The sequence below is a fragment of the Bacillus rossius genome (assembly GCF_032445375.1).
Source record: "Bacillus rossius redtenbacheri isolate Brsri chromosome 4 unlocalized genomic scaffold, Brsri_v3 Brsri_v3_scf4_2, whole genome shotgun sequence".
Lineage (NCBI taxonomy): Eukaryota > Metazoa > Arthropoda > Insecta > Phasmatodea > Bacillidae > Bacillus > Bacillus rossius.
Genome location: NW_026962011.1, coordinates 42922877 through 43067055, shown reverse-complemented (window position 1 = coordinate 43067055; position 144179 = coordinate 42922877). Strand labels below are relative to the sequence as shown.

The following is a 144179-nucleotide window of genomic DNA, read 5'->3' as shown; positions in this document are numbered from 1 at the left end:
TCGGCATTTCATCTTCAACTTCTGTCTTCACAATGAAGGCTGGTTCTTCCTTGTTTTTAAGTTCGTCGAGGCGACTAGTGATTGGTTTAAATATCTCCTCATTTTCCATCTCACGTGCAAGTCTGGTTCGTCTAGCAAGTAAATATTTTTCGCGAACAGACTGTATAGCTCGATGAAGGTCACTGGCCAGGTCCGACATTATACTGGCTGAAAACTTATTGCAAGACCACCTTTTATACTTTTTTATTCGTTCGCAGAAACTTCTTTCTTGTGTTTGGCCAAATCTGAATTTTTTGACGATTGAGATAGTGATGCTTTCAGACTACTTTGAAAAGTCCTCAGATCGTCCCGTCTTTGTGCATTCGATACTTCGATCATGTCGCGAATGCGAGAATCCGAAGCTTCCACGCGCTGGTCTATGGCTACGAGGTACTCAAGTAATTCCTTTTTCACCCCGTCTATTTTTTGAGCCAGTAGCGAAATGTATTTGCGGATAACGTCGTCATGAGACTTGAGAGCAGTATGTAAGTCTCGACTGCTACGACCGAATTTCGAAATGCTATGACTCATGTTTGGCGATAAACTGATCGAAACCTCGTCTGTACCTGCCCTTATATAGAGGCCAGTCTTTGACTATAACTAGGAATCTGTGTTCTTCTTTCCAACACAAGGAGCACATGTCTTTGAATTCCTGGAATGTCATGTCGGTGTTTACGTGATCATCATAAGCGTGACGTAAATTAAGTTCGTCCATGCGAAACAAAACTATGACATTTGCGTTGTCTCGCAGGAGATGTTTTGGAATACGACTGTACGTCTGACACAGGTAAACGCAGTCTACCTTGGCGTGTCTGCCCATGGAAAAGTACTCTTGTATTATGCCTTGTTTCTCGCACATTACATCGTCGAAAACAAACACGGAATTGGCTTTTGCTTCGCTTGGAGGTACAACATCGGTATTATCGCTAAACGGAAAATACTCCAGACCATCCACAGATCGTAGAACAGTTGCTAGGCGCTGGTACTTTGGCTGTTGCAACGACTTGGAATACAAGTAGACGTTCTCGAACCGAAGACCATTTGGTTCCTCCAGTAAACTCAGTAAAACACACGTCTTGCCACAGTTTGACGGGCCCGCCATTATGCATCGTACGGCAGAAGGCAACAGTAAGCCATGTCGTGATTCACGTGCACTAAATACATCGTCTTGCGTAATGCGCACGGGCAAACACACGTATTGCTTGACGACCTGCATTGTACTAAAGTATTTGTATAAAAGAAGCGTATTTATACTTTCTGGTCAGTTGTGCGTAATGACTCGAAGAGGTAAGAACAAAAAACACATTGGCGCGGGACTCGTAAACTCGCTGATAAACAACCTACCATTCGAGCTACACATTCCCGGCTACAGATTTTGCGGCCCCGGCACGAAACTAGCGAAAAGGTTAGCTCGAGGTGACGTGGGCATTAATTCACTCGACGAAAAGTGCAAGCAGCACGATATCGCATATTCATTAAGCAAGGACCTGGAATCCAGACACCGGGCCGACGAGATATTGGCACAGGAAGCCGAACATATAAGCAAATCGTCGAACGCGGGACTAGGAGAGAAAATCGCAGCGTGGGGCGTATCTAAAATCATGAAGGCAAAGACGAAATTAGGACTGGGTGCTCGTCGAGCCAGCTCCATCAAGTCAAAGACTAACTCAGGCAAGACCAAACGCAAGATCGGTGCAGGCGTGCAAAAAACCAAGCAAAAATTACAGACTCTCGACAAGAAGATTATAGGAGGATTTCTTCCTTTGCTTTTGCCTGCATTGGGTGCTCTCGGCGGCCTCATCGGTGCAACGAGCGGTATAGTGCGGGCATTCAACACTTCGAAGAATGAACACAAGCAGTTAAAAGAAGCACAGCGACACAATGCCAACATGGAAGCCATTGCCATCGGTAAAAAACGGCGCAGGACTCTACTTGCAACCTCACAAGACAGGACGAGGCATGAGGAAGAAACGAATGAAAAAATCCTAAGTTCATTGCCGAAACGTCCGCTCACAAATATAGATTTAATAAAGTACGCACGCAAATTGAAAATACCAAATTTCCGCGGCGTGTTTATGCGAGACACTTTGCCCAGCAAGCCAAAGACACGTGAGCGCGCCATAATTAATTTAGACACGTCGGCGGGTCGCGGCACGCACTGGGTGGCTTATGTAAAGTCTGGAAACATGGCCGAGTACTACGATAGTTTCGGTAATTTACGGCCTCCGCCAGAACTGCGACAGTACCTGGGCCGGTCCACTACATTGTTTTACAATTACGAAACGGAACAGAAGCCTAATCAAACAAACTGCGGACACTTGTGTCTTCGCTTTTTAACAAACAAAAATTAGCTGACAAATAAAAAAAATTGCTACTTAAAGGTTGTGCAGTGATGATAATTTATTAGTCATGTCGATAACACTTACCTTGACAGGTCACGCATCTGAGCTGCGGGCGGTTCATTTCCCGCCCCTGGATTTAGACGGAGAATGGTGTATCGGACTCGTAGACTTTCAAACGTATAATGCCATACCTAATATCGACGAGGAAAATTGCAAGATTTGCTTCCTGAAAAGCGATGGGACCGCTCATGAAATACGGTTACCTGTTGGCTCTTATGAAATTGACGACATTGCAAATTACATCAGGGATATGTTACCACAGGATGTAGACTTTCAACTGCGTGGAAATCCAAACACTCAAAAAAGCATTCTAACATGCAGTGAAAATGTCGACTTTACGAAACCTGGCACCATAGGTACGATGCTCGGATTCGAATCAAAGGTTTACGATACGGGAAGAACGTACGAATCTACGCGAGCAGTAAACATTTTGCCTGTGAATGTCATAAGAATAAACTGTAATTTGGCAAGTGGAACGTATCTCAACGGAAGACTAAGCAACATGCTGCACGAGTTTTCGCCGATGGTCCCGCCAGGATATAAACTGGTCGAAGTACCGCAAAGTATCATTTACGTTCCAGTCGTCGTGAAGTGCGCACACGAAGTCGTCGTCCGAATCGTTGACCAGCGAGGACGGTTGGTGAATTTTCAAGACGAAGAAATTACATTACGTCTGCACTTGAAGCGATGGGCATAAAGTTCGTAACACCGAACAGTTATAAAAGAAATCGTATTGCCGTGAATAAGAACAGTTCTCTACCAGACATCGGTGCATTAACACCTGACAACATAAAGTATCTTCTCAGTATTGGACAAGTGCCGAATAAATATGGAAGACGAAATCCTCAACGTGGAAGATCCGGTCATTTTTGAAGACAGCATTACGAAAATGGAATTGCACGAGTACCAGCCTTTCCTGCTCGGACCGTACGCACTACCATCGGAAGTACGCATTGCAGTACAGCACCAAGATATTTGTACTTTACCTTCGCAGTCATTTCTACGTATAAGAGGCACACTTACAAAAGCGGATGGTACGCACCCGACAACGACGACAATATCCTGCAATGGTATTCTTCACCTAATCGAGCGCATTACATATGTACTCAATGGCGTCGAGGTAGACCAGACGAGAGATGTAGGCATAACATCTACTATGAAAAATTACCTTTCGCTCACTCCAAATGAACTGTCTGCTGCAAAGATGGCCGGTTGGGCTCTCGAGGATGAATATAAGCTTCCGGTTTATGCCGAAGGGAAGTTCGAAGTTTGTGTTCCTCTGTCCATGCTTCTCGGATTCGCTGAGGACTACAAGCATATAATCATTAATTCGAAACAAGAGCTCGTACTGCTTCTAGCCAACACGCACATTAATGCAATCGTCGCCGCTGCAGAAAACCCTCAAGATGTCTCGCTAACACTACAGTCTATCGAGTGGATGCTGCCCCACATCCAAGTTAGCACCGTTGAGCGAGTCAAGATGTTGAAGAACATAGAAAATGGCAAGAACTTTGATGTGCCATTCCGATCCTGGAGCCTGGAAACTTATCCTGGCTTGCCTCATAGTCAGCGTATCAATTGGATAGTAAAGTCCAGCTTCGCTACGGAAAAACCAAGATACATCATCGTCGGGCTTCAGACCGGAAGACAGCTCAATGCAGGAGTAAGTCGCTCCGTATTCGATAACTGTCAAATACGCAATGTAAAAATATTTTTAAACAGCGAAAGTTATCCGTACGTTGACATGAACATGGACTTTGAAAGTGGAAGATTCCTTCTAGCATATCAAATGTATGCCAAGTTTCAGCAAGCTTACTATGGGCGGAGACAGTCACCGATACTGAGTCCCGACAGTTTCAAGAACAAGGCACCGTTAATGGTGTTTGACGTTTCCAAACAGGATGATCGAATAAATTCAAACATCATCGACTGTAGGATCGAGATAACGACTAGCGGAAATATTCCACCAAACACCTATGCTTTTTGTCTGATACTTCACGATCGGCTTGCTTCGTACAATTGTCGAGACAAACTTGTGAAAATTCTGACATAAATACTGTTTCGTTTTCGATAATAATTTAGTTACGACCGAGCATTGCTGGCGACAAGATGTACTGCAACCTGCAAGGTTTCCAGAGCCAAAATGGATTCGTGCTCAAGGAAATTAGCGTCACTCACGACGGTCGGACTCGAACCCGCAGCTTCCGACCCCCGTATCCGTGGAAACTACTAGACGAAAAAAGTAAACGGTCGAACGAATGGCTATGTAAATATTATCACGGACTAGAGTGGGACGAAGGAAAAATTCCGTACCACCAAGTGAAAAACACACTTCAAGATTTACTACTGCAAAACGAAATAATCTACGTTGCCGGACCTGAACAGAAGAAATGGCTGAGCAAGTTGTGTGACGACGGAGCAGCTGAAATCGTAGATATACAGACCGACTACGGCTGTCCTTCCCTGCGCAAGCTTAGTGCAATATACGACATGCAGCCATGTGACAAGTTTGAACGTGTCTCTGCCTGTACAAACTCGCAGCTAATGCAGAAATGGCACACACAATGTTAGTAGGAGCCTGCATATATAAATGGCGTACATACGTACGTGCCTTCAGTTGACGTTCAACCTGCAAGAAGATGTTTACGTTTCATCCTGCTAACGTGTACGTGAGCGCAAGACCTAGCTTCAGCAGTGTCGAGTACAGCTACTGGGATTCCGGATATCTACGTACATATACAGAAACCTGTGATGGAGGTGCTCAGCATTGGCGGTTTGCGCACTTTCCTGTGTCCTACGAACCGACTCAGCAGCTGGTAGCTTGTTGCGAACCTGGAAACTGTGCCGTCTATCACATGAGACCACACACAATCCTTCCTGCTAGCATCGCTGAGGTAGTCGCCTCGTCTGCATGTGCAACACCAAACATGAGCGTGTTGCAACCTGTTGCGACCTGTGATGCTTCTACGCAGACGCCCAAACGGTGTGTGTCTCGTCGTCGCAGTTCAGGCAGTGAATCTGTCCCAACTAGCACTGAGCCAAAGCCCAGGCGTAGACGTGGTCACAGACGTCACCGACCATGTCTTGTCGGAGTTGTCAACGTCGCAGAAGATGACCAGCTGGAAACCTGTGTTCCTGATCCTGTGGCCTGCGAACCAGTTGGAACCGGAGTCGACGAACCAGTTGGAACCGGAGTCGACGAACCAGTTGGAACCGGAGTCGACAAACCAGTTGGAACCGGAGTCGACGAGTCAGTTCGTGCGACATTAAAGACTTTGCTTGTGAAAATGCTTGATTCCTTAACCTAATATGTATTTGTGAATTTTTTGTAAATAAATGTGTAAAACTTGAACTCGTGTGTTTTTTATTTCTACAATTTTTAGATACCTAATAAATAATTTTCAAAACAGACAATATTTTGACTCATGTAGTATACCAGTAGACCACGGGTATATAAGCGAGGTTCAGACGACTGGGCCCACAGTTCACCTCTGGCCGCGGTGCAGTACGGACGTGCTCTCTCCATTAAGTTTTGTGAGATTTAGTTATGTCGACCGGAATAGAATGTTTACCGACAGCAGCGGGGACCTCGATGGCAGCAACGATGATGGAGACGGAGATCCCGATACCATTTGCAGAGGAGACCACGGCAGCGGAGAGCTCAATGGCTGAGGTGTCGACAGCTGTGGAGATCCCGATACCGACTGCAGAGGAGACAACGATACGTGCTGTTCCACCATCAACTGAAGTTTCATTATCAGCAATGGATTCTTCAACTAATGAAGAGCGTACATCGCATCAATGCAAATATTGTGGTGCATCAATAACCTGCAGTAGGTCTCTGACAATCTCTCGAGAGACATATAAGTGCGGCAAATGCGATAAGGTTTCTTCGCATTGTAACAGTCTGGACAGTCACAAGATTATGTGCATAGGAAACGAATCAAGTGATAGTATGCTTCCATACCATCAGACATCATCATTTATTGCCTTACCTGAGACGATAGTCAACAAAAGAGCAGTAGTTAATTGCCAAAACTTCAAGGACCAGTTTTGTTTTAAATGGAGTATTTTGGCAAGATTTGTCGAGGGAAGTCATCAAAACCGTGTTGATAAGAGGTACTATGCTTTGGAGAATAAGTACAACTTCGATGGACTATGCTATCCGCCACCATTAAATCAGATAAAAGTTTTTGAGAAAAATAACCCTGAAGTCTCAGTTAATGTGTATGCGCTAAATGACGATAATAAAGTGTGTCCGATTCGTGTAACCAAACAAGAAAGAAAAAATCATTTCGATTTGTTGCTTGTGACAAATGAAAGCGGTGCTGCACACTACTGCTACATCAAAAACTTCTCCCGACTTGTGAGACCCCAGGTTACAAAACATCAACAGAAGATTTATGTGTGTAAGGTGTGCTTTAAGTATTTCGCTAATCAACCTCGAAAATCAGGACTCACAGCTATACAGTGTCTTGAACAGCACAAGATTAAATGCGGAAATAAATCTTAACCAAGACTTTAGTAATTTGTCAGTGTATTTTTTTTGTACTTGTAGTAGTGTAGTATGTATGTAATAAAAGTTTTTTTTTAAAGAACTTGTGGTGTTTTTTTATTTTCTCAAACATGCCACTTTAGTGGTACTTTTTAAAAATTAAAGTTGTTTTGTATCATCCAGGGATCGAACCAAGGAGCTTAGTCGATCTAATCAGTCAGTATATAGATTACAAATTTATTTAATGAATTTTGGACTTTTTCCCGAATCGCTAGCATTAAAATTACGAATTTCCAATATGGCGGTCTTGATGTCTGATAGGATGATGGTCGTAGAGGATTTAGAGTCTCTTTACTAATGTTGAACATGGTTTATTGAAATTATTATTTTTTACATAAAATTAAACATTATTGCATCGATCGGGTATCGAACCGAGGACAGGAATCCATCGAATCAATATGTAAATTAACGAGTGATTTATTTAATGAATTTTGGAACTTTTCCCGAATTCCTAGCTAAATAATTACGGATTTTCAAGATGGCGGCCAAATGACAAGATGGCGGGCACCTTAGTATTAATAAATGATTACTGCACTCTAGCGGGTAAGAGTTAAACTAACATGGCGTCAGCGTACTCTAGCGGTCGAAAACAAGATGGTGGTCTCCAGCAACGAAGACAAGATGGCGGACATGACATCATACTAGGTGACGATATATATGCTTTAAAAAAAGTGGTGGGAGTCAGTCTGCCTGCAGTCGCCATTGAGGAAGGATCGGTCGCCATTTTTAATTTTTTTTGCACTTGTCAGGTTCGAACCGAGGACTCCGAGCTCCGTGTCGTTAATGTATGATTTTTAAATATTTTTTATTAAATTTTTATTAATTGAATTTTTTTATAATTTTTAAAAAAAATTTCATTAAAATCGGATAATAAATAAAAAAGTTAAAGATGGCGGCCGTAACGGAAATTGCAACGTTGACGACATAATTCAAAATGTCGGAAAACACATCACCGGAATTTTCGAGAACACACAATGACGTCATCCAAAATGGCGGATCCAAGATGGCGGATCCAAGATGGCGGATCCAAAATGGCCGCCGGGGTCAAGGTCAAGGTCAAAGGTCAAGGTCACAACCATCCAATATGGCCGCCGTGACGTCACAATCCAATATGACGGACCGGCTCCCGGCTCCACACCCAGAACCCAGTTTCAGGAAATACATTCCTATACTACTGATAGGTGCACATATATAACATTTGCAAGAAAAACTGGATTAGTTTACCTTCAATTTGATGTCTGATTTGTTGTAAATAGTCTACATTAATCTACTATAATATACCAATGAACGTGGCGTGATTTTCACGTCACTCAAATAGATACCAAAGGCTGCTGGTCAGCTGTCACGGAATAATTAGGTACAGCATAGTTTAGATATATTGACACACATAACGTTCATTGCCAATACATGTCTGATACATTGCTATATTTCATTGTCAAAAATTATTGCATAAGAATGCAATTGGGAACAGTTATTGCGTTGGTCGTGAACACAGTCGTGTGAATGCCTGCTGTGCACTCATTTTACCCAGGGGCCCACCTAGTCTGGGGTGTATTCTTGTAAGTGAGGCGAGATGATAAGTGCGAAGCTCGCTGGTGCTTCTACCACGATATCGCCTCTAAGCGCAAGCCTCTGAACTGACTCGCGGTGTTCTCGTCGTTCATTGGGCAACTATGAGATTTTTGAGAGATAACCATAACATCATAAGGCGGAGAAATGAAGATAAAGGTGTAATTCCAGATCCTTGGGTATTTTCAATAAACTGTACCGGTGTTTCACGTCTAAAAATAACCATGAAAAACATGCGTCTTAGCTCTTTTTAATTCGTGTAAAAATACAGTTTAGGAACGAAATACGGAAACAGAACTACCCATCCGCCCTCAGCGAATATTATTAAATTATTTTCGTAAACAGGCCCAACTCGGACATCTTAAGCAGTTTCGTTTGAAGGCCTGCACCATGCATGTGTGTTAGGTTAGACGGGCCACTTAAGCCGGCAGCCATCTTTTCAATTGCCAAGCAAGGTCATGGCCTCGTGGATGGTATTACCCTCTGGGAATTCCCACGGGGAAGGTATTCATCAGCTTGAGGGAGTACAAGGGCTTAATCACTACGCTGTCTCCCAACTTAGTAATTTACCTTCACGGCTGTAAAGGAAATTAATGTTTCGGGATCTGGGGCAAATCTGCTGTTAGCTGCCGTGGCATATTTGGCGCAAGGCTGGGCGACACCGACTCTTAATCGATGACAGAGTTAAATTAAATGTATAATTTTGTTTTCATTTCTGCATAGCAATGATCACTTTGCATATTACCTACTACTTGAATCTGTTGTGAATGTGTGAGTGACAGGTTTTTACTTATTATCTTGTTTCGGCATTAGCTACAAATGCTCAAAGAGCTCAAATTTTTCCTAGTGCTTCAACTGCTCAAACTGATCAAATTTCTCCAACTACACCGATCGCTCCAACTGCTCCAATTGCTCAAATCTCTCCAACTAATCCAACTATATTTGGATCTGTCTTTTGGCTCTAAATGTCTTTAACTCGAATTTCTCCAACTGCTCAAAGTACTCCAATTGCTCCAAGTGCTTCAGTTTCTCCAAATGCTCCAATCGCTCCAATTGCTCAAACTGTTCAAATTGCTCCAATAACTCAAATCGCTCCAAGTGCTCCAATTGCTCAAACTGTTCAAATTGCTCCAATAACTCAAATCGCTCCAAGTGCTCCAATTGCTCAAACTGTTTAAATTGCTCCAATAACTCAAATTTCTCCAAGTGCCCCAATGCTCCAATCGCTTCAAATGCTCCAAGTTCTCCAATGCTCCAATTGCACCAACTGCTGCAAGTGCTCTAATGCGCAACGCTCCAATCGCTCCAACTGCTCCAAGTTCTCCAATGCTCCAATTGCTACCCTGCACATAATTATTAGATACCGTCACTACAAATGTTTTTAACGCAAGATGAATACCTCTTCTATTGATAACAATCAAGATAAAAATCATATATACCATAATTTTGGGAAGAAAAATTTCGTTACTTGACTTATGTGGAAATACATCTTGTCTAACTTTGACTGCTCATAATACACTTATTATACTTAATAGAAATAATTTACTTTTATAATTTAGCTAGTTATTTTATTAAATGAGATATCTTCAAATATCTTGTTAAGTTAACATAATTTTTTTTACAGATGAATAGTCAATTTACCCTATTAAAAATTTTGCCGCGTAAGTCGTGCAAAGAATTTTTGCCCCCCAAAATAAAGCATGTATTTTTTTGTAGTCACACTATCTAAAAAATTTTTATAGGGTTGGGATTTTAAAACTTTCGAGAAAACATTTGTTTTAACTCGCAAACTACGAACCTTTTTAAAAGTTTTTTTTTAAATTCACAATTGTAATTAACTGACCTATCAACTGGTCTGGGCTTGAAGTTGTGTTTTAGGACAACCTGTATACTTCCTGGGTGCAAATAAATACAAAAACTTGTTATTTATACCACACAATTTTTTTTGAATCGATTAGGTACTTAGCTTTTAATAAGTAGCTATAAATGTTTCATCTTTTACACCTCATAAAAATATTCACAAATACGGGATTCACAAGCTGTATGAATCGTTTCTTTAATACGAGGTCAATGCTAAAGTTTTCTCCTGCAGTTTTTAGGGAGGCCTGCGGTGCTGCTATGTCACAGGGTGAGGTAGAAAAGCCGATGATATTTAGAAGAAAGGTCAACCAGGTAGGCGCAGTCTGATTGACGCTAATAGAATTCTTAAATCTCCGAGAATAGCAGTTTTTTTGGCTAAGGTTTCAGGGGCACGTTCAGGGGGAGCAACATTATAAGCGGAATGAGGCCGCTAAAAATTGGTGCGTACAGAACAATGTCAACAATAAAAAAAAAATTATTTTACTGTTGTAACTTTTTATAAAACAGTAAATTTATAATGTAATTAGCTCGGAATTCATGTAATAGTGTATTACGGAAAGGCGTATTAAATATCTATAGTTTTGAAAGACCTTCCGTAGTTATTTTGCTAACGTGCTAACTTTGCTCGAAAAGAAAGTGACATTCAAGTTGTTAGGTTGCCTGTAAATGTCTGCACCACCGCCGGAATTTCAAACACAATAAGAACGTTAGTTATACATTTGAGTTGCAAATCTTCACCTTCCTTGCTTTGTGGGTCTGCCTCGGTGGTTGTGTATGCTTCACCAAGAGAAAGCGATTTGGAGTAAAATAGTTCCACGCACGTCAGTTTAAAATATTCGCATGAAACCCCCTCTTTTGTTTTCACCATCACCAGTTAGCATTGAAATATTATGGCCTCGTCAAAAACGGGCGGATTAGGCCCCTCGCCATCTCGGTTTTTCAAAATTTTAAGCCACAGCTTGCAGGACTGCTTCGATATTATATCCTAAGTTGAGGCTCAGCATTTCATTGGACAATAGCTTTGGACGCTTATTGGTGAACACATTCGTGGACTCGTGAGATGATTATAAGTGTTGTGATTGCTCACGTGAAACATGGTATTTTCTCACGACTTTTCAACACTGAAATGTTAGTAAATATAAAGCTGTAACGAAGAATAGATGTTTCAGGAGTTATGATTTACATCCTGTTATGATGCAAAGAAATGGGATCAATAAATAAAAACTGAATATTTAAAAAATTCCAAGATGACCTGGCTTACTCTTACCCCGCGTCCTTCATTTTCCCTCCACTACTCACTAAGGACGTTACAATCCTTACTCTCTCCAAGTTGTGAGTTGCTTACTGTAGCACATTACAAACGCGCTTCTTCCTTGAGCTTAAAATATGACATAAGATCGGAAACATGAAAGTGAAGACCAATTATTCAGGAAATGCGATATAAAAGCCAATCTGCATGGTATAAGCTTGTGTAGGGGCCTACTTCCTTTTATTTTCAGCTGGATTGCCAGTTCTGTATGATAAGACTTAATTTTTATACGTATTTACTATAAATGGGCTAGAATTTATATTCATTTAGGAAAAAAATTAAATTTTTATACTTCTATTTCTGCTGTGAGTAATTATTTGTTTGTTTTCAGTGTGCTCGTGCCAAGAAGATAATGAAATTTTGTTTTGTCCCTGTTCCGCGCTAGCTAGTATAAAAGTCCATGTGTACTAAAACGTTAGCAAGCATTCTTGGAGGCAACGTTCATACGACAGTAGTTCACCACCGGTCAAAGTGTACAAGATTCGCTCATTCTTGTAGAGGAAAGAGACACGAGTGCACTAGGCTTAAAGTTTCTTTTAACTTTGGCAATAAAAATATTCAAATGCCCCCTAAGTAACCTTCACCAGTCTCTAACGAACCTTTAAGAAGTCAGCTCGTCATAACTCAAGCACCGTGAAGTAAGGGGAGACAGAAATAATCTGGATTTAGGATTCATTGTACCGGAAGATAACAAATGATGGTCGGAAAAAAAACTCGTATAAGGTTGTCACGGCCACGTGGAATCGAAGTCACAGTCACCGACTGTACTGTGCGATCTTTCGTTTATTTTCTATTTCTTTGTTGTGTGTCGCGCATGTGAACTGGTGTTTTCCGAAGATCTGCCGCTCGCTCAAGGCTTCACGGCTCGCTTCGAGGCGAAACTGCAACAGACGAAGTCAACGTCCTGAAGGTGACTCCTGACCTTTTATAGTTCGATTCTTTACTTCGCCGCCGGCTCCGCGAACTGGGTCGCTTAGTATTCATTGTTCTTGAAAGCGTGGCTGGTAAGTGTTGACTATCTCACTTCCTTTAATTTTTTTACAGTCATCTTGTTGGACGGCGATGACTATACAGTGTTCTATTTGTGAGGAAATGAAGTGGTAGCTTTAATTTAAAAAATTGGTTGTCTGTAAAGTCGGTGTACGGACGATAGAGTTTAACGTGACAACGTCATAACAAAACATTGATGAAATGATTGCATACTTTTATGAATAAAATTTAATCATTTTATTGAATTATCACTATTTTGTATGGATACAACGAAGGAGTGAAATTAAATCTACAATTTAATTGATAAATTTACTTTTATTTGCACTCATTAATTCAAATATGTTTATTACTTTAACGAACAGATTATTTTAACTATAACTTTTATACATGTTTCCTATTTAACTTCTTCCAATCTGTGTTTTCTGTTAAGGATAGGACGATGATAGGAAAATTATGAAACGAATGGGAGTGTTTCAAGTTTAATGTGCCTCGAAAAAGTCAAATCGATGGTTGTTCCAATCGAGTGGAAGAGAGATAGATGCGGCGCAAGCGTACAACGGGACACAGTGTAACGGGACAATGTGCATAACGGGACACTTTTGTGCGTGCAGCCTGCGTTCATCGATTTATTAGACGTCACGTCAAAATATCCACAAATTCCTGCTTAAATTGAAACAGCAATCTACGTGTTCTATTGTTCTATGAGTTCCTCAAGGGAGCACTAAGCACGGTGTTAGCGCTCAAGTTAAATACTTTATCGGCTCTAGGGATACGATTCTGCGAAATCAGTAAAGCATCCAACCATACTAAATCCAAACGGCACCCACAGGTAACTACAGATGTGTACACTCAATGGTTTTATGCTTCAGTCTAATCTGTGTCGTGTAAATCGTTTCAAATTTGATGGTTCTTGAAAGAATTACCAGTGGTACCCATTTACCAAAGCTCCACATTATACATAAGTGTCCATAAAAGAATGTCCTAGATTCAATGGTATATTATAACGCTTTAAATTAGACTATTTACAACAAATCATACATCAAATTTAAGGTCAACTTACATAGTTTTTCTTACAAATGTTTATTATTTGCATCTTTAGTTATACGGTACACATCAAACCTAAAGTCCAATTCTTCCCACACTTTGGTTTAAGACGTCCGTAGTAATGGAAGCGATAGCCTCTTCAATTCTGTGTCCCAACTCTGGAAAACCATTAGTTAGCGGCGGAAGGTAGACACGAGTAGTATTGAATAGTTCCTCCGGGCACAGGGTTCAGGGTGTGGTGTTGTGTTTGTGCCCGCCATCTTTGATTACGACGTCATGGCGGCCATATTGGATGATCTTGACCTTGAACTTTGGCCTTTACCTTGACCTTCATTATTAGCCAAAATTTAGGCAAAAAAATCAAAAAATTCTACAATTCAAAATTTAGGATTTCGAAAAACCTCAAAATACTTTTTGCCTTAAAAAGAACACAATGTCTTAAAAATGGCTTAAGCATCCATGTCTAAAGCCTCCGATAAGCCATTTCTAAGAATAAGGATACAATGACCGCCATATTGGATTATGACGTCACAGTTGAAATTTCCGTTACGGTCGCCATCTTTAAAATCCATAGTTATTATGTTAGAAAATCGGGAAAATTTTAAAATATTTATAAAAAAATTAAATAATCTAATAAAATAATACAAATTTAATAAAAAATTATTTTTAAAAAATTAAATGTACACTTACTCATGGAGCTGGAGTCCTCGGTTCCAACCCGACGAGGTAAAAAAAAAATGACGTCAGATCCTTCCTCCACGGAAGCCGCCGGCAGACTGATCTCCTACCACTTATTTCAAGGTAGGCCTATATATATCGTCAGCAAGTATGATGTCATGTCCGCCATCTTGAAAATCTTTATTTATAAATATATTTTAATGAAAAATGTTTTAAAATTTATAAAAAAAAATTAATAAAAAATCATTAAAAAAACCGTTGCATGTTTCGTTACGACCGCCATCTTGGAAATCCCTAATTTAAATGCTAGAAATTCGGGAAAATTTTCAAAAATTATTTTAAAAAATTACCTACTTCAAATGTTTAGTTATTTAAACGATTTCGGTCCTCGGTTCGATTCCCGGCGAGAGTAAACCAGTAATTAATTATTGTATTAAAAATTCTCAATAAAAAGTAATAAAAACTTCTTATGGCACACCCGAAATTTTGAATTATGTCACCACTTTTATCATTATCGTTATGGACGCCATCTTGTAAATCTTTATTTATTATCCTATTTTAATGAAAAAAATTTAAAATACATCATCAGTAATAGTGCCGCGGGTGCGGCAGAGCGGCGAAGTCCTTAGACGAAGGTTCCAGGGCAGGAAGTGAGTGAGTTCAGTGGAGTCGGGAGTTTTGCCGTGGCGGAGTTTCCGGGCGATAGAGCTGCGAAGTCCTTGGGAACGAAGGTTCCAGGGCGGAGAGTAATGTTCCGGCCGATTGTGTCGCGGGCGCGGCGGAGTTCGGAGCGAAGTTCCGAGCCAGGCGTCGAGTGGATCCTCGGCGAAGGCAAGTGCGTCGGCGGCGGCGGAGTGCGGTGACGGAGGACCACGAGGGGCGCTGCGGTGAGAGTTGCGCCAGAGGTGCGGCCCAGCGAGGTGTGCGGTGTGTAAAAACCAAGTGACTGAGGAAGAAACATTTTTAAGTGCAATTGATTATTTGGCATTTTTAGATTATTTGTTAGTTAAGTAAATAGTGGCAATAAATAAAATTGTGTGGAAGTAAAATCTTTAATTGGGCTATCCTTTACGAACCCGATCGCAACAATATCATTATATATTAATATTTTCAGTTTAGTTGTTTTGTTCTATAAACCTTTTAATGCTATTGGTAATTATGTGTCTTATGTCTGAAATAAAGTGCTAGTGTAAGTTAACTTTAAACTCGGAATATTTATCAGAATTGATGGCATACTGTCCGGTAACTAAATATTTAAATTTATCTTATAGTGTTATGAGTACAGAAGACTTAACATAACAGAATGGTAAACATTCATATGAATGGCTTCCGAAAATTAAGGCAAATCTCTAAACAGTATAAAACAAAGTCGCTGGCTGCTTCTGTCAGTTCACTTACTTCTTATAAACCACACAATGGTTTTTAATGTGGTTTCTACCATCATTTAGAGAAATTCTTCCGGAAGGTTCATCTGCATAATAAATTCATATTAAATTTACAGATAGTAGAGAAATCACGATATTTCGTAACCAAGTCGTAAAATGACGCTTTTAGGGTGCTTGCAAGGCTTAAACTAACTTACATATTACTGACATATCAAATAAATGCGTTGCAATATTGTAGATCTTTAAAAGGTCTGCAATAATTCCGCAATAGCATTAGTCCATCTTCCAAGGATGACCCATTTAAAAAAAAATTATTATTTAAAATTTGATAAAAAATAATGAGTTATTTGCGAAGCTTTATTTTCATATGGACAGCTATATGTAGACCGTCCTCGTGTGACCATAAACAAAATAATGCTTTCTCGTGAGAAAAAAGCTGTCAACACAACTTTCAAGGGCAGTATGTGTTTGTACGTAGGCTATATAATTTTTGATAACACTGGGCACTTACGAGATACTTGATACTTTTAAGTACTTACTTACTGAATATAATAACGCCCCATTAGTGTATCGCATCTGCGAAACCGGGGTGGGTCGCTAGTAATAATTAAAGTGAAAGGTTTATTAGGTTATGATGTCAGAAACATATACGATGATACGAAAAAAAAACAGGTTTTCGTGTAAAGTAAATGGCAGTACCGAAGTATGTTAATCCGAACGTGGATAAGGGACCTCGGAGGCCATACTCGCTAAACCCGGAGCACCTCGGCAATCCTGAATAATTCCACTGACCCCTCGTCCAGGCTCAAGAGGTTTGCAGCCGATACGTCCCGGGTTGCTTCCGAATGACCAACCAACGGCATTCCCCGTCCTCTCCATCATTATTACCTTGTGAGGCAGGCTTTTGGAACCCCGAAACGGTCGTCAGGGCTCGGCAGTCGTACCACCCTTTCCCATCTCCCCTGAAAGGTTTTCAATCACATCTATACTGTTGCCCGCGGATTCAGCCCATCCACCATTTCTGGTATACCCTTTCCGGCAATAGAGGATGCCTGAGACATTGGTCCTCTTTCAACAGATCTCTCGATGACCCATCGTTGCCGCGTGGAGGCAGAGGATTGCCGTCGAATGTCGAGAGGCTGCGTATGGGCATCGGACACCTGTGAGTCTGTTGGACATCAGAGCCGGCATCAGCCTCCGACACCTCGGACGACAACCACCTTCTCCCGCGTGACTCAGTCCCACTTCCGATGACACGAGCAGACTTGTGTCTTCGGGCCATGTTCGCCTGCGTGTGGTCGTCCCTTATAGGTAGAGACCTGAAAAATTCGCGGGTTCATTTCGTGCTACGCTAAAATTCTAATAATTATACCTTAGCGCTGCTTCTGTCATTGGTTCACTGTTAATCTGGAGGACTGAGGGCCAATTAGAGACCCTCGCTCATAGAAGTGACGAGTCACAGGCCACCCAGTCGAGACGACTCACAAGTCAGCAGCCAATGAACAGTTGGCATTTGCCCGAGAGTGTAGAGGATATTGGAGTCTATCCTGGAGGTCATTGAACCCGCGAATGTTTCCGGTCTCTACGTTATAGGGTCCCGACGTGTGCGCCTTTTTCAGGCGGAGTCGGGTTGCAACCAGCAGTTCGTGCAATAGGAGTCATCCTCCCCCTTACGTGAAAGAGTTCCCCTGCCGGGGGGTCGTACCTGTGTGAGAAGGAGCCGGCCTTGGGCGCCCCACACCTCCAGTCAACCACATCGACCCTCATACCCTGCTCTGGCCGACTGCACGCTCCCAGAACACAGCCAGACTGCTATCAGGATAATAAACTCCTTACATGTTAAGTCATCGTGGCAGAATTCATGAACATCATTGCATTCCTTATTTTTATTTTGAGTTAGAGATGAATTGTGTCGTGGGGAGAATTAGTGCAAAATAAATAAATAGGAAATCGATTCATGGAAAATCGATCTTTTTGCTTAGATTTGTATGCGAATCGATTTTGTCTACTTCGATCTTAATCGATTCAATAAATCGAATAATTTCCTTGAGAACAGCATCCCTACTATCAGTCCAAGACGGGCGGAGCCGACGGGCAGGTAATCCGGCGCGCTGATGGCGCAGCCGTTGGGACCCCCGCTCAGATAAGACACGCAGTCCAGGCGAAGACGCAGTCCAGGTTGTCCACAGTTAGTACTTTCCTACTAGATCTAGTACTTTTATATATTTTTTTAGTGGTCTAGTACATTTACGCTCAGATATAGTACTTTTTTTCCTATAATATAATAATATTACAGTAACTCCAATATGTTTTATTATTAAGCGTAATTATCTTTAAAAACTATGGAGTGTATGTGTGTGTGTGGTGTGATATTTAAGTTCGAGCATTGCAATGTCATAACAACTTCCTAAATTTTTAAAACCATAACAAATAATAATTAAGTAAATTTTTTTATAAATCTAGTATTTTTTTCTCGCCTAACTTGGTACGAAATATTTTTCCCTTGTGGACACCCTGACGCAGTCTCAGCGCGGCATGTTCCCGAGGAGGAGACTCGCCCCAGTGGTAAGTCTCCGCGCTCCGGCTTCCAACACCCAGTCTGGCGCCCGGCCCGACTTCACTCCCGGCGAATACTGCGATGGTTACGTTCCCGTACACTGCCGTCATTTTTGACGTGACAACGTCTAATAAATCGATGAACGCCGGCTGTACGCACGAAAAAGGATGACTCATTGTCCCGTTACGCTCATTGTACGCTTGCGCCGCATCTATCTCTCTTCCACTCGATTGGAACAACCATCGATTTGACTTTAACGAGGCACATTAAACTTGAAACACTCCCATTCGTTTCCTACTTTTCCTATCATCGTCCTATCCTTAACAGAATAACACAGATTGGAAGAAGTTAAATAGCAAACATGTATAAAAGTTATAGTTCAAAAAATCTCTTCGTTAAAGTAATAAACATATTTGAATTAATGAGTGCAAAAAAAAGTAAATTTATCAATTAAATTGTAGATTTCATTTCACTCCTTCTTTGTATCCATACAAAATAGTGATAATTCAATAAAAATGATTCAATTTTATTCATTAAAGTATGCAATCATTTCATCAATGTTTTGTTATGACATTGTCACGTTAAACTATCGTCCGTAAACCGACTTTACAGACAACCAATTTTTTATGTAAGATCACAGACGTTTGTAAATTTGTACATTTACACGAAAACAACTGCTTCACTACAAAATAGTGCTCGGAGTAACACTGGGTTCATGTTCTTACCCGGGCATTTAGGCTTTGTGTTGTACCCAGTACCTCCAATTTGTAAAATGTTCCCTGAATAGCTTACGAACATTAACTGCGCACATTAGTATGCAAAATAAAACAAAAATAGAGGCAAATAGTTGAATATTATATGCTTGAATGTGAACATCAACTAAAGTATCAAATTTTTCGTTAATTTTCGTAAGACATGCTCAGTATTATCTTGAGAGAAAAAAAGTACTTCATACACGCAAAAATAACCATAGCCATGCGTTGTACAAAGTTACAATTATTGCTCTTGTGGTATTACAAACAATTTCTTTGCAACTGGTTTCCAAAGGAATCTTTTGAAAAATAACAGAAATTTATTTTTCTAAATATTGACAGTGGTTTTCAAAGTATGAGCGCTAGACGATTTCTGGGTGAGCCCTGTGGTATTTCGCAGAAATATGTGTCTAAACATAAAAATAAATATAGTTACTCTATTAAACCATATCATGTTCGGATTTATTATAAACACAAGAATGAATAAAACTTAAGGCATGTTTCTTTTAATTTTAATCGCATTTATATATGACTTAATTATTACCTATAACACGTTTTCACAAATACAATTATTTGTAGGATTTTAAATGGACTACGACTTAAAAACGTTTTGAGAACCATTGTCATAGGGCATAGCCAATTGGTTCCCCAAGTTGCAGGACACATGACTATACCCACAAATCAGCAGCTCGCAAACACACCATCCTAGAAGATGGCTTTAATTCTTCCAGACTAGGCTCGATCGAAGTTTCAAAATTACCGCAGGTAGTTAATTCATCTTATTCACATTCACTGCTTGAGTTTCAACAGCGTTTTCCGCCCACGCTGTTTGTCTTCGTCGGCTGTGGTGCCATGCCCCACTGAACTTGAGAGAGAACGCCGAAAATTAGGCGTGTGTCGCAAGCCATCAATCAGCATCTCGACTCAACAATGCTCCTTTCATTCCCTTCCACGACAAGCAAGGGCCAATCACCTCAACTGCGATGTTGAGACCCTCACCCCCCCCCCCCCTCCTTCCCCTATCACTTCCGTTTCCCTTTCACCACCCTTCTTCCTCCTCACCCGTGCCATCACACAAAGGTGTTTTTTCCCCTTCTTTTTCACCAGAAGTTCATTCATGTTCGCTTTCCCGTGAACTTGCGTTGGGATTACTTTTTATCACAACTATTATATATTTCAGGGTAGTTTCATTATCATTAAGTTTCATTTGACACCACAATATTTTTGGTATGTAACTTAATTTTTTTACGAAAATGACTACATACGGTTTCATGTCGCCACACGTGGATCCACCGCCATCTTTGCGTCACATTTAACTTCTTGGACTTACGTTCCATTTTCACGAAATTATTCCTACCAAATGCTTGATACCGAGAGATTAAATGTTTACACGCCAAAAAACTAAGCTCCAGCTGTGTTCAATTCAGAGCATTTTTTTTTTCTGTTATTAATTTCGTATTATGTCTGCAGCGGTTTTAGTTTAGTTATTAGTCCGAAACTCAGTGTTGTGTGTGTTGCATACCTGCCAGGCGTCCAGGTATGTAGTTCTGAATTTTTTTTTAATTTCTCACGAAAAAAAGTGGGGTAAAAAGTAGTCAAACATGAAGACCATTCCCTTACTTTTGACTTTCAGACTAAAAATCATTCTTTAAAATCCACACTATTTTCCCACGTCACCGAAATTTATGAAAAATAAGTGTTTTATTTCAATTAAATAATTTTACTGAAGCAACAAAATATATGCATTGCGTGTTGAACTTTGTCCAATCAGACATTACGCAAACGCTTGACGTTTCATCATTAATAATTTCTTTATTATTTAAAAAAAAACTACCTGTCCATATGCAACTTAAAAAGCGTGTATCGGTCTTACAGTAGTAGTAGGTACTAGGGGTTTACCCTGCCACCACTGTCGTGTCAACTTTGTTCGTAAACAACTTCGTGTGACTGCGTTCGTAAACAAACGTCATGTTGTGATTTTAAAGTGACATTTGAAAAACCAAAGGTTCTTACTGACCTTTAAACTGGATAATTATTTTTGTCCGGGAATAACTTTTATCATAATTTCGACATATCACTCATATATCATAATTTTTTTATTCTGTGTTCAGCAACGGAGATATCTGTCAGTAAGTGGGAAATTAATTTATTTCGGGTTGGTTGCGAGAATTGTGGTCGGGACGACGATCATCAACGGGGTGAAATTAAGTCCAATTGCATTCGCCACTGCTTCGCAGCATATTTTAGATAACAATATCAGTAAAAAAGCAAAAAAAAAAACTTTTATAGGTCAAACCAGGAGGTTATGGGTCGCAAATAGGCGACCTGGGACTCCTACACGGGTCTCGGGGTTCGATGCCAAGTCGCGGCACTCGGGCCGCCAGGCCCGCACGGGCGATGATGAGATCCCTGTTAGTCGTACGAGAGTCTACTTGGGATTGCTTCATTAAGCAATTTTTTTCTGAGCCTCTTTTTTCTGAGGGGTGAAGGACTGTTTCGTATTTTAAACACGGTACGGATTGTGGATTGGGGGGGGGGGGGGGTGTGGAGAGAGGAAAATGCTTCTTTCCAGACAGCCACCTTGCCCAAGGTCACGTTGGGTTGCGGAGGTCACGACACGAGAGCGCAGGTGGGCACGCCCACTTCTTGACTTGTCCCGGGTAAAGGGGCCTGCGAAAGACCAACCCTTCTCCTTCTCCCCTCTTCGACCGGCTCACGCTCATTTCGTTCTCTTTTATTCCCACCACCCCCCCCCCCCCCCCTCCCCAACTCTTTTTTTTTCTTTTTTTCGAATCCGGTGCATGCAACCGCCTCTTGTTTCCTCGTGGCACGGAACACCACTTTTCTGTTCCCGTTTCCCGCCGTCGTACCTCGTGTTCGGATCGAAGTCCGGAAACCTCCGAGTGAGAGAGAGAGAAGGAGGGAGGGAATGATGGAGGGAGAGAGATGGAGGGAGGGAATGGGGCGACTGAATTGCGCCCCATTGGAAAGGGCGCCTTTCAGGTTTTTTCGAGCACACACACAATTATTTAAATCCTGATGGGCTGCCTTTCCAGAGTTGGCTGTTCGCTTTGCTTTAAGCGAAAGAAAACCCTGAATTGTGCCCCATCGGAAAGGCCGCCTTTCAGGTTTTTTCCTTGTACGCATACAGTCCGTAAAATCCTGATGGGCTGCCTTTCCAGAGTTGGCTGTTCGCCTTGTTTTAAGCGAAAGAAAACCCTGAATTGTGCCCCATCGGAAAGGCCGCCTTTCAGGTTTTTTCCTTGTACGCATACAGTCCGTAAAATCCTGATGGGCTGCCTTTCCAGAGTTGGCTGTTCGCCTTGTTTTAAGCGAAAGAAAACCCTGAATTGTGCCCCATCGGAAAGGCTCCCTTTCAGAAATTTTTAGTTTTCGTTAGATCGTTGTGGGCACTGAATTTCGCCCCATCGGAAAGGCCGCCTTTCAGGTTTTTTCCTTGTACGCATACAGTTTGTATAATCCTGATGGGCTGCCTTTCCAGAGTTGGCTGTTCGCTCTGTTTTAAGCGAAAGAAAACCCTGAATTTCGCCCCATCGGAAAGGCCGCCTTTCAGGTTTTTCCTTGTACGCATACAGTTCGTAAAATCCTGATGGGCTGCCTTTCCAGAGTTGGCTGTTCGCTCTGTTTTAAGCGAAAGAAAACCCTGAATTTCGCCCCATCGGAAAGGCCGCCTTTCAGGTTTTTCCTTGTACGCATACAGTTCGTAAAATCCTGATGGGCTGCCTTTCCAGAGTTGGCTGTTCGCTCTGTTTTAAGCGAAAGAAAACCCTGAATTTCGCCCCATCGGAAAGGCCGCCTTTCAGGTTTTTCCTTGTACGCATACAGTTCGTAAAATCCTGATGGGCTGCCTTTCCAGAGTTGGCTGTTCGCTCTGTTTTAAGCGAAAGAAAACCCCGAATTTCGCCCCATCGGAAAGGCCGCCTTTCAGGTTTTTCCTTGTACGCATACAGTTTGTATAATCCTGATGGGCTGCCTTTCCAGAGTTGGCTGTTCGCTCTGTTTTAAGCGAAAGAAAACCCTGAACTGTGCCCCATCGGAAAGGCCGCCTTTCAGGTTTTTTCTTTGTACGCATACAGTTCGTAAAATCCTGATGGGCTGCCTTTCCAGAGTTGGCTGTTCGCTCTGTTTTAAGCGAAAGAAAACCCTGAATTTCGCCCCATCGGAAAGGCCGCCTTTCAGGTTTTTCCTTGTACGCATACAGTTCGTAAAATCCTGATGGGCTGCCTTTCCAGAGTTGGCTGTTCGCTCTGTTTTAAGCGAAAGAAAACCCTGAATTGTGCCCCATCGGAAAGGCCGCCTTTCAGGTTTTTTTCTTGTACGCAATCAGCTCGTAAACTCCTGATGGGCTACTCAGACAGTTTATACTCTTTATTTTATTCCAAGACAATTTTGAATTGTCCCCTATTGTTGAATGATCGGCGCAGATAAAACCCTTTTACGCTCAAATTGCAATCAATGTATGTCTATACAAATTAATATTCAACTTATGGTGTACGACAAAACGAACAATTTTAGTTTCCTTGTAATATTTTATTTAAACATTATAGTTATCTGCTGACTGATGTCTACCATCAGAAACAAAATCGATGCTTATACAATCGCCCAAGAGATCATAAAGCTATACGTGAAGGAAATGCAACGTAAATAAAATTATAATACAACTTATTGCTAGGTACTATTACAGAATAAGACCACGGGGCGTGAGGACATCCAGTGGGCATTACAGTTACTTGTACGGCCGTAGATGTACACACAGGCACAAGACAGCTTTGTTTTTGACATTCGGTGAGGGATAGTAGAGAGCTTTTATAAAGATTGCCGTGACAACTTGTCTATGTTCTTGCGGGTTTGTGGAAGTAGTGTTGCATTTAGTGGGATTTAAACTGTGTAACGCAGAAGGCCTACTGACCATAGTTCTAATCTACGTTTTTTGCACCCATGAATGTGAAGCCATGTAAAGTTAATGTAATAGAAAAAAGTTTAAAATAATCAAAATGAAAAAGTGTATGTGAAAGCGTCTGAGTGCCTGATTATGGCCAGTAATTATAACATACAAAATGAAGTGTACTCACCGATAAACTAAGCTCTAAGCTCTCTTTTTATGTGTATTATATATATATATATATACACACACAAACACACACACACTCCACGGTACCAGGTTTTCGTAAAAGCTGCTGCGTGGACTACTGTAGCTGCTCCCATAACACCTTATATCATAGAAATCGTCAGACCAAGAGCAGATTTCGCAGCGGGTTTGACGATATAGCATGCTTTATTTTCTCCAGGAGGTGAACAGGGTTGAAAAATGTTTACACCATTTTATTTTTAACTCCCTAACCTGTGCAGATATGGTACTGCTATTTGGTTCAAAAAAATTGCTAAATTAAAGTACCTATATAATGGTTTAGGATTTAGGAAATTATAAAAATAAGGGAGTGAAAAGGGGCGCAAACTGTCTTTGCAATTTCCTTAAAATCTCCCTCTAAATCCCCATAACTTGGGCAGAAATCGCTATGCTTTTTGGTTTCAAACATTGTTGATTTAAATACCTAAAAAAAAACTATTTTCAGGATTTTTCGAAGTTAAAAATTTAAGGGGTAGAAAAGTGGTGAAAACTGTTTTCGCCATATATTCTTAATAGCTCCCTAATCTGAACAAATATACAAATATATTTATACTATTTGGTTTCAAATCACTGCTTACTTAAATACCTACAAACTAATTATTTATTTTTTAGACATTTGGAAATGTAGGGACTGAAATTGGGGTAAACCTGTTTTCGCAATAAACTGGACATATATCTTTATCCTCTCTGGTATAAATCTCAACTGGACATGTATCGTTTTTCCCTTAGTATATTAAACTCAGAGTAAAACATAGACTAAACAATTTTAATGCGGGTAAAGTCGCGTCAGGACAGCGTCAGGACCATTATAATAATGGCGAAAGTTTATATTTTTGTTATTCAATCACGCCTGAACAGGTTTGTTTAATATTTGGCATAGAGAAACATTATGTCCAGGAATAGAACATACGCTATTTTTATCCCGAAAAATGGGTTTCTAAGGGAACTAATCAGACATGATCTTTGTTAAGGCTCTACTATACTTTTTGCTAGGTGATATGATATTGTGACCATACATAGGCCTACATAAATAATTTATGCAAAGTTCGTTTGCCTTCCGTTACATAAATGTACGTATATGTTCATCGTTTCTTATGGCCGTAGCAGGTAGTGTTAACATTTTTACAAGCTTTTATTTAACTTGCAATGTTTGTATGTATGTATGTCTGTGTGTTCGACACTAATCTTGGAAGCAGAATTAGAACCACTTCCCTATGTCCGATTAAGCTCAAATTTGGTGCACATATGTATTTTCGGTGACAATACAACAATATGGTACCATGAAGTTCTGATAATGAAGCCGGAAGATGGCCATAGTAATTTCTGAACTAAATAAGATAAACCCATCGAGTTTGGGCTCGATAGAATCGTTTTGAGGAGTATGTTTTTAAACCTCAAATCTACACTGAAATAAAACTTAGTTTGTAAAAACAAATTTGAAATATAGCAAATGAATTAGGCGCAATGATTAGGTTTATACTATCTCAACAATAAGCCAAATTGTTTTATTAATAACAAAAAAAACTAAACATCTATATTATAGTGTTTACATAGAGAAATAATATACACCAAATTTTAGAGTACCACAGGGCAAAAAACACAAAATCTGCTTTCTGTAAAAAAGTTGAAGGTCAAGATGCGAAAGTGGAAGACGTTCATCTACCTTAAGAACTTCAGAGGCTCAGCGGCATATTGGCGTACTGCATTAAACGAACTGTTGGCACAAATTCGGTGTCTAGGACCGCAGACTTACTTTTTGACATTCAGTTGCAATGACATCAATTGGCTAGATATGTTAAAAGCTCTCCTCATCGTCGTTGGACAACCTATGGAATATCCGGATGATTTGGATATGGTAACAACACAGCGGTTAATTGAACAGTATCCCGTAATTGTTCGCAGACATTTCATGTATCGCCACAACGCCCTTATGAAATTTATGTTAAGCAAACATACAATTTTAAATGGTCGTATTAAATATTTCTGGCAGAGAATCGAATTTCATAACCGCGGAAGCCCCCATATTCACAAGGTAGTTTGGGTGTTCACATTATTCAACCTAAATCTGTGCAATTCCCGATAAATTTTTGTCACGGCACTGCAGAACGAAATTATGAATTATATTACGCTAGGCTTGCGCAGTACACAAAATGCAAGGTAGCACTGTCGACCACGCCGTCGTGTACCTACGAAGGTTCAAAGCTCTTCGCAGCTGGTCAAGTCATATGTGGCCCTAAGTAGAGTAAATTCGTAAGAAGGTCTACTTATTGATGAATTAGACTGCACCAAAATTGACTGACAAACAAACAGTCAATATCGACGCTCTAAATGAAATGAACAGCTTAAGAAACATTTCGATATTTACAATGATAAATAAAAATTATGAAATAAATTAATTCTAAAAAAAAAAAAAAACTTTTATTTAAATGCTCTAAAAACAAGAAAATAAATTAAATTGATTCAAAATCATCTTTTTATAACATTACACAACACCACTATTTTTATGAAACTAGCGACGGGTCGCCCCCAGAAGACCGTAGCGACAGTAGACCGTACGCTACCTACCTGGCCAATGGTAGTGGGGGGGCGGGTCATGCGGGTGGGGGAAGGCTTTCCTCACGCCAGTTAGCCAGTCATTTAGCTGTTCCTTCAACACGCCTGCGTTCACAGTCCTGACAGAACAACCACGCAAGTCAAAGTTTATGTTTTTAATGAAATTATTGATAGTTTATTATAATTTTTAATTAACTGTTGAAACGCATTTGTTGTTTAATTAAAGGTTATGGTAAGTGATGGTTTTTTAATATATCGAAATGCGATATAATTTTTATAGCTTAATAGCCCATGAATTTTAGTGTTCTACCTGAAAAAAAATAATGCAGTTTAGAAATTTGGCACAGATGTTCCTTTGGGGGTTAAAAATTGATCCTAAAAAGTCCCCATCTCTCAGATGCTGGCTTCATACATTTTTAAGGCAATAAGGGCGTAAGTGCCGAAATATGCATATCACGACTGTTGCGTGAAAAAAACTCATTCTAATATATCAAAATTTGGTCAAAATTTTAAAGTTAAGGGCCCTTAGTCCTTAATAATTCGTTTTTATTACTTTATACATGGCAAAAATTATCTTATAACCTAATTTATACTCAACTAATGGAAGTAAAATATATCACTGCTCTATAAAATCACCAGTTACATCAAATTCACCACTGATAGGCAAAAATATACCTATATAAAAAATTTTCCGTTATTTTATTAGCTTTAAATCGGTTGGTCAAACATGTATATGCGATAATAATTGACTGACGTATTAAGGATTACAATGAACTACTGTACAACAATGGGTTTTTGAGCAATTTAGGTCAATATTTACTATAGCATATTACCTGAAAAAAAATAATGTAGTCTTGAAATTTGGCACAGATGCTCCTTTGGGTATTAAAAATTGATCCTAAAAAGTCCCGATCTCTCAGATGCCGACTTCATACTTTTTTAAGGCAATAAGGGTGTAAGTGCCGAAATATGCATGTCACGACTGTTGCGCGAAAAATTTTCATTCAGTTGTATCGTAACTTGTATAAGATGTGAAGTAAAAGGCACTTAGTTATTTAACATCCATTATTGTTGCATAATACACAGCAAAAATAAGAAACCTGATCTAAAATCAATTAATGGAACTACAAAATAAAAAAATAACCAGTCCATTAAAGTCCTCTTCATCAGAACGATCATTGATAAACAACATTAGTGCATGTTGCCCCACGACATTTGGTGCACATAATACCACACTGCAATCCACACTTCATCCGCACACACTCGCATTTGTGGCTGCATTCACTTTTACAGTTACATGATATCAAATTCAGGAGCTGTTCTGGAGCTGTGGGAAGGGATGTTGTTATAGGAACAAGTGTGCCACTCACACTTTTCCATCCCCACTCAACAGGATCTAATGAATGGCCCAGCCACTCTTGCACCTGTAGGTAAACCCGAAGAGAATGCTGTTCACATGCGGCACTGGTTGGTGGAAGAGAGGCTAGCTGGAAAGAAGCACTAACAGGCATCTTTGCTATCTTGCAGGTATACATATATACTCTCATTTCATCCAAAGTGGAATACTTATCATGTCCCTGATACATTGCAATTGCAAACTTTTCTCCAGCTGCAATAACTATCTTCTTGTCCGCATGTGGACATGTAAAAACATGTACTGTTCTCCGAATGGAAACATCGTTCTTGATGATGTTCCATGCTTGCTTCTTTCCCTTACCGAAGAAAGCACTGGTTGTATCTGATCCGGTCATAGCAAAGATCTTAAAAAGGTGTGAGGTAACCAATGAGAGTATTAGTGTAGACTGCAAAGTAGTTATCGATGGAGGATATCTCTTGCATGTACTTGTGTGGCCAAGACCTACTACATTTGGTCAAATATGTGAGGTTTATGTTACATTCGTCCAAAAACATTTTTCTGTGACAGCAACTGTAGTGTTTGATGGTTATGACAAGTTAACCACTAAAGAGGAAGAGCGAAGGCGGCGTTCTGCAGGGAGGTCTTCCACCGATATTTCAATAGCTGCTAACAATGTTGTTACATCGACGCAAATGGACTTTCTGAGGAATGGCCATAACAAAAATGGGCTCATCAAATTATTAGTAACTTATTTTCTAACTTCAGGTCATCAAGCAATTCAGTGCTCAGGAGATGCTGATACCACTATAGCAGCTATTGCTCTTCAGTATTCAACAAGCTGTTGTGTAAAAGTAATAGCTACTGATACAGACATCCTTGCGATGTTGACTGCGAGGCTAGAAGATGCACACATTGAAATTGTCCATCCACCCTCAAGCAAGACAACAGGAAAGATTTACAGTATATCAGCTATTCAGCAGGACATTGGTGAAATGAAAAACTATGTTTTGTTTTGTCATGTTATGTCAAGTTACGATACAACTGAATTAATATTTTTCGCACAGCAGTCGTGATATGCAGATTTCGACACTTACGCCCTCATTTCCTTAAAAAAGTATGAAGCCGGCATCTGAGAGATGGGGACTTTTTAGGATCAATTTTTAACACCCAAAGGAACGTCTGTGCCAAATTTAAAACCTGCATTATTTTTATTTCTGGTAAAATGCTATAGTCAATATTAACCTAAATTGCTCAAAAACCCATTGTTGTGCAGTAGTTCCTTGTAATCCCTAATATGTCAGTCAATTATTATCGCATAGGGTAGAGTGGGGGAATTCCGATCACTTAAGCAAGATTGTCCATATTATGACAATTTGTTACGGAATGGAGGTGTAAAACAGAATATAGATTATACTATATTATGACTTGACTTGTGGGTATTAGAAATAAAGAAATTGTTATTGGTTTGGGAAAAAAATTTTTTTAATAAGTCATATGTTTGGTCGGAATCACCCCGACGTTTGGGTAATTCCGATCATTTATATTCACCAATATATTTAAATTATTTTGGACATATGGCTGTCACTTAACTAATACTTAAAGCACAAATAAATGCATAGCACACTACAAGCAAATGAATTAAATTATTTTGTGTGAAAAAAAAATTGTTTAGACAAAATAAAAATTATGTAAATTATAGCTGATAAAATCAACTCTTAAGTGATTGGTATTTATGACTTCCAATAGTCACAAATATAATTGTCTGGTGTATCAAAACCAGTGCACTCTGCATGAGCCCACTCTGAACACGAAGTGCACCTATACCAAAGTTCATTGTCATGTCCTTCATCTCCACAAAGAATGCAAAAGTCTTTGGCATTGCTTATTGTTGGTTCTATGTCATCACAAGGATCAGCAACTGCATCATCTTCTGAGGAACTAACTGGAAGTATCTTTTTATGACTGTTTCTTTTTTGGCCGGGAATCTGGGCCTAATTCTCCATGAAGTCCTTTCTTTTTTCTTATTCGAACTTTTTTTTTTGCAACAGCCCTTTTTGCCCTAGCATCTTCAAGACATTTATTTTGCGGATTTGAAGTTAGGATCTGAGAATGCAATTTTTTCTTCTAGGCCTTGTCTTTGACTCTATTGCGACCCGAGAAATTATTTTTGGCACTGGAGCCACATCCTGGAAAGAACACGAAGGACCAGCACAACTGGAATGTGTAAAATCCATATTGGGTGAGACAATTCTGTTCCCAGTAGTTGAACTTGAAATAAAATGAGAAGTTACAGTGGTAACATTTTCAATTCCTCCTTCTATGATAGACCTATCCACTCTTGCAGGTTACTGGGAAAGAATTCCTCTTCAGAAAAAATATCTGGATCTAGAGGGAAAGTTTCAGTTTTCCGAAAACCATTGACTGCCTTCTCAATTGTTGCTACCTTCATAAACGCAATGTTAAAGAGTCCTGAAAGTTCATCTGGACTGAGTTTTTCGTGGGGATGATTTACCATCCATCTTCTGCATGCTTCGTGGTAGGCCTTCTTCAGCGGTGCATAGAAAGCAACATCCAAAGGCTGCATTCAATGGGATGTTTGTGGAGGCAGAGACAGCATGATTATTCCATTGTGATGACAAAATTCATATGACTCGTGAGATATGTGGCTGGAATGGTTGTACAGAACAAGCAATACTGTATTGTTAGGATCTGGTTTACAAAAGGCACTGAAATGTTTTAGCCATGCTAAAAATAGTTCCTCGTTTATCCAGCCTGACTTCGAACACTGATACAAAGAACCTGGGGGACCATCTGTGATTTCGGCACTTACGCCCTTATTGCCTTAAAAAAGTATGAAGCCGGCATCTGAGAGATGGGGACTTTTTAGGATCAATTTTTAACACCCAAAGGAAAGTCTGTGCCAAATTTCAAACCTTTTTTTTTTTTTTTTTTTTAGGTTTGCTCGATTTTTCCCCTAAAATGCCGGGGCTATAAGTTTTAAACATTATAATATGGGTGGTAAATAAACCTACACATGTGTAGATCTCATTTACTATTCACTGTTATTTAGAATGCGTTTCTATATTAACTTGCGGTAAATTATACTATCTTGTTTTTACTTGTAAAATTAACTCTGTTAATTTTTGCACCTTACATAATATATCTTTGAAACTTGTAACTTAAGTTACTTTGCCCATACGTTTATTTCAATCAGTTTTCGTGTATTTAATAAAATGTAGAAGTAACTTTTAAATACATCTTTCATTGTGTGAAAAACGCTAGGCGTTAGTTATTCGCGCGACAATTTTTCACCCAGTGTAGGCCGACTTGTTTACTTGGAAAGGAGGGCTCCCTCCCCGGCAGACTTCTCTCTCCTGCCCTGGGGGTGCCGCACAGCTAGTACGACTTTCATGCTCCATATTATGTCTGTTGTAATTTTTAACAGATTAAAGCGGCTTAGCCCACCCATTCACGTTAGTTTATACAGTTTACATTTATTTTTGATAAATGTTTCGTTGGGTGCATGGTTACACGATTTGTTGATTAAGTTCTGTAAAGTTACAATTACGCCTAACAAAAGCTGTATGTAAAAATTTGTTAGAGACTTGACAATGACTGTTATTGTTGTTATTATTATTAGGTACGTATATAGTCTTAATAACAGCTTCAAATTATTATTGTTATGATTATGTATATCGTCATAATAACAGCTTCATATTCTAATGTTAAATGCATAATTATTTAAAAAAAAATATTTTTGTAACAAACATTCTACAGGCGTAGGTAGTTTCGAAGTAACTATTCTTCTGGAAATATTTTTGAAACTTCTATAAAATCCTAGAGCATTTTAAGAACTTAATGTAGCTGACATAAATACCTATCTGTTCGCCAATCTTCAAAAAGGATTGGTGTAACATATTCTCATATTACATGAAGCGAAAATATTTTGAATGTTTTTAACTTAATGTCTTAAAGATATTCATAATATGTCTACTAAGGTAGTCATTAAATTATTTTTGATTTTCAAACACTGTTTTTTTATATCTTACACTAATGTCATATAATTTTTTTTCGGACAAAGGTTTAAGATAATCTTAAGATTGTTATTAATAAATTCCAACGAAATTGATACTAAAAAATTTACTTTCTTTTTAAATTTCGAACCCTGTTTTTATGTTAATAGTTAGTTTCATCAAATATTATTTAAACCAATTGTTTTAGATAAAACTTAGGAATTTTTACAATAAATTATATTTAATTTGATAGTAAAAGTATTTAAAAAAAGTAATGTATTTTTGTTTTTCTACCCTTGTTATTTCCAGCCCTTGAAGTATTGGTTTCTATTATCAAAAATTGTTTCAAACTAAAGTTTTAAGTAACATTATATGATTAACAAACAATTTGAACGGATTTGAAAGTGCACCACTAAGGGAGTTATGAATTTTTTTTATTCTGCCCCTTATTTTTTTAACCCCTTGTAGCAATAGTACTTCCAATCAATTTTATTGTTTCAGACAAAGGTTTTTGATAAAAATTATAAGGTTTACCAACAACTTGAAGAATGTTATATTGTAACTAATGAGAGTTATGAGTTTTTTTTTAATTCTACCCCTTATTTTTTCAACCCCTTGCAGTAATGGATGTTCCGATCGAAAATTGTTTAGACAAAAGTTTTAGATAAAAATTATATGATTGATACACAATTCGTACGAATTCTATGTTGTACATACGAAGGAAGTTATGATTTTTGCCACCAACCCTTATTTTTTCAACCCCTTGAAGTTGTGGTTGGTCGTATAAAAATTTATTTCAGATGAAAGATGTACTGAATACTTTAAGGTTTCACGATAAAGGGATTTATGAGTGTACATGGTACATTATGATTTTTTTTAATTCAACAGCTTTATTTTTTCCACCCCCTGCAACAATGGTTCGACATATAAAAAATAATTTCAGACAAAAGTTTTAGATAAAAATTATAAAATTTACTAACAATTATAACGATTTTGATGGTGTACTTACTGAGGGAGTTATGAAATATATATATTTCTTAATTTTTATCGTTATTTTATTTACTACATTACTGCAATGGTTCGTCTAATCAAAAATTGTTCCAGACAAAAGTTTATATAGAAATTATAAGAAAAATACATAATTAGTACAAATTTGATGCCTTACCTACGAACACAGTTATGATTTTTTTTGTCCGCCAACCCTTGTTTTTTCAACCCCTTGGAGATACCGTCGGTCGTATCAAAAACTTATTCAGAGAAAATATTTTGGCATTACTCCTAAGAATTTTAATAAATTCAAAGGATGTGATATTTTCCATATTGCGTGATTTAGAACGATTTTTCTGTTTTTGAAAAAACCTTCCCCATTTCTACCCCTTTCTTCAGATATTGCTCATTAACGAACTCGATCGAGATTTTCCACATTTAGATTTTCTATATTAGTTTGGAATTGATTTGAGAAAAATTAGGACAGTTATCGCGTCCACAAGAAAGTAATATATATATATATATACACACACATATGTATAAATATACAAGCTTTTGAGTTGACGATGGTTTTGGGGTCTATGGACCATGAAACGAAAAACTATGTAAAAAAAATTCCGGAAGTCGCACCTTCGTAACGGCTACAATAGGTAGTACCTATTTCTTTGAAATCTACCTAAAATACGTAGGTATTAAAATTCTTCTATGCTAATGCACAAAGCTGTTTCGAATTTCTGGCTCCCTTGAGTCACGCGAGACAATTCATATGCTCCTGGGGTTCTCCTGAAACAGTAAAATCTGCAGCTGTGTACATCAATTTAATTTTACCAAAAGAAATGCATTTACCAGTGGTGATTGTACTTTGTTTCTAATTTTATTTTTGGTCAATGTTACTGCAGAAAATATTCTTTCAGTTGCTGCGTATGAATGAGGCAAGCATAGCATGGCTTTAATGAACACTGTTATAGAAGGGAACATTTGGTCTCCTACAGCATTTTTCATTCCAAAAACTGTATTCCAAAAATCCATTATATTTCTTCTCTACTGTAACTTATAGGTAGCTATATTGTGTGTAGGTGTTGACACTGCATTAATAATTCAATTATTAACTTAATTTGATTGTTAGGTAAAAAGTGTAGGACTATATGTATGTACAAATCCTTATTTTACTTAAAAAACACAATAAACATTTATTCAACACAACACAGTACACTATAATGACACAAGGATTTCCAACAATAAAATATTAGAATTTTTCTTCCTAAATTTATATATTAAAATTATTATTTATATGAATATAATATCACGGATGAGTCAGAAGTAGATGATGTACACCCAGGACAATACGTTGAGCACTATTAGATAGAACTCCAGTCAACAATACAATATATGAAAACAAACAGGAAATCGATTAGGAAATATTCTCAACATAAAATTAGTGTTATAAATTAAATTAATCATATATCATTTCCAGAGGTAAATAAAATTTTTGGGTTATGTCAAGTGGCTTTAACTTGGTTTGTTCAAATTTCTATTACAGATGTTGTTGACAGCTTTTAAACATGAATGCATGTAGTTAATTGGCATTTAGACTGAGCATAAATAATAACAATCAAACGAAATAGTATGGTAAGAAAATAAATAAATAGTACTTAAAATAAAATCTGTGTGGGTCATTGTTACCGCACACCATAAATTCGTCGTCTTTCTTCAGTGCTTCAACAGTCTTTAATAAACGCCATTCCCTATCCAGGTTATCGAAATATTTTTCTTCAATAACATTAAGAAAACATTTGGCAAGTGGCATTATACTGTGATTGTCATCTGATTTATACTTTTCTGGACTCAGCAAGGCTAAACCTTTTAGAACAGAGTCATTAAAATTTATTTGTTTTAAAACTTGGCTCCAAAATACAACTTAGAAGGCCAAACAATTAACTTTCAATAGTGTTAACCTACATCACTTGGTCTAACTATGCTCTTATCTAATCCCATCAAAAAGAGCTTCCACTCTCGCTCCTAGATAAACTTTGCTTATGTCTAAAACTGGCCGTTGTCAGCTGTATTTTCTTTTTCAATTGGATTATTTGAAACATATTGATGTTTCATGTAAGATTTCATTGTCAGTTTCATTTTTTCTCCCACCGATGAAACCAGAACATGAAAACGATATTAGTACATTGATAATCTAAATTTAAATTAATTATTACTGTCGACAGAATAAAAGCCAGGAACAAAAAATATGACTTAATTAATGCCGAACGACCGAATTGAGTTCCTGACCTGACTCGTCATCGTCAACTGAAAAATTAGATTCCCTTCCACTCCTGTGTGTGTTTGAATAACACTTAATAATAAAACAATTTAGTGTAAACATAATATTATATTCAAGGCAAAAAACTCGAAAAAGTACTAGCTGGGGACACCCTGATTGTGTCTGAGAGTTGGCGTACTTATGTTGTTCTTCTCCTGGTCACGTTCCCTTTCCCCTCTAGCTACCGGCCAATGGCAGCGAGGGGGCGGGGCTAGCAGTGATTCTGACACACTTTTCTCTGATACGGTCTAATGACCATACGGTCAAGCGGTGTCGCCCCACTAGCGACCTTCCCCCACCCTGCTTCGGGTACTGTTGTGTATAGCCTTTTGTAACAAAAAATTAATTAACTGATAATAAATACCACATTAAAATCAGTTGCATTTTTCAGAAGAAGTAAGCGGAAATAAAAACAAACGCGTACAGCGACACTGTTTTATAGATATTATATAGAGATAAAAGCTTCCTTGAGTAGATACACAAGAATAAATGGTAAATACACCTACACTACATAATTAAATCACTACACCCGTGCGAAGCAGGGCAGGATAGCTAGTAATTCCACAAAAAACTTTTCAGTAACAGAAAGTAGTAGGTTACTGACGAACAGTAGGTAGTAGGTTACTGAGAGTAACAGTAGGTAAGAAGCAACTTCTGCTGCTGCCCTGAAGATGGAGGCTGCAACGCACTCCGAAACGTCAGAAAGAACTTCCATTGTGACGCGGCTAGAACCCAGAAGACAAGAACATTTATTAAAATGTTTCTAGTTGATTTGATTACTTAATGTATTTAAGTAAATTCTTGCTTATTGCCACAACGTTCCTGATTTGTTATGAAGTCGCTTGAAGTCTCGATTATCAGTGACTCCGACATCTTATCATGTTTATCATCGGCCAAACATTATTACATTTGCAAGAGGAATTACCTCACAAAATGTGCCAGCCAATTTCAAACTTACCATACATAGTTTATCAAATACAGACACAAATGCAGACTTATTAGTACCTATAAATAAACACATGATCTTTATACAAGCATTCATTTTTCAATTATTGTTTTTATACATTCTAGATAAAATGGCTTCTTACATTAAGTACTGGTTGAAATACACTCAGCCGAGTTAACACTGATATTGCAATTATCTTTTATTTAAATGTAAATACGAATAATGTTAAAGGAATATATCGCACATATCTATCGAATATTGGATTATTTCATATATACAATTTTGAGACTGAATCTCTCCCCACACAGTGCTGAAATAGCAAGTTAGAACACATCAAACGTATACTTAGTGCAAAATGAAACCTTTCTTACAAGCAGAAACACTTTCCCAAAATGTACATGTTAATAATTTATGCAAAACTTGATACAACGATTTTATCTTTAGTGAAATTCTATCACATGCAATGTAGTAAGCACATAACTAATAAGTTACACTATCGCACTGAAAATGTATGTATGTAGTTAAGAACTGAACAATGCATAAAATGACATACCCAAAAACAATACAGCTATATCATGCGTTTGTACTAAAGAATCAAATGCAAACGTCTTGTAAAGTTCAGGTGAGTGTAACATGTGGTATATTTATAATGACTTACATGAGACGATTTCATTATGAATAGTGATAAATCATATTCAAAAACACAAATTTCTTCTTGTCTTCTTTGATTCGGGTTCATCATTGTTGGCAATAGCTTGTACACTTTTATTTCTTCTGGAATTTGATGGTTTCTTGACACTAAGTTTGTGTTGTCTTGCAGCAAATTCGTTCATAGCCTTCCTTTGTAATATAGTCAAGATCTCGTATGGGCAACGACCGCGGTCGTCGCGGGTCTACAAGTTCTGGCAGCATACAGTTTAAGTAAAACTTTGTCAATTGCTGATCCATTTGATCCTTCCAGAACAGATAATCTCTGTCAATACGTGTGGTTTTAATTCCATTTGGAGTCCAGAGCCCGAAGATGCAGTAATTACGCCTTGTCACATGAAGTTGCCCTTGAACTTGGTAGAAAAAAATGGTGATTCTTATTAATGTCTGTAACAGTTTTTTTTGTCTCGAGATATGTTCCAAAATGTGCATTTCCTTTTAAGAATTAACTCATCAGGACTTAGAACTTCTGGCTTTACTCCAGAAGATGGACATTTTACTTCCACGATACGATCTCTTTCAATCAGTCCATCTGGGCTGGCCCCTAGAAATTGTATTTCTTCATCAACAAACAGTCTACATGCCTTTACTTGTACATCACAAGTCTCTTCCAGCTTTTTCACTACCTCTTTTTCGTGATCTCTAACCCATATCATAGCATCTGTATCGAAATCCTCATACAACAATGTAGCCACCAATTTTTGGCATTAAGTATGTGGTTTACGCCTACAAATAGTGCCAAAATTAGAAGCTGTCAACAATTTTCTCCTAGTTTATTTCCACAGGCCGCACTCCCTTTGTAAAAGGGTACCATTCTGCAGTTTCTAATGCTCTTCAAATGTAGAGGGTAAGGATTTAAAAAATCCTTCCTTAGCTAGGTTGTAACCTTCGTAAGTCATGTCTGGTTTTTGAGATTGGGGACTTTCAAAGGGAAACCTTGAGGATTTAGAGCTGTAGGTGGTAATCTTGCGCACATACTGGGTTATTAACATTTTGAGATTACAAGTGAATATAATGTCATATGTTGAGCGGACATAGGACTGAATTGTATATTTAGTTGTGAAGCCCTTTCATAGCAAACATTATATAAAAGCTATATTCAAGTTAAAATCTCTTAAATATGCTTTTATGGTATTAAAATGACATTAATTTGTGTAGCATAGGGTAGTAACATGTTATTATTATTGGTGACTGTAAGATATGGATGGACGCTGTGATAGTGTGAGTATGCGGAATTCCCCCGACCTCATATAAATATTTACTACACCTTCACGGTTGTACTGAAATAAGCTAAATGAGTATAGTTTCAGGTACATTGCGTATATATTACATTGATTTATAAGTTCTTTATTTATATTTAGCTCTCCGACTATTCCACGTTTTCCTTGTTTTTCTCGATGATGGACACAATGATTCAGCCACCTTGAAATAATTTTTTTTGTGTTTTGTTTTCAGATAGAATTCCTGAATAACTTTTCATTGAAAACCAAATTTTTTAACAGCCATTTGCTCTGATTTTTGTAATGACTCCCAACATAGATATTGGTGGAAAGTGTGTCTCATATTGTACATGTACACATGAGCATGTGTGTGTTCCCTATCTCTCTCTAAAGCTATCAAGTGTACATAATGGGAGTGCGTCGTTTGCCCTACAGGCGTTTTCCCTAAACGCATTTTCAAAGCATATTCTCGCAGTCCTCATTCCAAACAGGCGTTTGCCGTAAAAGCGTTTGCCCTAAAGGCGTTTGTCCTAAAGTCGTTTGCCCTACAGGCGTTTGCCCTACAGGCGTTTGCCCTACAGGCGTTTGCCCTAAAGGCGTTTTCACAAAATGTTTGATAATCACATTCGGACCAAGCTCCGGCATTTGCCCTAAAGGCGTTTGCCCTAAAATAAGTTTTTCGACAGTCGTTTGCCCTACAGGCGTTTGCCCTACAGGCGTTTGCCCTACAGGCGTTTGCCCTAAAAGTTTGCGAATTTTCAATAATCCGAAAATAAATGCTTGCCGGCGTTTGCCCTACAGTCGTTTGCCCTAAAGGCATTTGCCCTAAAGTCGTTTTCCCTACAGGAGTTTGTCCTACGAACCTTTTCGAAGATAGATGTCCTTACGTTTGTCGCCCCTGTTGACAAATATTGGAACCATTCTCCAAATGAGTACAAAGTACAAAATTCAAAAATTAGATGGCAGCACATACGGTTTGCTTTCCCAAAGTTGAAGTCTAAGAATGCAGCTGGTAATTGAACCTTACAACAGATGGTGCGCCAATCTCAGTGACTGGATTGTATTTTTTAAATAATTTTTTAACACAGAGGTTGATCATGTAATATGTTCCATGGTGGGGGGGGGGAAGTGTTAACTAGCGAACAAATTAACTTAATTTAATATTGCTGCTATATATAAAAACAAGCGTTAACGAAAGTAGTTTACAAAATTTTATTATCCTTGCCTGCTGGAATTTTCACTTAAAGTTGTCCTAAAAAACGATGACCCTAAAATAATTTAAGGCAGAGGATTATGCATATGCATTTATAAAAACATTTTTAGACCTTCATGCCTATTTTCAATTTTTATATAATATGTGCCTAACTGAATCTGTCGTTTTATTAATATGTTTGTAGAATGCGGTGAAAATACTTCCATCGAGAGAGTGCATATTTGGCTAATTCGCCCAGATCATCTATAGCTTAACCCCTAATAAGTTTTATGGGAACAAGTGAAGTAGGTATAATAAAAGACTGATTTAATGTGTGACAGCCAATGAAATGTACAACTTTTCAAAATGCATTTAATCATATAATCCATATTGCCACAATATTTGAATGAATGTCATAGGTATGAGTGTAAACTAGGAACGATTTTGATATGTCGTGGAATGTACAATAATGAATTACGTAAAAGTATAATACACAAAGAAAGATCATTAAATATAACTCTGTTTCATATGCTAATGAATCAGCATATTCGCAAAAAAAAAAGTGCAATTTTAGTTAACATATTTTCAAAACAATTAAACAAACAGAATTTACTGGAAAATATGTTATTCATAACTTAGTAGGAGCAAGTGACGTCTATTCACCATCACCTATGTTTAATAAATAAATACGTTATTTGTTATTTTTGTTTTGTCTCATTGCTATGTACATGCTGTGCTGAAAGACTATTACTTCTAGATTTCAATGACAGTTTTTCTTGAGCGCGCGGTGTATGCCATGTCTACGTGTCGTCTTTGAAATCGTACAAATGACTTGTAGTTTTTATTAGTTTAGTTTCATATTTTGACATGGTTAATGAATCAAAACAAAACATCAATTTGTATACAACCTCAGTACACATAACATGGTAATTGTATGGTTTCTCAGCCGTATTTATAGTTATATGCGATTACGTAATGGAAAAGGTGTTTTCGTGTATGCTGCTGAAAGAATTCACTCCTTAAAATTTTATTTATGTGCTATGTGATAAATGCCCCATTGTGATACTTATGTAGGCCCTACCCAGCAGCCTAGTATCGTGAGCTGGGGCGATTTAGCATTGAGATTGAAACCATTGTCAACAAATCCCACTCGCAGAAAGCAGTTTTTATTTCGTTCTTATTCATGGACACTATATCTAAAATTATTTATTACCGCGAATTGTAATTTTTTTATAAGTATACATAAAGGTTTTTAATTTTTTAATAAGACATTTTTTTTGTGACAGATATCTCAAAGAAAACAAAACCAGTAATTCGGTAGAATTCTATACGAGCCTCGTTGCCAAATTTAATGGACGCAAAATAATAAATTACCTACACATAGACACAGCGTAAATGTTACATGGCAGGACAAGATTCAAGAAAGGTTTAGCTTGGGAGAAGAGTCCTTTAAAAAAAATGTCAGGTAGGAGCCCTGGTTCAATACACAAGAAAGTCATTCGTAAAAAAATTCGACACTGCACAACTCGGCGTAAACTGGCTTACCAAGAAGATAGTCGGATGAAACTAAAACGGCGTGAACTCCAATCGACTAAACCAAATGTTAACTATGGATCCTCATCAGGGCAAGCTACGGATGTACAAGGGTGTGATCTTCCTGAAAATGAACTATTAAGTAAGTGTGAACATTACATCGCGTCACTGCAAGTCACTTTGGAAGAAGGAAGGAATATTGTGTAACAAACAAATATGCATACAATCCCGCAAGGAAAGTCGTTCTGTGTGCGGTGGACTAAAGTCACATTATTATTATTGAGAAATACCATTACATATCTTCATTATTTTATTTTGGGAATATAAGTGGAATCCACTATGGGAAAATGGGAAATATTAAGGATAAATTCAGGGTTTTCTTTCGCTTAAAAGAAAGCGAACAGCCAACTCTGGAAAGGCAGCCCATCAGGATTTTACGAACTGTATGCGTACAAAGAAAAAACCTGAAAGGCGGCCTTTCCGATGGGGCACAATTCAGGGTTTTCTTTCGCTTAAAACAGAGCGAACAGCCAACTCTGGAAAGGCAGCCCATCAGGATTTTACGAACTGTATGCGTACAAGGAAAAACCTGAAAGGCGGCCTTTCCGATGGGGCGAAATTCAGGGTTTTCTTTCGCTTAAAACAGAGCGAACAGCCAACTCTGGAAAGGCAGCCCATCAGGATTTTACGAACTGTATGCGTACAAAGAAAAAAACCTGAAAGGCGGCCTTTCCGATGGGGCACAATTCAGGGTTTTCTTTCGCTTAAAACAGAGCAAACAGCCAACTCTGGAAAGGCAGCCCATCAGGATTTTACGAACTGTATGCGTACAAGGAAAAACCTGAAAGGCGGCCTTTCCGATGGGGCGAAATTCAGGGTTTTCTTTCGCTTAAAACAGAGCGAACAGCCAACTCTGGAAAGGCAGCCCATCAGGATTTTACGAACTGTATGCGTACAAAGAAAAAAACCTGAAAGGCGGCCTTTCCGATGGGGCACAATTCAGGGTTTTCTTTCGCTTAAAACAGAGCAAACAGCCAACTCTGGAAAGGCAGCCCATCAGGATTTTACGAACTGTATGCGTACAAGGAAAAACCTGAAAGGCGGCCTTTCCGATGGGGCGAAATTCAGGGTTTTCTTTCGCTTAAAACAGAGCGAACAGCCAACTCTGGAAAGGCAGCCCATCAGGATTTTACGAACTGTATGCGTACAAGGAAAAACCTGAAAGGCGGCCTTTCCGATGGGGCGAAATTCAGGGTTTTCTTTCGCTTAAAACAGAGCGAACAGCCAACTCTGGAAAGGCAGCCCATCAGGATTATACAAACTGTATGCGTACAAGGAAAAAACCTGAAAGGCGGCCTTTCCGATGGGGCGAAATTCAGTGCCCACAACGATCTAACGAAAACTAAAAATTTCTGAAAGGGAGCCTTTCCGATGGGGAACAATTCAGGGTTTTCTTTCGCTTAAAACAAGGCGAACAGCCAACTCTGGAAAGGCAGCCCATCAGGATTTTACGGACTGTATGCGTACAAGGAAAAAACCTGAAAGGCGGCCTTTCCGATGGGGCACAATTCAGGGTTTTCTTTCGCTTAAAACAAGGCGAACAGCCAACTCTGGAAAGGCAGCCCATCAGGATTTTACGGACTGTATGCGTACAAGGAAAAAACCTGAAAGGCGGCCTTTCCGATGGGGCACAATTCAGGGTTTTCTTTCGCTTAAAGCAAAGCGAACAGCCAACTCTGGAAAGGCAGCCTATCAGGATTTAAATAATTGTGTGTGTGCTCGAAAAAATCTGAAAGGCGCCCTTTCCAATGGGGCGCAATTCAGCGTCCCCGAGGGAATGATGGAGGTAGAGAGATGGAGGGTTGGTGCGGGGCCCCGGCAAGTGGATTCCCTCGCTGCCGAGGCGTTCGAGTCACTTCGTTCATTTGCACCCGATTCACAGAATAAGGCCGGAGACAGTCGCGTAGCCAGGATTTGTGTATGGGGGGTGTTAAGAATCAAGCTCCCCCCCCCCCCCGTATTAAAGCGGGTGGTCAGGGGGTCCTTCCCCGGGAAAATTTGTATTTTAAGGTGTAAAATAGTGCTATTTTAGCAGTTTTCGGTACTTAAATTTAAATATTGTAATGGTAATTTTTTTATTAATTTTAATATGAAATTTGTTTGAGTGATGAATAAGAAATTAATTAAAGATTTTTTAGCTAAAGAGGGGGGGGGGGGGTTTAACCCCTAAACCTCCCCTTCCCCCACCCCTGGCTACGCCCCTGGCCGGAGACACAGTAGTGCGACTCTTAAAATTGGGAACTGAAACCATGTCTTACGCGGCATGTGACGCTATCTGTTGAGTGAGCCCATAACTAATAGAAAAAATTAAATTTATATTATAAAATAAAAAAATATTACTATGCGTAGCATATTATCCTGCTTCATTAAAACTGTCAGATGAAATCGAAATTAAGTTTTTTGTGCCTTATCTATAAACGAATTATGACATAAAATAACAACGAAAACATCTTAACACAAGACAAACACATCAATGCGACAAAACACGAAACAACACACAGATAAAGTTCATGTTAACAAATTGGTTACTTTGGTTTTCACAAAAATCTTAAACAGAAAATTAAAATGTTGTACACGAAATAAATATGTAGATAACAAAAGTTTTTGACCAATGAATATTTGTATATTATACAAAAGGAGTTATAATTTTTAACACATTTTATAGTTACTAATGGTTTTAAAGGTGTCACTAATTCTGTAATTGCAAGTTGGAATTGTTAATCCAAACCGAGTCATTATGTCTGAACCAACAAAAATGGTAATAAAATATGTATAGTAAAAATTGCACCACTGATTGAACGCCTAATTAATAGAAAATGCAAATATATAGGAATGTAGCATAAACAAAATATTCAAAAATAAAGTCAATAATAATCAGGACATTTTCAATTCTATTCAAATTAAAATTAGTTGATGCAGAGAAAGTTATAACTTTAATAAAACCTAAAGATCTTCATGTGTTGCTAATAGTATTATCTACATGTTGGTGAAAAATTCGAAGGTCCTCAAAGAGGACACCACGTTTAATTTCATTACTTACTATGTGATAATTATGATTAATTAAATTAGTTTTTTACTAAAGTTTATTTAATAAATGCTATCGTAATTCAGAGACGTTGATTAACTTGAAAATCTGATCCGGACAGCTGAAATATCTTGCTGAATAGTTTAACAAACATATTTCCCAATTATACATTTTTTCCATCAGCATCTTACTTGATCAATTTTGATTACAGTTGGAATATCATTTATTAAATATTTAAGAGCAACTACCAATTTACGGAACACGTAATACCATGAAATTGCATTTGCAAATTTGACTGAATAACGTATATTTGTAAGATAATTTAAACACCACGCATTGCTTGATGAGGCCTACAAATGATTACTTTTTAATTATAAGATTCAAAGTCTTTGCTCATGTTGAAATAAATAGAATATATTATTTATTTTTAGGAATAAAATTCATGTGCCTATAAATATTTTGTCGTCAAAAACCGCTTAAATACTACAAAACAAAGGTTTCTGACTAGAGTTAAACCGTCAATAATACTTCAAGAAAATATATACCGATAAAAGGTTGAACACTCAACCAAACACTGACTGACACTTATTAAAATATTTTTGTAAAAAACCTAATTTATTTGAATGTTTTAAATGTTTGTTTGAGCTTTATTTATAACATGTTCGAATGATAATGCTACAGTTACTAAAAACTAAAACACTACAAAATTACAAAAAATATTTTTGCAAAACTCCGTTCCCCCGGAGAAACCCCCGGAATGGCCACCGCATGGGGAGCCCAAGAAAAGAAACGGGCTCCCCATTTGGAAGCCACCTGGAAGGTTTTTTTCTGTTCCACCCACCGTTTCTTTTGGTAGCCTGACTTGTTGCAAGGGATTGTATTCCTACCAGAGAAAATGCCACCATTTTGTCTGGGCAATCCACCTTGGAGGAGCCGGGGCGCGAACCCGGGTCCTACAAGTCACAAGGCAGGCGCTCTACCACCAGAACCAGAGCGGTAGAGCGGCAAACTGCAGTCTTGTTAACACTGACATGATGTTATTCCACGAGTTTACTGTAGTTTCGTTTGTCATTAACACGTGCAGTAACATCTAACCTCGATAACGAACAAATATGTGTGTTCTTATGTTGTTCGTTTAAAATGAATTATGCAATTTCATACCAGTGAAATATAATCTGTGTAACTTGTCTGGCAATTTTTTAGTTGATTTCCGGCAAACAAACTTACAGTCCTGCTGTAATACAACAATTATATAGAAATAAAGACTAGTAACAAAATATGTAAGAGCTTACACTGTCGACTGTAAAGTTATTTTGAAATAAATGTTAGTTTTTAAAAAGTGTTTTTAGTTAAAATATGTGAGTGCTTACAAGCATGAAGTTATTGTATAATCATTGATTTATTTGGTTTTAAAGCCACAGAAAGGTTAAATTTGTTATATCACTTTTGGCTTTCTTTTGTTTTACTGTGCTGGAAAGCTATTCAAACAACTGTGTGCAAATAACTTTAAATATTGGAGGTACTGGGACAACGCGAAGCCTAAATGGTAACACTATTTTGTAGTGATACAGTTATTTTCATGTACATGTACAAATTAACAAATATGAAAGTTTATATGAATATTTCTGATCCATTTACAAAGAAAATTTACGGTGCACAACGGCAAACAGAATAACTCAACGATGAAACTTAAAAAGATTTAAAAAAAAATTGGTTGTCTGTAAAGTCGGTTTATGGACGATAGTTTAACGTGACAACGTCATAACAAAACATAACAAAGCATAGTTTTATGAATAAAATTGAATCATTTTTATTTTAATAATAAAATAATAAATACTTGATATTATACTAGTAATCAGATTTTTAAAATGCAAGAATAATTAACCTTTATAACCGAAATTGTTGTCGTAATAAGCAATGAAAACCACATTAACTTTTCACTTCACTTTATAACCAGTCGACGAAACAATATATACGTGTAGATGTAAGTTGTGTGCTGCCGCTGTCTTTCTTCTCCTCGGACGCATAGGCCAATCGAGTGTAAGAGAGATAGATGCGGTGCAAGCGTACAATGAGCGTAACGGGACAATGTGCGTTACGGGACACTTTTTTGTGCGTGCAGCCGGCGTTTATCGATTTATTAGATGTTGTCACGTAAAAAACTAGTTCTCAGTCTCGGCAGTTAGAGTTTCTTCCCCGCGACTCGATGGCCGCTACTCGCCTCCTCTACAGTAGCCCTGGCCGCCACGTTTCTTCTCCGGCGTGACGCTCCAAACATCCGTCAGTGGTTCGACTCATCTGACCGCTTCCGAGTTGAGTGTCGCCTTGATGAGTTTTGGGGAGAAACGTTACCAGAACCAAAGTAATTCTTTGTTAGAGACCGGAAAAATTCGCGATTTCATATCCTTAAAGGATAGACTCCATGATCCTCTATGCACTCGTGCAAATTACATCTGCCGATTGGTTACCGACTCGTAACACCTGTTGACTGGAATGATCGTGATTCACTAATTCTTCTGTTAAAGATTTTTTCATTGGCCCAGAGTCCTTTCAGATAAACTGTGGCCCAATCACTGAAGCAAAATAATGTCAAAATTATTTGGACTCTAACCTATCGCGAAATGAATCCGCGAATTTTACAGGTCTATTCATTGTATATTTGACCCCCCAAAAAAATAAACTATTCATTCAACGGAGGTGCTTATTGGTTTGCACTATACAGGATGAGTCTTACTTCCACCAACAGACCTCGGCTGAAGGTTGACCACGACAAAATAAATTGGAAACCTCTATACGAAATATGGTCTATAGTTCTTCCCAAGATTGGTGTACACCTTTCGTTGTCGAGCTGAACAACATTTTTTATTGTAAATATTAGAGAAAGAATTTAAAGATGGACCACTGAGCGTCTGGATTATGCTTAACTGAAGGAAGTTCTACCACCAACGCGAATATTGTCAATGTGGCAATTTCATAGAAATAATAAATAGGGGTAGCGCCTAATATTCACATACTTTTTTGACGATTTACTATAACTACCCCCCAATCACTGCAATGAAATAATTGCGCTACAGGTTTATTACGTAAAAATTATTTGAAAACTACTGGCATATTTACTATATATACATATACATACATACATACACACTGTTTAGTACCACAAAGACAGAAACATAAACAACAATTCGTGATATTAGCTAAATAAAATGTTACGACGCCCTAATATATATATTTACCTAACAAATGTTATTTCATGGGTCATATCTGCAAATGTCTTGCATTAAAACACATTATTTATTTATTACATGCCTTACTTACTGACTACCGGCGCGTGTTTAGGTATTTCAAAGCAGTGACAAAACATATTTCATTTTTGTCTAGTTCTCAGTATTTCATAGTGACCATGACGGGGAAAAATTGTGAATTTTCATTACCGTTGGGTGTACATTCTGTATTGGTGAGTTGTTTACTTTATGTTTACACTGGCAACAAAACAAAATGGAAGACAACCGCCACGGAGGCATGCCTCGTTTGAGACCAATTTTTTTTTCACGCGTTCGCGTTTCCACGAAAGTCACTTTTTTCAAACTGCACTGGGACAAACGAGAACTTTTTTTTTATTATTCGTGGTGGAGCGTGTTTTCAAACGCTGCGTTTTTAAGCCGAAGCGCGGTGGCTACGATGCGAAGCTTTCGATCGTCTCAAAACGCTTACGCCTCCCTCCCAAATCCTAAGGAGAAAAAAAAACCACTCCCACCAACAAAAGTAAATAATTTGGCAGAGAGGTCCAACCTCAAACCCCACCCCCAAACCCCCTCCCCAAATTGAAATTCTGCTTACGCTCCTGGGCGTTTTCATTCTATTACAATTCTGTTGAATGGCACCTTTTTGTTCACAGCGTTTGAAACCGTGTGCGCGTGCAGGGTTGCCAACCCCGACATTCCCTCCAAGGTCACAGTTTCTTTCTGCTTTTTTGTTTGGCGTGGACTTGTACTGGGAAATAAGTCACGGCAAACTCAGTGAATTTTAACTTGAATGCTTCATTTAGGAGGTGAAATTGAGGCCGGGAATTTGGAATACGGCCTCTGAAGATAGGGAATTAAGAAGCAGCAGTGGTTGGTGTGACTGCATTTCAAATACTAACGTTTATAATAGCGTTCGCGCATGCCAACGCGTGCATGCATAGAGCCTAATGATAGCGGTCCGGGCACACACACCACTGCGTTGCGGTAAGCGAAAGCGTTACGTAATGATAAAGACGTAAAGATATTACACCACAGAAGAATTATCCATCCTTGATGCAACGAGGCCACAGACTCTAAGGTTTTCACCATATTGACTTTTTTAACAGCGTGTATATTTGTAAACGACCATTCCTACGGAATTTTTTTAAATAAAATTTTTGTACATATATATATATATATTTTTTTGGCCAGAAAGTGTAATTTCTAAAACGCCAGTGAAGTATCCAAAGTCAAAACCTTTTGATTCACTGCTTTCGTGAATGTCACATAATATAAGTTCATTTTTATATTTTTTCACAGCCGAGTAATATGCATGAATTTACTTTTTTAGTCACATTTTTTTAATGGTAAAACCAGAGTAAAATAATCAGAAAGCATGTTATTTTACAAGTTGTTGACGTTTGTTTTTTCTGATGTTACGTGTTTTCTACCCATCTTTTTTTTCTTGCAATTAAACGAGAATATGTAATGAAATAAGTTTTAAAGGAGTTTTTAATGTACAGGTTAAGCTGTGTCGCTTTTGGTAATGTCTTTCCACGAGAGATAAGTGTCCGTTTTATTTTCCTTTTTCCGTGTGATTTCTGGATTGTGAACGAGTCACGCGTTTGTAGTAATCGCAATTGATCGTTACAAAAATTATCCACTGCGTGTCTTTGTCCGCACTCTACATATAGATTCACTCTACGGGAGATTCCAACCAACCCACGGTACACCGCTGAAGTGAAAAAAAAAATTAGTGGGAAACGCTTGTTTCACTTGACGTCCAAAGGCATTTTATGTACTCCCATTCATGATAGCAAGCTAGTACGCTAAGAAGGGGGACATTTCTAGTAATCTATCGATCAGACAGAAGTTGGAACAATAACTCTCTAATCGCACCACAAGAAGCGACTGTATGTTATGAGGTACCTTCTCGTCCCAAGGTGGTTGAAGCGAAAATCGCTCCTGGAGGTTGTAGATTTGGGCGTCGTCGTTTGGTCAGAAACTGATCAAATATTTTGATCAAGAATATTTACTTCCCTCAACTCCGCAGACCTACTGTGACTCAGCTAAAACTAAAGGCACTAAAATTAAGTTAGTTCATTTCGGTATAAAAGTTTTCTTGAGATACAATTATATATGCTTTACATTGTTGGTTGGCGAGAAGTTCTCTTGACATGACCTGATACGACATTGATAGGGCCATGCATATTTAGCGAAAAGATTCGGAGACTAGTTATAAGTTAAAACACTGTAGCACCGTTTCTGTTTAATGATTGGGTCAATTGATACAACAACAATCAGAGTAATTCAGTGCGAAAGCAAACATGTCCTGACTGGCTCAGTCAAGAAAGGCAACGACTTCTCTCACAGACGGCTGCCAACCACAAGGAAGAAACCGTGGGTGTGGGTATGCCTTGTTGCAGTCTAATAGGCGTTCAGATTTATTCGCGAAAAATGCCTGCCCCTAGACATTGGCTGTACAGGAAGAAGCAGTGTTACCCGATCAGGTTTAACATAGTACAAACGTTGTAAAGCGTCTGACTACCATTTATTAGGGTAATACTAACCCTAGTTTGGAGCGAAAAGGATAAACAAAATAAACCGCGAATCAAGCAATAAGAAATAATATTCTGTGTTTTATAATACATGTGACAGGTTAAATATTGTTACAAACACCTCCGTAAACATCATGAAACTCGTTCAGAGGAATATCAAATTTTCTTAAAATAAAATACTGACACAGTTTCAATAATGCCCTCGTGGAGCCCAAAATGTATTTATTTTACAACATTTTTATTATCAGCTTATCGCAAAATGTTGAATCATCAATGAATATTAAGCTGAATTTTTATCAAAGTTACACCAACAATAAAGTGTGGTTTTGTGCAGCTATTTCTCTTGGTATTATGGGTATTTATGAACTTTTATTTCCACCTCGTCATAATGCGTCAGTGTATCGTGTGACACTGTAATTGTTGCCACATTATGTCGCGTCACGCATGTCCCAGTTGTGCTCACGCAGTGAATGCGGAACAGAAGGTTTCAACTTCCGGGTGAGCAGTAGCCAGAGTAATTGCTCTACAAATCAGAGTTCTATTTCACGAAGGTACAGACCTTCATATTAAAATTAAATATACATATATTAACCTCTTGTAATCACAAGTTTTACGAACAGGCGTTTCACATCGATTTTCAAAATTTGTCACTGACATGTAAAATTTTCTGTATTGTGTGAAAAGTTTTCTTGGTACACTTGTAACTAACAATATTTGACAAAATACGCAAACTTGTTACTTACAAAATTTGTCAACACAATCTCATTTAGTTAATGCACCGGCAACAGTGTAGTTGCAGCATGAATTGGTTTAAGGTTCTAGTTCAATTCTATATGTACTATTTTACTCAATAGAGGAAGAATACAGTATTAGACATAACATCATTATAGAAAATTATTGGTAAAGTTTTAAATGTAACTTACCAAATATGTGAAGTGTTAGCTACAACTTTGTAAGTTACACTTATTAATTATCTAGGTTTTTTAGTAGGCCTAGTCTACAAGAAAATACTGATAAAATTCACATCATATTAAAAATTTTCAAGAGTGCTTTAGTGAAAAACTTATAATCTTAATCTTAGGACTAAGTTACGTTAACGCACACTGATCGTAGCCATAATGAAGTTTTCAACATATATAGTGTGTTTATTTTTATTACATTGCGTGGCTTAACACGGCGTATAGCACTACTTCTTATCGTTTAATAAGGCAGGTATTGTTTTACTCTCATTACTTCTAGCCGCCCGTACCAACAAATAGTAGGCTAGTTAAAAATTTGAGGGTACCAGTTACCGTGAAATTCATTCAATTTAAAATATTTTGTAAAAAAAAAAAATACGCTGTAGTACCACAAATTTCGATACGTAATCGAAAGTAAAAATACGCAACAAAAATTGGTTAAATTCTAAACAGCTACGCTAATAATCTTGCTTTCCAACTGATGGTATTTGATCAAATTAATGCGATATTTTCATGCTTAGGTTGATACAGCAGAAAAGTTACATCTTGTTTCCGTGGAGTCATTGAAATTCACAGGTACAGTTGTTTGCAAAGCAATGATTAAAGTGCTCCGCTCAATGATTCATAGGGCACACCATTGACTCACCAGTCAGAAGAGGTATTTTACACATGCACACATCAACACCCTCTCACGTGCAATGTAATGAAATTTTTTTTTGAAACAATAGTATTCGAAACGGAATCAGATACATTCTTGACAACGCACTACATTTTAGAAATGATCTGATACTGAATATTAATTTCAAAGTTAAATTTATTTCAGAAAAGAGATATTCTGCACGAATGCAAGTTAGAATATCGTATTTTAGTTGAAAAATACATTTTAATGCCTAACTTTAAGCAACTATACTTAATAAATAGTGACCTGCAAAATTCGCGCATTCATTCGGTGATAGGCTAAAATTCAAACACATATACCTCTTAGATGATTTCGCTATTGGCTTACTGTTAATCTGGACGAACATCAACCAGTTATAAACCCTCAACCAAAGAAGGATCGAATCACAGACAAACCAGCTGAGACGACTTACAAGTCGGCAGCCAATGAACTTGCGTTTTTTGCCCGGGTGTACAGGGGTGTGTGCAGTCTATCCTAAAGGCCATCGAAACCGCCGAATTTTTGCAGGTCTCTATATTAATAATACTTATAACATTAAAAACTTTTGAAGCGTGAATATTTTCCTCGTAAATTGATAAAGTAACGTAACATAACCGGTAAGAGAGGTGTGGCTGGGAGATGAGTCTCACCTTGTTGTACAGGTCTTCCAGCACCTGCTGGCTGACGATGCCGACCTCCTCCCAGCTCTCGCCGGCGTCCAGCGCCGCGGCGGCCCTGTAGTCGCCGTCAGAGCCGCTGCTCGTGAGGCTCTCCCCGCTGTCGGCTGCCCGCATCTGCGGCCCGTCAGCAGCGGCCGAGCGGTCCGGCTGTCTCGCCGACAACGGCGCCTGGGGCCTCGCCTCCTTCGGGCGGCTCCTCGCCGGGCTGATGGGCAGCGGGATGTGGCTGGACCGAGGCTTCGCCGCCACCTCCACTTTGACCTCGACCACTTCCTCCGGCTTCTCGTCGCGGCCTTCCTCCGAGGTCACGACCACCACGATCTCCTCCTCCTCCGGGTGGCCGCTCGCCGCGTCGCTGTCCGGGGTCCGCATCACCACCATCTCCCCGCCGAAGCGGACGCGACGTGGGGTCCTCCTCATCGGCAGCGACATCTCCTCGTCGTACTCCCCTCGACCGTCGTCGTCTTCATCGTCCGTGAGCACCTTCATGACGAAGTCGTTGTTGTAGATCCCTTCGTCCTCGTCGTCGTCGTCGTCGCTGCGGCGGGCGCCCGCCGACCCCGGAGCAGCGGCCCTGCCCGTCGGGTCCTCGTCCTCGTCCTCCTCCTCAAGGATGGTCATCGTGATGGCCGTCTCCTCGCTGAACTTGATCTCCGTCTCCAGGATGACCTTCCCCGACTGCAGGACGTCCTCGTCGACCACCAGCTCGCTGGAGTCGTCCGTCACGTGCTCCAGCCTGCCGCCGTGCTCCTTCACGAGCACCACCTTGGGTCCCTCGTCGTCATCGTCCGACTCGCGCTCCGAGGACGCCTCCCCGTCGCTCTCGTTCCCCGCGTCGTCGTACTCCTGGCTGACGCCTTCGTCGTCCAGCGAGTTCTGGTCGTCGTCCGGCAGCCTCTTGGTCGCGTACGTTGTCCTCTCGCTGAGGTCGCGCGACGGCGTGAGGTTCTGGTTCTGGTCGCCGCCGGCGGAGTTGTCCGACGACGAGGCCTGCGCGAGAGGCGGCGTCGTCGAGGACTCCTCGCTCCAGTATCCGTGGCCCGCGTCGACGGAGCCCTCCTGCGCCGGCCCGCCCGCCGGCAGCTGCAGGTCTATCCCGGAGTCGCCGAGGCTGGACCGCACGTCGTACACCCGGCACAGCACGTCGAAGTCCTCCTTGCACTGCGGGTGGAAGTCCTCGAGCAGGCGGTCGAAGCGCGCGTCGCCCACCAGGTCCCGGATCTTGGCGAGCGAGCGCAGCGCCTGCTCCTGGAAGGTGACCTGCACCACCTTCTCGGATAGGGCGCCCACCAGGTGGACGAGCGCCTCGCGGGAGATGGACGCGCCGGGGCGGCGGGACGCGAGCGCCTGCACGAGGGAGGGCGCGCCGAGGACGACCCCCATCGCGACGTTGCCCTGCAGGGACGAGCCGCCGGCGGGCCGCTCCAGCCCCTGGGCGACCACGGCGCGCAGCACGGCCTCGGGGTCCGCCGAGTGCACCAACTGCGCCCGCAGCGTGTCGAGCGCGGCCTTGCGCACGGCGGGCGCTGCGTGCCCAAGGTTGCGCACGAGCGCCGGCAGCACCGCGGGCGCCATCAGCTCGTCGACCGCGCCGCCTTCCAGCACGGGCACCAGGTCCGTGAGCACCCTCATGGCGTGCTGCCGCACCTGCCACTCCGGGTCGCCGAGCCGCGCGCCCAGCTCGCCGAACACGGCGCCCGCGTCGGCGTCGGCGGGGAAGCGGCGGTGCCGGAGCGCGTGCTCCCACAGCGGCGTCAGCTGCAGCGCCTTGCCCGAGCCGAACCGCGGCGAGGCGTCGCCCGCGCGCAGCGCCGTCACGCCGTCCATCGCCCCGTCGTCGGCGCTGCCGGCCGCCTGCAGCCCCCACCAGCACATGGCGGCGCTGACCTACTGCGCCGGCCGCTCGATGCCGCGGTCACGTGACCGCCGCGCCGGGGGGAGGGGCGTCGCTCGATGGGCCCGCTCCAGGCGGGAAGCCTCGCCTGCCTCGGACATCGCTTCCCATCCAGACTCTCCGGGTTCAATACCCCCCGGGAGGGCAAGCACGGGACACGGCGGACGTTTCCGTGATCTGGTGACGAGGTTTCGGACCAGTGGCGCAACAACAGGGGGGGGGGGAGCAAGGGTATTTTGCCCCCCCCCCTCTAAAACCTTGAAGTGGGGGCAAACGGGGGAAAATAAAATGCTGTGTAATCAATTTTTAGATAATAAAACTGCTTAAATAGCACCATTTTCCACCTTGAAATACAAATTTTCCCGGGGGAGGAACCCCGGACCCCCCGCTTCAACAGGGGGGATCGATGATTCTTTATAAAAAAAAGTATATTGTCCCCCCCCCCCCCCCTTTTGGAAATTTTGTTTTGGACCAAGTGAAAAGCGCGCTCTCTACAGCTGTGCTATCTAGCCCAGCGATCCCTCACAGTTCTGTTTATTTTAAAGCTCTGGAATGTTTAATCAGAGAGAACTGGGATGTTACTCCCACCCTACCCTATTAGGGCGCATATGTGGGAGGGGAAATGTGAGAACGCCGGCCGTAAGGTCGGAATAATCTGTGCTACCTAGCCTTTTGATCATTTTTAAAGCCAGTTTTTTACGTATTTTAATACTTGCAAATGCTTTTTACCATGACTATTTTATTTTACCAATTATATTCCAGGGTAGATTCACTATCACAAAGTTGTATTTGGCATACCAATACAGTTGGTAAGTCCCCTAATGTTCACGAATGTGACTAAGTACGGGTTTATGTTGCTACGCGTGGGTCCGCCATATTGACGAATTCGGCTCCGTGGTTACGCGTTTCCGTTCATTCGAATTTTATTTTTTCCATACCCGAAATTTCATTACCAAATGCCATACACGGAGAGCTCAGATGTTTTCCCAATTGTAAAAGGGTGTGTGCAGCAGTAAGCTGGCTAAGTAACATAAGGGAAAGGTGGCTAAGAGTACTCACTTTAAGGAAACACGAAAATATCTTGACATGTTTAATTCAAAACAGTAAACATAATAAGCATACAGTTACTATAATGGTTCAGTTTCACAAAAATATGTACAAATATGTTTCATAATTGCTTACAAAGACGGTACAAGTTGTTCAGTGTAAAAGTGCACTCTGCGTACTCTTGGACGACATGGAGGGCAAGAGTACGAACTTTGTCGGGCAAGAGTCCGCGAAAATCATCATCAACAATGATCGCATACATATGGTCCACTGCCTTCGTAGTCGGAACATGCCTCATGCCACCATGCACTACAGCTATTACACTGTACCCAGTCGTCATCAAAATCACATCCACAGCCTGGGCATTCATATTTCCCCCCTTGATTATCTTCTAGCACATTATCCGATCTTAGTTTTGCTGCCACAACAATTCCCTTCCTCTTCTCATCCAGTTTTCTTTTTCTTGCATTTTTCATTCTTTCCTTTTCTTCACTCTCTTGCTTTTTCAGTTCCATATTATTCTTCACTGGTGTTGACGTCTGTATTTCTGATTTTTGTGCTCGTCTTTTTCGTTTACCTGCCGAGTTGTCCTTTGGAGACGGTTGTATCTCAGATATTGGTGTGTGGAACAGCTGAGATTGATTACCTGTCGAGGTACTTGGTTGGTCATGTAAGTTTATCATAGCCTCTTTGTTAGCTTCTGAAGGCTGGCATAATGGGATATGAGAAGTGTCATCTACTTCTTCACAGCTAGCTGCATGAAAATCCGGCCTAATATCACAGTCATGTATCTCGCGGAGAGTAACCAGAGAGGGTGCGAAATCGTCAGCAGAAAATACATTTGCGTTGAAAGGGTATATACCAGTACATTCAAAGGATTTTATTGCTTTTTATACAGTGGCCGTTCTACCATAAGCACTTCGAAATAAACCTGCTACGTGTTTAAGCTGAACAGCAGATGCATGGTTCCCTGGTTCCCTGGTGTTGTCATCCATGCCTCCACATCTCTAGCATAAGCACATTTTAATGGCCCAAAGAATACTTTGTCCAATGGCTGAAGCATATGGCTGGAATGAGGAAGAATAGTTAGCAATGTAATGTTATGTTCCCTGCAAAACATAATTGTATCCAGGCTACAGTGAGAGCGGTCATTGTCGAGTATCAACAATGCCGGGTCGTCAGCTGATGCTTTCACGTGTTTCTGATAGTGATTTAGCCATTGTACAAACAGTTCTGAGTTCATAAATCCAGAATCCGATATTAGAGGAAGGGTTCCTTGAGGTGCGTCTTTGTATAGTGCATCGTGCATTCTTTTCCTTGGAAAAATTAATGCTGGAGGAACAGGAAAACCTGTAGCACTAACACAACAGACAGCTGTAACATTGTCACCTCTTTCTCCAGAGGACACTTTGCACACAGCCCGTTTACCTGTTGTTGTGTAAACTTTGGGAGCGGTGTTTGGCACCGTAGAAATGCCCGTTTCATCCATATTTGTTATGCGGTGGGGAGGAAAGTTGAAGTTTTCATAATATACCCTTAGGTTCTCAAAAAACCTGCCACAGTGCACTTCATTAAACCCATTACTCGACCAAGACTACACTGCTCAGGTACTCTCAAGGAAAGATGACGCCTTTTAACAAAGTCTACTACCCAGTCCTTGCCAGCCATTCGCTTATCTTTGTTAAAGGGATGTGCAATGTTATTTGCGTCAGCAAACTTATACACTAACACCATTAATTGTTTCCTAGTAATACCGTAAAATTTGCAGTCGAAGTCTTTGATGAGGTCTTCAATTTCCTGTTCTTGTTCATCGCTGAACACTTTGTGGAAACGCCCCAAGGATGTAGGAATTTTCCCCTATAAAAATATAAGAACATTCGGTATTATTAGCCAAATGTATAGAAGAGTAGTGTAATATTAACTTAACGTTTTATAGAATAATACTTACAGATCTCAGCCTCTTTCGCACAGTGGCTTCATTCTTGCCTAATCGAAGTCCAATATGGCGTATGCTTAATCCTTCCTCCCTCAGACTTAGGGCTATCTTAATGTCTTCAGCAGTGAAGAGCTTCCTGTTCGTGGTTCGTTTCCGTATACCCATTTCTGCACACATAAAATACATACCTTTAGTGTTTACATGTATAAAAAACGAACATAAACAGATAATTCATTTCTTTAATCCTCTTCCCTCTGTTTATATTTATATCCTATGATGAACACTGCTGGAATAATGGATCGGGTAAGAGTACGCAAACAGTGCGGGCAAGAGTACGCGCGAACTCTTAGCCGATATCACCGTGAGTACTCTTGCCCGACTTTGTAATGTTTCCTTTAAAATCCGACAGATGGCATCAGATGCTACTTTACGGGAAACATACTCGGGGGCTACTACAGGAAGACATTCATCAATTCTTACACTACTTGACAATGCACATCCACCTTACCAGCATTATTACATTCCTTATTTTATAAGATATAAATATTACAGTAAACAAGCAGAAAATATGTTCTTACCTGTACACTCTACAAATCACGCACTACACTTTCCGTCCAACTACGACTGGAACAACAGTTAAGAACACAATGGCTGGCCGACACTAGTTTTTCGCCACATGTTGCCAACTTAACTGTAACGACACTGCGTACTCTTAGACGATGCGTCCTCTTAGCCACCTTTCCCCTACATTCATTACATTTTTTTAAAAAAATAACTATCACCACAACTATCATTTAAGGCCCCAAGTGCAAGGTCGTGAGGAGACTCGTTATTTCACGAAAGGCTGCATCGACGATTTTGTAAGGATCCCGGAAAATATTAGAAAAGGTATTATCTTTGAAAGATTTGTGCAATGGGAGTGCATGACATGATGTAAGCTTTTGGACATGCATGTGCTTAGCAATGGCGTATGTCCAAAAGCTTACATCAAGTCATTAGAAAAGGTGAACGAAAATAGCTAACATCCAGAATCCATTTGATAAAAGTGCCCTTTAAGGTAGTACACAGAAAGACAAGTCACGTTCGGACCACGGACGTGCCGAACTAGCGATATCGCCGGTTTATAGATAGACAATCTAGTACTGTCGGGAATATCAAAGAAACGTTAATTTACAAAGTACACAATGGCATATAAAACAAATTCTAATAAACTGATCTTTTTTAAAAATATATATATAGTTTGAGAGTTGGTCTTATTTAAAAAAAAAATTTCAAGGAAAAGAACCCGTGATACATGAAACGTAAAACGTAACACGCTATAAACAGGAAACACTGTAGAACTGGAATGAACTCTGAGTGAACTTAATAACGGCAGCGCAGTAATGTCACCTGGCGGCCAAGGTCAAAAGCCGTAATACACTAAAAAAATTGGTTGTCTGTAAAGTCGGTTTACGGACGATAGTTTAACGTGACAACGTCATAACAAAACATTGATGAAATGATTGCATACTTTATGAATAAAATTGAATCAATTTTATTTTAATAATAAAAGAAAAATTACTTGAAATTATACTAGTAATCAGATTTTTTAAATGCAAGAATTATTAACCTTTATTGCCGAAATTGTTGTTGTAATAAGCAATGAAAACTACATTAACTTTTCACTTCACTTTATAAACAGTCGAGTGAAATAGAGATAGATGGGGCGCAAGCGTACAATGAGCGTAACGGGACACTTTCGTGCGTGCAGCCGGCGTTCATCGATTTATTAGACGTTGTCACGTCAAAAACTGTTACGCAAGCGGCTTGATTGGAGCCGGTCTACAGAATGTACGACGGATTAAAGACCTCCACTGCGTTTGTTAACAGTCTGTAAGCAACACACGGCCTCCGGAGGTCGTTTAGCTTGAGGCCACGAGATCAGTGGCGGATACAGGATATTTTATTGAAGGGGGAAGGGGGAGCAGGTAAGGGGGAGCAGCTTTTGAAAAAAAAAGGGGGGGGGGGGGGACACAAAGAAATTTGCCGTTTGGGTCCGCGGCGTAGATTTTTCGTGAAAAAGTCGGGATGAAAACATCACAAGTGTTTCTTATAAATCTGTAATTTAGTAGTTAAACAGAGTAGCCAATTGCCACTTATATTCCGGCGAATATTTTTTTTGTCTAACTTTGGGTCCTATAGTAGTGCTCTGCAAGCATTTCCAAAAGACACCCCTAATCAACGTCCTGGCTAGACCAATTTATAAGCTAACTCGCAACAATTCACTCGCATGCGCCCGCACTGGTACGATGACGTCACGGGCAAAAAAAACGTGTGTACAAACACGTACAGACATGATCCATCCGTGGTGGGCTTCAACCATTGTTGACGCGTTATTTGTTTCGTGGTTATCAGTGATTCAAATCTGAAAGTTCGACCGACCAATTCTGTAACTAACTAATAAACATTTTTTTCCCGCCAAAAAAAAATAGAAAAAGTATACATATCTTTAGCACGTGTTTTAAGAATAAACTTACATTACTACTGACATTAACACACTGATAAATGACCTACAGTGGCTTTTCTAACAGTAACATAGTGTCTTCATTGATACTTCGCAAATGTTTTTCATATCTTCGTTGTTGAGGGGGGGGGGGGGGGCACGAAATATATCTTCCTAACCCCCCCCCCCCCCCAAACCATTTCACTGTTAGAAAATACAGGAAATTTAAGGCATTTTAACGAATGAATTTCCTGAAATAAACGAAGTGTTCTGGATCTTCGTGAAAACTACGTTCGTATTCCAATTTCCTAATCCCGTGTTCCGCTGTGAACAAGTTAAACAGGCAAATGCGAGGAAGAAGTGCGTTCTTGCTGTGTTGAATTTATCAGTATTTTTTTTTCTTTTTTTTTTTTTTTGCAGTGTTGCGAGATTATTCTTTTAGGTTCGCGCTCAGTATAAGATCCGCGGATAATTATTTGTAACGGCGTTCCTTGTGGAACTGAAGGTGACAATTGTTGGGTCGTTACCAGAACGCCGAAATACCATAACGCCGAATCTCAAAATTGACCACAATGCCGACAGCTAGAAAACTGCTGTGTACCACAACGCCGAAATAACAAATGAATGAATTTTTGTGTGTTTCTTAAATGTACCTTAAGGCCGAAATAACACAATCAAACCAAACCTTACCTAACCTAACTTAACCTAACTTAACCTAGCGTAATATAACCTAACCTAACTTAACCTAGCCTATCCTAGCCTAGCCTATCCTAGCCTAGCCTAACCTAACCTAGCCTAACCTAACCTAACCTTTGTGGCAGTCCTGCAATGACATTTTTCGGCGTTAGTGTATTTCGGCGTTGTGGTAATTCGGCGTTGTGGTACACAGCAGTTTTCTGGCTGTCGGCGTTGTGATCAATTTGGCATTTCGTCGTTGTGGTCAATTCGGCGGTGTGGTACACAGCAGTTTTATAGCTGTCGGCGTTGTGGTCAATTTGGCATTCCGTCGTTGTGGTAATTCGACGTTGTGGTACACAGCAGTTTTCTACCTGTCGGCGTTGTGGTCAATTTGGCATTTCGGCGTTGTGGTGCGTCCCCAGGATTGTTGGCGGCGCGCGAGGAGTCGGTGACCCGGAGCGGGCGTGTCCGCGCGGGTAACGGACATCGCAGGCCATGGAGGGGGGGGGGGGGACAGGAGTGGACGGCCTCGGGATAGGTCCAGGTCCGCGCCGAGCAGTCCGCGGCCAGACGCCCCGCCGAGGTCACGTCTGCGGAGGAGACTCCCGACTCCCGAGGGTGACCGACCTCCAGCGCGCCTCCTGGGGACTCCGGGCTTCGCTCGCGGTGAGTTCCGAGTCCGCGCCCGAGTGACTTGCGAGTCTCACAACTCAAAAACAGTAGTCTTAAGGTAGTCCCATGCCGTTGCACAGTGGGCGTCGAGTTGTTTTGCTAATTACCGCCAACAGGAACAACAAGTGGCAGATCGGACGCATGGACCATTGGCACACCACTTTTGAAGAAATGTCGAACTTGAGACAAAGTTACGCAAGCTTTTAACGCCGTTAGAAAGCACAATACATTTACGGATTTTCCAACGAATAATTCACCTGCAATATACGAACAAATCTTCGTTATTTCAAATTACGGAATCGTCGTGGAAACCACACACAGTTTTCGACTTCCGAGTTGCGTTCTGAACAAAGATGGACAGAAGAAGAGTGTTCTTACTGTAGCCTTAACCGGCTTTTTTTATTGTTTTGTTAATATACCAAGAGTGATATTTTGGATTCGTGTTCAAAGTAAAGTTCACACAGTGTCCGTGTAATTACGAAGATAGCTGTAAATTTATGACTTTGTAATTTGTAACCAGCTTCTTTTTTTTTTTTTTTTCGTAAATTGGGGTGAACGTTTATTTAACTGTGTAGCGCACACGGTGCATAATGTTTCTAGCACTTTTCAGCAAACATTATTTCAACGTTACGTTTGGAAAGTTCCTGCAGCATTGCCTAAGCGTGTCTGGAACTTTCGCGCTGAATGGGAATTTGACAGAGGAACTCCCTGAGATTTCATTTGGCCCAGGGCCATCGAGTTGACCCAGAGTTCGATCACTGCCTGAAAAGGCAGGGGTAAAGGGGGCCCGCTTGCCTCTGTGTGAGGACCAGCAGCGGCAAGGACGACACCAGACCGCATTTCAAGGGCCCGATCGCCTCTATGCAGGGCAATGAACTGGCCTGCAGGCGTCATGCGCGCGGTGACTCGGGCAACCACGTGGCTTCAAGAAGTCGCCCTTGGTCGATTCTTTACAACTGCGGCTCTAAGGCGAATAATAACTTAAGTGAAAGGTATGTTATGTTGTATAAGCTACATTAATTAAACGTTATTAGTATTACCTGAGTAATGTATAATAAGTAATTAATGTAGCTTACCTCACCCAATCGACCTTTTTACTTTAGTTATTATTCGTATTAGTCCTGTTTTACTCTATGCAGTAGACTTTTGGCATAAAAGTTGGAACTTTTTAAACCAATAAAATATATAAATCACAATTTTACACTTGCTTTGTACATCAATTAAATTTTACATAATTTTAATTTTGTTATTTATAAACTAATTCTAGAACGGCCCGTTTGAGATATTTTTGACGGTAACGTGAACACACTTTAACGAACATTTAATTAAATTAACTCAGATATGTGAGGAATTACAGCTAAATTTAAGACATTGTAATCAATTTGCGCTCATCATCCCTAAACCACAAAATATTATTATTCGAATTGACAGCGTGTTAAAAAAAATACATATTTCAAGTCACAGTAGCGGGACCAAAAGACGAAACCATCAAGGATTCAAAAGTGTTGGGATTAGTTTAATTTATGTGTGAATATAATTACGTTTCTGAAATGTTGCTTAGTTTGGTTGAGAAAAATTTTTATTTATGACGTTAAACTAGCTGTATGATAAATTATTTTGTAACTCGTTACTAGTATAGGTCACTCAAGTTTTTTCCATAAAGAAAATAACGAATTATTGCACGTAAGACTTGTTTTTATTAGTTTTAAATGTTGTCTCATTCTTTGTTTGAGATAATGTAGTAGTTGGTTTTACGTTATCTTAAAGCACTGGGATTAACTTTGTTTTGCAGAATTGCTACTATGTAAACTAGCTTATTCGTGCGAATAAAACTGAGCTTTCGTTTTTTTTTATTGAACATTTTTATTGTGGTTGAACGGCAGTAAACTAAACCATTCGAGTGCAGTAGCTAATTCAGACACCGCAAATTCTAATCCTTCTTTCATTCCGCCAAATAAACCTCCAGCTCGCGGTCAAGTTGTCTGAGACGAGGGGCAACGAACCAACGCTCAGACAGAAATACTACCCGCCCCCCTCCCCATCACAACGCATCATCCTCTCTCTCTCTCTCTCTCTCTCGCCCGTGGCTGCAGGTTGCTTAAGCCGTAGGACGGCGTCCAAGGTCACTTCCGCGGGGCGCGTGCGTTTTCCCGCCGGCCGCAACGAAGGAGGTCTTTACCGAGATCCCGACACGCTGCTAAAAGAAAAAAAAATTGGTTGTCTGTAAAGTCGGTTTACGGACGATAGTTTAACGTGAAAACGTCATAACAAAACATTGGTGAAATTATTGCATACTTTTATGAATAAAATTGAATCATTTTTATTGAATTATCATTATTTTGTATGGATACAAAGAAGGAGTGAAATGAAATCTACAATTTAATTCATAAATTTACTTTTAATTGCACTCATTAATTCAAATATGTATACTTATTACTTTAACGAACAGACTATTTTAACTATAACTTTTATACGTGTTTGCTATTTAACTTCTTCCAATCTGTGTTATTCTGTTAAGGATACGACGATGGTAGGAAAAGTAGGAAACGAATGGGAGTGTTTCAAGTGTAATGTGCCTCGAAAAAGTCAAATCGATGGTTGTTCCAATCGAGTGGAAGAGAGATAGATGCGGCGCAAGCGTTCAATGAGCGTAACGGGACACAGCGTAACGGGACACTTTTTCGTGCGTGCAGCCGGCGTTCATCGTTTTATCAGACTTTGTCACATCAAATATAAAAAATAAATGTGAGCGAGTCTTTATGTAGTCGCCAGTGATGTGTAAACATCTAACGACAAATTTATGTGGTCTCGTGTCGTTCATGCTGCAAATAAACTTACGATGCGAAACTCGGACACGAAGTTGGTCGTAGAATTCTTTAAAATGAATGCAGAGCGTCATAAATATATTGATAAATAAAATATACGCTTTTCAAGAAACAACATTTTCTGGAAGCAAATCACACACGTATCTACTTACTGCGCGCGCATTTACAATTTGCTCCCTAGATCATAAACTTTGCTTGCCACCATCACGCGCAGATAGCAGCACGAAACAACAGGGTATTTTAAACTATCAGAAACAGCTCCGATAAAAGGAGAATAATTTTTTTAATCATTGTAATGCCAGTTTTCTTGAGTATTTAAAAACGAGAAAATATTTTTTATGAATTTTTTAGTTTACCAAATATATTCCAGGGTAGTTTCACTATCATAAAGTTTCATTTGGCACACCAAAACGTGTTTTATGTCCCCTAATATTTACGAAAGTGACTTTACACGGGTTTGGTGTCGCTGAAATCACACAATGAAGATGCTGAAACTGTTTCTTGCCACTGGCCGGTATTCCTGGTCCGTATCGTTGCGCGCTGGTGTATCTGACGTCACTGACCGTCGACTTGACGTAAAACGTTGGGTTTCATTCACCGTGTTATATTTTCTTTTCATTTTTTTTTTTCCCGTCATCACTATCAGTTAAGGACAATTTCTGTAAATTTAACGCCAAGACAGGATGACAAAACGCAAGAAAAGCATGACTTTAAACTGACATAAATTTTTGTTAACTAATATCAATGACGAGAAAAAAAATTGTGTTTGAAACCCAGCCTTAAGCTTAAATAAATTAAAAGAAAATAAATAATTGTATGTTAAGTTTTGATAGGAACTGCAAAATGTCGACCGCTTAGGGTGGTTTCCTGATTAAGGTGGCTCGATGCTATCAGGTTGATGGTGTGACGATGACCGCGCCCTCCCCCCTCCTTGTTGGCGAGCGGTCATTGAGGGTGTGGGGGGGGGGGGGGAGGTGGGCGTATCGAGCCGCACCTGGGGTCGATGACCCCTGGCACAAGTGGTTCCCTGCGCGGTGTCAACAAAGCTGATCGATGTGCCTCGACGGCGTAACACACGACCGCCCAGGGGCTCCCGATGAGCAGGGCCGACAGTCGCTTTCTTGAAACGATTCATACGCCATTGCAGTTTTGCACTTGTTTGTCGTGGAAAAATTCCTTCTATTTTTTTTTTGTGTGTGTCCGTGATGTCGACGTCATGTTGACCCAATAATTCAGTCTTGTTTTCTGTGAATTTTTTATCTTCATATATGTGTGTGTGTGTGTGTGTTTGTGTGTGTGTGGAATAATATTTAAAGCTAATATTTTGGGGTTTTATAATTTCACCAATTTTTCTGTGAAAATTTAATATTTTGTCATCACATGCTTTTTTTTTATCTATACTAATATTATAAAGCTGAAGAGTTTGTTTGTTTGTTTGTTTGTTTGAACGCGCTAATCTCAGGAACCCCTGGTCCGATCTGAAAAATTATTTCGAGGAAGGCTATAGGCTATATTATATTAACAAAAACATTAGGGATCCTTACTAAAAGTCCAATTTAGAATCAAATGCGTTGGAGGGGGTTAGATACAACACGCAGTACACGTACGAAGTGTGTGTTGACAATGCCGCAGGCGCTAGAAGTTTATTAAGCGAAATACCACTCACTGACTCACTCATCACGTGATCTCTAAAACTATACACCCGATTGACTTGAAATTTAGCATAGTTACTCATTTTGTGATGTAGACGCTCACTAAGAATGGATTCTGCGGAAATCCGATCCCAAGGGGAGTTTCGGGGGCGTAATATATCAAAATTTCCAGTTTTTGGTAGGAAATCACCATGGCAACGGCTGTTGCTTTGTTGATGCTTCATTCGTCTCTATGGTAACGACTATATCATTGTTAGTGCAGTCCTCATCACCGTTGAAATTTTGCGGGTACTTTAAATATCAAATTTGCTCTTTTTTTCCAAGTATATATATATTTTACAGACTTTAAACTTCACAGTAATGTTCCTTATGTTACGCAGGGTGACATTTTCCGAAAATTAGATCCCATGGGTGTTTAAAACCAGGCAACAGTGGGTACTTTCTCTGCATGAGAACAGGATTTTGCATTGTTCATGCTTTCTGCGTCTCCATGGCAACGGGCATCGCGCGGCAGTGGCGTACCCACAAGGAGGGGCATGTATAATGAGCGGCGCAAGAGTGATCTGCCTGTAGACTGCCGTAGCGAAGTACGGGTACATCAGTTGTACGTTGCGTGCACGAGTCGGGAAACCATCGGTGCTATTTATTTTCTCGCCGGTACATTATACAGAATTGTAATAAATTTTCACTGAATTTTTTTTTATTTACCATTACTGTAAATGGGAGATGTGGCTTAATTTTTTTCCATTATAGCCGTGCGAAGCCGGCTCGGGCAGTTAGCAAATGATAAAAGTATTTTGCCATAATAGTGCATGTACACTTTTATTGAACTATAACAGAAGTGAGTCGGTCTGTTTGTTTGTTCGAGTATCATGCAAAAAACTACTGGACCAATTTTTATTATTTTTTTTTATTTTCAATGCTTATAATTAGACTTAAAAACTGGTGTATATTTTATCTCGCTACTATTAAAAGAGTCGGAGATATAATAATGAAACCACATGTTTTCACAACCAAGTGCGATACAAAGAGTGGGTATGTGTAATTTCTCTATGTCCGCCACACTGTCATATAGTAAGGTCTGGCAACTTTCTATCCTTCTTGGCGATACCTGACCGCTATGTGAAGCTCGCTAACGGCGCTAATAACATTTACGTTTTGAATTTCTTCACTAGATAGCGTTGCCTTTAATTTGAAAAAAAACTATCGTTTGGTGCGTCCGTCACGTCTGGCCACCAGGGGTTACTTGCCTTCCACAAACTGGAGTTGAGGGTTCCAGAATGTTCCAGGTGGTTCTAGACTTTCAAAAGGATTTCCTGTTCCGGAATGTTCTAGAAACCGGAAACTTGAGTTCAGAATCTTCTGTAACATTCTCGAATTTGCCATTATCCTTTTGTGGTGAGAATACACTCCAGCTCAGAAGGGTGCATATAGACGATAGCGAAACGCATGTGTCAGTATACTTTAGTAAATACGTTTGGAATTAAACTCATACATTACTTACAATGGTAAAATATTAGCAATACCCCTGAGATTGCCCGAACAAAGCCCCGGGTTATTAGCTAGGAAATATATCAAATTACTCAAACTTGTGGCATATTAATTTTATTTCATATATAAAAACAAATAAAAAACTACATTATTGGTACTACTAAACTTACATAATATTTTTTGGCAATAAAAAAAACATATTTGATTCAATGCATGGTTTTAACTTCATCTTATATCTCTCTGTAGGATTGTATATCATATTTTGACTGCTTTTATTTACTTAAAGAACACTTAAGTTTTTTACCAATACTTTTTTATTTATTTCTTTTATTACTTCTTCCGTCTAGTTGGGGGGAAATTATATACACTAAAAATAAATAATTTTTAACACCTGCCATTTTTATTTATTTTACAAGTAAAATTCTTACCTAAGTATTTATGAATTTAATTTTTTTTTTGACAATATTAGATTATTGAGGTAAACTTCGTTGCATTTCGTGTTCCGTTTTTGCACTCCGGTGTTATTAATCTTTTATCGCTATTCGCAATATCATCTTGCTTTTACCAATAATAATTTATGATGAATAGTGAAGCTCATTTCTCAGCTCGGTAGCCCCAGATGCCGTCGTGGTGTTTTGAAGCCGCGACACACCTGGTGCTGACATGGCAGGGTGATCCTGCAACGGTTTGCAGTTGCCTTCTGAAGTACGGAAGTGAGGGGACAGCACAACGCCCAGCTTGATAATATATCTGTACCCCAGAGAGCAAGTTTTCGATTTGTTTCAACTTTATTTATTTTGAGGTTTTTTGCTAGTAGGTAATAAGAAATTGTTATAAAACCTTAACACATTATTCTTAAACTTCTTTTATTGGAAGAAAATATTATGTTCAAGGTTTAAAGTTTTTATTATAAAAAGATTTTGTGTGTGAATTAGTGCGGTAAGTGAAAATTACATTTCGAACATAATGGTACGTAGTACCATACATTGCACATGGTTTCATCAACTATATCTCATCATTAGAGACCGGCAAAATTCGCGGATTCATTCGGTGATAGGCTAGAATTCAAACACATATACTTCTTAGATAATTAAGCTATTGGCTTACTGTTCATCTGGACGAATCTCAACCAGTTATAAACCCTCAACCAAAGAAGGATCGAATCACAGACAAACCAGCTGAGACGACTTACAAGTCGGCAGCCAATGAACTTGCGTTATTTGCCCGAGTGTACAGGGGTGTGTGCAGTCCATCCTGAAGGCCATCGAAACCGCGAATTTTGCAGGTCTCTACTCATCATGAATGGCCATGGTGTTATTTACCGACGATGTACCGATAAATTATTTTCGCTTGTTCAACACCGAGGCCAACGCATGACGCTAACTACGGGGGGGGAAATGCATTTTCTCCGTGGACTGACCTGCGTATTCTCGAATGGCGTGCGAGGTAAAATCACGCCGGTATTGAATGGAAGGAGCAAGAGCCTTGTCCGTTGCAGTTCTACTGAATAACTCAGGAAGTAGTGTCTGGCATGTGCGGGTGGAGCCGACGGTCAACAACAAACATCAGTCAATATCACTGGCGCTACATCACTTCCGGCGCGTGATACCTACAAGCATTGAATATATATAACTAGAGACCTGCAAAATTCGCGGATTCATTTCGTGATATGCTACAATTCAAATAATTATACCTTAGCGCTGCTTCTGCAATTGGTTCACTGTTAATCTGTAGTAATGAGGGCCAATTAAAGACCCTCGCCCATAGAAGTGTCGAATCACAGGCTGCCCAGTCGAGACGACTCACAAGTCAGCAGCTAATGAACAGGTGGCATTTTCCCGAGTGTGTAGAGTGTAGTAGAGTCTATCCTGGAGGTAATTGAATCCGCGAATTTTTCTGGTTTCTATATATAACGTACATTATATATATTCAATGCTACAAGTCACTTGCTGGTGAGATCCGAACGTGTGGCTGGTATGGCATGCTCCCATTAACGGGGGGAGTTTCCTAAATTATTCCGCCCTTTAATTTTTTTTGCTCGTGATTTTTAATCTTATTAATATTATAATTATGTTTGATGTTTTTAAGATAGGTTTTATCGATATAAAAAAAGGTTTGTGATGATTTACTTAAAGGGCAATTTATAATTTAATATTGATATTAACTAAGAACTACTTATAAATAGTTTGGGTTACAGTTTAACTCTTCATGTTTAGAAAATTATTTACAGAAGAATAGAAATTTGGTTTTACCAAAATCCTGGATTTTTAAGCGTTTTGGATAAACATAATATTTATAAATTCATACTAATATTAAAATGAACATTTGCTCATAAAGTCATCAAAACCATTCAATAAACCCTTTAATTGAATCCATAAACTTTTTTTTACAAAGGATCAACGATAATTATACAATAAGAATTTATTTTAAATTATTAGCAGAAACATTTAATCCTAAAAGCTAAATAATTCATATACCACCTTAATTTGGACAATATAAAAAAACTCTAAGCAGAAATTATTGACCGTTAACTCATAATTTTTATTTAAACATTGCTTTTAATTTAAGCTTCCCAGGGCACAGAGACTTATCCGAGCGCTGTGTATCATTTTTTGACCATTAAAACGTTTTATTTATAGTAAAAATAATTTTAATAAGGCTACTTACTAATTTTAATAAAAATATAACCAAAAATAAAAATATAAAGTTGGAGCATCGACTCTGAACCGGCACACAGTCTTCTCGCCGTGCGAAGGCCAACTGTTGAGATCTCAGAGGTAACCATTATATTTGATATTAGATGGTGGAGAAATGAAGATATAGGTGTGTTGCGAGTCCGTTGAGTGCTTTCAAGAATCCATATCGATCGTTTCATGCCTAAAATGTGTCCTAAAAACACAAGTTTTGGTCATTTTCACTCTTCTGAAAATACAGTTTGAAAACGAATAAATAATAATTTAAAAAACTAAAAAACACGCTTTTATAGAAAATCCAACTAAAAAGTTGAAAATAAATTTTAATAAATTTGAATTAAAAATAGTGTAAAATTAAAAATAATGTATTTTATTGTATAAAAGCGTGGGGTGCATGGTGTCAATAGTTATAACTATTTTATTGACAGATATGAGTAGAAGGATTATCATTTTGATAATATCTTAAAATCACCCCACGCTTTTTGTTAATAAAATATATTTTTTTATTTTACACTATTTTTAATTCAAATTTATTAAAATTTACTATCTATTTTTTAGTTGGATTTTCTATAAAAGCGTGTTTTTTAGTTTCTTTAAACTATTATTTATTTTCTACTTTTTAGTTTGGTTTATTTATAAAAGCGAGTTTTTTTTATTTTTTTAAACTGTTATTTGTTTAATCTACTATTAATTCCATAATAACTATAAGTAACTGTAATTATCGAAGACCCGCGCCTTAATCCGCTCGGCCAACAAACCAAATGTCGAGGATATATTGCAATAATACTAATACCCCGAGTGCTCGAGCTGGAAAGTAGGTTGACGGTACGCATGCGCCGACTGCACGGTTGTCTCACTTGCTCTCACACAGAGGCTGGGTGAGGGAATTATTTAATCCTGTCGATCCTAATCAGGATAATGAGATAAACATATAAAATTAATATATTGTCACCGGTCCTCGATAAGTGTACGAAGTTTAGATTAAATCTGTCCGTTTAAAGTGGGTCAAAATCGAGTGCAAATGAGTCGGTTACAAACATACAAACAAACATACAGGTGAAGCTAATATAAAGCGTGTAAAAAAAACCTGGAAATAGAACTTATCATTAGAGACCTGAAAAATTCGCGGGTTCATTTCGTGTTACGCTAAAATTCAAATAATTATACCTTAGTGCTGCTTGTGCCATTGGTTCAATGAGGGCCAATTAGAGACCCTTACTCGTAGAAGTGTCGAATCACAGGCCACCCAGTCGAAACGACTCAAAAGTCAACAGCCAATGAACAGTTTGCATTTGCCCGAGTGTGTAGAGGATATTGGAGTCTATCCTGGAGGTCATTGAACCCGCGAATTTTTCCGATCTCTACTTATCATCCGCTCTCAGTGCGTTCTTAAATGCGTTTTTCAAATAGCGGGTGTTTTTTTTTTTTTTTTTTCCCCGAAGCTTTGCACACCGTATGTGTACCCAGGTAGGCGGGGGGCCTTTATAACTGTTTCACGGCAAATACGATGGTCTCTGGAACACCGAGGTATAATCTATATGAAGTTTCTCGGTGGGCGGGGTGGCGGAGGGAGGGCTGTTCAAACAGCGGCTAAGCGACCGCGCGTGCGACCGTCCACGACGGGCGTCACGCGTCAGGGCCGATGACCGGAAGCGGCTTTGCGGCGGCACTTCCGCGTGTCTGTCCACGCGACCAATCAGAGGCGCCGTAGTGCCTGCCGGCCAACACACCGCGTGTCGTAGCCCGCCCGCTCCCCGCACGCACGGTCTAATGCTTCTGTGCGTTCTAAATATACTTATACTTATATATATATATATATGTATATACAGTATTAGAGGCTTTTAAACTGTAATACACGTTGTTATATAAATTTAAAATAAAAATATAATTGTCTTACTGAAACAAGTCCAAAACAATCAAAGAATTCATACGTCAAACTTAAGGTTAAAAACTATGGTATTAATACAAAATATTTCAAAATATTTCAAACAACTTGCCAAAATTATTGTTTTTTTGCTCCAATCAGAAAAGGGTAAATTTTATATTAATTTTCATGAAATAATGATCAATAAAGGGCTTGTATGTATATATATTTATAATTATATATATAAAACACATATTTGGAAATCAGATGCCATATTTTATTATGGCTTAAAGTAAGTTATAGTTGAATTTTAAAAAAATGCGGAATATCAATTTTTATCACTAATTTCATGACATCGCTTATTTGTAGGGCCATCTACATTTTGCGAAAGAAAGAAAATTCCGAAAGCTCGTTAAATTGCAATAAAGTAGGTCCACACCAGCGTTTTCTTCCGTGTGATAGGTTACCATTCTGCAAGAGAAGTCGTTCGTTGCCTTGTTTGAACGGGCCATTCAGGTTGCGTTTGCTTCCGCGCTGAATGACTGTGATTGGTGTGTTAACAGTAGAAATTTGCCTGAAATAAACTCACCCAATCACGAAACACAGAAGATGCTACAATGTTTTAACTCTCAGCTTAGACTCGTAATAATATTAAAAATTAATTTAATCCCCCTTCTAATTTGTTCTGTAAATCAAAATTTTAGGCAAATTAATATAAAAATTCCACTTTTCTTATTGGAGCAAAAATTAAAAATGTTGTAAAGTGTTTAAAAAAAGAAATATTTTGCATTAATACTATAGTTTTTAATCTTCAGTTTAAGTATGAATTTTTTAATTCTTTTGGACGTGTTTAAGTAAGAAGATTATATTTTTATTTTAAAATTATATAACAAAGTGTAATACCATTTAAAAGCCACGAATACTGTGATCATAATTATATGAAATGAAGATGCCTGTATTGTGTTTTCAAATGGAAGGCGAATGAAATTCAATATACCGTTAAACATATGACGCTAGCATTAAAAAAAGAATGTGATTTTTAAATCCTCACAGTAGTTTTAACGAGGTATCGCAACATACCGACAAATAGACTAACATTCTGAATTTACCGATTCTAATTCTAAATATCTTAAACTATTTAGTTGTAAGGTGCCTAGGGCACCCTTTGAAAAATAATTAATATAACAAAAAATTTAATTTAATATACCCAAATTTTCATTCGCACAATATTAAAAAATGCATTTTTAATGAATATTTTGGGCATATTAAATTATATATATATATAAGATGATGAAAAAAAATATCTGACAAAAAATTGTTCCTAATGAAGAACCTCTTGAAAAACTACATTTCGTGTTAATTGTCTCTGGTCATTCAGTAATCTTCCTTGCTGTGAATCCGATTCAATATACACCAGGTTAGCAAAGAACAATGGAAATGTTACACTGTAATAGCGTAAAAGCATAGTTCATACGGCGTTACAGAGTCAGCCAGTGAGTCAGTGGTGAGCGTATTTATATTATGTATTATTAAAATTTAAACCTAAGTAAAAACGTTATTTTTTGGTTTAGTTATATTACTAAACAGGTCTCTGAAGTAAACTCTCGCAGTTGGGCACTAATCCTCTAAGAACAAGTAACCCTTGTTTCGTGTGATTAACTGTGTCTTATTGTCACGGTGGCTGTCACAGGCGGGGGGGTAAGCCATCCTGGAACTCCCGCGAGCGAACCTTCTGGAAGAAAGCGTGTTCTCGCCAGCGCGATAATCAATCTTCTCAAGGTCGTGTTGAAGGCGTGCAGTATCGACCGGCCACAGCGCGTGTCAAGGTGTGACAATTTTCAAGAAGTTGTTTGCCTTGGGATGAAAGTGACTTAAGGACCTCACAAGCAAAAGGAATGACGAGCCTGCTTTGCGCAGGAATACTTTCACTAATTGGACAACATTGCGGAAATCAACTTAAGTTACTAATTTTTTTTATAAAGCTTGGAACTGAAACCTTTTCGTGTCTTTATGTTTGGTCACTGGTCGAAATACTTAAAAAAAATAATAATGATAATCTTCCCGACAAAACCTACAGGCGTAGATAGATTTCGAAGTACCTATTTTTATTTTGAAACGTCTGGAACTACATATTTCCAAATGATTTCTTAAAGATTCACTCGTATTTCAAGCAGTGAAAACATTTCGAATGTTTTTAATTCAATGCATTCAGCGATGAACAACTTAGAACTAATTTCTTCAAAGACTTCCACTTTTACGTCGTCGTATTAAAGTTTGTTTTGGAATAAAGTTAAAGATAATATTTAGAAGTTTTAAAAATAGGTTAAGAACAATTTAATAGTAAACGTTTTAAATAAGTTGTTTTAAAGCCCTGTTTTTCAACTTCCAGCCGTAATAATTCATCTCATAAAATTATTTTCGACCTAGAGTATTAAATAATGTTTAGAAATTTTACAATAAATTATAACTCATTTGATAGTATGCCTACTAAAAGATTTATGATTTTTTGTCATTCAATTCTTGTTATGGTATGGTTGGTTTTAAATAGGTTTACTTTAGACAAAAGTTTTCTATAATATTTACTTTTAAAATAGATAAGAACAGATTCGATAGTGTACATGGTAAGAAATTTATTATTGTTTTTGTGTACAACTACTGTATTTTTTTTCAATCCCTTGTCGTAATGGTTTGTCTTATCAAAATTGTTTTCAAACAAAAGTTTTAGATAATATTTAAATGTTCCACAATAAATAATAATGGATTCGATAGTACACATTGTACGGAAATTACAGTTTTTTTTTTTGTTTTCAGCCTTTTTTTCCAACCTCTTGAAGTCATAATTCGTTTTATCAAAAACTGTTTCAGACAAAAGTTTTAGATGAGTAATATTTATAACATTTACAGCTTAAACGGATTCGATGGTGTTATTACTAAACGAGTTATGAATATGTTTGTCCTCCAACCCCTGTTTATACATTCCTTGCAGTTATGGTTGTTCGTATTAAAATTTAATTTAAACAAACGTTTTTGGTATATCTCTACTATACGGATATAAAAAAATTATACGAATGCTATAGTTGTCATATTAAATAGTTAAAGCCATTTTTATGTTTTTCATAAAACCTTCACCATTTATGTATAACTCTTTGGTAGGTGTTTACCCATAAACAAACTGGAACGAAATTTACCATTAATATATTTTATGTATTAGTTTGAAAGTTATTTGTGAAAAATTATGCCAGGTATCGTGACCGTATAAGTGATACACACACATATAAACTATGGATTTGATGGTGGTTTTGAGGTCTATGGACCATGAAACGAAAAACCATTTATGATAATTAACGGGAGTTGCATCATGATAAGGCTGCAATAGGAAACTTTCTTCAAAATCTACCTAATACGCATGATAATTCTGACGGTAAAAATGGGGTGCTAACCTCAAACACAGATATACCTTATCCGTCACCGGAAGTTATAGGTCTGTATTTTCACATGGAAGTGTGACGGATTTTCCGGCTGTCTGTAAGTGGGTTTAAGATAGTCATTTTCGACTAGTCCACTATTGTATTCGGGGTGCAGTCGTAATTTTGTTTTTGAACACGTATTATATAAACACACCCGACATGTGTTTCTAAGTTAAGGGAGTTTTAATTTTTTGTTTACATGAATGTTGTGAAATCTCCAATTTTAGATTATTCGAGTTGTGATGCTTTAAGTATAGGTAATGATTCAAATTTTGTGTTTTTAAGTTCTGATGACTCTAACATAGAATAGTTCTACGTTGCATCTTTCTAAGCTATAAGTAGATCACTGTGCGTTCACACGTAAGAAACGTGGTGGATGTTGTTGCCAACTGTCAGTGTATTCAAGAGACCTAAAGCCTGGTGCATTGGAACTATACCTGCAAAGTCCACCTTAGAAGTTTTCCGTCTATAAAGTTATTTTGATAAATTTAGAGATGTTATACCCAATATTCATTTAATTTGAACAACTTGCGCACTTTTTATCATCAGAAATTTTTGAGTGGCTTCTTTTTTCTTTTCATTGCACACATCCATATATTTAAATTAATGGTAAATTTTAAGTAAACGCGTTTCCCAAAGGACAATAGCAGTTTTCTTAGTATATTAGTACCTATATAAGTCTTTGTATATGTAATTTTCAGCATGCTTTAAAATATAAAATGAAAATACGTCGGCACACTCCGTCAACTGTTTTTCTGGTGACGTAGTTTCTCGTTATTCATTTTCTCTTCGCCCTGCTTCTTTGTTCTCGCGTCTTCCGCCTTCGGACATTAACGGATGCGGAAAAATGCTAATATAACGCACTCCTTTTTTTTACCCTCTTACGTCTTCAACACTCTCTTAAAACTGGGTTACTTTGATTTGGCTGAATAATTGCTTCCTACGTTTCCAACGGGTGCACGTTTGGTGAAAAGAGAAAAAAACAAAAAAGAAATTTTTAAAATGCGGTCCACTGCTATTTTCTTTCGATTCGCGTTGTAGCGTGTTGAATATATAAGCACTTATTACACGGCAAACCTCTTGTTAATAGTTCTCTTACGTCGTTAAAGTACTGCCCCGAGTGTTGAAGATTTAGATTTATAGTCGAAAATCAGCAGTACATCATAAATATTCTCTTTCAGGAAGTTTCTTTATTCATCAGCAAGATGGAATCATAGTTCGCAAACTGTGTTTTTTTTTTAAGTATCGGAAACCAGAAATAAGATAAAGATACTGTAATATGTTATCTGCATACATTTTTCTCTTACACACGTTCCGAAGCAAACAACGGTGAAGAAATAGCCCACACACTTAATTTTCAATAAAGTTGGCCAGCATTAAACCTATTAAATTACCTTAATAGTTACTATAAGCATTGAATACACATATGTAATGCTATAAGTTTAAATGTGTCTTTTTATCTATACAAATAACTGGAAACGATTTAAATTTGTAGCTTTACCGAGGCGAATTTATGGTTTTTCACTAAACCTATTTCGTTAAATACACCCACATAAACACACCATATAATTTTAACAGAATTCTACAATAAAATATAGACAGTAACTTATCACGAAAAACCATAGCAAATCAACAACCCTCACATCAAGACACCAGCCCGTAAGGAAAGCTCTTTGGCGGAGTGTCCAGTATCAGTCTTTTTTTTTTTTTTTTTTTTTTGCCTGACGACGAGAACAGATGTAGGTTCCCGAAACGTTGCAACTGTTTGTTATGGTCAGTTGCACCATAAGAGTTCAGGCGTGATCTAGAATCATAAGCGGGTTTTTGATCATCGTTCGACGACGTTGTCTGTTGCACATTTGAGTTTTGAGCACTGAACGAAGTTCATTGGGAATTTGGATGCAATCTGACTCTTGGGTCTGACCTCAGCAATGATCATAGATCGACACTACGCCAGCGTATACGTTGGCACCACCTGCGAAAGCCCGTGCCAGGAAATACTTTTCGATACTACTCAGGCATTATAAAGTGCGAAATAATGATTTATTTTTATATTTATCATTTATGGTACTGCTAGTACCTGTTAACAATGCGCAGGTCCAACTAACTCTAGGATATACTTCACATTCCTCGCACGTAGCTACTCGAGTGAGTTTCATCAGCTAGTGATTCGCTTATGGTTTTAATATGCTATGAGGAGAGGGTACTCACTAGCTGAGTCATTCAGGTAAAATTTAACCCAAAGGAAGGAGAATTCTACAAACGTAAATCTTAATAACTCTAGCTTATCACGAAAACAGCCCACGTACTTTCCCGATCTCTATTCGTTGCCCTTACACGGCTTCAAATCACCATTATAACTGAAACCGTTTTAAACTTACAAATTAATTATAAATAGAGACCGGAAAAATTCGCGGGTTCATTGACCTCCAGGATAGACTCCAATATCCTCTACACACTCGGGCAAATGCCAACTGTTCATTGGCTGCTGACTTGTGAGTCGTCTCGACTGGGTGGCCTGTGATCCGACACTTCAATGAGTGAGGGTCTCTAATTGGCCCTCAGTCCTCCAGATTAACAGTGGACCAATGGCAGAAGCAGAACTAAGGTATAATTATTTGAATTTTAGCATAACACGAAATGAACCCGCGAATTTTTCAGGTCTCTAGTTATAAATATTTTTTATTTTATAATACATTCACAGAAGTTTTACACAGGTTTTATGTTTTTATACGTGGTTTGGTTTTCTGTTTATTTTTTGATATTAGGTAGTATCATGTTTTCCTGTACGAAATCAGACCAGCATTGAGTTGGCATTGACAAACTGGTACTTTGATTGTTAGTTGATGGCATATTTAGTTACTTTCATGTGAGCTGTTTTTTTTTTTTTTAATTTGGTAAAATTTTTTGGGTTCACTTGTTTTATTTTTTGTTTTAATTTTTTTTTTTTTTTCATTTTATTAGTTCTACTAATTTTCAAGACTTATGTAGTCTTACAAGCCCTTGTGATGTATATATTTTCCTTTTTCATTTTCTCGATTCCTCTTTTGCATTCGTTGTTCTGACAGTAATGTTTTCAACATATGTTCTCTAAGTTTAGTATAATGGGTATAAAAATTCGCTCAAGTGTTCGTAATTATCATGAATTGCACGACCTTTTTACACCCATTGGTGAATACTTTTTTTTTTGAAAATGTTTGTGACAGAACAGCGAATTCGAGGGAAGTATCATGCTGAAATTTCAGAAGAAAAAAAAGCTGGTATTGAAGAGAATAATAAATAAAAAATCAAGATAGCGTGTGAGACCGAGCCAAGTTTATGGCAAGCCTGTCAGCTCCTTCATCTTCACCACGCGTAGAAATAAGACGAGTAAACAAGTGAACAGTTGAGGATGATATTTGTATGGCGTGTTCTCCCGCAGATGGTGTTCCGGAGAGCGTGAAGCGCGGCGACATGCGGTGGGGGCGGCGTAGGACGGCGGCGGCGTTGCTGGCGGCGGCCGCGGTGCTCGCCGCCTGCTGCCTGCTGACGGCCCGCCACCGGCCCGCCCCCGGCGGCGGCGGCGCGGTGCTCCGCTGGGATCTGCCTCCCGAGGACGTCCGCAGATACCTGGTACCCGCTCACCTTCACTTTGCGAAGAGCAGTTCTTGACGTGACAACGTCTAATAAATCGATGAACGCCGGCTGCACGCACGAAAAAAAGTGTCCCTTAACGCACATTGTCCCGTTACGCTGTGTCCCGTTGAGCTCATTGTACCCTTGCGCCGCATCTATCTCTCTTCCACTCGATTGTAACAACCATCGATTTGACTTTTGCGAGGCATATTAAACTTGAAACACTCCCATTCGTTTCCTACTTTTTCCTATCATCGTCCTATCCTTAACAGAATAACACAAGAAGTTAAATAGCAAACATGTATAAAAGTTATAATTAATATAATATCTTCGTTAAAGTAAAAAAACATATTTGAATTAATGAGTGCAAATAAAAGTAAAGTTATCAATTAAATTGTAGATTTCATTTCACTCCTTCTTTGTATCCATACAAAATAGTGATAATTAAAAAAAAATGATTCAATTGTATTCATAAAAGTATGCAATCATTTCTTCAATGCTTTTTGTTATGACGTCACGTTAAACTATCGTCCGTAAACCAACTTTACAGACAACCAATTTTTTTACATATGATCCAGGGATCGATCCTCGTTAACCTTCGGATGTACAGTTTGTCCATAAAATAAATTCCAGTTTCAATTGTGTATTATAACAGTTTAATTTATACGATTTACAACAAATCATACATCAGATTGAAGGTAAACTAACATGGATCTTACAAATGTTCAATATGTGCACCTTTAGTTATACGGCACACATCCAACCTAAAGCCCAATTCTTCCCACACTTTGGTTAACACGTCCGGAGTAACGGAAGCAAATAGCCCCTTCAGTTATGTGTCTCAACTCTGGTGAATCATTAGGTAGCGGCGGAACGTAGACACGATATATTTTATAAAGCCCCAAAGGAAGAAAAAAAAATCGCATGTCGTTATGTCAGGTGAACGTGAAGGCCAGCGGAAAAGAGCTCTTGTCGTCTCGACCATTACGACAGATCCAACGGTCAGGGACATCGACAACTAAACTTTAAACAAAAAGGCACGTTGAAGTGAAATTACAGTTTCACTGTACAGAATACAAAATGCTTTACGCTCAGGAGTCGCCATTTTGCGAAATTATTGCGAACTAGAGGCTGGGCCCGAGGCAGGCCAGTCAGTCGAGACGTTAGCCCTGGGTGGGGCGCGTTCACACGCATCGCATACCTTGGCGGATTAGAAGCATCTCGGCCTCGTTAACCTCCTCCCCCCCTCCCCCGCTTCCTCCTGCCGCGGCGCTCCGTCATCGACCCTGATCCATCCATCTGGACGGCTCTGCGGGCTTCCGGAGGCCGCCGCGTGGAGTGGCGTGAATAGCACGCCACTGTTCTGGGAGCTTCGGGCGTCGGGTCGGCCCTGATCACGCGACTTGTGAAAGGGGTGCGAGACCATTCCAGAAAAGAGTCTGAGGGGGTAGAAAAGCAGCGAAGCCAGCTTCCTGAGCCAGTGAAGTGAACAGGGCGAGTGGACCCTCGGGTGAGCGATAATCAGACGACAAGCGACGTGTGCGGAGACTGGTGCATCGGGGACTGTGTCGCGGCGCGGACGAGAGAGTAGCGCGAGGCGGCGTGTCGGGTCAGAGGTGCGAGGTAAGAGACCAGCAGTAGGGAGAGCCACAGTCGAGCCGAGCTCCAGTGGGGAGATGAAGGAGTGTTTTAAGTGTTTTATTTTAATGAAGAGTGCCAATTTTAGTATTAAATAAAACTGTATTTAATTAATTGGGCTATCGTTTTTGAGATTTTTTTACCACACGTAACATTATTTTTCGTTAAATAAAAATTGTGTTATTTGAAAGTCGTAATTAATATATATATATTGGAACTCAACGTGTGCAGCCAGGGCCAGAAATGTGGATGAATGTAGCGGGGAACACCACATAACTTAGAAAGTCACAACTTAGAACTGTCATAACTTAGAAAACTTGGAAAAATCCACGTAACTTATAAACACACAACTTAGAAGGATCATAACTTAGAAACACACAACGTAGAACCACACAAATTAGAAACGTCATAACGTAGAAACTCATAACTTAGAACTATCACAACTTATAAACACACAGCTTAGAACTGCCATAACTTAGAAACACGTAACTTAGAAACACGCAACGCAGAAACCACACAACTTAGAAACGTCATAACGTAGAAAGTCATAACTTAGAACTGTCATAACTTAGAAAATTCTAAGTTGTGTGTTTCTAAGTTGTGTGTTTCTAAGTTGTGTATTTATAAGTTGTGTGTTTCTAAGTTATGACAGCACCCCACTGTAGCGTGCACGCTGGAAGGCCACGACACCACGCCGCGTGCTGCTCGTGTTGCAGAAGGAGGCCGAGGCGGACAACGCCGTCAGGCTGAGGACCATCCGGGACACGTGTCGCCGGCACAACCTGGGTCTGCACAGACACTCCGCCCAGCCCCCTACCTTCAAGCACCCGCCGACGCCGCAGTACGCCGTGTTCTACATCGACAGGTGAGGCCCGCGCCGCGACGCCCTTCCTGGCGTGTGACTCAGCACACGTGGCAGAGGCGAAACTTCTCTGGCAACTCAAGCCTCGACTCGTGAGTATATCATGAGGGGTAAAACGACAGAGAGAGAGAGAGAGAAATTGGTTGTCTGTAAAGTCGGTTTACGGACGATAGTTTAACGTGACAACGTCATTACAAAACGTTGATGAAATGATTGCATACTTTTATGAATAAAATTGAATATTTTTTATTGAATTATCACTATTATGTATGGATACAAAGAAGGAGTGAAATGAAATCTACCATTGAATTGATAAATTTTCTTTTATTTGCTACTCATTAATTCAAATATGTTTATTACTTTAGCGAACCGATTATTTTAATTATATCTTTTATACATGTTTGCTAATTAACTTCTTCCAATATGTGTTATTCTGTTAAGGATAGGACGATGATAGGAAAAGTAGGAAACAAATGGGAGTGTTTCAAGTTTAATGTGCCTCGAAAAAGTCAAATCGAGTGGAAGAGAGATAGATGCGGCGCAAGCGTACAATGAGCGTAACGGGACACAGTGTAACGGGAAAATGTATGTAACGGGACATTTTTTCGTGCGTGCAGCCGCCGTTCATCGATTTATCAGACGTTGTCACGTCAAAAAAGTGAAATAAGACAAATTTCTAAAAGAACATGAATTAATAACATTATTACTCACTTCAAAATAACTACCCAGGATATCAATAATACTTTTTTATTAACAATAAATATTACTTACTGTTGAAATACAACATAAAGGAAAACTGTGCGTGTTACTGTTTCTTCAAACAATCCTGTCATTTGGAACACGCAAAAATCGCATCTCTGAAAGAAATTTGAAATTCATAACAGGTAGCGCTATCTTTGCGTTAAATGCAGGAACTGTTTCAAAAGCTATCTCTACGCTGCTGGTTGAACAAGGAGGAACGCGAGCGCGCTGGTAGCAAATATATAGAATTCAAGTCATTCACAGTTGACTGTATAATGGATATCTAAATCTATTTTCTGAAATAAGCGCATGCGCACACACTCTCTGTCTTATTCTTTCGTTCATCTATCTCTCTCGGTTCTTCTTCTTCTTTTTTTTTTTGCTGGTTGACTAATTATCGCACAAAGAAGACAACAAAAACTATCAAAAACTATTCCAGCAACGTACACAAGATAGTGCTCATATATATATATATATATATATATATATATATATATATATATATATATATATAGTACTGGTTCCTCTATCTTTTCGTGTCAGAAACTATTCACAACATTGTTTCACGGAGGAAACGTTGCATCAAAATTCGGCCTTGAAATTTTACTCCCATCGCGCCCAAAGAAGTTTCACTTCAAAAAACACGTATTCTCGGAACGCATCCTATAACAACGCTAGTGTTGCTGTGATCACGTAACCAAATGAAGGACAAGTTAGTGAGGCGTAATAACTGCGACGCTCGGTGTTTCTTCTAGTGCGAGAGACTGAAATGGCGCGCAGTCCTCTCGTCGTGCGAAAAGCAACTATGATATTTGAATGGTATACATAACATCATATGGCGGAGAAATGAAGATAAAGGTTTAATGCAAGACCATTGATTACTTTCAACAATCTGTGCCGTGTTCCGTACCTAAAATTTTAATCTCAAAACACACTTTTTTTTTAGCTTTATTCACTCTCGTAAATATACAGCTTGAAAAAAGTTATGCGTAGAGGCAGGCATTTTTCGCGAATAAATCTGAACGCCTATTAGACTGCAACAAGGTTTACCCGCACCAGTGCTTTCTTCCTTGCGATTTTCCGGCCGCCTGTGAGAGAAGTCGTTGCCTTTCTTGACTGAGCCACTCACGACGTGTTTGCTTTCGCACTGAATTACTCTGATTGGTGTTTTATCAATCGACATGTACCTGAAAGAAATTCACCCAATCATGAAACACAAACGGTGCTACAGATTTTTTTTAACTTATAACTAGTCTCGGAATCTTTTCGCGAAATATGCGTGGCCCTAGCTTATGCGGAAATAGAACTACAGATCTGCGCACAGCGTATTCTTAAATTATTTTCGTAAACGGACACCACTCGGATATCTCGATGCGGTTTCTGCTGAAGCTCTGAAGCCGTACGTGTGCCCAGCTGGGGGGAAGGAAGGTGGGGGGATCACATCTGGGTCGTAGAGGCAACTATGCGTGTCAAGACGAGATGAGAATGGGGAATCGAGGGAATTAATGAGCGTGTGTGTGTAGGAGTGACCCCGAGAAAAATCAACCTACTATAGGCGACGTCCGTCATGTTTTCCCACTTCCCCCACATCGCGTGGCGGAGCAGGATTGCGGTGGAACGTAGAAAACTACATTTCATAGTGAATTTTAATGCACTAATGAATGATCGGCTGGATGAATTGGGGTTCTGTGTCTCTTCGTGATGGACCCGGAGGGGGGGGGGGGGGGAAGGCATTTCCGCAACCCTTCTCAGCTGACTCTTGTGATTGGCTGTTCGAACCAATGAAAAGCAGGCCAATCCTAACTCCATTTCAACAACCTGCAAACTCTTTGCGCGCATTGCTCTCGCACGTCTGAGCAAGCGGAACAGCTGACGTGCGGGAAAGTTATCATTCACGCGCGCTCGAGAGGAAAGAAGGAGGGCAGCGACAACTATAGTGCGTCTCATCCCTAATTTCCAGTGAGCCTTCACCCTCTCTTTCCAATGCACGATTTCTAACTCATTAGTTATGTTCTTGTTTCGCTCTGCTTCGGGGCCAGATACACACCATAGAACACAAAATATTTAGAAAAAAAATTTTAATGCAATTAATGATTTTTTTTATGTTTCTGAAACATTGTATTTTGTAAATTATATTTGGAATGTTTTATGTCATAAACTGATAATATATAATGCTATTTTTTAATATCATTTATGGTTAAAATGTTCTGATTTATTAAGCATAGCACATAATTTTTTGGATTACCTTGATATTGATAGTGACATAATAAGTGAAATATAAATTGATTATTATCGTTGGACTGTTTTTATCAGAATGACTATAGATGTGATAATACTGTCAAAAACCTTAACTAATTTACCTTAGAAAAATATAAAAAATTTAAATAAAAAATATATATTAAAACTAATTATAATTCAAGAAGGTATACAAAATAATATTTTTAATTTTAACAACAGGGGTATGGTCGCTCTTTACACTGTTTTACCGATCGCTGGTGGAAAAAAACGCCATATTGATATGATTTATATAATTTATAATCATGGAATATTTTAAATGATGCTAACCTATCCAAATTTTCATTTAAGTTAATGTAACCTCAACTAAAATACCGGTAAAACAAAAAAGTAAAGAACTTTTATTCATAACAACGTTCAAACCTAACCTAACTTTTAATTTCACTTCGGCAAACTTCGGGACTGTTCGGGTAGTGTGTGGCGGCTGTCGTCCGAGCCGGTAATGTAACGTGTGATGTGTAATTGCAGGACACACAAGCTGTCGTGGTGCCCCGTCTACAAGGCGGGCTCCACCACCTTCCTGTACAACCTGCTGCGGCTGGCGGGCTTCCCCGACTCCTACCTGCGGGCCGGCACGAGGCAGCTGAGCGACCTGGCGCGCGACGTCTACCCCGAGCTCGAGGCCCCCGACGCTGAGCAGGTGCGCGCGCAACTCCTACCTTCTTCCCACCTCCTTCCCACCTCCTTCCTAACTCCTTCCTACCTCCTTCCTACCACCTGCCTACCTACTTCCCACCTCCTACCTACCTCATTCCCATCTCCTTCCTACCTCCTTCCTACCTGATTCCAACCTCCTGCCTACCTCCTTCCTACCACCTTCCCGCCTCCTTCCTGCCTCCTTCCTACCTCCTTCCTACCTCCTTCCTACTTCCCTCCTACCTCACTCCTACCTCCTTCCTACCTCCTGCCTACCTCACTCCTACCTCCTTGCTACCTCCTTACCACCTCCTTCTCACCACCTTCCTACCTCCTTCCTACCTCCTTCCTACCTGCTTCCTACCTGCTTCCTACCTCCTTCTGGGCCGAGCGTCTTCGCAAATATAAATTAATGATGTATTATTTAAAATTCTTTAAACTACTCTAATTAAAAAAAAATGTGGTTTATGTGACAGTATCTTACGTCTCCGAGGTATACATGTGTTTGATGGAATTAGCCAAGCTTATTGATTGCTGCCCAGGGACGTATCTAGTCTTTATTTCTCATGTGATTACTTACTTCTCCTCCCTTTTCCACCCCTCGTACCCCAAAAGTAATAAACGTACAAGGCATTATTTCTTCTGCATCCACGTACATTTTATGTAACAATTTTATGTTAAATAACCTCACTAGAAACTTACAAATAATTATATCAATTTATTACATGTTTATTGAAAGTGAAGGTAAAAAAAGTATAGTCTAATTGTTTACAAAAAAATAGTTTGTTGGGAGCCAGCCCCCAGGCGTGAGGTGCCCCTTAGATCCGTCCTTCAGGGGTGCCCAATTCCCCCCTTTATTTTCCCATTTTAAATCATTCCTACCTAGGACTTTAAACTAGATAGTGTCCAACCATGTTGTCCTGGGTCCTGACGAGGAAATTTTTTTTAAAATTAGTTTACAAAAATCGTGTTTCACTGCAATATAACACGAAATATATTGAACCTTAGGGATTATTAAGAAGGGCTCAGTTAATCCACCCGACGCCTTTAGCGGGGAAGGGGGGTGTAGGGGCTGCAAGCCGGGTGTCAATTAAAATAAGTTCGAAGGCAGTGTCAATTAAACTGATTTAATTTACTCCCGGTTTACCGATACCACCGAAAGCTATACCATAGTTGACACAGGGGCTTCCATTCGTGGTAAAGGTCACAACCCTAGAGCCTTATCAGTAAGGGCATGTATTTTTCGCGAAAAAAAATTCTGATCGCTCATTAGACATATTTAAACTGACCCCGATAAAATAATTTTTGAAGTTTTTCTTCTCTTGGCGCGCTATGGAAAAATGATGACAGATAATTGTACGATGTCCGTGCCCCATGCAATAAAATCATTTACAGGATAAAAGTAAAGCTACATAATCGATCAATAACCAAAGGCTACACAAAAGAAAAAAATATATGTCCTTTAAAATCTTATACCATAGTGATTGATATTGAACACTGGCCCTTACAATTAAAAAAACTTTTATTTATTATGAATATTAGTGATAAAATTTTCAACTGTATTTATTGATTGTCATTAATAATATTATATTAATATTGAAAAAATGAGCAATTTCTTTTATTTTTTTAATTTTATTGAATTTAAACTTTACTGAACGTATTTATTAATTCCATGGGATACTAATTTTAGTTTTTTTTATTACGCCAATAAGTAATTATATTTTTTAACGCACGTGCGTTAGTACACGCACCTTTATTTATTTTTTTTTTGACGTGACAACGTCTAATAAATCGATGAACGCCGGCTGCACGCAAGAAGAAGTGTCCCGTTACGCACATTGTCCCGTTACGCTGTGTCCCGTTACGCTCATTGTACGCTTGCGCCGCATCTGTCTCTCTTCCACTCGATTGGAACAACCATCGATTTGACTTTTTCGAGGCACATTAAACTTGAAACACTCCCATTCGTTTCCTACTTTTCCTATCATCGTCCTATCCTTAACAGAATAACACAAGAAGTAAAATAGCAAACATGCATAAAAGATATAGTGAAAATAATCTCTTCGTTAAAGTAATAAACATATTTGAATTAATGATTGCGAATAAAAGTAAATTTATCAATTAAATTGTAGATTTCATTTCACTCCTTCTTTGTATCCATACAAAATAGTGATAATTCATTTTAAAAAATGATTCAATTTTATTCATAAAAGTATGCAATCATTTCATCAATGTTTTGTCATGACGTTGTCAAGTTAAACTATCGTCGGTAAACCGACTTTACAGACAACCATTTTTTTTTTTTTTTTTGTGTATTTCATTTTTCTTACTCTCCCGCTCCCCTCCTTCGACACATGCACGAGCACCAGAGTGTTGCTGAACGTTGCTGAACGTTGCGGCACGTTGCTGGCAGGCGCTGCACAGCACGCTGAAGCTGCTGGTGGTGCGCCACCCCTTCGAGCGCCTGCTGGCGGCGTACCGCGACAAGCTGGAGAACTCGAGCACCGGCCGGGAGCACGGTACCCTGCACTACTACCGCCGGTACGGCCGCCGCGTGGTCAGCAGGTACCGCAAGGGCGGCAACGCCACCAGGACGTGGGACCTGCTGCGCGCCGACCAGTACCTGTGGCCGGCGGGCGGGCCGCGGGCCGCGGGCGTGGAGCCCACCTTCCTCGAGTTCGTCAGGTGAGGAAGGCGTCGGCAGATTATTATCAGGGACCTGGAAAATTCGCGGGTTGATTTCGTGTTGTGCTAAAATTCAAATAATTACACCTTAGTGCTGCTTCTGTCATTGGTTCACTGTTAATCTGGAGGACTGAGGGCCAATTAGAGACCCCCACTCATAGAAGTGTCGAATCACTGGCCACCCAGTCGAGACGACTCACAAGTCAGCAGCCAATGAACTGTTGGCATTTGCCCGAGTGTGTAGAGGATATTGGAGTCTATCCTGGAGGTCATTGAACCCGCGAATTTTTCCGGGTCTCTAATTATTATTGGGGGCAGGCGATTTTCGCGAGAAAAAAAATCCGAACGCTTAATAGACTGCAAAAAAAAAAGGTGTACCCACACCAGCGGTTTCTTACTTGTGATTGGCGGCCGTCTGCGAGAGAAGTAATGGCCACATTTGACCGAACCACTCAGGACGCGTTTGCTTCCGCAGTGAATTACTGTGATTGGTTATGAAACGATCGACATAAATCGAAGAAAAAAAAACTCACCTAATCACGAAACACAGACGATGCTACGGTGTTTTAACATTCAACTGGTATTGGAATCTTTTCGCGAAATATGCATGGCCCTAATTATTATCCTCACGTTACCCTCCTACATATGCGCCTAAAAGGGTAGGGTGGGAGTAACATTCCAAATCCTTTTTAATACATTCCAGAGCTTTTAAAGGAACAGAACTGTTAGGTATCGCTCCCTTTCGGCGGCGTCGACATGCTGTGCGGAGCGTCCAGCCATTACGCGAGGCGCTTGGGGAGGGGGGGTATCTCTCTGCAAATATCACGTGATTTTATTCCCCCCCCCCCCCCCACAGGAAACAGTGTTATATTACGAGGAAACTTCGTTTGAATCAAGAAAAAAAAAAATGAAGTACCTTGGCTTTTGGGTTGTAGCCGCGTCCTTGGCGAATAATTTCACCGACGTTTCGGTCGACATTGCAATCGCCATCAACAGGGAGCAGTTACCTGCGGAGGTATTCTTACAACTTGTAAGAACCTCGGTAGGTAATTGCTCCCTGATGATGGCGACTGCAATGTCGACCGAAATGTCTGTCAATTATTCGCCAAGGACGCGACTACAACCCGGAAGCCAAGCTACTTCAGACAATGGCCGTGAAAGCCTGCGAACATTATTAAGAAATAACCCATGTTTCTCCACTAAAAATATGGCTAAATCCTACACAATAAAATTCATCGCGGTTATGTGAACGCCACAAAGTCACTCTTGGGACCACACATGAGTCCCCGTGGACTGAATTAGAATGAATATTCTTTTACTAATTTTAAAGTTTCTTGTTTAAGTATTTTATTGTTCTATTCGTTCACGTTGATTCTAGACTACGTTAGTAGGGGGAGTAGGCTGGTTCTGGGACAATGTAAACATTGATTAAGCAAAGATGGCTCCCCCAGCAGTCGTCGTCTGCTGGAGAACGCCAACTTGTCGGCCTGGGAAAGTGTAAACATTGATTACGTAACCCTGACAACCAAACAGTGTCTGCTGGATTTCGCCATTGTTGTCGACGTCCATCACCTTAGTTCTACCTTTGGTTGCCAGAGAGCGCCACCGTCGCTTCGAAGGCAGGAGTTGTGTACAGAAAATGCTGGGCGGCTGGGGTTTGATCCGGGGTATGCAAGAATGTCGAGGTTAGAACACAGACACCTTACCAACCAGACCATGACACCAGTTGAGGAGTAGAGAAATAAATAAGGAATATATGCTTACATTCTCAAGAAAACACTCTGAGTATGCTTAAAAAATGCCACCATACTGCTATATCTAAATCCCAAAAGATAAAGTATGCTTAAAACAAACGATTTCATACTTGCTATGTGTAAAAAAAACCACCCCGAGTATGCTTAAAACAAACGCCACCATACTAGTTATGTTTAAAAAAAAACCACTCCGAGTATGCCTTAGGTCAGGAGAACACCATGCCCCTTTCAACTCCAGGAGCTCTATCACCACCACTATTCACGCACAAGTCTTATTGCCGCTTGAGACAGAGGAGTCAAGGGCGCACGTAAGGGGCGAAGGGGAAATATAACCCTTCACCCCTTTTGAAATCCCCAAAAATATTTGCATCATTCGAATAGATTGTGGTGGGCAAAGTGGTTCTATAACCCTTCCCTCCTCTAACTCAACAAAGATAAATTCTGTGTACTCTCCTGAAAGAAAAGTAGCATGTATAATTACTGAGTCCAGTTCTGTACTGAAGTACCATTAAGTCTGCTTCCTGCACATGTAAATACAAGTCCCAAGCCGATGATGTCCTCTGTTTGCGAAGGTACCTGACGGACACGGATGTGGTGCTGCACTCGGACGACCACTGGATCCCCTACTACCTGTACTGCACGCCGTGCCTGGTGGACTATGACATAGTGGCCAAGGTGGAGACCCTGCTGCGCGACCAGGTGTACTTCATACACTCGGCGCACCTGCAGGCCCACATCCAGCCACGCTGGGAGCACAGGTCCGGAGGGGGAGACGTCGCCAGGCGCTACTTCTCCCAGCTGACCCGCTCCCTGGTCGAGAAACTGCACGACAAGTACCGGCTGGACTTCGAGCTGTTTGGCTACAGCGCCAACGAGTACCTCGACCTCGCAGCTGCCGACTGAACGCCTTCGGCCTCCGAGTTCAACCGTGGTCTCTCATGCCAATATTCTTTACATGAATTTCCGACAGTGGTCGCTGAAGATTCAACACCGACTAAAACTCGTAAACATTGAAAACCCACAACGTTGAAGCAAAATATATCTTAGTGGAGCAGACGTTTCCCGTGGTGGTTACGTATGACTCGCCCGGTTGACATTTGCAGTAGGCGGGGAGCCATCGAGTTGAACACAATAAGAGCTGTAACCCCAAAAGTAACACACCGATTTGCATGTTTTTAAACTTTTAAGTTGCTCGTGAGTGAGCACTGAGTGGTGCTAGTTGAATGGAATAACAATAAAGTTAGTAACTTTAATATGCGGAATCAGTTGAGCCAGTGGCAGTGATCGATGGGACGAGTTTGTCGCGGTTTCGTGTGTCGCAATTTTTTTTGTGTCGCTATTTTTCTGGCGAGGCCGCCCGATCGTCAAGTAAGACATTCATCAAATTCATGTCAAAAAATATAGCAAAATAAATTTGTTAAATTATTTTATTTATTTCATACACAACATACACGTTCAGTGCGATGGATATGCATGAAACGAACCCTTGGTTGCTGTTGCCCAAGATACAGCCCACCCAGATATTTTTTTTCTCAACATCGCTATAAATTAAGGACTGTTTCTGTTAATTTAATAATGTGCTTCTCTTGCATTCATTGTTCTGTCACAAATAATTCCGAGAGATAATTTCTAAGTGTAAATGTAACTGCTGTAGATCACGGACGTCCCAGAGGGATGTAGACGGGACTTGTGCCTGGGGTGCCAAAACGGGTGGTCGCTAAACTGGCAGAGTCACTTTAACTATACACATTTACTTGAATATCCTTAGTGTTAGAACACAAACATTGTTGGAGGGTAGATAAACTGAATTATTTGTATTGAAATATAAATACATGTACATCGTAAAATTTATTTTTATAAACTGGTATTTCTCGCGTTAAATCCAACTTGCGATGTATTAAACATTAAATGCCTGCAAATAAATCTATTCATTAACCATCAAAGTTAAATCACAAACATATATAATAGTGTAGTGGAATTAATATGTGGTAGCGATATGAGGTGTTGTCGTTAAAGGATTTGGTTGGTTTAAATAAAAGGGGGGGAGTGGCGACAATGTGAGATCTAGTCCCAGGTGAATACTAATCTAGTTATGTCCCTGATGTAGCTATAAAATCAATCAAGTCTTAATAAATTACCAACACTTGCACAACATTTAACACCTTTTATATAACTCATATTAAATATATGTTGATATTATATGTGACAGAACAACAAATGAAAGAGATTTTTGGTGTTAAATTTATTGAAATAGCCTTTAACTATTAGTAATGACGAGAAAATAAAAAAAAATCAGCATGGCATGTAGAGATAGCAAGATAAATCGTGAAAATTGAAAATTTACTCGCTTAAAGTGTTCTTTATATTGTCAAATGTATATCTGCCATCGAATCATGCCTTACAGCATTATATGACATGTTTTTTAATGTAGGTACATTAAATAAAAGCAAATAATAAACTAGTTTTGAAGGCATTCCATTGGTTTATATTGTTTTTCAGTGAGTTTATTGTACTCTGTTGTTTTCTGTGGGCAGGGGAAAAGTATATATTATAATGGAAAACTAGCACAATAGAATAATTCCTCCTGGCCTCCTCGAAACCGAGGGGAAACTGCCATAAGTTAAAAGTACGATGGGGGAATTATGCCATGATTTCTTAGCTGGACTGCTCCCAGCCCATCCCAACCATGTAATACACATAACTTGATTTTTAAGTGGGATGATTTCAGCATTAGTGTGGAGCAAGTATTTACTGATGGTCGTGTTACTGTTCATTAGACAGCGGCCATTCTGAAGCTGAGTTTTATTCATCAAAAAAAGGTCACATACCGCTCTTATTTTGAAATATCTAAAGATTATTTGCACCCATATTCAAATGATCAGCGTATTCATAATGTACAAGAAGAATCACTGTCGTTACCGTGTTCCCAATCTTTTAGCTTATTTATTTTGAAACCGTAACCACTTACCACATAACTAAAGTTTTTTGTGTAGGTATCTATGAAATTATTTGACATAGCTGCTGAACATAATTGAACTATGTTTCACATAAATATTAATTATTAATGTTACTTAACATGAATGGTATATTTCATCATAAACGAAAAAAACAATTTAGAGGTAAACAATTACAAATTTCGCAAATAGTTGTCCAGTTTTCATAAGAGAGTGCATAAAAAAAAGGAATGATATACACAGAAAAGTTTGTTTTAACTATTACCAGTAAAGTAAGTATGTAATAAAATAACAAAGAATACAGAGTATGGCCCTTCCTTGACTTACGATTTAACCTGTTAAGAAGTACCTGCATTTTTATTAATTATTTTGTGTACGTTTCTGCGAACTATTGGCCGTATCTGTGACTCGGAACTGCAGAACATGCTTTTATCTTACGTCATTCTGGGTTCCCACAAAAAACAATGACACAGCAGGACGTACCGAAAGTAATTACCTCCGTCCGTTATTGGAAACTCGCCGTCTTTAAGCGTCCTCAGGTTGATGTTGCCGGCAAGCGCAATTTTTTTTTTTTGCGACACAGCAACGAACTTAAATTATTTCACTTCGACGGAACTTCCGCGGCTCGACGAAAATTGCACGTTTTGCAAACTTTCTTCGATCGGTTTCCATGCATTATTCATGCGAGAGCAGAGTTCCGTTGTGGGTGTTTATGAAAAAAATATATATATAAGTCATAGAGGTCTGTCGCGAGCGGACAGGAAGGTGTTCAGAGGCCGTCGGCGCGCCATGGAAAAAGACAAGAGGTGCATGGCGCTGGTCCTGTCGCTGATGAGGCTGGCGGGGCTGTGGCCAAGCAGGGACGACCCCGGCTCCTGGAGGACCCGGCTGGAAGGTGGCTGCGCCAGAGCGCTGATGGTCGTCCGCGCCTTGTACATAGCCTCCATGACACACGTGTACCGCGACTGGGGCAACCTGGACGCCATCCTCGACTCGACGCCCAAGTTCTGCACGGCGCTGCCCCTGTTCGTGCTGGCGGCGCAGCTGTTCGCGCGGCGCGCCCAGTTCGAGGGCGTCGTCGCCGACCTGCGCGCCCTGTTCGACGACGCCCTCGCCGAGGAGGCCACGAGGCCCGTGGTCCTGCGCTCGGTGCGTCTCGGCAGGCAGCTGGCCAAGGTTCGGGCGCCGTCGTAGTCAGAGCCCACACTCAACTTTCCTACACAATTAGAGTGCTCATTGGTCCATGAAATTGTCACATTCTTTGGGGGGAGGGGTTTTGGCTCATGATTCTCATCATCACCATCATCATCATCATCATTATCATCATCAACTGCTTCCAGCCTGCGGTCGGGTCAGTAAAGTAAAATGCTTCCATCTTCGCCTATCTCTCCGCCATTCCTCTTCAATCACTTTGTTCCATTTCTCTATTTTCTCTTCTCTACTGCCCTCTTTTAATTACCTGCTCACCCCATCTTTGGTAACCTTTTCTTATCCTTGCCTACAACTGTCTCAGGGTCATGAAGGTCGTGTCAGAGAGAGGTGTAGTCAAAACAATGAACATGAAGCCGATGTATACGTATGTACTTAAAAGTCTACTTTGCTACCCACAAATAAATCCGTGAAATAATCGCGGAACTGATCTTAACTTAGTTATTTTAGCTTTAGTTCAACATGTCGTCGGACATTGGAAATGTTAACACGCAACTAAACCGAACAGGAACATTGGGGAATTAATATGTGATGACCTATTGTAAACACCATGCCTGCATTTGTCTGGAAATATTTCTGGTAACTATAAAAGATCGAAATGATAATGGCTATACGAAGAATCCAAGTCCAGCGTCTGTCGCTCCGTATATATTTGTACACATAACATTTTTGAACGTTGTAAGACAGCGTCTACATGCAGAATGCCAGCGTGCGACGGGAAGTCGTCCACCAGGAGTCTGAGGCCGGCACTCTGCAGGTAGTTGCGCTTGCTGTTTCACACACATCAAACCCTTTCATGCTATCTTTATATTTGTTAAAAAGTGCATTTGATTTTTCACCAAAAGATGGTGTTAATAGTTAAAGAAAAACTTTTTTTTTTAATTTGTGAGTTTTAATCATTCTTTAACTTTTCGAATTTGAATAGATAACTTCGCAAAGTAAGTAAATATTCCTGTCCTCAATTAGGCGAAATCTCTCCAAATCTATACCAATGGTAATTTCAAATTGCATAACTGTGTTTTTTTTTCTCCAATACTTAGGATTTCTGCCATGCATAATACCAGTCGCAAAAGTTCCAGTCTCTCGCACCAACGCGTGGGTGAAAAAAGCGATCGAAACTGTTAAGTTAGCTCCTAAAGTCTATTGCAACCTAGTTCCGAAACGCGACCTCAACCCGGTTCTGGAAATCTTTTCGCGAAAAGTACTTGGACGTAGTTATTGGTTGTATGTCACGCTCGTTTTGACATATGACCGTTCTGCACTGTGTGTGCAGATTTGAGAATCCTAAATTGTGGTTGTTCCCAGATGTGAGTTGCAAAGTTACTTGAGTGTAACTTATGACGGTAGAATGTTTGAAGAACTAAATATATGTTAAACCCTTTCTAACATTTAACCATTCTGGTCTGTGTGTAGAGACCATTAAACTTAGTGTTATTTTCTAGTACCACAGATTGCCTCCATACACTTGTACACAAATAAGTCGGGGTCTTCTGTCCATCAGCTACTGCCACATTTTACCTTCCAGCTGGACTGCCAGCGATTAGGTCTTTCAAATTTTGTGATGTTATTGGTATTTTTTCCTTGGGGACGGGCAAAAACTACATATGTTCCAATGAGGACAAAGTTCTAGTTTATAATTCTATGGAGATCAATTTCTCTCACAATCATAACGCTATGTTTTCAGGCTCTCTAGCGATGTGTACAGTTTAAAGAGTTCTAACTTGAAGGGTGCCACATCGAACCTGTGTAAATGCATTTTTTTTTTTATTTAAATGTTATACTTTGATTTAATGTTGCTATTTTTTTCATCCAGCTTTATTTAACAAAGTTATGGCGAGTACATTTTCACTAACAAGATACCACTACATTGAAACAACACAAAATAATAGCAATGAAACGTGAAATACCGCGTTGTGTATGTTCTCTTGTAAAGGTTGTTCGACAGTGCTTAAAACTGATTGCCATTGCACCCTTAAAGTGCGGCGGTTCTAATCCGTGAGTCGCTAAGAGGGCGTCCATTTATTACGTTAGGCGATTTTGGTGATTTTTCTACCTTCCTTCCCCCCTTGGTGAGATGTAGTGCGATCTGGCTCGTCCCCCTTCCACCTCCCCCCAAAAAATCGCGAGATTTGTCAAAATACGTATTTTTAGTAGATATACGTTAACCTTTGCTTGGTTGCGTTGGATCTGTTAAAAAAAAAAACATGATTTGCTTAATTATTTTTATTCAAGACTAATATTTAAGACATAACGTAGTCTAGAATCACAGTGAGAGATTCGAACAATAAAATATAAATAAATATGAACTACTAAAACTCGTAAGAGAATATTCATCCATAATTCAGTCCACGAGGACTCGCATGTGGTCCCAAGAGTGACTTTGTGGCGTTCGCATAACCGCGATGATTATTATCGTGTAGGTTTTACCTATGTTTTAGTGGAGAAACGTGTTTCCACTTTAATTTAAACCAGTTTTGTCACGATTTTACATTGCTTCTTGCGGGAAGAAGGGGGGGGGGGGGTAATTACTTGATATTTGCTGAGACCCCCCTCTCCCGCACGAGAGACTGGGTGGGATTCGACTCGACCCTCAGCCCCTTCTAAACGCCTCACATAAACCATGGATGCCCCCTAAGTTGAGCGTGGGCCCGACAATTAAGGTGCAGTTCGCCGCGGTGTGCCTCACGATGCTGGTGTACTACGCGGTGCCGCTGGTGGCGCTGGCCAACCGCGACAGCCTGGACGACGTGCCCTTGCCGCTGGACACGTGGTTCCCCTTGGAGCGGTCCAGCCGTGCGCGCTTCTTCGTCGAGTACGGCTACCACGTGGTGTTCCTGGCGGTGATGGCGCTGCAGACGGGCGCCTCGCACCTGCTCTGCTTCTCGCTCGTGCTGCACATCGGCAGCTTGTTCGACGTGGCGGGGCGCCTGGCGCTCGCCATCCGGGTCCCGCGCGCTCCGGGGGACCTCCGGAGGTTCATAGCGCTCCACCAGCGATCCCTCGAGTGAGCGCTACCCACACTCTAGCACACCTGCTTGTTCGTGTCCCACTGGGTTTCAAACTGTGCACGCTTCACCTTCGAAACGAGGGGAATGTCACATCGTAGGTGAGATTTCGATGAAATCAACCCTCAAATCAGAATTTAATTATTTTTTAAAAGAATTTCGTTATTTTATTGGTGACACTTCAGTCCTCTACGTATGTGGCAACGGGCTTTATTTCATAGTTGATGCCTTCTGCGTATCCATGGCAATTTAATATGACGCGTGAGTATTATCGGATAATTACCAGTAAGTATTCTATGACAGTTCCTCGTTTCCATGGTCTGAATGCTAATGGTATCACACGAGTCGAGAAAGAGATAACGATAGATATATAGATACAGTGATAGATTGATATATAGTGAGATAGAGAAATAGATGTAGAAAGATATACAGAGATAGAGGTAGAGATTGAGAGCTATAGAGGGGCAGATGGAGAAATAGAGGATAGAGATAGTGCTATGGAGATATATAGATATAGAGATAATGTTAGAGATATGTATATATATATATAAAAATATATATTTATATATACAGGGAGAGTAAGAGCGATATAGGTAGAGATATAGATATATAGGAAGGTATAGAGAGAGATGTAGAGATGCTCTGTGTATGTGTACCTACTTAAAACTTAATACAATAATATATATATATACTATCTCATGCCAAACATGTGCTACAATGCATCATTCATTTTTTTGTAATTAGTTCTACTACTAACCAAAATTTTTATCGAGTATGAAAAAATTGGAAAGTATAAAGCAGAGAATTTAAGCAAACCACCCATGATTGTAAATACTTTTGCATATGATAAATTTGATTTTTTTTTTCCTTGCAGGTTGTCATCAGATGTCAAAAGATTATTGGATCCATTTCTATTTTCACACTTTATAGTGTCATCTTTCAGTATTTGTCTCATAGTCTACGACATTGGTACGGTAAGTTAAACATGCTGTTAATACAATAATTCCTATCTGAATCAAAACAAACAGCTGTTTTTATAGACCCAATGTGTTAAGGCATAACATCTTTATTAAGTCAAATTCCATTCATTAAAATCACTGCAGGTGCATTAACCATTCAAAATTAATCTAGCAAAAGTAATGAATTAGGCCTCTTCCATCTACGAGTAACTGAGCAGGAAGTTATCAACACGATTTTAAATTGAGTGTCCCCTGAAGAGAAATCCAGGCTAGTCTTCCTAATCAAACCCACTACGTTCTCTGAAGTTGATCACTCCCAGGATGTTGGTTTCGCTGACCACAAAATACATATGTAATTTTCGCCGTGTTAAGGAAGCAAGCAAAACATGAATTTTTATGGTTCACATAACGTTATGCAAACTAACCTCAATACGGTTAATAGTACCTAAGCCATCTTGGCGAACATGGTCCATATTCCCCAAAATTACAATCGCCCTCCTCAAACGCCTGTCTCCCAATTCTGCCACTTGGCATGCAATCAAAGAGTGCAGGAAATTACAACAAAAAAAACGCACAAAGCATAGGGATTCAAAGTGAGCGTCTTAATGCAAACCTAACCGATCAAGTAATTCACTTATAATCCTCACATACTTCAGCAAGTTAAATCAGCGTTATGTTTTGAAAATATATATTTGGGAGTTCAGAAAGTTTGTGAGCATATCCCTGATCAGATCTGTAATGATAGATCACCTTACTTGGTAGGAAAACATTTTGTCCTAGTCCCTCGTATTAAGGTTTCTTTCGGCACTTTTCGTTGTTTACCGTTGCGTTAATCAGAAGATTGAAATAGAAGCGGTAACTTTACAAGATTTGCATGAGTAATTTCACTGGTTTTCTAATGCTAGAAATTTCACTACCATTGATTTAAATTCTGCGTATCACCAGATATCTTTGAAAAAAGGAATCTAGACCCATTACTAGTTTCCGTTTGCCCTGGAACCCTATCAGTTCACGAGTGTGCCTTTCGGTCTTGCTACTGGGTGGCCAGGTTCTCACAAAGGTTATTATGTCAGATTTTTAATTAGCTATATAAAATTTAAGTTTGCATACAGATATTTAGATGATCGTGTTGTGTACTCTAAAAACTTCTATGAACATCTCCAGCATTTGAAAGAAGTTATATATTGCCTCTAAAAGCCTGGTCTGACTGTACATCCCCATAGTGTAGAATTTGCTGGTCAGGAAATATCATTTTTAGCGCACAACATTTTTTTCTCTGGGTATCTCTATTGATCCTGAAAGGACTACGCCATGGGATGTCAAAGGTATAGCCCGGTTTACTGGGATGATTCAATTCTTCGGCAAATATATCCCCAATTTCCTCTCAATTATATACGCAAAAAGAATGTTAAATTTTAATGGGAAGAAGAAGAACAAAGAACTTTCGATAAGGAACAAAAACACAGACAGAACAAAAACGTATGTAGTAAAATCACTTGATCTGCATTAGCGTGCAGGAAAATGGATGTCTGGCATATTTCCTTCAGGGTGAAGCGAAAATGAAATGTTGGTATTCTAGTGCAAAAAGTGATGGAACATCTATTTGATTGGTGTAATGTTATAGTTAAAAAATGTTTCGACGAAGCCTGCTGAAATCACTTATTTTCTGGTAGTAATTTAATTATTTTTCCCCCCCCGTATTAATTATAACTCTTTGAAATATGTGCAGCGGTCCTTTATGGGCTTGCATGTCTCATTTTACATTCAATAAATTACGTATACAACATGTGTAATATAAGTACCTAACTCATTGATTCCGATGTTGTACAGATGGAAGTCACCAATCCCAGATTTCCAGCTTGTATTGGTCATCTAGGTATCACCGTCTTCTTAAATGGTCTTCATTGCTATTTTGGGACTCTGATCACAGAAAAGGTATGTAATGCTTTACTACATTCTAAGGAATTAAATATCGTCTATGCATACAAACGAAGGATTCGCATTAACAATTTCTTAAAAAAACGGAAACAGGTGTTTGCTTATGTACATTGTTTGTAACTACTAAAAAAAGTTTAAGAAATTGGCATTTATGTCTAGTTTGTTATGCAATTTGATTCAGTTTAAACAGTTAGTTTTAAATTAGTGATCTTGGCTTATATTAACGGCCGTTCCAAAAGATGGTAATGTACAGAGGACGTAGAGAAGTACAGTGACAATTTGCTTTCACATATTATACCCCGAGTAACAACACTGTTTAAGTGTCGTCCTACCCCACTGAGTAGTTGTACTTTATGCAATAAATTAAGCATAAGATGTAAGCTGGATGCTGCTAAAACTAGCTAACACAACTGATTTGCGTCACGCTTCTCGACTGCATAATCCTGCAGCGGACGCCGAACTAGAAAATTATTTAACAGATTAAACCGTTTTAATGGGAGGCAATTAGGCCTATTGGTGCGCTGCTGCGCTGACGTCACGTAGCCAGACGCAGCAGACACACAAACCAGACGTCAACGAAACCATAGAAACCATTAAATGTCACTGTTTTTAAGTATAAATTCGCTGGTACAGTTACTATATATTTTAAAAGTGTAATATATAAGTTTGTTGATCGTTGCATTGGTCCTTAGGAACATATAGCTATTGAAGTTCAATTGGACCACTCGGCGACATAGACATGATGCTGCGTAGAGCTGCCTTAATTTCAAAGACACAATGTTCAGTAGAAGTGCAAATGTTAATAAGTCATCAAATCTTAATAAATATCAGTTTAGATAATGATACCTGTGCGGAAGTTTCGGCACAAATTCATTAAAATATTTTCAAAAACTATCAATACAATCAAACAAACTATCTCAATAATTAATTCCAACGGTTTCTCAAGGGAAAATGATTGTATTAGCCCGTTATTATAAACTTGAGATATTACATTATAAATTATATACCATGCTTTAATGTAACCAAAATTTAAATATTAAATTAAAGAAAATTGTAAAGGCCCAATAAATGTTGAAACTAAGATGGTGTCTTTCGTTCCATATCTTTCACCCTTAAGATAGTACACAATTTAAAAAAAAAAACTGTTAACAGTGACAGTAGGCTGTGCTCACAAGATTTGACCGCTATGTTTTCAAAACTACTGATTCGCAAAGCGCATAGGACGGTTGTGCGCATGGGAAAGTTGTCGTGCACATAGGAGGGAAATTAGGCTATTATTTTTTATTTCTGTTACGAACGCATGGCGCCACGGCCATTGCAAAAAGAGTAGGGTGCCAATTAACGTAACTAGACAACAGTTTATATTTATCAATCAAATTTATTTTTCATAAAATTTTTGAAATATTACTACAAATTAATGAAAATTTATTACTTATAAAATAACAGTAGCAAAAATGTAAATAAATATAAAAATATTTTGTGGTAAGAATGGCTTACTTAAAATTGTACATAGGTAACCCAAAATCATTTTAAATGTTGGAAAACTGTGTTCACAAAAAATATCTTAATTGTCACAGGATAGTCATTTTTTTGGCACTTAATACATTTTTATTCTCTAACACGGCAAGCACACCTCTGGTATTTCATTAGCGAAATTTCATTTGCTGAACCTATCAGTAAGATTTCAATTGTAAACCGATTTTGCACAGTCGTGTGCTTTAGACTGCTATGCACTCGCTTATGTTCTTTTCTTAATTGTGAACCCAAGTTTAGGGACGAATGTAACATGCCCAGGTGGATTTTTTTTTTCATTTTCTCTCGTCATTACTTTTATTTAGAAGTTCCTATCTGTAAATTTAACACTATGTATCTCTTGCATTCCTTGTTCTATCGCAAATATTTACTACGTTATATTGCACTTAGTTAACATCCGATTAAAATATGTGTGATATAACAACAAATACAAAATAGCAATAGATAAAACTTACAGAAATAGCTCTTAATGGGCCCGTCACGTTAGGGGTGTGTCTGTGCCAGTGAGGTAGGATGATAAGTGAGACTCTTGCTGGTGCTTCTAGCATGGTATCTCCTCTGAACTGGCGCACAGAGCATGGGGCAACTATAGAATTTCAGCGGTGACTGTTACATTGTACAGCGGATGAAGGAATATAAAAGTGCCTAAAAATACTCTGAATCTCTTCTAAAAATACAGTTTAAAAACTTAATCCGGAAACGATACTACTTATCGGCCCTCAGAAAACTCTTGCTAAGAGACCCCGCTCGGATATCTCGAGCAGTTGTTATTCCTGAAGCTGTGCGTATCGCATGTGTGCCCGGGCAGCAGGGGTAGTGGTGACGAGGGAGCGAGATTGTGTTTGTCCTCCGTCCAGAGCGCCCGGGTGAGCGACGCGGTCTACTTCTCGGACTGGCTGGCGCGCCCGCCGGCCTTCCAGAAGGCGCTGCTGATGGCGACCATGCGCGCGCAGAGGCCCGTCCACGTCACGGCGGGCAAGTTCGGCGTCCTGTCCTTCGAGACCTTCGCCTCGGTGAGTGCCGCGTCGTCCGTCGTTCCTGTCGGTCCGTCTTTCCTGTAGGTCCGTCTTTCCTGTAGGTCCGTCATTCCTGTAGGTCCGTCATTCCTGTAGGTCCATTACAGTAGGTCCGTCATTACAGTTGGTCCATCATTCCTGTAGGTCCATCATTCCAGTAGGTCCGTCATTCCTGTAGGTCCGTCATTCCAGTTGGTCCGTCATTCCTGTAGGTCCGTCATTCCTGTAGGTCCATCATTCCAGTCGGTCCGTCATTCCTGTCTTTCCGTCATTCCTGTCGCTCCGTCGTTCCTGTAGGATCTGTCATTCCACTGCACGTGAATGAAAAAGAAATGTTCATGTGATTTCACAACATATTTTTTTACATTTGTACATTCACATGAAGACAATTGTTTCACTACAAAATAGTGTTTGCAGCAGTACTTCTTACCAGAGCGTTAATGCTTTGAGTCTGTCCCAGCGCTTCCAATAGTTTGTAAACCATTCCTTGAATAGCTTTCCAGTATTAACTACGCACATTAATAAACACAATAAAACCCAATTAAGTACAATGATTGAAAATTATATTATCTTTTCCACGGTTTACTTAAATCAGGCTTGAACGAAACATTAATTATGCGTCTATTTTCGTTAAGAAATACTCAGTAAATTATCTTGAAAAAGTATTGTTCAAAAATAACCATTTCCATGTGGTCGACAAAGTTACAAAATTTTTCTTTTATTACGATCTATTTCTTGGCATCTTGATTCTAATGGACTCGTATTTAAGTACAGAATTTTGTTTTTTCTGTGTGACATTTTTCGTGTTGTGATGTGACAGCGGACATCGGAAAAGATACTTACTGTTCAAGTCTCTGTCGGGATTTCTCTTCACGTAGATATAGATGTGTCAAAATCTTTTTCCCCCCATCATTAACAAATAGTATCAAATAGTACCAGAAATAATAATCTTTTAAATGATGTCTTTACGGGTTGTTTATAGTTGATTTAAAACATTTTTATTGACATACGCCAACTGTTCGCCTTAGCAAACCTGCTATGTTTGACTGTGCCGTCGTCGTCGTCGTCGTGTGTTGTTTGTCCAATTATTTTTTGGGTTCCTCTTTTTGATGCTGTGTCGGTCAAAGAGGTTGTTGTTCTGTATTTTCTGTTCTTGTAACAAATGTATTTTCGTCGTCGGCCCACCGTGTTCGTCAGACCCGTGATATATACCTCCACGGAATTTTCTGTGATGTCTATGTGCTCGACATATGACACCAATATTTGTTTTGGATTATCTCTCTGTGTTTTTGTGTGTTCATCCTTCTTTTTCTATTCAAACTTATAGTTTATCTATGCTGTACGGGAAGCCTTCTTTTCACAAACGAGAGAGCCAAACCCCCGATCGTGCATCTATAGGTTGTTTTTTTTTTGTTCATTGTAACTCATGATAACAAATTGTCAATTAGGTTAGGTTAACTACATTATAAATACTTTAAAACACTGTGGACGGTTGATTTGGTTAGGATAGCTACATAAAGATACTGTGAAATCATGTAAACGGTTTCCTAGCCCTGGATAGCTACATATTAAAAAGTTATTTGCTAAGCAACCATAAAATGATTTTACAGTATTTTTAATGTAGCTATATACTTACCTAATATAACCAACCACCCACAATGTTTTAACGTATTTATAATGTAGCTAACCTATCCTAATCGACCGCCAAATTTAATGCCACACCGGTTTATACAATGAGATAGAACGGGGGAAAAGCGAGCATGAACTACGGGGAACTTCGGGTGTGGCTCCCTCGTCTGTGAAATGAAGGCTTCCCATGCCGTACAGTCAGGGCCGGCCCTATACATTTTTCAAATGTAAGCGAACAACATTATGGCGCCCCCCCTCCCCCTCCTCCCAAAACAAAATTTTAAAAAATCGGTAATGATAACTTTATTAAAAGCGCTTTTGATAATTTTGGTTTACAAAGCAGTACCACGTGGTTATCTGTAATATTATTAATACACTCACTACTTTAATAAATTAAATCATGATATTAGATAAAATAATTTACAAACTTGCATCAATTTTTACAAGAATAAAAAACGGACCTATGTTATAACTGTACATAAAGTAGAGAATGTAAATGAATATAACTACACTCACATTATAAGAACGTATGGCAAAACTAAAAATAAATCATTAAAAAGAGATTTTTCTGGCTTTCATTTTTGCGAATTCATTGAGTATGAAATCGGTGTCCATTTCATTAAGCAACTCATTTTCAATGGCCATTGTTGCCAGCCCAATCAAACGCTTTTGAGAAAAAGTTGATCTTAAATAAGTTTTTATCAGTTTTAACTTAGAAAAACTTCTTTCACCACTGGCCACTGAAACCGGAAGAGTCAGAAGAATTCTCAGCGAAACAAAAATGTTTGTGAAGGTGTCCATATAACCATCTTTGGTTATGAACGACAACGCTTTAGCTGGAGAACTTTCAGACGGCAACATAAGTCCAAAAATGTGTAGCTCGTCAAAAAGGTCAACTCCGTTTATATCACGATCTGCTCCATCACTTAGAACACTGTCTACAAAATTACAAGCATCCTTCAACTCATTTCTATCCCAAGTGTGTAAATTTGTAATATCATAAAGAAATTTGAAACTCTTACTGTGGTTCTCCATAAGTTCAAATCGCTCTTTAAGCGAAGATATTGCTGTGTCAAGTACTACTTTAAAGAAGAAATTAACTTTGAACGATGTCTTCCCAGCATGAATAGGTTCATCTTCAGTCTCTTAAGAGAATTGCTTTTTTGTTTTCCTTGGACCGGACTTGAGTTTCTTTTTCAAAGTCAGCAGCAATACCGACTTTTTCTGCAAGCTGTTTTGCATATGTGATGACGTTATTCAGGTCTTCATAAGATCTTATTTGCTCTAGAAATCTCTGTACACTTTTGACGAGATCCATTGACCTTTGCAGGTCAGTTGTAACCTTTTACAAGACCTTACTTACGATGTTTATTTTGAACAGAATCTCATACCAAGTTACTAAACAACACAGAAACTTGAAACTTTGCAGTTTTCTTACAATTCCTAAAGCAGCGTTTCTGCCAAATGCATCGAGTTTCTGGTCTTGATAGGCTTCATACACAGCATCGTATATTTCCTCAATAATCTTAGAGGCAATAAGGCCTCAATCCTACTCTCCCATCGAGTGTTGCAGAGAGCTTTTACAGTAAGATTTGGCGTGTGTTTCATCAAAATACTCCATCGGTGAGTTGAACATGAGAAGAAATTAAAAATTTCTTGAATAATGCTAAAACAGTCAACTGCAGTAGGGCAAGACAGAGCGGCATCGTTAACCACTAAATTAAGGGAGTGGTTTCCACATGGCACAAAAAATGCTCTAGAATTCAAATAAAGTATCCTTTTCTGAACTCCAACATGCTTTCCTTTCATATTGGAGCCATTATCATATCCCGGGCCTCTCATGTTCTTTAAAGGAATGTTCCGTGTAGATAGCTCATTGAGTAAAGTTTCTGTGAGGCCTTCGCCTGTAGAATGTGTGATAGGTACGAAACCTAAGAAATGGTCTTTAATTGACACTTCTTCATTTTCTACAAATTTAACAAACCTTACCACTAATGTCATTTGTTCAATGTGACTTACATCGGGTGTATAGTCCAGTATTATGGAATAATATGTAGCCTGTATTATCTAATTTAAAATACGATCTTGGATTTTAGCGGACAAGAGACCAATAAACTCATTTTGAATATTTTTGCTTAAGTAATGAACATATGTCTCTTCAGAAGTAACAGACGCGTTGGAAAAGGGGTGTGGCGCCTGGCGGTGTGTGTGTACATGTGTGAGAAAGAGAGATATCGTCTGCTCTACACAGGGCCGGAACTAGGAGATTCGTTAGGGGGGGCAAAGCTTAATTTGCCGCCCCCTCCTTACCAACATTATAAAATACCCTTTTTCGTTAGAAGCGGTTGCTGAAATGATACCATTCACTTATACATAATTGAGAACTTTTATTTATCAAGTACACTAATTGGAAAACTAATACAATTACATTTTTTATTATAATGAAATAGATTGTTATCAAACTAGTTATTGTTTATTGTTTGCACAACAGTGAAAATTAATGTCTTACCAATAAGTTTATTAAGTACTAAAATTACATAAGGAACATGTGATTCTGAATTAAGTATAATGTTGTATTGATAACCATACAAAGAAATTCAATTCAAAATTTAATTTTTCGAGCATGATTAGCTGCAAAAGTGTTAATAATATCATCAAAATTGATCAAAGCAGCTCGTTTGTGTTCAGTAGATATAATACTTAGATTTTTTAATCTCTGCTGGCCCATCGTGCTTCCCAAATAGCTTTTAATAAGTTTAAGTTTACTAAAACTTCTTTCACCTGACGCAATTGTAACTGGAAGGGTGAGAAACATTCTCAGAGCAGTAGTAATGTTAGGATGTGCCTCCTCCAGTTTATTTTTGTAGATAAGGTTCAACATTGTTGATGCTGTAGCATCTTTTAATTCATAGTCTACTGTTAATGCATGGTGCTTAAAACTTTCAATTTCAAATACGAATTCTTCTTTGTTAAGATCGGCACTGTGTTTTCTAATTCTGCTGCTTTGACTTTTAAATCTTTTACTTCCATTTTATGAATTTGAACACCACTTAAAAATCCATAATTAATCTGTCAATGACTTCCAACATTACTTGATGTCAGTTTTTTGGACATACGCCATTGCTAAGCCCTTTTTCTGTAGAAGAAAAATAAAAAATAAAATAAATAAATAAGTAAAAATAACCAAAAGACAAAAAGCACAAATTAAGCAAAAAATTGCTGTTGTCAACAGGATATAAACACTACAAAATATTCCATAACAGGAATATGGTCAACAAACAAAAAAAAAACAAAGCAAAATGTACTAAGAGAACGAAAAAAAAACACAAATGATGACGACACAAAAATATTGAACCCAAAAAAATTCAGCACAATGGTTGAAACGAGACAAAATCACGAAAAAACGAAAAGACGAAACAAACACAATAGGTAGTTTTCCAAAACAGAATAGAACGATAAAAACCCCACAAATTATGACAGCACAAAAATATTGAACCCAAAAAAATTCAGCACAACAGTTGAAACGAGACAAAAACACGACAAAACGAAAAGACGAAACAAACACAATAGTTTTTCCAAAACAGAAACAAGCGACGTTTCGGGAACTGCTATCTGCTCCCGTCCTCAGGCAGAGACGCACATGGTACGAAAACACAGTTGCGACTGAGTAGGGGCTGGAAAAATGAGGGTATTTATCAGAGAAAGGACTGTACATCTTGCTCAGCCAAGTGATCATTCGCGCAACGGGTCCTTGAGATGCCAGCTCTCATCGCAGTGGTTTTACTCACTCCAGACCACGAATTATGGTAATACTTGTTTCTTAGAGTGAGGTAACGCATTTGAAGTACGAATATATTTACAAATTATGCATAATCAAGTTAAATAAAATTTCTAATTTATTGGTTAACTTATTGGTTGCGATATGTACACTTTCAAAACTTTTTTTAATGACTAGTTTCATTTTGTTTTAGTGAACCAGTTTTTATATTTTGCCGCCCCCTGATATTTGCCGCCCGGGGCACATGCCCCCCATGCCCCCCCCCCCTTAGTTCCGGCCCTAGCTCTACAGTGCTCTGCTGCGTCATGCGTCTTGCGTGATGTGAAGTTGGGCCCATCAAATTCGTTCCGACGAGACGTCACACTTTAGAGGGCGTGGTACATAAGTTAATGATAAACACCTTCGCAGTATGTTACGAGAATGTGCAAACTAAACAAGAAAAAATAAGTAATGCCATGAAGAAACACTCTACTCTAACTGCTTGTTTATAAACAAATATTCTCTTCTCTTTGATATTAGTGCTTATTATTTTATATTTGGGGCCGCGGCGGCCGTGCGGTTAGAACGATCGCCTTCCCGGCCGGGTCACGTAAACTAGGTACTAATATGTACCATGGACAAGGCCGGGGGTTTGCCGCCCCCCTTTGACCAGCGCCCTACGCGGCCGCGTAGCTTGCTTATACCTAGGACCGGCCCTGCGTACAGTGAGATCCAGCAATAGCGTGTGTGCATAAATATGTTGTGAAACAATTTTCCCTATCGCAAGAATCATTCATTGAACATGTTCTTCAAGGTTACTTGTGGTACGGGGAATTACGGTTGAGTGGACCTACCACTCGCCTCTTGTACCATCAGGGCCGTCCAGAGAAACTAAGGGCCCGGGGGCAATTTAGATTTTTTGAATAAGCTCCCCTCCCCCCCATTTCTTAAAGTTACAAATTTTCAAACCCAATAAATTTTTTTAAATGTGCGCGTGTAGGCCTACTTATACACGCGCGTCAGAAATTATACTTACTTGGCATGATACAAAAACTAACCAATTTTAATATTAAATATAAATAAAATTATAAAATAACTGGAGTGATAGATATTAATTTTGGTAAAGTATAAATACAACGGAATTGAAAAATCTTAATAAATATTCAGTATTCGATAGCGATATAAACTTGTGTAAAAAATTATTTAATTTAGTAAAATAATTGAGTTAAATATTAATTGATAACGAAAATCAATAATTGTTGGAATGTTTATTCTAATTTATTAGTTTTAATAATTTACTAAATAAAAATGTAATATGTAGTTTATATTGCAAATAAATTATACATATGGGAACATAACCTCACAGACACTCCCATGAAAACGATCAGGAGACTACTAAACCTTCCTGACACTCCATCCAGCGACAATGGAAGCTACAAGCAACCTGATCATCGTCATACACATGCGAACATAACCTCACTTATATAAATACACATGAAAATGTTTATAAACACAATTTCTATCACTACCTACTGTTCACAATTAATAAATGTTTTAATTATAAGGCCCAGTAGGTATTCAATATCATTCACTCAAGTACAAAATTTCAAAGCACATATATAATTTTAGTTTGTATATATGTAGCCATTATTCATCCTTTATATTATTGTTGCATGCTGTGCACGCAACGTAAAAATTCACTGTCCTCACTGGTTCATAACACGTATATATGTGTAACTTATATATAATTGAAGACCATAATTTGCTTTGGCCATAATTAGGGACTGACAAAATTCGCGGTTTCAACGTACTATGGCAAATGCCACCCTCTCATTGGCTACCTACTGACTTGTGAAACTTGCAATCTGGGTTGCTTGTGATTTGATATTTTTTTCTATGAGGGTTTTTTGTTAGCCCAGAGTCCTTCTGATAAATTGCAAGTAAAAAAGCAAACGTGATTGGCTTGTAGCCTATTGAGAAATGAATACGCAAATTTTTCCGGTCTCTAGCCATAGCTTTAAACGTGGTCTGGAAAAATTTCATATCTATCCATGTTTCAATTGAGTTATATTAGCAATAAAATTGTGATTTTGGTCCTGCTATAAGCATAAAAACAATTGTGAATTCAACTGGGCCTCCTATAGTGCTCCGGCCCCAGGGATTCTGCCACCATTGTCACCCCCTATCGCCATCACTGCCAACTGAGGCCTGTATTATTCACAATTGGATAATGTCGAGGACGTTTCCACGATCACAAGGGTTTTCTCGGAGTGCTCCCTTTTCCCCCATCACTTATTCATTCCGTTTTTGCTTCGTTACCATGTCAGACAGTGTGTCACAGCAGAATCATTGAAGTCGCAATCACTAGGCACTGCTGTTGACTCTTGCCACCACCACGTGACTCACGTTTATCGGTATTTCTGAACATCTCTGTGAGCTAGCGAATTGCAAAGTTCAGATGCCGACCACTGGCTTGCATCATAAACTTTTAAATGAAAATTGTAAATGTTGCCTAAAGACGAGAACATAGAGTTTTAAGGGCGCAATTGTTTAAACTTAATATTATCAATCACTGTAAAAAAAAGTGTAGTTTAGCTCAAAAAAAAAAATCTTTCAAATAATGTATGTCATTTTGCAGATACTACAAGCCAGCTATTCATATTACACCTTTCTGAAGAATCTCAGTCAAGAATGAAAATATCACATAGATTGCAACAACGCATACTTGAGCATGGTAAAATATGGTAAAATGTTATATGGAACATAGAAAACAATGTGTCTTTCTGACATTTTTCATTGTTAACCAAACTAAAAACAATAATGGTTAGTTGTCACACTCAGAACAGTTTTTTTTTTTGTTTTCATCGAGCTTTACGTTTCTGACTGCTAGGTCACTACAGGTGGAAATGAAAAATAAATTGGGATAGGAAATGAATACAGTACCAATTAGCACACAAGACAGAACCAGAATCTTTATGTAATTAAATACTTGTTCATTAAAACAGAATACCTACATTCTGATATATCAGCTGTCTTAATTTACCAGTTATCTTAATGGCTATTGGATGTGGATTAAAAAGCAAAAAAAACTACATAAAATATCCAATGAAAAATGGGACCTTTATTCAGTCCTACTACATAACCACACAAGTCTGCGTGATATTTGGTAAACCCCACCATGAATCAACATTATATAGTAAAAAAAAAAAAACTTTAAAATATAGTAGCTAAATACACTACTGCATATAATTATAATTGACAGTGAACAGTACATAATATAAATCCACACACAACATAATAATACAATAATTTGCGTCATCTACTACAGAGGTCAGTAAAGAGAGGTTATTTCGCTCTCACGAGAGAAATCTTTTCTGTCAATCCTGTTGCTGCGATGTATTGCAAAGCACTCATGTTCAAAAGAAACAACACAATACAGAAAAATGTAACATGTACATTCATTTTATACTACAACGATCTCAGAAAAATGCATTTTATTAATTTGTTCACCTGTTTCCTTACTGTAGAAACTGAATATTCAAAAATAATTTTTAACTTCTTGGCTTCTAGGTGGAAGATAGGTTTGTAAAAACCAGTTGCAAATATAGAAAGTTTTTTGATAAAAAAATGGGACGGGGGATTAAAATAAATTTCAATTTTAAATTTTAAATCAAGTGCTCAAAAAACTTACATTACTACTGACAATAACACTGATACATGAGCCTACATAAGTACCAAACACAACATGAATTCTCATACAACTCACCTTGCATCACTCAAAACAACATTAGTACTGCCTTCACTGATATTTCACAAATTCTTTGCCCAAATTCCCCTATCCCCTTCCCCACGCATCAGCCACTGTGTACAATTGAAGGTTTTCTCACAGTTTGGCGAGTTTTAGATCATCCTGTAACATGGCACACTGAAACGTCTGGAAAAACTACAGATTATTCAGAGGCCGCCTGAAGCCGAGTACTTGGTGACTCCAACCACAATAGCCTACAATCTGAAAATATAAATTTTTTTGTATTAATTGTTTGGCATCAGACACATGACATTGCAGCACCATATCCATGCAGAGAAATGGGAAGCGGCTCACGCTCTCAGCCCAGAAGTGAATCCTCAAGAGAATGGATCCCTTGCAGCAACATGGAGACTATCAAAATCCTTAAGGACCCTGCCTACATGGGCAGCACTTCCGAAAAAAAAAACAAAAAAAAAACACACAATATGAAAATTACTCACATATCAGATTGGGGTGAGTTCCCGTATTTCGATTTTAACCTGTATTTTTACGAAAAAGTGAAAATAGCTAAAATGTATTTTTTTTTCCAAAATAATTATTACGCATGAAACATCTGGTACAGATTCTTGAAAACACTCATGGGACTTGTCTTACACCTTTATCTTCATTTCTCCATCATATAATGTTATGGTTGTCATCAAATAGCATATTGCCCTATGGACGACGAGAGACTGGGCCAGTTCAGAGCCTTGCGCTTAGAGGTGATACAGCATTAAACATACCAGCGAGTGCCGCACTTACACCCCGCCTCACTAACACCTCACTAGGTGGGCCCCTTAATGGAGGTCAGAGATCAGCTTGAAGTGACCAGGCAGGTCATGTCATTTTAAACTTGACGGATTAGTAGAGATTGGGAAAAATGGTGTAACGATTTTTCCGCGAATTTTCGCGAAAAAAGATTTTTATAACTATAAAATGAGAAGTTCTAAAAATCTCTGAAAAAAAATGTTAAAATATGAATTTCTTGCAACTTTATAAAGTATTATGTGCGCTATGTCACAAAATACGATGTTCACACATTAGGTTGGAAGTACCACTTATTTTGAAACACCTTTGCTGTCTTTTAGCATCTTCCATTTGCCAGAAACATTACGCCTATCAATTTAGAAAATTACTCATTGCAGTACTTATTCAGCCGGCAGCCTCCATATTTACACACAGCAGTCCTTACTCCTTCCCCTTCGCTTCACAATAGAATACAACATAATTTTTCTGTTTATTAAATTTTTCATTGCTTTACTCCACTGCTAAATTAGTTCTTTTCGAATACCTGGTACCGAAAAAATGTTATATAATGTTTTTGTAAACATTTATTACGCCATCCCGAATTCTTAACTCGATATTCGTTTGTTTTCGTTGACGCCAGATTGCAACGGAAGACAATTGAATGCGCTAGCAGCGAGCACAGCGATAGTATACGTACCAACGTACCAATTTTTCGTTAGCAAAACAACGCGTGACGTTTGTTATCTTTAGGGATACCTAGTTAATTTTCCGTGTTCATTAATATTCTATACTTTTGCAAAAGTTTACACGGGCAGGCAGTTTAAGTAAAAGAAGAATCCTTGTAGGTTTCGACTTATTTACTGCTAGGCCCAATATAGCGATGCCAAAATTTAAAGCATCTTGCTTATCGCGGGCAACGGAATTTAAATCGGAAGGGCTGTACGTTTCCAACAACATTTTGTTCTGCAAATGGTGAAATTGCTGAGTTGATTAGGAGAGAAGGGACACTGTTGTCAAACATGTTGCTAGTAAGCATCATATGAAAGTGAAGTTAGGTGCCGAGGGCACAAGACAACAAGACCTGTAGTGTGCAGCGTTAACATGACTAAAGTTTAACCACTTTAATTGTAACAAAAATTTTGTACATATAGCATTCATTTCTTAATTTTTAATTGTTCGTAATCAGAATAATATAAACGTAAGAGTGCACAAATAAATTTTGTTCTAAATTTGTGATCATCAGTACAGTGCTTTAAACTTTTCAAGAAAATGTTGTAAGTAGCGGTAGTAAAAAATTTTCTTTTTTTTAAAATATCATTTTAAAATATGTTTTCCTTTAAAAACACAAAACACCGCAATTTCTGATTATTGAAACAAAATTGGCATAAAAATAACACCGCTTTTTTCCATCACTACGGATTAGGTATTGTCATGTTAGGAAATACAGAATTTAATAAACTAAACATTATGCAACATATTGTAGGAAACATTATTTCTTGCACAAAACTATGGACTTAAACAGTAAGCAATAGTTTTGATATATTTTCAACTAAACAGTAAGACCAGATTCAACGTTTATATAATATGTATAGTCATGTAAAACATAATAAATGTCAATCCAACAAAAATATTAAATCATTAGAGTGGAGTAGCAGGTGTTTGTAACGAATGATTTATTCTGTTTCCATATCTTGTTTAGAGAGTCGTCTTATATAGTCTGATAAAAAGGTAAACATGTAGTACAAGTTTATATTAGTTATGTGTTTCAGTTTTTTTTTTGCGTGAACCTACTGAAATGTTATGATAAATTACTGCAGTATAAACCAAACATTTTTGCCACCAGCTATCACTCCCTGCCAAGTAAAATTAACTTTCTGTTGGTGCAAAACTATCGGAATCGCACAAAAATTTCAGGTTTTGTTTCTTTACGTACATAGACTCAATAAGTGAACTATATATTTTCTGGTGTAGTGACAGTTATGGCCTAAAGTTTTCTTGCTATTGAAAACAACCATGCAGTACAGTTTTCCACATGAAACAGTTAATTCTCAAACTACCCACAAGTGTAAGTAATGTAGGTAGAGAATTAATGTACTGCTAAAGCACACCCGATTACTAATAACTTAGTTCTATTTTAAAGCTCTATTACGTTGAATTAAAACAATGAAAGGATTGTTGCTCTAACACAAAAATTATTCCATTCACACTCGAAAACTCAACAGAAAAAACTTGGACTGATTTTATTTTTTCCCAGCAGCGCTAACCTGTAACATATACGCAGTGTGCAAAGGAATCTATGTTTAGCGGCAGTGAGCGTCCTAGTCTATAAAGGTTATGGCACGGTACTTCAATTGACATTGTATTGCCTACGCAAACACATACACAAGTATCTAAGACAACCTCATCTTTACCAGCCTTGATCAACTACTGAATTTCTCAAGGATTGTATAAAAACCTTAAAGCTTCCATCATAATACGAAATACTGATATATTTAAAAAATATATAGTACAAGCCAAAACATATTTGTATCAAACTTAAATATTTACAGAATTGTAAAAAAATTCCCAACGAATATGCATAATGTAACATTTTTTCACAAAATATCATACAAATTCCAGTCAAAATATTTTCCTCTAAATATACAGAGCATTGAATTTACAAGTTTTATTAATAGTTGAGAAAAAAATAGCATAACCAACAATAAGTTTATTTTTAATTGCCAAACCAGTATTTTATTTCAGTTACGGTACTCTGTCTGAATAACGTCAAATTACAAAATTTAAAGATAAACATTATTTGTTTAACGAGATTATAGATTAAAGCTTAGGAAAGTAAAAAATTCAGACTTTTTAAAAAAAATCTATTTTACTATATAACAAATTAACATTAATAATAAATATAAAATTGAACATATTTCCAAAAATATTGCACTCATTATAAAAAATACACCTATAAAAAGTATAACAATGTACATTGTTGTAATAAACCCCCTTAGATAATTGTACTCTTATTTTTGGTGTATAATAATACTTGTGAAAACATCTTAATAAAAGGACTTCAGCTAAAAGTATAGTAATCCTTCAAATATGTTCCTTATATATTAACCCTCGCATGTTTTTTTTTTATAACACAAGAGTTTTGGACTATAAAAATGTCACTGGCTAATTAGTTCTTTTTTCTCTAGTGAGATATGAAACAGTACAAGCGAACACTTGAGCGTAGCTCAACTTTTACACATTCTACATTACATACGCGTAGTTACTAATTACTAGGGTTTCCCATTTTCTATTGCCATAAAATTCATGACCTATATTCCTTTCAAGGGAGACTACATTAAACAAAAAGGTTATTATGGAAATGTATTATCTATGAAAGGATTCTGCTCAGTTAAAACCTTCCAGGAACATTGTATGCATGTCAAGCATTTAATATAGAAATAAAACGGTCAATAGAAACTACCCATTGAAACTTGGAAGATGCTGGTCCTACTATATACATTTAGACTCATTTAGCATTTTAAGACAATGAGATGAAAAAAGTATTAAATAACGTGAATCAATTCAGTTTTGTACATCTACAGAAATTAGAAATGGAAACTATCTATGCCTAGTTCATTCACACTTCTAGGATGTCTACAAATAACTAGTGAACAAATTTCAGGACTTTTCCTAGATCTTTCCAAATAGAAGTATTTTTAAATCATTGGTAGAGACAAGATTTTATGGTTTTATTTCTATAGAAGCTGTTTTATAACACTCAACCTAAATAATGGTAAAATATATATGCATTTTTATGATAAAATAATTTCTAATAAATTAGTCTACACTTAAGAATAAATTAGCGAGCATTTGAGGTTTAAAAGTGATTCAATAAAAGATGAAAAACAAAACAAATTAAATTGTTTTGCTTAAATGCTACTTAATTCCATGATATAACTTGCATTTAGATGCTCTATGGTATATTAACTTGCATGTTTTTCAGTGTTATTGCAGTTCTATTGGAATTCACTATACAATCTTGTCTCTAATCATAGGGAAATTAAAATTAAAATTTTTATATATAAGCAAAATTTAAAAAAAATTATGAAAATGATCTACTACTCTCAAACGTGCTGTTTTTATGTTAGAAATTTAAAATATTTTCAGAGATAATTTACACGTGACTCATGTGGTCAGTTACCAACTATTTATATTTAATGTGAGACTATAAATTGAAGTAAGGCATCAAATAGAAAGATGAAAGTCAACAAACAACTGCCGAAAATTCAAGTTCTGTGACTTCCGGCACCATTTCTGTTTATTTCAAAACCTTCAACTGTTACTTTTCTATAACTTTTGTGACCTTTTACAACACCCTGACATATCTTCAAATAACCTTGCCCAAAGATACAAAATACACCCATACCAGTTCAAAACCCCATTGGACATGTACAAATTGTTTTAAAGACAATTTTTTTCTCTCCTGTTATTGGAATATTCCTAATTTTTATTACTTAATTAACTCTTAAACTTTTTTAGGCTCATGCCTTATAATTAATTTTCATAAATGTTAAGTAGATATTTTTGTAGTGATTTTTATAAACATGGTTTGATTGCAAGACTAGCTTGTAGTTGTGACTTCAGGCAAAAGTAGGAAAACATTAATAATTTGATCAACCTATAAAGGTTAACTTGAATTTATCCTTATCCGTGCAGTTAGACAAAAAAAAAAGGTATTTTGACTGAACTTTGCTACCAACAGACATTAAATTAAATATGTCAATAAAAAAAAATAACAACCAGATTTCTCAAAAAGTGTTTTAAAAAAAATTCTAAGCAATCCAGCTATACATATGCTCATGAAACCAAAGGTGTGTTATATCCTAAGAAGCGTAGAAATCAGACTGTGTCAAACTGAGGAATCCAATGGCATGGATGTGAAAAAGTCTTGCACGAAATCTGAAACAACACAGATGCTAATGCTTCATTTTAAAGGTTCTTAAGTCAGTAATTTTCTACAGAAGGGTGACAAACTCTTTTACACTCTGCATTAGTAACACACACTACAGTTATGATGAAGACAGATTTTTCATCTTCTGCATGCGAGGCCATCGCTGGTTACGAATCAACAGAACTGTCACAATCAGCAGGTGCAAACAATGACATCACATCTGTTTACAAATTGCACTTCAACACTCACTTTGAAGTTATTTTATGCAGCACCTATTTAAATGGACTAGTAATGAATGACACATCAAACACCGAATGCAATGACACCCATCGATACAAAGTGACACAAGGTTTTTAAAACCTCAACTAGGCACCAATTACACATTTTTTTTTGACAACTCTGTTGGCTAATAAGCAGGTCAATTTCAGGCCCAAAAACTTCCTGCAAGAACAGCCTATATCCATCAATAAGAATATAGCAACCCATTATAAAACAGCACAGCCTTCAAGAATAGTCAATATCCATTAAACTAGAGTACGGTTCATAGCATCCATTAATGGCACAGTTGGAGCCAAGATTTTATGGTGTTATATAAAAAAGCAAATTTCATCATTAAAAATAGTGGATTTTATCTCTTATCATCATTAAAAATTAAAATGCATTAAATAAGTACATATCAGTACAATAACATTGATCAACTGCTTTGACAATTCGTGGTAAGACACTTAAAATGTGTTCACTTAAAACAATAATACGTACATGATGAGAGTAAGTTAAACAGCAAACTGTCACTAAAACATTCAATATTCATCTGTAATGTTCCTCAGTTCATGAGAAAGTTTTAAATCTGAAAATAAAAAATACAGCATAACAATAATTTTTAAATGTAATGTTTAGAACAAAGAATTCTATGGTTTTTACACTTTGACAAGTTTCCTTATCATTTTTATTCTTAAAGTTAAACAAAACATTTAAGGTTTTTATTAAAACCCTAAACTAAAAATTTTGGAAATAATTCTGTATTTTATTAGACCAAATTAGATAACAGTAGGGGTGAGCCGATGCCGATTGCCGATTATTAAGATCGGCCGATTTTGGTCATTTTTGTCATTTGCATGATCGGCTTCATGCATGCCGATCCTTTTTGCCGATTACCGCTTTCTGAAGACAAAAAAAATCTCTACGTAACACAAAAGCGCCGACATATTTTTTGCTTCAAAACTGTTGCTTGACGTTTTAAAGTAACATTTACGTTACGTGTTTTAATCTTTTCTGCAGAAAAAAAAATTAAGTAAAGTTATTCTTAAAAAATAAACATATTCATGAAAAGTACGTTTGTTAAAAAAGAGTAAACAAAAGCACACCAAATTGTTTAATAAGTCATGCATAGGGGCCTGTTCTTTTCGCGATCGCGATTAAACGACGATAAACGCGAAATCACAGTAAAATACAGTTTTTACGCGAAATCGCCATAACACAGCGTTTTTACACGAAATTTAGTATTTAAACGCGAAATTGCAGTGTTTTTAAGTGAAATTTAAATACTGGGCAAAATACTTGTCTATCACTGATAAACAAACACCGCAACATGGCCGCCACTGAACATTAGTCATAAATGCACTAAAGCAAACAAAAGCTTACACACGCTCACGTTATAATGTTAAACTCAAAAGTATACTGTAAAAATACGTAAAACTACGGCGCTTATTTTCCTTTCCGGCATAATGTTTGGATAGATAAGACAAACAGGCGAAGTTTTAAAGCCTACGTACACCGCTCGGGGCACTGACGTCAGCTTGGAACAGCGACACCCGATAAATACAAAAGCAAGCAGATGATTGGGCGAACGGTGTTTGGAACAGCCTTACGTGAGTGGACATACCACGCCAGCCGGGGGCGCTGGCATATAGTTGGAACAGCGTCTTAATATCAAGCAGAAAGCATTTTAAATCGCGCCAAAAAGCGGAAAAATGTAAACAAACATTCATTTTCGAATTGTGTGACGATGATGATTAGTTGGTCAACAGTGTGTTATAGATTTTGCTAAAGGGGTTAATAGATTTCAAAATAAGTTTATGGGAACAACTAAAAATCAGTGTCTAAATCAAAAGTTTGTCATATAAATATATGTAACCTATTTGTTTAGGGTATTCAGTAATGAGTAGTTTCAAGTAAAATTATTTAACTTAAGTAATTTGGAGCATATTTTACAACCAACTTAAAAAAGCACTAATCGGTCAAAAAAATCGGCATGATCGGTACCACATTTCTGGCATCGGCATGATCGGAAAATGTGGTGATCGGCTCACCCCTAGATAACAGAGGTGAATTTTGCTGCATTTTGTGTTTTGCCTTGTATTTGCATTGACTTCAAGTTCAGTGTTATTCTGGTTTTATCGGTATTCACCATATATACTTGCCTCTAGGTATGTACAGTGAATTAACCACAAGCTACAGTAGTAACCGATTTACCCTCGCAGTAGCGACAGGCTCAATGCAACATGCAATAGTACGTATCTCAGCCTGTATTGTTTTTACAAACACTTCTGTTGTTGACACTTCACTGAAACATGAATAACAATACTTCATGAGCCAATATCATCACCTGAAATTGCTAGCACCATGAACAATATGCAATGCAGGCTCCAGCAACTTTCTAACACTTGTCACAGTCATGTGTGCATTCCCAACTACCCTTTACCCTCACCCCCTTCACCCTGAGATCCACAATGCACTTAATCACATAGACTTGGAGTAAAACTATCTGTTACATGGGAACACATCTACAACTTTTTTTTTCCGGTATGGCACATGGAACATCCAGTGAGTCTATCCACAACATGTAAAGTTATTGTAGGATCCTGGGTGGCTCTTTAGCATAGAATTACCTTAGATCTTACACACCCGACTTTGTAACTGGGAACTAATACACACACTCAATCTCGGAACACTATAAGTGTTGAGCTCAAAAAGTTACCATGATTATTCAAAGAATGAAATTTATTTTCTTCTACACATTTGTAAAGTTACATTTGAGCCCTTATGTTTTGGCTTTTTCATTAAGGATGAACAGTAAAGAGATACAAACTAAAAAACATCCCTCCTCGAACCTAAGTGAATCACAATGCTTTGTTATACAATGAGACCTAACCTGTCACTGATACTCACAGCTAGTGAATAAATATTCCTGAAATCAGCTACGAAGCTATAAAATGTTTAAACTCTAGCAACTGTTAACCACAAACACAGCACATTTAATACATCAAAATACATAATAATTTTTAATTACATTACATTATAACATTATAACTATCAAAAAAAAAATCATCGAACACTTCAAAACAAGAAAATATGATGATTCAAATTATATAAAAATTTGTGCTCTTAAACTTAACAATGAGAAACACAAACTTGTGCATACACAAATATATTACAAATGATCATGCTATAATAAATATGTATTTAAAAAAATTATTGCTCTACTAATACATTTTTAGTTTCAATAATAAAAAAATTAACAAATAATATATAGGTAACATATAATTTGAGACAAATTCTAACACACTAACAGGTAAGTGATGTTATTTGGTAAGATTAACATCAATACAATACATACTTTGGTATACATACAAGGAAAAATTTTTAAGCAGTAAAAACTAATAATTATGTGATTTTAAACATAGCAAAACATAGGAACTAAAGTACCAATTTGAAAATGCTAGGAAAATATAAATACTCTTCAGTCCTTGATATCAAGTTCCCATTAGTTCTACAATATAGTGTGTGGCTAAGGAAAATAATTGCCTGCTATGTATATGAAGAATAAAAAAAGGTTACCTAAGAAATTTATGAGGCAGGAATGAAAAAATAAGTACGGCTACATGACACAACAGAAGTTTTCTTGGAAGATTCTACGCTAGATTCCAAAGCTACTGATACGGAATGTCCTAAGAAGGTGTATCACCACTGATCATTTCTTGGAAGTTTTGGTATACTGACTGTGTGTAATTTTCTGTGGGTTTCCTACATTGAAAATGCAAACAAAAAAAACTGCATCAAAGTGAATTGTGTACTTGAGAAAAACTATACATGTACATTTTTTTTTTTACATGTACATCAAATCTATAATACTATTTTAACAAAAATATTAATACGGTTTCGAAAATTATATTGGTGGCAGGCCTATTAGTAGTGACAGGTTATAGCATTATAAAAAGAGTCACACTATATATTTCCATACACTAAGGCACCAAAAAAAGTCAAACAATAGTAAAATATTTAGATTAATTTGTAATGTGCAAACAAGTCAATGTTAGAAACCCTATTTTCCATCTGCTGATGCTACACACAATATACGAAGACTTTAGATTAATAAATTAACAAGCCTCTGTCCTAGAATATTGTAATTTCAAGCATTTCAGGAATGTATGCATACGTACGTAACACACCATTCATAATATCGAGAAAGGTAAATAGGATTCAGTATTTCAAGACTTAAAATCTTTTGAAAACGGTTCTTGGTAATACATTTGAAAAGTACTTTTAGTAATAAAAAAAATACACTGACCTACACACAAATACAGCATCCTTAAAGCTGAAACAATGCAAAAACAAAGCACATTCGCAACTCTGCGTTGATCAGGCAACACACAGCTAGACGCTCTCCGGCTCCACCAACGCCTCCGTCTCTTCTCGGCTGGCTTTCGGCTGGTTCACGACGGGGTTCTGGGAGTACAGCACCACGGCATACGAGACGATCGAAATCGCCACGACGGTGTTCACGAAGATGGGGATCCCGAACAGCAGCCAGCACAGGATGGCGGTGAAGAACAGCTCGAGGGCGCTCGCGAACGTCTTCAGGATCGAGTTGAGCGTCTTGAGGAAGAAGCTGGTGACGATGCCGATGGCGGCGTTGTTCAGCACTATCACCAGCACCTTGGGCGCCAGCACCGACGACAGGGACTCGCGCGAGAAGGCGGCGACGAAGCTCCCTTGCGCCAGCAGGACGCCCAGGTTGCACACGATGGAGTCCACGTACATGAACACGTTCTGGACGTAGATGTTGACGCTGGCCGCGTCCCCCTTCAGGAGGTACTCGTTGTACACTCCCGCACAGCACGAGCACACAATCTGCAACACAGCGCTCACGGTGGCTTGTACAAACATTAGGAAGTCACACTTTCCTGTACTATCCTCCTAATGTGCACTGATCCAAGGTTTCTGAGATTCCGAAAAAACCCATTCCAATACTACTAACCTTATACACTTGCAGGTGCACAGATACTATGATACCGTTTCTTTCTGTCTCCCATTTTAGAAAGTGATTGTATATAATCTCTCTCCCATTTAATAAAGTGATTGGATATACTCTCTCTCCCATTTTATAAAGTGATTGTATATACTCTCTCTCTCCCATTTTAGAAAGTATTGTATATACTCTCTCTCCCATTTTAGAAAGTAATTGTATATATTCTCTCTCCCATTTTAGAAAGTGATTGTATATACTTTCTCTCCCATTTTAGAAAGTGATCGACTCTCACTCCATCCTTTCCTTTATCAAACAACGAGTTAGGTGGCACGATGGTTAAAAGATTGGGCTTGCAGTCTGGAGAACCCAGGTATGAATCCTAGTACCTCCATCCTGAATTTGGATTTTCATGGTTTCTTCAAATCACTCCACGCAAACAGAGAGATGGTTCATTGCAAGAGCCCATGGCCGATACCTTTACCGATTTCTCTGACTTAACTGTAGTTTATCCATCTGTAATGTCTTCGTCATCAACCACAAAACACACATCAAAGTACAAGTATGGAGCAAAATTTAGAAAATCAAAGGTTTTACATATTTTTACTGCAAAGTATTAACGTGTCTGTGAAAACTATTTAAACATGCTTTTGAAACTTTGCTCCAGAGAGCTATTTGTAAGGATTTTTTTTTTAACTGTTATGTAATGAAGATATATTTCGAAAATGAGATTATAGAAGCAACTTTACAATTTTGTATGATACTGATCTGCTGAGACTCAAAAAATAAATTTCTAGAAATTGACCAGGACAATTTTTCAGTTAAGAATAAATACATGGTTAATTTTTTTTTACAAAAAAAAAGATAAATATCTGGCAACAAAAATTTGCTACAAAACATGAAATGCAATGCATTTTAGTGGAACTTGGGAGAAATGATCCTAGATAAGAAATAATGGCGTAAATATTAGTGATAAGTTGAATCCCAACTTTCTCGTATTCAATTATTCTCAAATTTGAATCCCAAAAAAAGTACCTCGAATATACCCCTTGAATCTAAATCTATATCTCAAGGGTGGAAAAAAAAATAATATACAAGAAATTAAGAATATTAACTATGATGTTGAAACATTCGACCCTTTAAATGTTTTCTTAAACTAAGTTTCCAGAGTCAATACATAATAAAATTTAAAAGTATAATATTTTGGGGAATGGTTATAGGATATGTATGAAGGAGAAAATCTGCCATAGTAAACATCAGAGATTATTAGTGCTGAGGATTTTATTGGCCCATCTTTTGTAAATATGTATATAATAGCCCAACACAGCTAGTGAAACAGAGCCTCAATTCCAATACTTTCGCACAGTATTTTGTAGTAGGCAAAAAACAAATTTTCCAGTTTATTTAAAAGAACATATCACTCATGCACCAAAGCACATCTGGTAGCAAACCAGTCCAGAGTGTATTAATGCCAGATAGATTTTCAGTTAGACTTGGTGTATGGCATGGAAAAAATGTTAAATGCAACAAAATAGTTATGGGAAGGATACACTCCAGAAAATGAACAAAACTGAACAAACATTTTAAAAATATGCAATACCTACATCTTCATAAAAATGTGTTTTAATATAATATTTTGCACGTTATGAAAAAAGAACTTTTTGGATATTTTTAACATGTAGATTAGTGCTGTGTAGTAAAAAATGGAATGATACACGATTTTATAATATAAAGTCAAAGGTACGACACTCATTTTCACGTTGAGTGTGTAAAATTGTTACTAATTAAAGTCCTAAAAGATACATTTCACTCAATTCAACGAAAATTTTTTTTAAAGATATGCAATAATAAATTGTATTTTTAGATGACCGCAGACAGTATTCACTATTTAAAAAAACCATGAATGCATATATACTTATTTTCTCATGAGGAATCACCTCAAAATTAAGTATGTTTGGACCAAACCTCTCCTGCGAAGCTATAAAGGAATAGAAAGAAATGTCTGCTAGTAAATATTTTTAGAAAAACTTTGTTTAAAATTGATGGGGCCTACAGTGAGTTTGTCAATAGTTTCAAGAAGCAATTTATCTCGAGCAAGGTTTCTGCAAATCAAGTTTCTCAACAGCAGCATTACAGATAAGCACAGAACAATTACAGGTTTAAGGGCTTCCGTCAAAACATAAACAAATTATGATACTGGCTTTAAAACTAAGCCCCACTAAACTCATTTTTTACAACACTGGTAATAAAGCCAACAGGTACAATGTAACATGGCTCAATGTTGTAAAAAGGTAAGTGTACATAATGTGTAAACGCACCTACCATGCACATAATCTTGCTGGCAAACAAATTCCATACAACTGCTCACGTTATCTAGACGCCAATAAACACGCAAAAAAAGGCAATGCGAAGAATTCCACTCATGAAAACTGAGTTTAAGTTAGGAATATCATTACCAGATATACACAGTTAGCAATTCATAGTTTATTTTTCTGTTTTAATGTAATATTCCCTTATCCAAATTAGCAGTTATGATTTATAAATCAGGTATTATAATACAAATGCCACTTGATAATGCTTCTTAACCTCACAAGCCATTAACTAGTAAATAATAAACATATTATTAACTAGCTAATAAGTAATAACCAGTGGCTTCGCTCACACAATTTTTCAAGGTATTGCTAATATTTCACTATTGTAAGAAAATATTACGATTAAGATACCACACTGAATTTTCCTCAACCAATGTGATGTTCAAACTGATTGCTAAAAAAAATACCCAGTCTATTATTTATTCTTAGTTAGTATCACTTTAAAAACTAAGAAATTATATACTCTCTTTCTCATGACCCCGTTATTCAACTAGCGATTTTCTTCTCAGAAACTTTTCTTTAACGCAAAGTCACAATTTTACTACAGCACAAAGCAAAAAGTGGGAGGGAGAGGGGAGTGGGTTGAAGATTGTAAGCAAACTCAAGTTAAAATTTGTTGTACAGTTGGAATATTACAATGCTTGTATTGAAGATGGACAAAATTATTGGATTTGAATGATTAGTTATTTCATTGATTAAAAGGGGAGAAACATTGTACAATGCACTGAAAATCTAAGAATTAATTTTTATTTTTTACTTAGGTATATGATACAAAAGGAGCATGCCACGAGCGGTATCGACAGCCAATCACCGGCACGGAAGATGGCACAAGCAGGTGACCACCTCGAATGTGGGCAAGATAAAATCTGTGTTTTACCCCCCCCCTTAACATTGGCTGATTTTAACTTGTTTTCTGTGTGCTTGTGTATTCATCTATCTTAGTCCGTTCTTCGGGTTTTCTCTGGCATACAGTGCAAAATAGCAATGGCGTGTATCCAAAATATTGGTTCAAACCAGCTTCATACGAAAAAAAAAAAAATGTCTTCACTCGGTAAGCAATTTTTTATCGTTTCACAGATCAGTAGTAAAATAAACCTCCAGTGTTTGAAATTAAAAATGTTTACTGCTAGATAATAAAATACATTATTTAACAGTTAACTAATAAAAAAATGATTACATCACTCCATTGCACTAGGTTATTTGTCACACGGTCGCCTGTGCTGGTAGCATAGAACCAGCCTTTATTGGTTCACAGTGTACTTGCGCTGCCACCTAGCTCAATACATAAATTGCCAGAAAATTAATTGATCAGTTCACAAAGAATTCCTAGGATGACATGATACATAAAACCATACTTGGTAAATATGTAGTTGGGCAATATTTACTTAAAAAAAATTTTAAAATTCCGAAAATACTTTTATTCTATGCTTTTTAACTTCCTCTTTTCATAAAACCCGGCGGAGATAAGAAATTACAAATACATTAGGAAATATAGCCGTTCTTATTTTGCAATACAAGACCTGTGCAAACATTCGACCGCAGCAATTTTTTATTTTGCTGTGTGTTCGTGAATACCTAATTAATTAAAATGGTCGATTAGGTCAGGTCAGTTACATTATAAATACTTCCAAACTAAGCGGACATTAAAAATAATATATCCGCCGGGTTTTTATGAAACGAGGAAGTTTAAAAAAGCATAGAATAAAAGTATTTTCGGAATTTTATAATTTTTTTTTTTAGCAAATATCGCCCACCTACATATTTATCCCATACTTGACCCTGAGACGGCACCTACCTGGACTAGAATAAGTACTGCGTTAATACTGATGTTGAAGTTCCACGACTGTGGATTCGGGACTTCTGCTTTGGTAATACTCCCTGCGGTGGCAGGGCTAGAGATGTCATACTGCTTGATCATGCAGCCAATAGTAAGCAGCACCAGCGACAGCCACTGCTTGGCACTTAGTATCTTCTTGAACAGCAACTGCGATGACACAAGACTGCTACAAAACCACGGCAACCATGCACATGAAACTGTTGACACAGTTCAGGTGTGTACTGTATTTATCAGAGATTAGAGAAAGTTACAGATGGAGCATAAGCTCTGAGCACTGTGGCCAGTTTGTTCACGTAAGAAGATGGTGGCCATTTGTTTATATAGTAATTAGAAATGTAGTTTACTACATACTGTACTCTTGTACACAATCATTTTTCTCGAGTCAACAGTCTTTATTTGTTTAATATTCATGCACTTTTCCACCACCGTACATACATCAATTATGAGAAAATGTTATTTTCTTCACGGAACAATATGGCGGCGACCTGCTTCCCCCTTACGTCCCCTGGCTTCAGCAGAGAAACCTACGAACTGTGTTTATACTCCATCTGTAACTTTCTCTAATCTCTGGGATTTATTGGTAAAATATCTCGGTTAACTGTAACCGAAAGGACTCGATTCACAATTTGTTCTGACAAATATGAGATAGGCTCCAGCTAAATATATATTTATTCATTGTGTTGTTATAAAGCTGAAGTCTTATCACGTAGTTGTCAACAACATACATTCAGAAGTTGTAAATCAAGGCAGTGTTGTAAAAGTATGTAAAAAAAATGTAATTGGGCTCAATTACATTCACTTAGAACAAAAAAGTAACTAATTGCAAGTAAAAATGGATATCACTAAGCTTACAAATACAATGTCAATACATTGCACTAGATAAAATTTTCTAATATTTTTTAAAAATATTTTTAATGTTTACCTACCTACACAAATATAATACTTTTTCAGTGGAATATCAACGATAATCTTGATGTTTAAAAACTGTTACCTTCTTCAAATTGGTTTAATTTAAGTTTGAAATAATTTTTCAACTATATACTCATAAAGAAAATCTTTTTTCTCATCAATAAATACATTTGAAGTGTTGTTTCACATATTCATTATTATTCATGTTTGTTTTTGCAAAACTCAAGTAAGTTAGTATCTGGCCCGGTAATACCTCTATTCATACAAGAGTTAAATTAAAAGAATTGCAGTTTTTTTTTTAACAATTTATCTTTAAACAGCACGCAAGCATTTGTAAAACTAAACACCTGGCACTATTTTCTTACATACAACTTGTTTGGATATTGCAGCATGCATTTAGGTAAACTGGCTTGAAATACACGATTTTCTTGACAAAGAACCCCATTATTTTGTTGGAAGAACAGTAAACAGTTTAATTTTGTTTGCCTAAATAGTCAGAGAAGTTTACATTAATGAAGCTGGAATGAATGGATTAAATTTTTCTTTAAACATTTTACACTTTTTCATTACTCAGAAACTATGAAAAGTAAACCCTGCCCTGGAGCAATGTGCCAAAGATATTTAGATACGTAGAGTCGATTCCACTTGAAATCAGTTAGGTGCTTCTATTATTACCCAAATTGAGATTATTAGAATTTAGCACTAAAATTTTTTATAAGGAATTAAGTAGCAATAGATAAAATAAGAAGTAAATTAACTTAACTAAAAAGTAATGATTTCTAATATGAAATGATAATTCCTCTTTGACTTTTAAGTATGTAGAAGATAGTAATTAAATTTTTCTGAAACATAAAAAATTACTCAAGTGAATGTTTTCATTAACACAATTATGTACTTGTAATTCGTTACATGCCATGATTGAACACTGAAACTTAATTTTTATATCCTTTCATGCAAATATAAATTAGTCCATGGATTAAACCTGCAGATGTTTTACCCTATAATATCATTCAGTTCTACATTTCCCTACAAAATTCAATCCTCAAGGACCGGTGTGTATTATTAACCTATAAACATAAGTACTACGTATTTGATTTAAAAATTTTAATATTTTGCATTGTATTATGAGAACAAAATGCAGAAAATAAAAAGAAAGGTCAATATTCTAAAGCCTGCTGACATACGTCAATACTGACAAGACATCAGTAACACAGAAGCTAAATGATGCTACAAAACAGATGATAAAATTTTACATAATTATGTACAGCTTTATTCCATGGTTTTAAACCTCTTGTGCAATAAAAAACAGAGTTTATAGGAACCCTTTACTTCACCCAAGAGGTATAAAACAATTTGTGTATCACACACAAAATCCCTCACGAAAACAATGTTGAATATACCATGTGCAAAAAATAATTATGTTGTTTAGTTCAATTCTTACAAATAAGCCCCTATTGTCCAGAATTATCTCTGCAAATCTCTGAAATTTGCAGCCCTAACATTTAATTTGATCACTTTATTACATTAACATCACAAGTTCAAAGTAAGGCACCTTAATAAAACATTTTTAGTTTGAAGGTGAGATACAAAATACGCAAAAAATTTTATATATAACTTCTAGTAATGTGGCCCGAAATTTGCCAATTGCACTGTGCATGCACAAACGTTTGCTGCCAGGTAGGAAACAAAATAACATTAAAATGCCGAAATTTATCCGTTAATTACAATCAGTCTTTATTAAGGAGCTTTGAAGGATTCTTAGTGAAATTTAAGAACTTTTCAGGGCCCTTATACAATTAAAGACCAATTAAGGAATAACAATGTGTCGTTAAGTCATAATTGCTGTAATATATGAAGGTGATGGAGAAATTATCTAGCCACATTCCTTTCTGAGCAACAACGAATATTCAAGAGTGACCTTGAAAGGACATTGCATGTAACACAATGACTATCCTGAAGTTAGTGATTCAAAATTTTACTGAAGCAACTACTACCATACTTGCAATTGTGATCACGTTACTTTACATGAATAAACAGAATGCCTCTAACCTGGAACACAATGCCTGTTACAACCACTCGAAACTGAAGCAGCAAGTAATATGTTGTCGGGTCGAACGCAGACAGGTTCACGAAAGCCAGGTTGTTGTACAGGCAGTAGAGAAACGCCGGGACAAAGTAGAGACGAAGCACTGTTCGCAAATGGAAAAGAATTCCACTCATACATCAAATAAACATCATAAAAACCATCATAAATTTAATTTCCTCAGACTAATGTAATATGATTGTACACATTTGTTATTTGTAAACAACTTGTCAGTTACAAAAGTAGCTAAGCAGGTTAAGTACAAATTTTCCTATACAAATTTCTGACAGTAACATTTCGGTGACAAAGTATTTATCTTCCAATCAATAAATTCAAATTAGCTAAGCTTAAAAATTAAAATACAAATTATAATTACAAAAAAAAAATATATATATATATATATATATATATATAGGTATATGATACAAATTACAAAAATAAACAAATTAATAAAAACAATAGGTTAGAGTATTAAAATAATTTTCATTATAACTTATTCATTAGGGCTAGTTGTTTGATTCTTTTTTAATATGTGTGGTTACAAAACTATTGTAAAAACTTGGTCTACTGTTCCTAATAGGTAGTTGAAATATTCAATGTAGTAAAATAAGTTTACTTATATCTAAATGCTGACAGAAAAGTCTTGAGTTACAACACACATTATAAGTAAAATATCAATTACCTTTAATTTAATGTTACAAAGGAATATATTATATTAATTTGAGCTATTACTAACCTCTGGAGTTTCGAACTTCTGTTAGTAAAGATGAAACAGAGTGGCTGGAAAATTTAAACCAGACATCAGTATTTCCTAAGAATTTTATTCCCTATTGAAGAACATTCACATTTCCAACCAAACCAAACACACAAATTATATATTATTCAACTAAGCCACATAAGCTTATAAAACATACTTTTTTTTTATGCTGCATGTCAAACATCAGATTTACAGGAGAAAACATGTGTGGAATTAATTTAAGGCTTGAGTGAATTATTTTTAGAAAAATTATGAAGGTACGCTCTCTTGAAAAAAAAAAAGTTTTTAAATTACATAAGTATATACTTACAAATATAAAAAAGTCACATGATTTTAAGAACTTAAATCTACAAAAATCCATAGAATAGGGTGGAAAAAGCAGCCTACAAACCACTTTTCACTGTCTATTTAATTCATATAAGTGTTCTGAATTAGCCACTGATCATTAGATTGTAAAATTTACTGCTGTAGAAAAATATTTAAGGAATGCGTGTAAGGAAAGAGGTTCGTATGTCGATAGAGGTATTTGTTTTAAAATCTCTTTATTTGCAAGGGCTGTGCCTTTTGCTACTTCTGTGCCCGAAAGAGTGTATAGGGAAAACGTCACGGGTGTACTCAGAATAGTACGGACCGGAAGTGTTGTGAGCTGGACACCACAGTTCTATAGACAAGAGTTGCTCAGAACAGACCATCTTGACCAGAAACTATGCAGCTCATTCAACATGGCCCAAATACGCATCAACTGTTCATAAATTGTTTACTACTGCAGTGATGCCGCTTGTACTGTTAAAAAAAATATGTCAACACAAAAATTTTGTTTGGTACATAATGTTACGAACGTTAGCAAGGCCACGTCACGCGCAGGTGCAGAGCTAGCTGGGCTGCATCACATGCCGCCATAACATGAGATGTGACGTGCGCACCTGGGTCGCCGCTTTATCTCCCTCCAGCCCTCCGCTCCCCGCGCGCGGCACTGTTAGTTTGACATCCAAAACCTGCCAGCTGCGAAGTTACGCCAGCCGCCGACACGTGTTTTCGAGAGATTTCTGCCGTCGGGACGGCTCGCGATGACGCGACTGGCCCCGGCCGCTCTCATGAGTTCTGGAATTGCGCCGGGGCCTATATATATGCCCGAGGATGTCAGGGCAGGGAGTCAGTTCGGAGTGTTCAGTCGAGAGTTCTCCCGCGGCGGAGTTTCGGGGCGATAGTGCCGCGGGTCCGGTAGCGTGGCGAAGTCCTTGGACGAAGGTTCCAGGGCAGTGAGTGAGTGAGTTCAGTGGAGTCGGGAGTTTCCCCCGCGGCGGAGTGTCCGGGCGATAGAGTCGCGGGCGCGGCGGAGTCCCGAGTGAAGTTGCGAGCGAGGCGTCGAGTGGGATCTCGGTAAAGGGGAAGTGTGTCGGCAGCGGCGGAGTGTGGCGACGGAGTCCCGCGGCGGAGACCCACGAGGGGTGCTGCGGCGAGAGTTACGCCAGAGGTGCGGCCCAGCTAGGTGTGTGGATCGAGTGACTGGAGGAAGCAACATTTTTCAAGTACAATTGATTAATTGGCATTTTTAGATTAATAGCTAGTAATGTAAATAGTGGCAATAAATAAAACTGTGTGTGATAAAAATCTTTTATTGGGTTATCCTTTACGAACCCGCAGTAAATCGTAACAATACTTAAGTTTCAATGAGATCCACAAACAGAAATTTGTGCATAATTTTACTGCACACAAATCGCCTCATTTTCCGTAAATTATTCAAACAAATTTTTTTGCGGGTATAGATAACACTACCACAGATCTCTACTCACTTTCTGACTGAACAAAGGTTGTAGCAGTTGTGGGAGAAAAGTTTCCAAGGCTTACAGATCTTCAGATAAGAAATGCAATCAAATAGTTGTAAGAATTTACAAACAGGGGCATCCTCAATGACAATGTTCACCGAGTTCATTAAAGAGACACTTCCTACCAAAAACCATCTTGATCACAACCAATTAATGAACACTTGAATAGAACCAAGTGGATGAGCATTCATGTAACACTTAAAGCATTCATGAGAAAAGCCATGTACTATAAATATCTAACTACCTCATACGTACTGGTAATAATAAAATTGTTATAAACATATATATATGTACATAATATGTATTTTATATATATATATAATACATACTAAGTACAGATTGAAAAACAAAAATGAAATCTTTTCATTGTGGGAGGGAAGTATCATCCCCCCCTCTTCTCCAAAACCCTAAAAATTAGATAAAATCTATCATTTCCACAAAGAAATAATTTGAAAACAAAAGTTACGTTCTATTCCACCCACTGCCGCCAAATTACGTTCTGTATACGTTCCTGCAGGTAACATGTAACTTACTTTTTGCAATAAAGGCATATTGACACCATAAGCTTGACTATTTCAGTCATCAACACAACGGTGACTGTGTTATATCCATAGGAGCTGTCGGAGTCTTGTGAAGCAGTTACAATGAGGCCTATGAAAAAAAAAAAATATGACCATTAGTATGCCCCAGCAAAAAAAAATATCAACTATAAGCTACAAACTGTCCAGAAACTACAATTAATTGCTGAGTGGGTTTGCATATTTTAAAACCATGATATAAGTGAGACCTTTCTCTTTGACAGGTTAAGTTTCCAGTCAGCTTTAACGAAGGCTCTTCAAATGTTACGTTGAGTTTTTAATTTCCATGCTGTTATTTTCCTTTTATCTAGAATTATCTCTGTGTATGTTCTACTATATAAGCATTTCATTTTGCAACAAATCTTTCTTTTACCTAATACAGTGTGTTCGCGAACAACGGGGCATTAATTTTGTGAGTGGCCAAAATAAGCAGTTTCGTTGAGGGACAAATATCCAAAGATGCGGCACTGTGAAGTTACACCCCACAAACACAAGCGCACAAATTTGAATTTCCTGCGCTATAGGCACCACTGCAGTGGCTGGGAGGACGCTCAATTGCAGCAATGTACTTACTAAACCGTCAACACTGCACTAATCGCCCAAAGCTAAGCATGTAAATGTAACACAACAAACTGTTTGCTGTGATGTACAACAAACTGCTTGTTTTGCTATTGCATTTTACTAACTCTTGTAAACGTCTATGCCACGCTCGTAACTTGCTCACCATAATACAAATGTGTAATGGTATCCTAAACATTAAAGAGCATTTCTACAAGTATAATAATGCAAATATTACAAGTATTTACGATTATGCTTTAAATTTGATGGTTCTAAATCTTTATGTGCATCCAATTAACATACTTCATTTAAATACTTTTTAAATTTAAAGTCATGCATAAAAACATGATACAACACAGCATTGTGACTGCACTTCCTTAAGCCACTGGGATTGTGGCAATTTGGACGTTAAAGCAAATTTGCATGCTACTATTAGCGCTTGTAACTTTGCAAGGTTGCTTTTCCGGAAATATGTTAACTAACGAAAATTGCTTGATTCTGTATTCCCTGTCACTCAATAAATTAATGCCCCGTTGTTCGTGAACACACTACATATGCTTCAGGTTATGTGATCTGTATTTGTAAAAAGACAAACAAATGACTAATTGTGTCATGGTGACTCACTCTAAATTTATTTTCTGAATTACCACAGGTAATATATCTTCTAGTCTTATTGAGGTTATACAATCTTGTATTACCTTGTACATTCAAGTTTAAATGCATGAAAGGGTTTGAAAGTTTGTGACTAGAACGTTAAATTGTGTACAGGATAGAAGTAAAATTTTACATTAATATATGATTTCAACAATGCATGTCTGTTGGTGCAGAAGTAAATGAATGCACAATATGTCCTTGTTGAAATCAGCTGATTCTGACAGTTAGTTCTGGAGGTAAATCATAGCCAATGATGAGAGTACGTCTATGACCGCAATGTTGATGTTTATGTTCGGACACAAAAACTTCTGGGAGGCTTCTCTATTTAAGTGTAATAAACTACTAGTAGTTTTGTAAAAGCTTCCTGGGGGTAAAAACCACAGGATCTTAAAGATATAAACAATTTTCAACAATTTAAACCCTTCAAAAATGTGGTGAGGGTTCCATTATCACAAACAAAAACTTTTGATATAACAATGAATTGTTATTGTAAGTTGTATACGAAACAAAACATTATTTCACAAGATTCAACAATTTGTTAGTACTGTGATATTAAAGTTTTTGTTTGACCAGGATATTTTGACAAACTAAATTAAAACATCAAGCATCTCTTACCACAGGTTCAATGTACACAGGATCATGCAATCAGGATCAAGGGTTAAAATATGTAATACAGAACAATTATTATTACTTATCAGCAGAATATCTCAAAATGAATTAAGGATGCAACAATGGGACTGACTATCTGATGTACTGCTATGTGTTGCTCCCAATTCTGAAATTAGATTGACCCATGTCACAGGTGACGTTCACTTCAGTGTGCTGGGCCGATACTGCTGTGAAGCTACATTCGAGATAACCAACTTTACCTAGGGGATTGGCATATAGCAGGCCTGCGAGGATCACATGATTCATTATCTTTAATCTAAATAATTACCTAATGCAATTGAGCTTGTCTTGCATTTAGTTATTTATTATGACCCATTTTCAATTTATTTAATTAGACAATGCATGTTGTCCAAAAGCCAGTATACCTAGCATTCATTGGGCCACGCAAACACATTGGGACCAGTACAATGCTGGCAGCAGCATAGTCGCAGCAGTTATCACCATTCTAATATAGCCAAACTTTAAACTTCTCAACATAAAATCTTATCAAATAAAACCTTTCTAAATTAATTTTATCGTTCCAATATTATATTTATATTTATAATATAGTAATTAGCAGTCTTCCACAATCTCTACTGTTATAGTTAAAGTTTATCCAAAAAATATTGAACACTGATTATGTGAGGTGCCCGATATCGTTGTATGAAAACTATTGTATAGTCTGACAAAAAAAATACGTACATAAAAACCAGAGAACATTTCTGTGCAAATAGCTATTTTAGACCAATGCCACTTCATAATTAGCCTACCTTGATTGATGAAAAGTGCCATATACGACACAAAAATTACTGCACTGAATTTTGTAGGAAATAATTCGGACCAACTTATACTAGACATCTTTTAATAGCCTGTACTAATCCTCAAAAGCGAAAATAGGAAAATTAATTCTAAGCACTTTCATATCTGAATATACGAGAAACGTAACGTGACGTTCATGGCGTATGTGATAGCTGTAATAAAAAATTTTGTGATACAAGCGCACAAGACGGTAATCATAATGTAAACATTCCAATCACCAATACAAACAAAGTTCTATTACAAAGACTTATACCGAACAATATATGTTATAGCAAAAATACTAAGCTTGTATACCCCACGCAAGTAACGTAAGAACAAAAAATTAACTTTTCAGACGTTGGCAAAGTAGTTTTAAATAAGTTAATTTTACATTCCACTTCTTTAGGGTGGATTTAACGGAAGTAAGAAAAGAATTAAAATGTACCAAAACCAACATTGTTTAAAGACCTTAATGTTGTAAAAATACTTTGTATTTTGGACAATTTTGGTTCGTTTAGTAGGCCGAATTTTAAACTACCCAAAAAATGAAAAATGCCAAAAGTCATTAAACAATTTTAAATACAAGTTTATGAATTATGTACGCAAAAACCAACTCAACCATGGCCTAAATTTCAAAATCTTCAGTTTCCGCTTCCATATTGGAAGTGAAGCCTTCCGAAAAAAATTAAAGTCGTAGAGGTTATGTGTATAGGAGGCCATTATGTTGTTTTTCTTATAAACATAAGGTTTGTCTTTGATAACCTTCCACACGGTGGAAGAAAATAACACTTTTACATAAATTATTGACAGTTTCATATTTTTTATGATAAACATTTATTATTTAATAATAATAAAACAGAGAATAAAATTACTTTATTTGGTTTGACATTTTAAAGTTGTATGGTTGGTCGAATGTTGCAAATTTTGTGCTTTATAACCTACCATTATTCTATTGCGTTGTTTGCATGTTGTGTTGTTGCGTCATGTTGTCCCTTTCGTAGATTTTAAACCCAACCATAATGTCCACAAAAATAAAAGAAGGAAGCAAAAATTAGTGATAGCACCAAACGAAACATATTAACTATATGCATGGTTGCAATAATAGACAGTATTCATTTTAAAGCATACTCTTTGAACAGCACAAACAATGAAAACCTTTTTTTGTCCGGAAATGTCTCGGAAACATTCAACTTTCCCGTCACCCTACCTATGTGAAAGGCCCGGGGGGTACCTGACGGGCGCTACGGGCGTCGCGGTGCTCTTGTTGTCCGGAGGGGCGCCAGGCTAGCGGGCTGCTAGGCCGTTGGTGTTGGGTCGTGGGTACTCTGCCCCCGCGTGCCCCGCCAGGTACACGGCTTGAATCTACCCTGAATGGCTCTCCCTTGATTGTGAAGGCCGCTCGGCCGTGTGGAGGACGGGAGACTCCGGAAAATTAGTATACACGAGTTGGTGAGAATTACCTTTAATCTAGTCCCGCTACAAAACACTCTCACCAACACTTGGCGACGTCTAGCCATTACACAATTAACACAGAAAAAACATAACACTACGCGACACTAATGGTTACCGCGGCAGTCTCGCGAGACGCGGGTCGATACTCGCTGGAGACGGCCAGCGCCGAACATTAACGGGTGCAGGGGGGGCTCTATGAGCGGGCTCCTAAATTCGGCGAAACACTTAAGTGAGTGATACGATCTGCAGCGCGGTATCACGATGAAGACGGTCGGGATAGGCCCGGTTCCGTAAAATACGCGCCGAGTCGACGTGGGCAGCTATGAATTAATAAGAGGTTTAAATTTAAATATTTAGTACAGAATAAAATAATCGAAGAAAAAAAACTTGGATGCTGCCCACGGACACACGTCTGTTCCCGGCGCGGAGTGGTTCGAGACTGCCGGACATGGCCGCCTCGCAAGGAAGAGAAACTTTCTCTTCTTTGTGAGTCGGCATCAAAAAACTTATATTAACTTAATTTGCTCTATTATAAGCTAAAAACACGTTCCAGGTGCTCAATTAAAAGGTAGCACCTGGTAATTGTGTGCATAAGGCTTAACAACTGTTTTATAGTAGTATTTAATTATTTGAATTGTGGCATCAAGTTGGCGACTGTAAATTTATCAACATATTGTCTCACTGTGAGCTGTTTTAGTTGGATTTCTTCTAATCTGACACGATCATAGTCACGGGCATTTTAATTAAGGCCAGTGGCCGCGGTGATGTTAATGAGGTTTGTTGTCTATTGGGGTCACGCCCGGGGCGCTCGCCTGACTCAATCCGGCTGGGCAAGGGGCGCGCTCCGAAAACGGGACACGGTACTGGCGGTGCGGAGCACGGGCTTAAAGGCCATGGTCGGTACGACGTCAGATACTATCATGCTTCACATGGTGCTAAAAGAATGGCGGGCATCTCGGATCGAGGAATGGGTGGTAAAGTTGAAAGGTACTTGGCGACAGCTCAATTTTCGTAGTTGGGGCGGAGTCATGACCTGTTAGGTTTGGCACCACATATGCAGGGCCACAACTAGAGTCTCTGGCACCCGGGGCATGAATGGATTCATGCGCCCCCCCCCCTCTTTTTTTGCACATACCACACCAATAAAGCGGGGGTCCGGGGGCCCTCCCCCGGAAAAATGGAGCTATTTAAGCATTTTCCACACCTACATGTAACAGTTTCTGTGCTACTGTAACTTCCATGCATGAACCCACTATGCCCATAAAGTAGTCCGTATAATCACTTGACTTGTTCATTAAATATGGTGAGACGTTATATTGTAAATATCAGATTAGACATTCCTGGCATGCAAGTTAAAAAACTTGTTACTAGTTACTAGTTGTAGTAGGAATTAAAATGCAAGCGATTTCGGCACCCCCCACAGCTTTGCGCCCGGGGCGTATGCCCCGCTTGCCCCCCCCTTAGTTGCGGCCCTGCACATATGGTCTCGGGTTCGAAACCCGGGGCGAACCTAGTGAGGGATGGCATGATATCATAGATATTAATGGTCCGGAAGGGCACTAGGCTAGCTCGTGAAGTCTAACCAAAATGATTTAGGTGGGTCGTCGGCCCCAGCATGGGTTACTATAGGTTCGTAGGTGGTGATTTTTCCTGTGGAGTATCTGATTAGTTAGGTGTTGATGCACTCCTTCGTCAGCTTATTATGTATGGTGGTTCTAGGCTAAGAGGCTATAAGCAAAACCTGAAAATAATTATAGGTGTTTACAGCACATATTTATTATGAATTTTGTTACTGATTTAAAAATAGGGGTTTGCACTTACACAATTACACGAACAATTGAAATGTTGCACTCTACATTACCTTATGATATTTCCCTAGTGGCAGTTTATTGAAGGGGGGGCGATTGTGGTTGGAGGTGGCCAATTGCAATTGTATATGGTGCTAACCCCATGGTTGAAGGGTGACACAATGAGGTGAAGTTTAAGGCGGGCGGGATAGGTCCGGCACCGCAAAATTACCTGGGGATGCGTGGAGAGCTAAAAAGAAAAAGGATTAGATTGATGGAATTATGGTTACCAGAGTTACGTATCAGTAGCACAAAGATGTAGGCTCCTCACGGGACAGTGCGTTCAGCTCCAAATAGCTAGGAGCTAGGAGACTGTGGGAGACTGGTGAAAAAGTTTTAAAATAAAATGATCATAACTGACAGAAACCAACGATCTAATTATCGTGAAATTGAAGGACCTCTCTGGGGACTTGCACCTGCTCCTAGACTCCATCTGGATAGAATGTCTGTTGGATTTACACGGAGCCATCACTTTCCATTCCTGCACAAGTAGTGACATAGGTATGTCTTCTATGAGTGTTTTCCTATCTGAAAATCCTTCTGTATCTGGCATTCTGCATGGCCAGCCTGAACTTACCAGTCGTGTAGCTTAAATATCTGTACCCTCGTGTGGGACTTTTTATATTTTATGTATTTTTGTTTTGCATTTTTGTCTGGGTGCAAATTCTGACCCAGACTTCAATGATTAGGACTCAGTCATCTAGACATTGTCAGTTTCGTCTGCACAGGGCCGTAGTTTGGGCGAGAACATGGCCTGCATTACTATTTTGCACACTACATGTTTTCGCGGGAATGGAGCTGGGGAGCAATGCAAAATCCACAGCTTCGCAGTTGACATCACCCTAGAAGCAGGCCAGGCGCATATCGGCCCATGGGGACCATCAATCGTTTCCAGAAGTTGCCTGGAGTGATAAAGAAAAACTGAAATCAGGATGGCTGAATCAGAATTGGAACCCAGGTGTATGGAAAGTCACTGGAATGCTCAGATGCCAAAAAAGAAACAGCATGCTTCAGGGCTGACAACATGTGGAGCAGGATCAATCAGTCTTGCTGGATATGTCCCAGTTTTCGAGAGGTGAAGCACTGCGGGTGACCTCTCATCTATCGAAATGGTGAACCCTGAGCACCACTCAGTAGCTTCTTTAATGCCTGAAGAAGCATCCCTTACACCCACATAACATGTACAATATTGCGGCAATCTTGAATTAGGCTTGCAATAACAAGCCAATGAGTTTGCAGCAACAAGTCTGTAAACTCATGGTATCTTGATGTCACACATGTCCATAAAAGCAGTCATAGTCAGGAGCGTATGCAGAATTTATTTTCGGGAAAGGTATAGAACCACTTTTCCCGCTGTTTGCTTTCAAATGGTATTTCCATTTATTGATGATATTGATAGATTTTTTTTTTTTTTTTTTTAGGATTTCGGGGTGGATGGGGGAGAGGTACATCCGTCCATTGTGTATGCCCCTGGTATCAGTTTTCAGTCTCGCGAGTGTAAAGTAAATATGTAACATAAGGCTAATGAGGTAAATGCAATCAGCACTAGAGAGGGTTTTAATTGTTGTAGCTCGTGTGTGCCATTTGATAACTTATGTGTATATATCAAAAAATAATTACAGGTGTAACCAGATGTACAGTTTGTCACATTGTACAAATAGTGTATATTAAGTACATATTAAAAAAAATGAATTGGCATATCTTTTGCTTACTATGACAGTTCTAGGCCTGCATGCCAACTTCTCGAGATTACAACTCATTGGCCTTTGTAAATCTCAATGGTAGCATTAACACCGCAAGCTTACAACAAGCATTGAATGGCAAGCCTGCAGCAAGACGGTTAGCTTTAATTTAAGCCTATTTTTCTATCTTGGTAGTGGTGATACTGGTACTCCCTTCATGGAAAGTTCCTAGTCCAATCTTCCTTGCTCTGATGCTTGATTTTACTGAAGCACTACATGCTAATTCAACCTCTAGAGCTGCACATACCTTCTGCTTAGGAACAGGTATGATCCTCGCAGGGGTGATCGCTCCAATTATTTACTTCTGCAGCTGCCTTGAATTGTCGCCCGCATACAGAAAGACTTGCCATCGAAGGTAGGTGCTTTAGATTTTGGATGGCCATTAGTAAAACCTTCCTTATTATCTTCTTCAGTGGCCCTCGTTAGGGTTGCAGCAATTGTTCCTTCTTTAATTATTCGATAGTTTTCCTAGATTACAGCTGCTATACATGCTGTTTGGTTTGACTATTTAAGTTTATGTCAGCTGCTGAACTATTTTCTCTTCATGCTCAGTTACATGCTGCTCGGCTGTTTGTTCACACTGAACCAGACACTGTTCTAAATATTTCACTTTCCCTTCTAGTTTTGTACATTTTCTTCTTTGTTTCTTCTTGAGCAGTCACTAGTTTACCTCGCACATCTTCCTGAGTCCTTTATATCTCTTTTTTTGCTCTTATTCATATATTTTTGTACATGAGATTTTAATAATCTTAAAATTATTTATACGCTCAAAGAATGTTATCAGCAACTGATTTTTGCATCAAAAAACACAGATTTGCTTGGCATTTTTACTTTGTGAAACAGTTTCACCAAAAATTCATCTTCAGACATCGAAAAGATCGCCTACCCCACATTTCTTGGCACACATCTTAAGGCGATTGGTGCATGGAAAATATTACGACAAAACTAATTTAACTGTACATATTTTTATATGTATATATGTTTTAGTATTCTTTGAGACATGCTGCCGTGTAGTAACTGTAAACACGTCTCAGCGAAAGGTAAATTCATGGATAACTAACGAAATAAGAAATGATTGTAAAATTAAACGTAACCTATATACTACAGCTAGGGTATCTAATCTTGACAAAGACAAACTGCTATACAAACATTATAGTAAGATTCTTAATAAAAAAATCTTAGCAGCAAAAAGTAAATATTTCATAAAATTATCTCTAATTCTTCTAACAAGATAAAATCTATATGGGATATTGTTAAAACAGAAGTATCGAGACATCCTAATAAAAATGATAAGATATCCCTAAAAGTAAAAGAATCTACTATTGAAAACCCAGTTGATATTTCTAATGCTCTCAATAAACATTTTTTAAATGTTGCAAATCACTTAGTAACTAATCTTCAATCCTCTCACGACCCTTTAGAGTTTGTCCAAAATGCTTTTTCCAAAAAATTTCCTAAAATTCAATTTTCCCTTGTAACTCCTCATGAAATAAGTTTAATCATAAAAAAACATGAAATCTAAAACTTCTCATGGTTATGATGAGCTTAGTAGTAAAATAATCAAGCAGTGTTCTGATCAATTATCTAAGCCTCTCAGTTTAATTTGCAATATCTGTTTAATTACAGGTACCTTCCCTGATAGGATGAAATACGCTGTAATTATTCCATTACATAAGAAAGGTGAGAAAACTAATATCGAAAACTATAGGCCAATTTCGTTATTGACTACATTTTCTAAGATCCTTGAAAAAGTCATCTATAGGAGATTACTTGATCACTTAGACCAATATCAAATATTAACATCATCACAGTTTGGCTTTAGGAAGAAAAAATCTATTGATGAAGCTATATTCAACCTTGTAAATACTATCCAAACAGCATTAGATAATAAACTTCATGTAGTTAGTATATTTTGTGACCTAGCAAAAGCCTTTGACTGTGTCAATCATAGTATATTGATTAAAAAATTGGATTTTTATGGTATTGTTGGTCAGCTTCAAAAACTTCTAATCTCATATTTATACTACAGACAACAAAGTGTAATGTTAGTGGATACCTGTTCCAATAAAAAGTTTGTCTCTCGCTCAGGTTGTATAGAGCATGGTGTGCCTCAAGGATCGGTATTAGGTCCCTTGCTCTTTCTTTTTTATGTTAATGACTTACCACATATGCTTGATGTAAGAGCTTCTGCTATTCTGTTTGCAGATGATACTAGTATCATAATACAAAACCTGTCTCGCACCCAGTTAATTGAGGAATCTGAAAATGTACTCAAACTAATGATTTCTTGGTTTAAGTCTAATAAATTAACTTTAAATTTTGATAAAACAAATTTTGTTAACTTCATAACAAGAAACCAAATGTATGAAGATATTAATATTTCTTGTTTAAATAAAAATCTACATCAGTCTCATTATGCGAAATTTCTGGGATTAATAATTGATGAAAAAATAAATTGGAAAAAGAACATAGAGGTATTATGTAATAAACTAACATCTGCATGTTTTGCTCTTCGCTGTATGGTTGGGAAAGTTGATGTTGAGGTTATGAAATTAATGTACTTCGGGTATTTTCACTCACTAATGCAATATGGTATAATTTCATGGGGAAATAGCTCGGAGGCTATTAAAGTCTTTATAATACAAAAAAAAGCCATAAGGATTATTTGTAATAGCAAGCAAAGAGATTCATGCAAACCACTTTTTAATAAACTATGTATTCTCCCATTGCCAAGTCAATATATCTTTTCAGTTTTAGTGTTTTTAAATAAAAATCTGAATATTTTTAAGCCAAATTCAGCAATACATCCATACGAAACTAAAAAATGTGATGACTTGCATATAACTCGGGCAAGAACTACTTTACAGCAGAAAGGCATATATAATACTGCTTTGAAGTTATTTAATAATCTTCCATTAACCTTAAAACAACTATGTAAAAGTAAAAGTAAAAATTTTAAATATAAATTAAAAGAATATCTCATCTCAAAAACATTTTATTCTGTTGATGAATTTTTAAATTGTATTGATAATCATAACTTGTGTGTTAACATCTGAATTGTATATATATATATATATATATATGTATATATATATAATAGTTATGTTATGTGTATATTTGTGTGTTTATGTTTAAAATATCTTTGTGTACGGACACCTTAATATTATATGTGTACAATACATGTATGCTATACCCCTTTAATTGTGATATGTGTATTTAATCATGATATTGTTTATAACTTTTATCTTACTATGTTATGGATTTATTTTTTATTTTGTATTGTATTGTATATACTGACATGTTCTACACCATTGAGCAATTGCTCATTCATGGTCGACGGAACGTAACTATAAATAAAATAAAAAATAAAATAAATATTTATTTTTGATGATTCTTTTTAAGACATAATATACCTAGGATCTTTTTTAATAAACTTGTTTACTGAGTTATGTCATTTTAAATGCATTTATTTTTATTCCAAGCCAGAATTATTTAGAAAACACATAATTAAGTATGTTAAACTTAAGTATAGTTCAAGAAAAGAGTGTACGAATAGGTTTCTGCACCTATAAAAGTAAGAAAAGAAAATTTCATCGTCAAAATTACAGTTTAATATTGACAATTTCCATTGATCATTGCTGGACTACTTCAGGAGCGATTTAAAGAATAAATTTAAATGAAAATGAAAACATAATTGGCAGAACACTATTGAGTTATGTATATATTTTCATATCTTTTTTTTTTATACGATCCGACTCAAAACACACCCTCTGGAGTGGCAGTTCTAGTGCTGCGTGTAAAACTCTCGCCGCCGGGAATAATGTCCCCGCGACTTGGTGCTGAGTGTCGGAACCAGGTGGTCCGATGGAGCTCCAGCCGACTGGCCCTGCCTGCGGGAGGGGAGGGGGAAGAATGGGGTGTAGAGGGTGGACAAGAGAGGAGGCCGAAGAAACGAAGGGTCTGTCAAGGTCGCGCTTCATAGTGGAGTATCTTCGCTCAAGCAAGGAAATTTTCTCTGTACAGAAAAATTCGTACAGCGAAATTATTTTTAGTGGTTATGTTTTGACTTGAAGTTGAATTCTGACAGGGTGATTATTCTTTTTGGTGGTTGTTTACACATATGACTAAATTTTTACCCTCCAGATTAATATGTTTTGACAGCATATAACATCAGTTGTGTATTCCGGTTAGTTAGGGTATGCTATA

The 144179-nt window shown here is 38.2% G+C and overlaps 3 protein-coding genes across 3 annotated transcripts; 2 read left to right on the top strand and 1 right to left on the bottom strand.

Moving 5' to 3' along the window:
* The first annotated feature begins 54149 nt into the window (after nucleotides 1-54149).
* LOC134541840 (carbohydrate sulfotransferase 13-like) lies at nucleotides 54150-91676 on the top strand. Its single transcript, XM_063385536.1, has 7 exons — nucleotides 54150-54195; nucleotides 60736-60789; nucleotides 78399-78589; nucleotides 80947-81095; nucleotides 84597-84768; nucleotides 87178-87449; nucleotides 89776-91676. The coding sequence occupies exons 1-7, from the start codon at nucleotides 54150-54152 to the stop codon at nucleotides 90104-90106; spliced, it is 1215 nt and encodes a 404-aa protein (XP_063241606.1). The 3' UTR covers nucleotides 90107-91676.
* Nucleotides 91677-92946: 1270 nt separating this feature from the next.
* Nucleotides 92947-101862, top strand: LOC134541839 (uncharacterized). Its single transcript, XM_063385535.1, has 3 exons — nucleotides 92947-93333; nucleotides 96033-96370; nucleotides 101613-101862. Exons 1-3 carry the CDS (start codon nucleotides 92947-92949, stop codon nucleotides 101860-101862), a joined length of 975 nt encoding a protein of 324 aa, XP_063241605.1.
* Nucleotides 101863-110304: 8442 nt separating this feature from the next.
* On the bottom strand, nucleotides 110305-135190 carry LOC134541761 (UDP-galactose transporter senju). The gene is made up of 6 exons (XM_063385415.1): nucleotides 134905-135190; nucleotides 132230-132347; nucleotides 129850-129893; nucleotides 129080-129219; nucleotides 126080-126268; nucleotides 110305-121797 (listed from the first exon to the last, which is right to left on the bottom strand). Exons 1-6 carry the CDS (start codon nucleotides 134990-134992, stop codon nucleotides 121321-121323), a joined length of 1056 nt encoding a protein of 351 aa, XP_063241485.1. The 5' UTR covers nucleotides 134993-135190; the 3' UTR covers nucleotides 110305-121320.
* Nucleotides 135191-144179: the final 8989 nt, after the last annotated feature.

What these genes read in the sequence shown, in the direction of transcription:
- LOC134541840 (XM_063385536.1), top strand. Translation starts at nt 54,150, where the DNA reads ATGGCGGCGCTGACCTACTGCGCCGGCCGCTCGATGCCGCGGTCAC. An exon ending in CCGCTCGATGCCGCGGTCAC is followed by an intron (nt 54,196 to 60,735) that starts GTGACCGCCGCG and finishes GTGCGTCCCCAG; the next exon opens with GATTGTTGGCGGCGCGCGAG. An exon ending in AGGCCCCCGACGCTGAGCAG is followed by an intron (nt 84,769 to 87,177) that starts GTGCGCGCGCAA and finishes CGTTGCTGGCAG; the next exon opens with GCGCTGCACAGCACGCTGAA.
- LOC134541839 (XM_063385535.1), top strand. Translation starts at nt 92,947, where the DNA reads ATGGAAAAAGACAAGAGGTGCATGGCGCTGGTCCTGTCGCTGATGAGG. An exon ending in TCGGCAGGCAGCTGGCCAAG is followed by an intron (nt 93,334 to 96,032) that starts GTTCGGGCGCCG and finishes ATTAAGGTGCAG; the next exon opens with TTCGCCGCGGTGTGCCTCAC. An exon ending in CTCCACCAGCGATCCCTCGA is followed by an intron (nt 96,371 to 101,612) that starts GTGAGCGCTACC and finishes CCCGGGCAGCAG; the next exon opens with GGGTAGTGGTGACGAGGGAG.
- LOC134541761 (XM_063385415.1), bottom strand. Translation starts at nt 134,992, where the DNA reads ATGTCTAGTATAAGTTGGTCCGAATTATTTCCTACAAAATTCAGTGCA. An exon ending in TAACAGGCATTGTGTTCCAG is followed by an intron (nt 126,269 to 129,079) that starts GTTAGAGGCATT and finishes GTGTCATCGCAG; the next exon opens with TTGCTGTTCAAGAAGATACT. An exon ending in CAGTACTTATTCTAGTCCAG is followed by an intron (nt 121,798 to 126,079) that starts GTAGGTGCCGTC and finishes GCTGTGTTGCAG; the next exon opens with ATTGTGTGCTCGTGCTGTGC.